Below are 121896 nucleotides of genomic sequence, written 5' to 3'. Positions count from 1 at the left end.
CATTTCTTTACCTTACAAGGATTTATTGTGTCGATAACAGCCATTTCCAGCATTCTCAGACGTGGCAATTTCTCACTCTTTCCTCATAATAACAATATTGATTTTATACCCTCATATCCATACCTTTTCTAATCATATTTCTAACGACTCATCACGTATCGCACCATAGTCAATAAACAAAAGAGAGAGAGAAAAAAACATATTTTACCTTTTCCACGGGAATATTAATGATCGGTCACGTATGTTGAGGGATATAACAAGAATGAAGTTCCCAACAAGCGCGAGCCGAAGCGTAACGACGTCTGCCTCATCGCCATCGACATTCCCCAACCGCCGTTTCAAACAGGCGAGGCGCGTCGTCGTAGCGGTTCGGTAGGATATGACATGTTACACGGAAGGGTCTTTGGAACCTCAGCATCATGCGTATTTTGTACTGGAATCTCGGAAGCATCGAGGCAGTACTGGCCAGTACGTCGAACAACTACGTTGTGCATAACAACGATTGCCGTGGTGTGCGAGAGCTAGCGTTCCTTTGTTCTCCGGCTTTGCAGTTAAGGTGAGTTCGTTCTTCCTTTTGCCTCACTTAAGATTTGTGCGTTGTTCAGTTTTTTCAACACTCACATGTTGTAGATATGTGGAGCAATGACAGCTTTGTATCTGAGTAAACAGCTGTAGTTTGCTTTACCTGCAGAGTCTGGTGCGTATCACTGACGAACTCATGCGAACGACGGAACTGTGTGAGATTGTGTGTGTACAGCTACAAAGTGCAAGTCCAATTCTTTACATCTCTTTGATTCAGGATTTGATTGGGAATGATGAAAGCAATGGTGAAGCAAATTCTATTAACTATGCGCAGCCTGCTAGTAGATAAGCCTGGCTCAGCTACAGTTGTCTTTCATATAAAGGATAGCAGTTATGTTTTCACGTTCGACTGCACTGTTTTTCAAAGTTCCTTGTTTTTTGCATGACCGCTTATCTTTCTTAAATGTCACATGGACGCGATGTGACTCTAGATTAATAAAACATGACTGTTTTACAGTATCCACACACAACCATGGATAGCCTCACACATGTGTAAAGTTACTGGTGTCTCTACAACACTGAAGAGCCAGGCATAAACCGGAAGACGTCGCTTGGGTCTGCCAGTGATTAGGCTGCTTCCGCATATAACCATCTATACTGCATGAGAAACTGCGGTAAGTCACTGTCTTGCATTTGTTCCCACTTTTTGCAGAGTGTCTGTTCTTTACGCCTATTTATGGCAGTGTTTGAGGTGCTATCCCAATAGATGGAATTAACTATGTTATTGATTATCTTTCAGGGATGACGGTTGCGAAGTGGCGTAGCAATCACGTGATTATTATTATGACCATTATTGTCTTATTATGCGTCTTATCCGTGTCACCCTATATTGTTAATAATTAGCCTATTTATGTTGTAATATCATATTTTGTACTATTAGAAAGAGCGTTTCTTACAGTGCATGTAACATCACTGTACTTGGTTTGTGTTCAATAAACAAGAGTTCTTTGGTACGATGTTCTCTGTTGCAGAGTGGTATTTTCCGTAGAATAAGTAAAAATTGCAAAAAAGCTACAAAATACAATAATAATAATACGTCCTGTATATGTCCTCTATATGTCCAAATATCCCGGACAGACATTCCTGGAACCTTCCCTGGATCAGCAAATGTGGAAGAAATACGGGTCCTCTGTCTGTCCCAGAGACGTCAACGGGCTATTCAGCCTAGTCCCTGGGATATCCCCAAATCCCAAGTGGGATATCGTGTGGACGTTTCTGAGACATATATTGTTTACTGGGTACCTGCATGTCGAGTACTCGAGGTCTCCCCTACTCCTATGGCCACGTGGTACAACTGTCATGTGAGTCTTCCCTTCTCTGGAGATCGTTTTCCGAAAACATCAAAAAACTGCTGTCCACGTTTGTTCCGCTGCTTCTGTTGGCTACAGATTTTGTCACTGTCCACTCTTATCCAGGCTCGTAGCCAATGTTGTCGAGCCTCTGTCGGGTGGTGAGGGACAACATTCTTAGAGTTGGTCACATAGGTCACACGGTGTGGCTATTCTGTGCGAACGCGGTGGCGGCGTCCCCACGTGGAATCCGTGTTGTGTCTGTGTTTCTCCGCGTCTGTGTCTTCCCTAATGTTAGGGTCTCAGTAATAGATTATGGCTGTGTGTTATTGCTCAATAACTTTTTTGTGTTATGTTTGGTGCATATGCTCAATGGATCCATTTTTGCATGTGGTACTCATACCTTCTGAATTCCCCATACAACTGCTCTGCGTAATGCACATGGACGTTCGGGGTGTGTATTGCTTACAGTATGCGTTCCATCTTTGATCATATGCCTTGTCTTCTAGTAATTAGTGTTCTGTGTTATATACGCGTTATGCTATCCGGCAAGATTAGCGGGGGAGTAGAGCGCTGCCACGTGAACGCCGGTTGATTCAACAGTGAGTTTTAGTGCGTCGTACGCTATCGCGTTTGCGTACGTGGAAGATAGCGTTGGTGGTTCTGCGCACGCGCCAAACATAGAGAGAGTTTCGCGCATTGCGCAGAACCATCTACGTACGCAGAGGCGATAGCGTACGATCCACTAAAGCTCTCTAATATGCCATTCCGCTTGGGGACGATTCGGCAATCGCTCCCTCAGAGCGCCAGCTTATACATTAGCTTTTTCGTTCTTTCCCCTCCCCAATTACGCGCTTAGACAATGAAACAATCCCCCCACAAAGCCCCAATCTGGATCGGACCCTGTGTCAGAGTCATATGAGTTTTGGTTTTCAACGCTTCTATTATCCCCATCGCTACAAACTTAGATCGCCGGTTCACATTAACGCAAAGAATATCATCTTACATTTCTCCAGTAACCTGAGCGGCAACTCGTCCACGCTTTACCAACGTCCAAGCAGCGCTGTGGGTCGTGTCGTCCTCTTCTTTGTTTCCCCGTAACAGGGGCGGATTTAAGGGTCCGTCATGGGGGGAAGGGTTCATCATCCAAGAGATAGAGTTTTTACATATGGAACACAGCCGTATGGGGAGGCGGTCGCACCCCCCGCCCCCATCAAATCCGCCCCTGCCTGATAAGGAAGGGAGTTGCCTCAGGACAGAAGCCGCCGATATTTCGAACAGAGACTGTTCCTCATCATTGGCATGGTATTTAAAGGGTTAGGTGTGACGTGTTTAAAGGTTCATGCGAATTGTGGGTCAACAGCCCGGAGGGAAGAAAGGTTCCGTACGGGCTTCTACGGCCTGAGTGAATGACTGCTTTGTTAGAGTGTGGAGGGGATTATGTGAACGTAGTGATCTAGGCTACAGACCGGCTATAGAAAAATGGACGGTTCAGGAACACGTGGACGAAACGGGACAACAGGCAAGAATTGGCAAGCATAGCGTAAGATAAGGAGGTTAGCGGTTACGTGGGGAAAATTCCAGAGCGAGCAAATGGTTTTTTTTTTTTGTAATACAAAGCTGTGCCATGCAATAAAGAAAGCAGAAAGCAGTGGCCATGCAGAACATAACAGATGATAATGGAGGTAGAAAGGAAAAGCATATTTTATTTGTGAAGTGTTTCTAGGGTGCCTTGTGATTTGTTGATACCGGACGGGTTAAGAGCGTTGAACTTGTATATGAGATAAGACTCCCTATCACGTCTGTCACGTGCGGATCTAAACCCGGTTTCTAGAATATATAGTTTAATGTTATCAAAATTGTGACCAGGAACGTTAAAGTGTTCGGCGACTGCTTTGGGGAGTTTGTTGGACGTGTCGGTTCTGTGTCCGGTAAGGCGGTTGCTCATTTGTTGGCCGGTTTCACCAATATATTGCATAGAGCAGTCGCCGCATTCAATACAGTAATGATGTTGGAGCTTGCGCATGTGAATGCGTGGTTAACGGGGTGGGTGTAATTGCTCGCAGTGCTTTTGATGGAGTTAGCGTGTTGAACGTGCTTGCATGTTTTGTAGCGCGGGAGATTGCAGGGTCGTGTTCCCGTGTACGGGGTGCTCGTGTTGCTGATTTTGGCGTTGACCAAGGAGTCTGCCAGGATTTTTGCGCGTCGGTATGTCACCTGTATGGGATTTGTGATTATAGTGCTAAGTCGGTCACTGCTTTGGAGCAAAGCAGTGACATCTGAGATGAAGAAAGCAGATGTAAAGTAATGTTCACATGATACTACCCAATTACTGTCGTCAGCTGTCAAAACGGACGCCATGCTCAACGCTATGGTGGACATCATGGCAGGAGTTTCGCCTACAACCGCTGAAGTTCCAGCTGCATCAGCTGTTGTGCGCAAGGATAAAGAATGAACCCAGTGGACAGATCACGAGACAGATCAGCTGTTGCGCGTGGCGTTGTTCATCGCCAGTCGCAAAATCGTTCTCGGAGCGACCAGCCATCTTGCTTGGTGACCTCCTCCTCTCCTCCATCCAGATACGTACTCGTCTTAGCTTCGGCCTTGTACGACATGCAAAGCACGGAGTCAAAGCAAAGCGCAGGTTCGAAGGCGCGATGTTGAACGCGGTTTTCACAAGCACGCAAAAGTATGTAAAGATTGAGCGCTTGCGCACTCGTATGAAGCCGTCCAACTATTTCACGAATCGCCATTACCATCAGCACGGAATGACATTTGTCTTTGCGGTGTAGCTACGTCTAGGCTTTGCGAATGACATTTATACGAATGTCGTTCGTTGGGAATGACATTCAGTTTCCCCATGTGACAGGCGTATTACACTATACCGTCTTGGCGTTCTCGTCAAAATGGCAGGGCTTCGTTCATGGAAACGCACATTCACTGCGGCCAGTTTGGTGGGTGACCCAAAGAGAAGTAACCCAAGACTCTCTCTTCTCGATGGTACTTAAGCCCTAATTGACATATTTTAACACCATACTGTGGTGAGGGTAAGGGACGCTCATGTGGGAGTTCGCCCAGATATGCAGGCAAACCGGGAATCTCCAATCACATTTTGAGGCATACACTTCTGTCTCACTGCAGAGCTGCATCGATCCCATTGTGTATACGAACATATTATGGCGTGGACTAACATGGTTTTTACTTTTTTCTCTCATTCGCTATAGACATTAAGGTGATAATAATGTCATCCTGATTTCGTATAAGTCGACGATGAGTGGTTTAGAAACATAAATCAATCACAGAATGACGTTATTATAATAACATCATTTTGTAGTTGAGTTATTATGATTTATTATATGGTGATTTAATCACCTCAATCTTTCATTTCTGCTGGTTCTGATGATGGCGTTTCATTTTGTGATGACCAGCACATCAGCTAGTATTTCATGATCCTTTGCAGGATAGACATGCAACATTCGAAAGTTCATGAGCACAAGTAGATGGCGGTGGTAATGATAGAAGTGCCTGCCGTAGTCGGCCATGCCCAGGTTTGCGACTTCATGATAATTCGAGGGGAGATCTTGCATCCTTGGCCGACGTCTGTCTTAACAGAGCAAGTGTTTGGGCTGGTTGGTACATGTGGAAATTAAACATGTTAACATGTAAACACATTAAACACAGTCAAGTCTGAGGAAAACCCAGGGAGAGGGTGGTGGTGAGTAGTCGTTGTCGACCTCACAGAGGTGGTCAACGTCAGAACTGATGCCCTGGGGGAATGTGCGTCCTGAGTCGATTCTAAGAGAACTGTGCTGTCTGAAAGCGTCTAAGCAAGGGAGAAGGGAAGGGAGGAAAGGAGAACTCGGGGTTGCGATGGTGGTGGTGGTGATGACGAAAGGGCTCGCCGTCGTAGGTCTCACTGAGATGGGCAATATCACGACTTGCGCCCTGGGGGAATGTGCGTCCTGGGCCGACTTGAAAGGGAACTGTGCCGACACATGTCTGAAGGCGTCTGAGGAACTCAGGGAGAAGTGAGGACTCTGCTCAGTCAACAACCAATGACTGAAAAGGTAAAGAAGAATGGTGCTGCTAGTGTGCTGCTAGGCGTAGTCGGTCACGCTCAGCACGGCGGATACAAAGGCAGTAAAGCTGTTGCATGTCTGAAAGCTATACAATAACGCTTTCAAGGAAGTGACTACTTGTTTACTTCAAGTGTGCCATACATCTTCCCTCATATTGTTATTATTATTACAGAGGAGCTGCAGCAGTTGTATAGAGTATTATTTTACAATACCAACTATGTAGGTAGCAAAGCCACGCAGCTCAAGTAATAAAAGGGGTTTACCTAAACACTACGAAACCAAACACCACCAACATGTGATTCTAAACAAACAGAAAATGGCTCAAGTCAAAGGTCATATGACTTCACCAAGCGTTAAACAGCTCCACTGCTCAGAGGGATAAAACTGTTCCTCCCAGGGAAGAAAGTCAGTTTACTCCAGAAACGAGGTTATACACGCGTCAGGATTTGACTCCCCCAAAGCCTACTCTTTTTTTAGACTGTATCATCCCCAAAAAGAAGTGTCATCTATCAAAGACACAGATCCACATCCATAGACGTCCTAGTTAGTCATATCTTCAACTGGCCTGAAGTGGATGTTGACCTGACTTGACAATAACATGAATATGGATGTTTTCTAATATTGCACGCAGGTACTCGGCTATGATGAACAGCGACTCAGGACACAATGGGTAAGGCGCTGACTCGCAAAGCCATTTGTAGAAAATGCAACTGATGCGCAGATGACTGCTTCTCTTTCAGAAGAAGCCTGCTACTGACTGCCCTTGGAAGAATGAGGGTGAGGTTGGGGGCCGTAACTCAGTAAGGTACCCTATGACATGTCACCGTGATGTAGGCCTTCCGTCGTGTTGTCCTGCCCGAATGGGAAGATTGAGGCTAAAAACAGCAAAGGCAGAACAGTCGCCCTTTATTTTAATTTTTCTTTAGTGGCTCACCAGAAGAGATGTCAAGAGAAAGCATTCCGTGAATCTATTTCTATTCAGAGTTTTTACTTTTACTTTACTTACAGAGTTCTTACTAAAGGTTCTCAACGGGCATTCTGTGCGAGCTTCTTCTGTGAAACAGTCTGCTGTGTGTGGGAACGAAACGGGTTCTGTCATGTAGAGTGTTTATTTTGCACCGCATTTTATTTGCAATTCAAACAAAACTTAAACAAGAAGACAGAAACCATGCAAAGAATGGCACTGGAACAACACACAGACAGGCGGAGCTGTTTCCATGTAGCTCACCAGCAACTGCACCCTCGTTGAAAAAGAGGCACAACAGACCGTTTCGGAACTCAATCATTGCCGATGCCACACTCCTGGAAAATACAGTAAAATTAAGATAAGCGAGATGTAGGCAAGTGAAAGTTGGAAAAAGCGCGCGTCCAATTTATCCTATTTCCGTAACGAAATACATTCCCTTCTACTGCGGCAATAGCTGGAAAAAATTGCGAAAAACGTCATTTCGAGATGCGCGATCCGTTCTCCACCAACGTAATGGAGGGCAGCGAAAGGAGGCAGTCAATTTACCCCTTCAATTTCGCTTTCTGTGCTTTTCATAACGGCAGCAAGGTTGCACGACAGCTACCTGAAACAACAGAGTAGCTGTGATAGCGTATATTTGATGGTGATGATAATTGGAGGTTTTTGGCGCAAAAGGGACTGAGACCATAGAGCGCCAAAAACTATGGTTGTAAACGACTCAACTTAGAAGTAAAAGTAACTGATGGAATTAACAGACAGAAGCAAATGTAGACATAGAGGTGGATATAAAAAATTGAGCTAAAAGTTACAAGTTCCTCAGCATTCCTATATCTCTAAAGAAACTCAAAATGTTCTCGAAAGGAACAAAAGGCTCATCACCCAGTAGAAAAGTTGGGTGAAGAGGAGAACTTGTAGCACTCAGTAAAGTGACGATTTCGATGAGGTTCGTGTTTTGGACACGATATCAAAATATGTACAATAGAAATGGGCTCGTCACAGAGAGTGCACTGTGGCGGCTCCTCCCCACGAAGTAGAAAGCCGTGTGATAATAGCGTATATTTGCGAGTGATTATAGAGTATAGTGCCTCATCCATTAGATAATAGCAGGCCAAAGACGCAGAAGGTGAAAATTGGAAGTGAAATATGGTAGAGGGTTGAGGTAGGGTGTAAAGCTCGGAGTTCCAGCATCTGGTATAGTTTACTTCTGCTTTTTTATCTGTTATTTTACTAAAACTTTTAAGTTTTATTCACTGAAACAGCAGCGAGCCAGAGTGAAGACAGATATCTGTTTCTGGGTCTGCTGCAGTGTGTGTGTGTTGTGCAGGGCAAAGCGTAAGAATTCTGTGACCCCTGCACCACCTATAAAGTGACTAACGTGAAACTAAAGCTTGAGGAGAGCGAGGAGAAGAACTATTTCGTGAAACCACCAATGAGAGAACAGGCCTAACTAAACGATAACCATTAGTTTGTTATCGATTGTACCCTGTATCTTGCTTCTCGATCCCTATGTACCTTCACTGAAGTGACAGTAGCCTGTTTAACATGAACATAACGGGAGCGGGTCGAGTAGAATAACAGGCTGTGTAAAGCTCTACCCGATGCTGTTTACATTACATGATCTCGCTCCAACCGAAGGCGATCGCAGCGGCGCCTTGTGAGTCGAGTCCAGCACGAGCGAGTCACACGATAGATTTGTTTTTGTTTTGCTTTGTTTCCGCAAGTTAAAGCTCACCTTCGCCGCATGAGGCGGCACTGTGCTGCTTCACCCTCTCACATTGGGGCGAAGGAAAGACGCAAATTCGGAAGACGCGCAATGAACAAAATACCCAAAGAAATAGTGTCCCTTCACGAATTTTTTGCCGACGATCTACCTAGCGGATTTTTTTTCTGAAAACGGCTCCGGTATCAGGTGATCGAAGAGACCAGGTGTTCTCATTGGAACAATTTCGTAGCTATTATAATTGAAAAGTTAATTCCATCCATGCGATGGTAAAAGATGCAAATATGCAAATCAATGCAAAGCACGGCGTCGGTAAAGAGTACAAACTCCGACTTCTCCCTTAAAATCAATCGCAACTTTGACTGTAACTCAAGTAACATTATTTACATCATTCAATGTACAACTTGCTCTGCGCAATATGTAGGTCCAAGTAAAAATTCATTTAGGATTAGATTCATTAACCACCGATCGGATGTTTCGAAAAAAGGTAGCCTCCCGGCTTCCCGCCATTTTAGTCAACCCGGTCATTCCAATAGTGACGTCGCACTTTTTATTATAGAGTCAAATTTCACATCCGATCGCTGTATAGAGCAACACGAATCTTGATCTACATCTCTATCACTTGATCTACAAATTCCAATCTCTAATAAATGAGGAGAAAGGAGTGCTATCAACTGTAAGAAACATATCTGGATGATTTTTTTTCTGTGTGTTCTCGGAGTGGCCGCTGCCAATTTTCTTCTTTTCTTTACAGCTGGACACAAGGACGCTAAGAACACCCCGAACAACAGGCTTTCAACGAGCGCGACCCCAGACCGTTCTAGAACACCAAGGCTTTGGCACGTAATCTCCACGGCTGATGACCCAGGTACCTTCCAAAACCTGACTCACCGACGACCGCCTCGCTGTGGAATTGTACCGGCTTTGACGACACCTTTGTAACCTTTTAAAAAACGTTGTATATAGATTCTCGTCTTAGTTCCGGGGAAGGCGAAGCCTTCGCCGAAACATAAATTCCCCAGACCCTTAGTTTTAATGCCAGTTTAATAAATAATTTTCCCCCACTCCCTACTTCAGTCTTTGGTGTCTTTTTTCCCTATCTATATAGAATGTTCTGGTCGTTCGAACCTCCATTTTGTAGCGTATATATATATATATATATATATATATATATAGGGTGAGGTAAAAGGATTATCAAACGGCCACGAAGTTTTACAGAAGTTCAAAAAAAGACGCGGAAACAGATTTTAGGGAAGTTAAAAACACTAGTTTATTACATGGGGAGACGTTAAAAAAGTAAAATGGGCAAGGGGTCGACGTTTCGACAGTGGCACTGTCTTCGTCAGGACAAAAGATGCGTAGCTGATTACACATTTCTTAAATAGGTTTGCTACATGACGTCATAATCGGTACGGGCACGTGTATGTACCGATATACAACGATGTACAACGTATGTACAACGATGTACCGATGTAGTGGTGAGTTAGCTCACCCTGACGGGAGGAATCACGTGGTACGTGACCTTCTGACGCCATTCGCTCAAATGTTGCCTGCCTGCATACTGCTGATGAGGCCCAAGAAGGCTGAAACAGCTGTCCAGTACTAGCATGGTGACGTTTGACTTACAAACATATGCTACACGTGCCGGAGCTCTTTGGCGGCACGTATATTTCAGAATCGCACCATTCCAATCAAATTACCATGAAGCGTCGTTTGCTGATTAACGTGTATTCGCGTCTACTAAGTAGTATAATCAATAATATCAGTGATTTAGGCCAAGGTAGCAGGCTCGATTGACTGTTATGATCCTTCCAACATTCTGGGAGCAAATAACCGGTAGGTTAGTTAACCACTCCAACATGAGCTTCGTGCTGCGACAGTCAACCCAAACCGGTAATTCATGGTTATGCTACTATCGTAACCACTACTAATCTGGTCTGTCATATCAGACAAACTCTTTCAAAATCCTGAACGACCATTGATGCCTTCCTGTCCACTTCAAACAGTGTACCACACAAAAGGAAGTGTGCTTTAACCTGCCTGTTGTGCTGCATTCCCACGCGTGGCCCCTCAACTGGTTCGTGAACAGAACTGCCTGACAAAAAAAAAAAAAGAAGAATAAGGAAGCGTTTCGAACCAGTATAGTTGCCATCCGCAGCTGAACCGGAAGTGAACCGTTATCGTCGAACCTAAACCCGAATCGCACCGATACACGTTTCGGTTCGAGTCTCTGCACTAAACACACACAGACACATGATATCTTAGTGTCACAGAATGCTACTGAATTCCAGCACACCATGACGTGAAGGTACTGCGGCTAGCCACTGCAGCTAACAGGAAGGGCCGTAGGGTGTGGCTTGCACGTGATGCCGAACAGAGCTGTAGAAACCAGTCATTCAGGGAACTAGTACATGAAAACATGGTGTTGGATGTCAATACTCGAAATAGAGAGCGGGCTGTGCCCTGTTCGTAGCAGACACATTTTCAGTAATTTTCTTCATTACGTCATGCAGTCCTGATTACGTCATGTAAGGGAATCGCCCCTGAATTCGTACCGCTTTTCAAGACAGCGCACAGTGAAATTAGTGTGCTCCTGAAAGGCTACTTGGTGAGCGGATCCTGCTTGGGAGAAAGTCTTCATGCTTACATGTATCATATTCAGAATTTCCAGGTTGAGAAAATAGAGATCTGTGTCCTTCAGTGAGTCGCTACTCTCTACTACTTTGGGTCCGTTCACGAAGCTGGCGTCCAATACCACAGCATTGGCCAGTATCCTGACGGTGATGTTGAACTGTGTTCCTCGTGATGGGAAGCCCAGATTCAGCGTCGTCTCGAAGTTCTGGTTCGACAACCTGACATTGACCCTGCAAGTGACGTTTCAATGTGATGCAAACGCGCACAACAGTTTTCTACAGCGGCACTCGTGCGAAGTAACACATTCCTACGAGCCTGCGTTGATGTACCTGTTGTTTCGTGAAACTAAACTTTAGAGACAAGTTGGCGTATATGCAGGCAAGATGGTGGAAGAACTCCATTATGTAAAAGCCTGAGTCTTGGCAACGCAGAAGGACGACACGAACACACGGCACAAACTTTTGGTCGTGTGTTTGTGTCGTCCCTCTCTGCGCCCAGACTAAAACTTTAGAGTATCATTAATTCTTGTCCTCCGGTGATATGATTATGCAACATTTTCCCTCAAAGCATGCACCGTAAATGCAACAAGTTTAAGCGACAGCATTGATCTCTTCTATTGGCTCTCAGGACAAGTGTTCCTGCATGAACTGCATGTCTACCAATGACGGATCACGCGACGAGCCATGAAGAAACATAAGCCTGATCTTGGGAAACACTCTCAAGAAGGACGACACCAGCAATGCTTTATTCACAGAAAGAACCACAGTTAAATTACCCCGCCAAAACCCGAATGGACAAGTTTCTTTGGAGTCCTTACCAACTGCGCTTTTCTGGGAAAATGGTCTCAAGTGTTTCTTATGCGAACGTTGCACACGCTCTTTTAACTAGGAAAAGGGCATGGCGAAACATCGTTACCTGTGCGCGCATGTAAACGAAATCATATTGGAATTTTGCGAACTGGGAAAATTTTTGTAGAATTGAATAAAATACAGTACATGCAGCAGCACAACTACATCGTCACGTACTCGCGCCCAGTGGTGTTGGCATGCAGCGTCACGTCACCTCTTGCTTCTGTGCTGTTCTCGTGCTCGCATATGACTCGAAGGTGATGCACATCAGGACGCACCACAGTGAAGATTCTGCAAGGCAGTGCGTGAAAGCTTTGATGGACATTCGGGACAAAATGATTGCCGTGAACGCCTGGCCCTCCGCAGTGGTGTTGAATGATGAGCAACGGGCTGAGCACAGAGACACGACCCACTGCGCGTAGTGTAAACAGGAGTTCACGCAAGATTTCCCCTGTGTCCAGCATCACGACCATTCCAAGCATTGTACTGCCGGCGTGACAAATTACATCGCGACGCTGCGCAACATCTGTAATGTCGCGTGACGAGGGAAAAATTACCAATCATGGTGCACAATCTGGCCTAACTTTTTTCTGGACTGCTGCGGGAATTTCACATTCTTGGGGGAATGTGACCCCGCTTCATCGTGGCCAGTTCCATGGAAAGAATTCGTTTGTTCGAAATTGGCACTTTCCTCTTCAGAGGTACCATGCAGTACCTACATTCTTTGCTTGCAGTGCTTGTGGAAACCGTGAAATTGATGGGGGGCGCAGAGGTATCCCAATGCCTGAAGTAGGTATTTGGAGACGACTTACCCTTACAGCCATTTTAATTCTTTCACGGTGTACGACGGATTGGCTCTGCCGACAAAAACCACCTTCCAAAACGGTCTGACAGGGGAGAAGATATGCGACGAACACTACCAGTACGCACTGGACACATTTGAACATTTTAGATGCCCGAATCTAAAGATTATAATGCACTGTAACAGAAGATGGGTGCTCTATTACATGCTGACGTAATGGAGCACTTCAGACGCCTGTGCTCCAACACACGCGGATTGGAATTGCTTCATTGTGTTTTTCTGGCATTCAATTTCTCTGGCTCTAGCCATTCCAGTGAAGGTTCCTCAAAAAATTAATGTATCAGCCGGCGGACAGCAAAAACCTGCTCCTCGCGTGCAACGTCAAGGTCGAGCACGTCGTTCATTATGCGCTGCTCGCACTCCATTGTAGGTGGGGTATGAGGGTGACGAAAATTCACCGAGTTCTAAAATTTCTACAGGCATCATTCCTGCGTGCCTACACCGAGGACAATGTTGCCAGACGCTTTGCAGACGGAGGCACGACGTTCAAAACAAATTTCTATAAAATCTCAACTAATGCAGTCTTCCAAAGAATGCTTTGAAATAAATTTCATATGAAGGATATTCAAGTAGCCTTCGACGAGGAGACGGCGAGTCTACTCCCGTGTCTGGCAGAATGCGTGGGAATGGAAATTGTGTCCCCTCATTGCATAATGTACAAAATGTGCAAAAGAAAAGTGTGATGCGATTTCCTCCCGCACGTTGGCTTTACGATTTTAGAACAGAGTAAATTAACCGGGCAGGTCTACGTCAGGCTGTGCATAAGTGCTAGTAAATGTTCAGTAGGCTTAGAATGGAGTCAGCTAATCAGTGCGCTTGGAATCAGGAGCAGCCAAATAGCGATCGGTAGACTTAGAATAGGCCACTCGACGTGAAGGGTCAATCGGTAGGCCTAGAATGGGGATGGAGCCGGGTTCGACCAATCATGGGGCTTACAAATCTGGAAAATGTGAACAGGAGGAGCAATCAGGATCAGTAGGCTTATAATGAACTAATCAGCGTGAAGCGGGGCGGAGCCAGCTAATTAGCATAAAAGGGCGGAGATATCCTCACCAATCAGCCGGCGTATCATGCATCAATCAACGTGCAGTGGGGGAGCCAAGCCAACTAACAAGCATAAATGGGGCGGAGCAATGATGAACCAATCAGCGATCAGTAGGCTTAGCATGGGCCAATCAACCTGAAGTAGGCGGACCTAACGGCGACCAATCAGATTGCTTAGAATTGGCTTCTGTTTTGTATTTTTGCTTCTCGTTTGTATGTTTTGCCAGCAAAATCAGAACATCGTTACCCATCGTAACGAATGTAGGCGTTCATTTGCGAAGGCTACAGTAATCCAAGGATTTATACACACAGTTAGCTGCCATCTTCATGCTGCTTTCCGAACAAATGAAAACCGGAAATGGCAAAAACGCAACCACCCGCCATTTCATGCTTGTTATCATCGACCTTCGTGATAATGATGTGACTACGAACGACTGCACACAACCAAGTGATGTAGTGGGAAAACATTCACTGTTCATTTAACAAATACATATGAGATACGTACATTGTACGCCCAATTTAGATATCAAGTGAGGAGTTTAAGAAAAACGAGCTCATCAATTTTAGCGGAATGAAGCAGCCAACGGATGGCAACGTTCCATGGCCAACGGATGGCAGCTCCCTTGTGGTCGCGCTTTTCTGAGCCAGTCCGGCCCCCCTGAGTAACATCCGTACCCCCGGAAGGCAAAGAGAAAAGTGAATCCTGGCACCCTGTTGCTGGCCTCGCTCATTGGTCGTGACGTCACCCCTTTGTCTCGAGGCTGTTCTTTTTCGCTAGCGGCCAATTGAACTGCTACAGACAGGTCCACCTTAAATAATGGAGTGGTACGCCGCCAGTGCACGACGTCATCACATCTTGCTTGAGGATGCACCTGCATGGTTCAGGTCTGCGCTAGACAGCGGCCCCCAAGGAGCTTATACAAACCCTCCTTTTATTTATTGAATCACTATCACATAATTATTTCCTTTATCTTAATATTAATTATATTCACTCTTGCATTATACTTCAGAAAAAACTATTACAGAAAAGCACCTTAGCCACTTTTACTGAAGATCATAGGACATGACGCTATAATATTAGTAGCTATAAATTTTATTCATGGAGTTCATTCTTTATGGAGTGCATCGTATACTAAAGTTGAGAAAAACTGTCCGTAACAATTAAGCATTTTTATCCCAAAGGTTCACTAAATGACTACATAGACTTATGAAAAAGTACGCTTGCTTCTGCCCCTGTTCTTCAGAATATATAGGAGAAAAATAACAAGTGAGGCCCGGCAACACCGGACGTCATCACTAGGCTTATGTAGTGCGCGTGACACAACCTTTTCTATGCCCATATTCTCATTGTCTGAGGCTGCACCTGCAACGACTGCTAGCAAAAAGGCGCGAAAGCATGGGGGCAAAGTTCCATTCGCGCACGACCGAGGACTCCATAGAACGCCTGTACGGCAACACGTTTATGATGTGGTCGCATTCCTACTATTAATTACTTTCACTCTTAGGGTTGCATTTAGAGAAACTATAACATAAGGCCCTTACTACCCCTAATCATTATGAAGCACAAGCAGAATATTAGGAGCCATAAAATTATGTTCTTTATAGAAACTGCTACTTCTGCTCTATAAAATAATTAACGCTATTACTTAGATTACTAGCAATCAAGCACTCTAAGTTGTTCTCACTTCCCATTTCTGTCTGCCGCGACCTGTCATGCAGTGAAGCAGACTCACACATGAAGAAGGGGAAGAAGCAATCAATTTACCAAATACCAATGATGGTGAAAGGATGGAGAGGTGCTTTATAGGAATTTCTACCCCGCGCTCAGATACCAGCATTTCGGCTCAAATAATAAGCACCCATAACTGCAAAAATTAAACACAGCTTACTTCATCAACAACATTGTGCCCTAGAAAAGTGACTACTGTCAAGCATAACAAACACCCAACAACAATTAGCAGCTGAAAAACAAACAAACCCGTTTCTCCTTATAGAACATTATTGAGCAACACCAAGCGGCACAGAATTCTTCTGCTAAGAGGAAACGAAAAACGAGGGCTCGCGTCACAGTGAGCAGTGAACAATTACCCGTACTTCTGCTCAAATAGCAATGTGTCAAGCATGACAAAACGCACGCAGAGAAACACAATTTTCTACTATCAGTAAATTATTGTATAACGTAATATGAAAAACGGTCCTAACCGTTTTTCATGTTACGTGTGTGATTCCCTCTTCGCGGGCTCCTTGACGGTGTTTTATTTTTTTTCCCTTTTCGACGTATAACGTAATACGATAATCTTTGGAGTTTTACCCAGAAAAGTAAGCTTGCGTGACGAACACAACCAAATGACAAAAGTACCAAGACAAACTCACACAAACTTCATTTCTGCTTTCTGAATTCGCGCTAAAGGCGTGAGCGACTCGATAAGAACAAAGTACATAGCTTGCAGCGATGTGCATATATATCAAGTGCACCTATATCAGGTGCATATATATACAGGGTGTTTCAAAAAACGTGTCATTCGGACTTTATAAAAAAACGGGGCGACGGAAAAATACGGGGTAAAGGGCACTTGTGTGGCAACTGAATTTGCCATCTTGCAAAAATATTTTCATTTGATTTTAATTAAAATAAATTGAATTTCTTTAATTGAACTTCAAAATTTTCCAAGTCAACCTAACGTTTTTTTTAACAGAATTTGAGAGCCCGTAGCGAACTTAGTCAGATCCACCAAGAAATCCGTTCGATATTGCAAATGGAACTGCCCATTAAAAAAGTCCCGAAGTTGAGGCTTCAGAGTTTCGGGTATTCAACAGCGCACCAAATCAGTCGGAAAAATGCGCGGAGGGCAGGACTGCCCCCATGAAGCTAGAACAGTTTATCGCCGGACCGGCGTGCCGCACAAGACGCGCAGATAACAAGGCAGGTGACATTCCACCACACGTTGATAAGCGGCAAACAAAAATGATTCCGCCTCTTTTTCCCCGTCCTGCGTTTTTTCGACCTTCTATATTTCATGGGGGCAGGAGCACGTCCTCCTCTCCACGAATCTTTGCGTCTGATTTGGTGCGCCGTTGAATACCCGAAACTTTGAAGCCTCAATTTCGGGACTTTTTTTGGGCAGTTCCATTTGCAATATCGAGCGGATTTCTTAGTGGATTTGACTAAGTTCGCTACGGGCTCTCTGATTCCGTAAAAAAAAACGTTAGGTTGACTTGGGAAATTTTGGAGTTCAATTAAAGAAATTCAATTTATTTTAATTAAAATCAAATGAAAATATTTTTTCAATGTGGCAAATTCAGTTGCCACACAAATGCCGTTTACCCCGTATTTTTCCGTCGCCCCGTTTTTTTATGAAGTCCGAATGACACGTTTTTTGAAACACCCTGTATATCACTGCATATACTGTATATCACATCAAGTGCATATATATCAAGTGCACCTATATCAAGTGCAGCTCAGCACGAACAGCATCGAAAGCCCGTAAGTAGCTGCGAATCCTTTTATATTAGAGTGCCCAAAACAAGGACTTGCACATTGTCTACAAAGCGCTCTAAACCCAACACCATTGAAAATGCGATAAACCTTATTTTTGAAACAAAATGGACCCATACACGCTATAGCGAAACAATAGGGGGCTACGGAGCAGATGCGATGGATATCGTTAGTTAGCATTGATCGGAAAAGATGCCGTCACGGCTCATTGCTATTACGGCGTAGTCTTTCAATAACTACGCTTTTCTTGTATTTTCTTGGTGTGTTCCTATCATTCGTATGTGTTTCTATTTCGTCAGTGTTCCTTCCATTGCACTGTTCTTCGCGTTTTGCAAAACTTCACTCTGCCATTAATTAACCCGTATTTATTAACCTTAGGCCCTTACGGTACTACAATAAATAAATTCAATAAAGCATCACTTTTTGGACTTATTGTTGAACGCCGTAACAACACCAGACCTAAGTGAGTAGTATTGGATAAACACGACTTAACGAGCAACATGACACCTTCCTCCTCTCTCACCCCCCCTGTTACCCCCAATTTTGCAATTTGCACCCCCACCCAATTTAAAAAAAAATTTTTTTTTTATTTTTTCACTTAAAATCGCTCATACACGCATAAGAATGTGATAATAGAGCGTAGAATATAATTTTCAATTAATAAATTCAATTACTATTCATTCCAACGAGAGAGAGAGAGGAGGAAAATATCAAATTATCGTTAAGTCGTGTTATTCTATAACGAGACACACGAAAAGAAGCGCACATACGCATAAATGCACTTTCTAAACTCATTTAATAATTCAAGTCATTACTATACACATTCAATTCATTAATGTGTCAGTCCAGGTTCGGTAACAGCATCAGCCCATGGGCGCCGCCATTTGCAAAGCGTCACACCAGGCAGGTCGGAAAGCATCACGTCAGGTGGCAGCACCGCTGTCATCATGGGGACTTCCGTGGAATGCAGAACGAAACAAAACAAAAAAAAGTGCTAACGAGGGGAAAACACGCGCGAAAACAAGCACACACAAAATTTTCACCATCGCGAATATGTGCGGGCATGCACCGGCGAGAATAGCAACAAGGGTCATTGACAGAATGGCGTACAAGGGAATTGCGAACATGTTTGGGCATGCACGGACAAGAATAATAACAACAAGGGGAAGACTTTCTGCTAATCGCAACAAGGTAAATCGACAAACATACACTACTCCAATACACGCTGACAAGTAATCGCAGTTAGGGGGTAGGTAAACGCGTCAACAGAAGAAGAAGAAGTATTAAAACGACAACTCACCGACATCCAAGCATATCTGTGTGCACACACACCGCCCTCCATCTTCTTTACATGACTAAAGAGTTCACCAGCACATCAACGGTCACGATACGAGCGACGCGCCAGACGTCCGCACCCGACGAGAGGCAAACAGAAAACTGAATCTGGCGCCCTCTCCGCGGAGCATACGTCACACGCGCGCGCGCGCGCTCGCAGCGCCACCACGTCTGCCGTCGGACGTTTCGGTTTTGGTCTCGTCGCCCTTCACGTCTCGCGCGCTCGCAGCGCCACCACGTCTGCCGTCGGACGTTTCGGTTTTGGTCTCGTCGCCCTTCACGTCTCGCGCATGCGCTTCGAGCACGGTGGTGGTAGTGGTGGAGGATTCGCTTTCGTTCTGACGCCCATTTCTTTACGTTTTTTATTTGGAAGCGCCGTATAAAGGGAGAGCGCGCTATCCGCGCGTTATCATTCAGACCAATACTTGGAAAACACCATGTGTGGTTTATTCTCCTGCGTTTCTCGCCGTCGCCAGGAAAAGACAAAAAACGAAGAACTTCGCGAATTTATTCGCGGCATCGTGGAGGAAGCTTTTCAAGTCCACCGCCTGGAATGGTTGCAAGCACGTCAAGAAATGTGTCAGGACAAGATGAAGACGCTCGACCGCATCTTAGCGGCGGACAGACTGACGAGAAAAAAGTCCACCTTTAGTCTGGATAATCTGTATTGGGAACGCAGTTCGGACCTAGAGGACGACGACGTCGTGTAAATAAAAGAGATGTATTTCTCTACGAGTCTCAGTCTCTTCTTTTTCTTCGCGCAACGTGTGCACACACGTCATGTCTAACCCCGAACCTTTTCGTTTCCGCCATCCTTTTAGTTGTATTTTAAGTGGCCCCTCCATGTGCGGTAAATCCACATTCGTAACGAACGTGTTGAGGAACCTGAACAACGTCGTGGACAAGCCTCCCTCGCAAATATTCTACGTGCAGAAATATGCGTCACCGAGCATGCAGGCCGAATTTGGGGACTCCGTAAAATTTACCAAGGAGCTACCTCGCGAGTGGGATACGTCGCGCGCCACGCTCATCATCGTCGACGATCATATGACCGACGCCAATTCCTTGAAGGAGGTGACCGATCTTTTCATTCGGGGTTCTCACCACGCCAACGCGTCGATCTTCTTACTCGTACAAAACATCTTTTTCAACAGTAGCCATTTTAGAACTATATCCTACAACGCCAGTTACGTCGTCCTGTGGCGCACCGTGCGCAGCGTGCACCAGATGGAACATTTCGGCCAACAGCTATTCGGTAGAAAAAGATTAGAGTATTTTCTGGACGCATATAAACAAGCGATGTCGTCACCCCACGCTTATTTACTCGTGGATCTTCACAACTATACGCACGAGGACCACAGGTTGCGTAGCAATATTTTTCCGGGAGAACGTCAATATATCTACGCTCCGAAATGAATCTCCGTCCTCATCTCACTTTACTCAAAGTACTTTCCACTTTACCCCCTCCGCGCCGTCGTCACGTCTTGAGACGTTCTTCCTCCTCCGACATGAAACACCTCTCCGAAATTTGTCTCAATGTATTGAACGGAAAAGTGTCGTTGGCTCCAGATACGTTCGCGCGTTTGAAGAAGCACAAACGCTTCTTACGCCGGCTCGCATACAAAAAGATTCACAAGAATCCGCAACGTTTGAAGCACTATCTGTCTCAGCAGCGAGGGCAGGGCGTTCTTTCGTCGGTGGTTCCTCTCCTGCTTTCCGCCGTGTTGAACCTTTTCGACAATGGCCAAGAGAATTGAAGTGACCAGTTCTATCGGAAATATTCTTTCTTCTAAGGAGAGTGACGACGTCAAAGTGAAACTCATACTGCAGGCACTGTACCGCATACTCAAGCAGTACGGATTCGATCCCTACGACAATAAAAACAAGACGTCCGACGCTACAAATGACTTTGACTATTCGCTCCTCTCTCCAGAGGTTGACGAAGAGGAAGCGGAAAGAGTCATCTCGGAATTAAAAACAGTTATTTCCTGGGATAGCGAGGGTTGTGTCTCCGTGTCGGGCAAGCCCATCAGGCACTCCTCCGTTTACGAACTCGTTAATTATTTGTTACAACGTAAGACGGGGAAGAAACCTTCCTGGTTCCCCAAAGTCTCGAAACTATTGCGCCTGATTTCCCTTCCCAAACCTCGCGAGTCTCAGCAGCAGCAGCAGCAAGCCTCAATTGCGTGGACGACTTATGGAGGGATATGAGAAACCAGAGGGTGGTTTGGGGGGTGTGGAACGTTATAGAAAAGCGCATCAATTGAGCAAAAAGAAGGCTCTTGCCATTCTCAGAAAGCTGGACGCCTACACCCTTCACCATCCGGTGAGAAGAAAGTTTAATAGGAGACGCATCATCGCGCTCAAGATCAACGACGTGTGGCAAATGGATCTCGCGGACTTTTCAAAATACAAGAGATTCAACGGTGGCTACCGCTACATTCTCGTGGCGATTAATTCCCTCTCCCGTTTCCTGCGCACCCTCCCGCTAAAGACGAAACGCCCCGCCGAAATGAAAAAGGCCATGATGCGACTTTTTCGGGGTGGTAACGTGCCTACACACATCTTTTGCGACAGAGGCGGGGAATTCTACAACAAGACCGTCAAGGAGTATCTCTCACGAAAGAAGGTACACATGTATTCTACCTTCTCTCCAGTAATCAAAGCATCGCAGGCAGAGCGCGTCATACGCACTTTACGCGACAGAATATTCCGTTATTTTAGAGTAACGGGAAAATACCACTTCGTTTCCGCGCTTCCCAAGATCGTGCGCGACTACAACACCACCAAACACAGGACTTTGGGCATCAGCCCGTCCGAAGTCACGCCCGAAAACGAATTGGAGCTGTTCAATAAGATAAATGGGAAGCCCGTCGTACCCTCCGTGAAAAAGAAGCTCAAACTGGGGGATAAAGTGAGGGTCCTACTACACAGAAAAGGTTTTCATAAGAGCTCGGAAGGGAGTTGGTCGCCTCAGATTTTCACCGTCTGCCGCCTGAGAGACACCTCTCCTCCCGTCGTACACCTGGAAGATTACCGGGGTAAGGAAGTGGACGGATCTTTCTATCCGGAGGAGGTACTCGTCGTAACCCGAGACGCCAATCAGCCTTGGCCAGTAACGAAAGTGCTGAGAAAGAAGCAACTGAACGGTCAGAGCTTCTCCTTGGTTCGCTGGTTCGGTTACGACAAAGAACACGCCAGTTGGGTTCCGAGCAGCGACGTGGTCGAGATTGGGAAATGACGTCAGACATCTACGTCCACCTGCTCTCGAACGCCAGCATGGATAAGTTTCCTTCGAATAAACTCAATGCCTTCACGGTAGCTTTCGATACTCCCCTTCAACTCTCGGATCGCTATAAAGTCGGCCTGATGGATCTCAGCATAAGTAACGATTTTTTAAATATCGGATACGAAAAGCAAGATGCAAAAATCGAGGTTTCTTTCGAGGACACGGTTGAAGCCGGGAGAACTTTTCGCGTCACCTCGGATCTCGAGAGGGATTTGGGAAAAGCCCTTTCGGAATTTAGCGTTTCTTTCGTGTACAATAAATCGCGATACGACTTTGTATTACCCGAAGACGTGAAAGCCGTGGAATTGGACCCTCGGCTCGCACAGGCGCTCGACTCGTTACTGGCATCACGCGAATCAGGTCGTGCGGTGAAGCCTCTTAAAATGAGCGAGCGCGAAGCCACCTCCATCTTATTGGAGCACGCCGCACCCATCGCTTTCGGCGACGTCACTTTGAATTCGCAAACCACGTCCCTTCGTAACACACTCAACAAGTATTTCCAGACGCACAAGATGGAAGCAACGCTAGAATTCGCGGATAACGTCTACTCTCTGAAAACACCGAAAGAGTTCAACATTCCAGAACCTTTTTTAAAGCTGCTACAGTTCACACCCGTCGAAGGGCAAGAAGGAACTCTGCGCACCTCGCTCCCTGTAACGCGTCAATTTTCTTTCGTGATCAAGACGAAAATTCCTCGATCATTGCAAGTACATCTACCTCCCGGCTATTATGCTACGCCCCAAGCACTTCTGGATGCGATTAACCAACGCGTTGGTGAACGCGTGCACTTCAGCTTCGATCGAGCCGTACAGAAATGTAAAATTCGGCTTTCCGAGGGAACCTCCACATTGAGACTTTCCGAGTACCTGGCCGTGCTTTTGGGTTTCGAATCGCGTACCCTGTTCACATGGGAGGAGGAGGAGGATGCCACGAGTTCAGTCGAGGTACTCCTGGAACCTCCATTTCACAACATAATCGTCTACACGGATATCGTAGAACCCACCTACGTGGGGAGCGGAAAAAACCGATATTAAAAATACTACCCTTTTATTACGAGAAAGACAAGCACGTCGTTACCTACACGTTAGATAACATCCAGTATTTTAACCTGTCTCAATTCGAAATTCCCTCAGTGACAATCGTTCTCGCAGACGAAACGGGAAGACGTTTACCGTTGCGATCTAAAGGTAGAACCAATCCAACGTTGCATTTCAAATATGTACCGCAATTCTTCAAAAATAATCCCCGTGTATACGGGTCCCCTTTTTCAACGCGGTGGTGGTGTGTTGAGCAACATATCCAAATTTATTGTACCCATCTGGCAACAAATAAAACCTATCGCCAAGAAAACGTTGAAGCGCTTGGCGCGAAATTTGGCCGACGGCGAAGGAATATCGCGAGCAGTAAAAAAAACAGCAATTGCGACGGGGAGAGACGTGTTGGATTCCATGCAGGGCTCGGGGAAGAACAATGGGAGGGTACGACGCAAAAGACAACAAAAAGCCACACCTGTCGAAGCACTTGCAGACATCTTTGGTTCTTTTTGAGCGAGAGGGTCACATATCCACTTCGCTCCCGTCATGACGTCAACGAAAGGAAAAATACAGACTCAACGGTCACCGCATTGTCTTACGAGTGACGTGATGATATTCGACCCCCCTTCTGTTCAATACGGAGTGGAAGATACTTCGTACCAACTTTTTTATCCGGTCAACGGAGTAAATAATTCCGTGATCGAGTTTTGTATTCAAAATTTACAAAGGGCACACTTGGATCTCTACGGTAGCTTTGTGTCTTTGACCGCGCGCATTGTTCGCGACGACGGGGAAGAAATGGACGAGAAAGATGTCGTTTTCCCAATAAACCATCTGTTGAGCGGCATGTTTAAGACGGTCACCGTTTATGCGAACAACAAGCTCGTCAGTTCCAACGAGTTGTACGCCTACAGGAGTATTTTGGACGTCGTGCTACATTCCACGCCTATGGCTCAAGAAACAGTGCACGCGGCTGGACTCTATGTCGAGGACGACGAACATTTAAAGAACGATTACGACGTCTCGTCTCGCGGTCCGAAACAACGTTACGAAGCGACGAAGGGTGGAAAATACTTTAACCTGGTCGGTCAGATCAATACCGACCTGTTCCAACAGCCGCGACTGATGCTACCTGCCGTCGAAATTCGCATCATTTTCCTGTTAAACAACGACGAATTTAAACTCATGTCGGCGCCCAACGACAAGAAGACGTACAATTACGAGGTGGACATCAAAGAGATGACGTTACACTTGAAAAAGGTGACGCTGGCACCTTCCCTCTTTTTGGAATACGAGCGGCGCCTTCAGAGCACACCTGCTATCTACGTCTTACGCGGATTGGAAACCAAAGTGCGGAGTTTGAGTGCCGGGAGCTTGGACGCTCACTTTGAAAACGTTTATCCCGAAAGGGTGCCTTCCAAATTATGCGTCGTCCTGCTCGCCACGTCCGACTTTCTCGGTGACATCCAGTCGAACCCCTACAAATTCCGCCATTACGACCTGTCTCATTCGATGCTCTCCGTGGACGGTCAGCAAGTGCGAGCCGAGTACGACTTTAAGAACGACCTCGTCAAAATTCCATACTTTAACTTCTTGCAAGAACTGGGAGAGAAACATTTCAAGTATAGCTACGACCGATTTAAAACGAACGGGTTCCTTCTCTACTTCAACTTGGACGTGGACAAGTGTTCTTCTCCTTCGCATTTGAACGAGTGGCGAAAAGGAAACGTTCGCCTGCAATTACGTTTCGCTAAAGCCCTTCCACACGCGGTCACCGTCCTCTTGATTTCCGAGTGTCCCAAGCTCATGTGCGTCGACAAGGACCGCACGGTCACCTTCCCATAGAACAAATGTACGAGAGCGACATCTTGGAACTCGTGTCCCTGAACCCCCTCGCTTCCTCCATGCTGAGAGGCATTTGCGCTTCCGACGAAGCCTTCGTTTTACGCAAGCCCGGCTATTTAATCATCAATACCGAAGAGCGAAGAAATCGCGGGCAGCACTGGGTGCTTTACATGAAAAACTACGACGGGTCTGCAGTGTTTTTCGACAGCTACGGACTTCCCCCCATCGAAGCAAACCTTCGAAGGACTTTACTAGTGGACGAGTATAACGACCAGTGTATTCAATCACCCTTTTCGCCTTACTGCGGGCTTTTTTGTATCTACGTAGCCACGCGCATGTCGAAACGCTACAGCTTGAAAAATTGTGTATCCATATTTTCCTGTAACCTCGAAGAGAATGACGAAACAATAAAACGTCTCCTCGTGAGCGAACTCATTTCGTAAAAAATAGTCTATTTATTCACGACATACACAAGACCCTTGCGAGACGATCTTCCAACGTGCTGACCCGACGCTCGTCGTTGCCGGTCACCGTGACGTCGAGGGATGTGTGGAGAAGCCAGTAGCGACGGACGATAGGTCGGTTGAAACCCGCGTTGATGAGACACGGGTCAATTGACAGTCCTCGTTTATTCTTTTCCAACAGCTCGAGCTTGTAATCTACGAATCGCTTCATTTTCTTTGTAATCCTCCCACTGGTGCTGAACAGACGTAAGGGTATCGTCTTGAGAATCGAGCGAAAGTCACCCTCGCAGCCATCACCGTGAATATAATCGCGTAATCGTAGCAAGTCCCGATACATTCGCATTTGCACAAAGGTTGCAAACCGCTGCTCGGGCGTCATGACTGAGACATGAATGAGAGTAGACAACCGTTTTTTTTTTTATTTATCGTGAGAGGTTACATGAGAGAGAGAGAGAGAGTTAGCCTCCAGCTTTGGTTTCGTAGCCGGGAAGACAGCCCAAATACGGGCGAAGGCTCGAGTCTAACCAATGGCTGGGGTTTCTCGACCAAAGTCCACCGCAACGACAGGTTCTCAGCTGATCACCAATCCGCAAAAAGAACGTCTTCGGAGGAGGCTTGAAGGTTAGGACCAAGGGCAGATCTCCCGTCAGCATAGGTCGGCATTTTTCGAAATATTCATTCAACATCACATCATGTCTGGCCTAGCGCACAGCCCATAACATCACATCACCATCACAGCCCATCACATCATAACCCATCACTCGACATCACCATCACAGGCCATCACATCATAACCCATCACTCAACATCACCATCACAGCTCATCACATCATAACCCATCATTCAACATCAACATCACAGCTCATCACATCATTACCCATCATTCAACATCAACATCACAGGTCATCACATCATTACCCATCATTCAACATCAACATCACAATTTATCACATCATTACCCATCATTCAACATCACAGCCCATCACATCACAGCCCATCATTCAACATCACAGCCCATCACATCATTACCCATCATTCGACATCACAGCTCATCACATCATTACTTATCATTTGACATCATAGCCCATCATATCATAGGTCAGAATTCAACTTCAGAACTCGTTCTGAGTTCAACTTCGTTGTGTATGATGGACTTTGAATCTGAACTGCAGGGACCGGTTATGAGACTGAGGGCCTTGTATACTGTGCATGTTTGCGCTTCGGCGACGACTTGGCTTCGGGGCTTCGGTGACCGTGCGTCCCGGCTCCTGGGCAGATGTGATATTTTGGGTGGCGGCCGTTTACAGTGATGTTCGTAAATTAAACAGGTGTTGTGTTTTTTGCTGTCGCAATGGTGGGCGGGGCTTGGCGGGGTGCCCGCCCACTTCCCGGAGCGAGCCTTGACGGGGCGGGGTGGCGATAGGGTTGTACTGAAAGCGTGAATGCAAATACCAGGTGCGTAGGGTGAGGATTGGCGAGTGGCGTGGCACCTGGTATGCCGATGTCCTTCTAGTTTGCGGGTTGTTGCGCAACGCGCCGATCGACTGCTGATATTGTTACATTACAAAAGGTATGGCAGGTCTTGGCCTTGGCATCCGGTGGCTTTATGGTATCAAGTTTCTTGGCGCTGCACGGCTGCTCATAAAGCTGGCATATTTCCGTCTTCTGCTACGTATGTGGAAGGTGGCGGTTATGTGGAGAGAGGCGGGGTGATGAAACTGCTCGTCGGTGTTGGGTAGTCGGTTACGCTGCATCGGGGAATGACCGGGATCCCATGATGAGAAGGAGGCATGTGCCAATAGAGGGTGCAGGGGGATATAGTGACTTCGCCCCTGTTTTTCTGCCTGCGTTGAGATTTCCTTTTTTTTTCCCCGGTCGAGAGGTTTCGACGTGCTGCTGTTTCAACTGGGACTTCTAAACTGGGCTGTTTGAATTGGGGGTGCATTGCAAATATCTAGCAGTAAAACGGCGGATTTTCAGGCAAATGCATCTTTGTTTTCTCGCTCTCTCTCTCTCTCTCTCGATATAGTGTCGTATCTCTACGATAGAAGCACGTTTGGTCATGGTTCGGAGCCGATTAGTGGATTCTATAGTGCATACAAATGAATGTTGCGTACGTTACGGCATGTACGGAAAATACTCGCACAGCGCGTATTTTGGGATACTGCCTTTCTGTGTGTGCGCGCGCGCGTGTGTGTGGATGTGTGTGCGTGCGTGTGTGTGTGTGTGTGTATGTCTTGCTGTATTTTTAGATGCACTGGTGTAAGCAGCATGGCGTCTGAGTCTGGTGGACCGTACTCTGCTTCTTCGCTTTCTGTATACAGTTAGGAAAATTACCGCGTTCGCATTTCAATCTGCACTGCCGGCCTCACTTGCTCTGTTGGTAACGTGTTCACTTGCTGAGCTCATGATCGTGGGTTCAATCCTGGCCGAGAATGGTAGCAATGTGGGAGAGATAAACATTGCTTCAGCACCGGTGTGGTAAAGATTGCTTTGGCACGTCTAAAGTACCCCGGGTGGTCGAAATTATCAGTAGCCCTACCATGCTGTACGTGCAGCATCTCTTCGCACAAATGGGCTAACTTACGATGCGCGTAAATTTACTCCCAATCATATTGTTATTCAATATGCACTGTGGTACGGTGCAAAAAGCAGACGATGTCTGTGGTACATGCCTTCTTTGTTGTATACCTTCACACCAAAAACGACGAAAAACAATACTTACATTAACAATTTTTAATGCATATTTTTAGGTGCATAGTTGCATGCATACTTCTACAGAGTTTTCATTGCATATTTATGAGCACTCCTTTTTTGATTATTGATGGGTCGCTGTTCATGTATCACTGAATCTCCCAGCTGAATGTGTGAACACGGTGGCATCCTTTTGCAACAGGTAATGGAATAGGCCTTCTCTTTTGGATTTTCGCTGCGCTGTGTGCACTGGCGAACTACCTCAAGGGCACACGTGCTGAAATAATCTTCTAAATCATTCATTGCTTTCACACGTCAAGCGTCCTGGAACAACTGGTCGCGCCACTGCACATACGTGCCCATTTTTTACTTTCTACTTTAGACATAAGTCGTAATGATTATTTTCAGATATCATAATAAGAACCTCTGAGCGCCCGCACAGTCCGCAACGTCCGTCTCCAGAAAAAGAGGTGGTAGGCGATAGCACGCTTGCCTCCCCTGGCACTTTCCCCCTCCTCCTGGAAAAAAATCCTGGGAACGCCCATGGGCAGCCGTGATTGCTGAAACGGCCGGCACGTCTCTCCAGTACGCTTCCCATCCACGCAGCACTGCACTGGGTTCTGCATTCAACTGCTCACAGTCGGCTTCATCCGGCGCGAACCCTCTTGCGGCATGTTTCGTGCATCCGCTAGTTCGGCGGTACGCGGGCCTGCTTTCCCTCTGAGCTCTGCTACCAAAGGGCTTTCTCGGATTGAAGCACGGTTGGTTTGGTTTGATATCGTCTATACGACGTGGGCCGAAAACGTGAATATCATGTGAGTCACGCTCTATGCTAAACCTGGAAGAAACCCGCGCACCCATGCGCAGTTTCTTTGGGATCGTCGTAGTGATCTGTGATCCTATTCCAGAACCGGAGTGTATCAAAAACTCGACGGCGCTCGAAAGGTCAGGCCGGACAACAGTTTCGGCAGTTCGAAGTGTCTATATACCGATTCCATTGCCACGAAGTGTATAAATGTCCAGGCGTGAGAGCACACTCTACGTGAGGCCGAATCGTTCTACAGGTATTTTCTTTTATGTGAGTCGTCTCTCTTGCAGTGACTTCATTGACGTGTCGTATTCAATCACCGACCATACCTGCGGACCATCACAGTCGTCACTTTGTTTCCTATTCTGTACTAATCCTGTTAGGCTGTTCCTGACAGAAAACTATTTTGGCCGTCGTACTCAGAAACAAAAGACAAGTTCCGATAACGAAACCGCAAAAACAAAATTCTGTGGAATGAAACATTGGGGCTGCGTCCTGAAGCTGTTTAGCATAATATACTGGGTTGTCGGCTGTACGTGTGCAGAGTACGCGCCAAAATTGTGCAACCTAGTTTCATACCACATTCCCCTGGACAATTTTTCGTTGATGCTTGCATTCTGCCTTTGCAAAAAATTGCGAAAAAAATCTTAAGGCGGAAGCATGGTATGCTCTGGTTGCCCAAAACGATGTCGGACAATTGATGCTGTCACTTTGTTCACGTGACAGTGATTTTCCCCGAGTTCATACTGCACAATACCCGTCCCATTTTTTCATGTACCCGCTCATTCGCCCAGACACCAGGAATGTTTCATTGCCAGCAGTAATAAAATGAAAAGGAAGGAGTGCCAAGAAACTGGTTTTTATAACCGATTTATAAGCCCGAACGCGCCGCTTCTTTATGCTCTGGAACCAATCTCCACAACGCACCTGCTCTGAAGCGATGCAATCCAAACAACGCGAGAACGCCAAGGTCAACCCTCATTTTCTGTCCCTTACGAACGACATCCAAGTGCAGCACCACAAAGTCCCCAACTCTAAATACAACGCTGAACGGCAAGCTCTTCCCCTCCCACATATGACACATCAGATATAACAGCCCACCGCTCTTAATGCTGGAGCTATCCCCACAACACCACACCTGCTTTGAGTCGACGCAAAACTAAGAGCGCGAGCGCGCCAAGGTCAGCCCACCTCCCCTGCTCTTTGTTATTCATCCAAGTGCAGCTCCGCCCAAACGACCGAGACCCCGAAACAAAGGCTGAACATAACGGTGAACTGCATACTCCCCCTCCCTCCCACCCACCAGCAGCAAGGTCACACATACAACTGAAACCTTCCCGCCACTTCCGTTAAGCTCAGATTGTCACAGGGCACGAAAACAGGTACGCTGAAAATGGGGTACCATATTCATGTCTAGTCATGCATACTTGCAATGCTTGCTTCGATGGGCAGTTGTATGCACCCATCCAACCGCCCACGACTAATGTCAACCCTACACCCTAAACCGCAGATTTCAACTTGAAAAACCCATCGCAGGGTCTTCAATATCTCACCTTCGCACATAAGTCAACATCAAACTCTGCATCAAATCATATCCCTTCACTCAACATTACTGTCACCATCACATCATTGCTCATAATTCAACATAAAATTCAAAATCACATCACATCATTGCCCATCATTCAACATCAAACTCAACATCACATCACATCATTGAATCATTCAACATCAAACTCAACATCACATCACATCATTGCCCATCATTCAACATCAAACTCAACATCACATAACATCATTGCCCATCATTCAACTTCACTCAACATCGCATAACATCATTGCCCATCACTCAACATCACATCATTCTAAGTGATGTGATGGTGAATGATGTCGGTGATGGACATCATGAGTGAATTCGCCGACCTATGCCCGTCAGTAGCCATTCGTAATCTGCACGAAAGGAGTGTAAGAAGCACGTATTTTAAAAAAAACAAAAAAAACACAGATACACGCACAGTCTTCTTCAGTCACAGAGTGACACTGATGATCCATCTCCTCCACCTTCTTCTTCTTCTTCTTGTTCTTGTTGCTTTACGAGACGAATTCCTTTACAATGCACGTCGAACGGTACCGTCCGACAGCCGAGAAACGGTCGAATCAATCGGTCCGTCCAATGCTTTTGCTCTGAAAAAATGTGACTGGTTATAGAACGCATTAAAAAAAATAACGAGGAAGCGTACCTTTGGACCACAAACCACCGCAGTTGGTGCAGAAGAAGCGTGCGCTTCCAATCTCCCGAAACACGTGAGGTGGGAAGAAACCGACTTCACGAGCCGCAAAGTTGTTGAAAACTGAAAACGAAACACTTCAAACAAACTTTTTTTCTCAAAACGGCCATCACTTACGAGGATCTTCCAAGCTGAGCATGGTTTTCTATACGATTGCTCAAACTGTCGCTACTGCTTCGAAATTTATACTAACGTTTATTCCCTCTCTCTCTCTATCGTCCTTGAACGTGTTGGGACATGTTTGGAAACAGCGGTCAGAACCATCATTTGGAAGCAACGATAACAACTGTCTTATTAACATTTGAATTTGCGCGCGCGCGCGCGCGCGCGTCATATTGAACGAGAAAATGGCGGTTTCCCGTAAGCGATACTATTACGCCGGATGCATGCGAGCGTGAGAAAGCACGGTTATAAGATGGACCGTTCCTCTTGCCACCTCATCTTCTATTCCCTGCCTATCATCAACCAACCAACCAACCGACCAAGCGGTATGGCTCGTCGTTTCCAATCCATCTTCGACCTCCTTGTCCACATCCGTCCCCTCTTTGGTAAGTCTGTTCGACATTGTATAGCGTCTTGTTTATTTATTTATTTATTTTATTTCATGCATTTCTGTAGGGTTTACAGTAATCGCAGTTGTAGAAGCGTTCTTCCAACTGATACCGGCGACGGGGTGCCACGTCCCCCGCATGGACGTGGAGGCCTTCTTTCAGTGCTTCACGTTCAGTGAGGACGTTGAAATTCAGGACGCAACGGTGGCAGTTTTCATGGGCTACTACGTGACTGAGTGGACGCAGATTGCTATGCGTCGGGGTCTGGACGGAGAGCTATTTTTTAGACTCCCCCGAAACTTAGAGTGAGAGCTCTGTCTTGAAGGTAATCTTCCCCTAAGTTTTGAGGCCGCAGAGCGCCTCCTCCGGTCCCTCACCACTCATTGGAACCAAGTGAGCAGTGCGGGATGGAGAGACATCCTCGAACGGTGGATGCGAACGCAAATCCCGTAAGTTTTCCGAGAGATCTTTCTTGTTCGATGTTTCATTCTTTTTGTTTATTTCTATAGGCACGACCCTTGGATCCTCGATGAACATGACGAGGAGGAGGAGGAGCAAGGAGGAGACGTCGACGAGGTCGAATAACTGTATATACCGAATAAAAATTTTCCCTGTCTTCATTCTCTCTCTCTCTCTCGCGCGCGCGCTAGCTAATCGTTCGTGAGAACCCTGCTCAATAGAGGAATACGAAACCGTGCAACCTGAGCATGACAAGTGAATATGTGGGAGCAACCTACCCAACATGCACTCAGTCAGTCAGTCAACCAGTTAGTCTTCATTCGAAACGTCCATCCGAAATTCGCGATGAGGCGTTTCGAAAGTGTGACGCACTTGTTGCGGGTCATGGAGCCGTCGAGTGGTGAGTGCTCATCATCATAGAAAGTGTTGTTTATTTATTTATTTATTTAACATTTGCATAGGGTACACCATCCTGGGTATCGTGTCGCTGTTTTTCCAACTCGTGGATTACAACGACGTCCCCTGGGTGGTCTTCGAGGACTTTTTAGAGTTCCTCGTTTTCCCCCTGGACGACGCCGTTGCGTAGGCCCTCAACACCATCCTCCTCGCCTATTACAGGGTGGAATGGGAGGGCAGGGGTCTACATCGCCACCCGTTATACCAGAACCTTGTGTCAGTGCCCAGGAGCCTGGTGGATGACCTCACCGACCTCGATGTCGATGAGGCCATCCCCCTATCCACTGGAATGATCGAGGAGATTATGCACTCACTGATCTTCCAGTGGAATACCTGCGCGCACAGGCGAAGCGGACCCCAATTCGTAATCCAGTAAGCTCTTTATTATTTTATTTTTAACAAGATAATCACTCTCGTGATTCTATATTAGCAGGTTGATGGTGCACGACCCGGAGGATGATGCGGAGGACGTAGGGCGAGGACGCTAGGTTAGGATACTCGTTAAAGAAAAGTTGTCTTCCTAACGGTGCTTTTGATTTCATCCTAGACCCTCCCTTTTTTTTTTTTTTTTTGCACGTGGTAACGTGCTTCGAAACAACGGTTACAACAAACACAAGCAACGTGATGAAAACAGGAGGCTGGACACGAACCCTCATCTTCTGTGTTCCAGCCTGAGAACATCAATTGCCATCATGTACAAGCAACGAGCTTCGAAACAATGGTTACGGTGACAACAACAACAGCAACAACAAAAATCAAGGTGCATCGAAACGACGGTTACGACAGAAAAAAAAGGTGGAGCTTGGACCGCAAGTGTCGATTTCACTCCGGTAAGACTGAGAGGGGGAGAGAAAGAGGAGAGCGGTGTCAACTATAAAAAGACAGTCTTCGCAGGAATTATTGCAAGCCCGCAAGGGCCATCCCTCAACGACGTGGACCGTTTCGTGGAAAACAAACATGTAAGTCGAATGTGTTTGATGATTGCTCTGTTTGTTCTAAATTGTGTACTTTTAGGGGATGATAGTCGCTGACACAATCTTTCATCACGCACAAGTTCTACAGGGGCACCGTTAACTGTGTCCATCCTTTCCCCAACAACCACAACATCAACAGAAACAACTACTACCTCAAGTGTTTCTTATCAAGAAGGAAGAGTGAGTATTATTTTTTTTTTCTTTAGAGGGGGAATCTCGTATTGATTGTGCTTGGTCGCAGTGCCACGCTGTCTCGTATGCCAGTACGACCCCATCGACGCCATGCTCGTGGCCGTAGAAAGAGAACACGAGGATAGAATAGAGAATCTCGGTAACAGCCCGATAGTCATTTCAGATGATAATGATGATGATGATGACGAAACACTTATCAGTCCGTCTTTTGTAATGAATCAAACAGATGACGAAAACGACGACGACGACGACGACGAGCCCCTAGATGGGCACGACAATGCAGACGAACTACTCATGTGGGAAGGGGATCAGTCGTATGCAGATTTCATTCCTCTGTCTGGGTGGGTGGGAGTTGAAACACCAGATGCAAGCCCAGAATTTCGATGGGAAGATGACCCCGTGGAGGGTCGCAGAATCGTAGAATTACGAGAACACGTCGTAGAGAATCATCCCTCCGTCACGGAGAGACGATTCCTTCCCTTTTTTGTCACAGATGAGGCATTTGACGGAACGGCTACTAGGTACACGCTTCTCTGTTCCCCGCACGACGACAACGTTGACGATTTGCGACTCTATCTACCGAGCATAGCTCCTGTAATCATGCGCGTGCTGGAAGCTTATCCCATGCCTTTCAAATTTTGTCTGTGCTCGAAGGCGCTCATGGTTAAGGACGGAGCCGACGGGATAACTTCGCACCTCCTTCACGTAAATCTTCACATGAGAGTGGTTTATAACCGTCAAGAAATCGAAGGCGCGTTAAACGCTGCCATCGCAGAGTCCTCGCAGCGCGTCGAAAACTATTCGAGAGAAGGGTCGGGCTTCACTTCCAGAGACGTTCAATGTGTCGACCTAAAAATAATACGTTTGAAACCGAAGCGGATTGGGTGCACTATCGAACTTCCCGCGTCCTTAAAGAAAAAAAGAAGGATCCTGACAAACGTCAAGCTACCGTGGAACCACGAAAATAAGTGTTTCAAGTATAGCGTGCTGGCGCTCTTACATCCGCTAAAAAATAACCCCAACGATTTCGTCAGATACAGAAAATACATGGATCCTACGAATCCGGAGACGCGCGTAACGTACTGGCCGCCCTGCTTCCCAGTCACTTACGAAGACATTTCCCTGTGGGAGAGAAAAAACAAAATCTCCGTGTACATCTACGTGTTCGACGAGCAAACGTCGACGGTGAGCACGGGGAGGGTTCCCTCTATGCTGTATACGGATAAAGTACATTTGCTCGAGGTTAGGGGTCATTTCTATGGAATCAGAAAATTTAGCACTTTCATGGGACGAAGTGACTATTTTTATTGCGAGAAATGCACCAAGGGGCATCTAACGAGAGAGGCGTTGGAGCGCCACGAACGCCTATGCCGGGACGTAAATGAAACGATTTTGGAAATGCCAAAAGCGGGAGAAAGCGTCTCCTTCACCAAGATACAGCACATGCATCCCTACCCCTATTTCGCGGTACTGGACACGGAAAGCGTTTTGGAAAAGGATGCGCTCGTTAAGGACGCAGTGAGTGTGCACAGGATGAGCTCGTACTGCATCGTTCTAGTGCGAAGTTGCGATGGAAAAATAATGGACGCAGATGGGTATTTGGGACCTAACGCGCCAGAAAAATGCTTGCTCGCACTCAAGGGATTTAGCGAACAAATTGATAGGTTGAACCGCCTCCCCTCTCCGTTGGTCATGAGTCCGGAAGACCACCTTTGTCACCAATGCGCAACACACTGTAAATATTGTGGGGTAGAATTTAACCGTGACACGCGGAAGGTGTCGCACCATGACCACACCCGTTTCGTAGAGCCCGGATCCTCGAATTTTGTCGCGACGCTGTGTGATACGTGTAACCTTACGTGTCGTAACACCAAAGAACTCGTCGTGTTAGTGCACAACCTGCAATACGATTTGAGCTCCCTTCTCCGCCACATGCACGTTCTAAATCTGGGTGAACCGTGGATCTTAGCGTCTACCACAGAAAAAATACGAGGGTTCAGCATTGGCGATCTCCATTTCCGCGATACCACTCAGTTTTTCAACCTCTCCTTGTCGAACCTGGTGGAAACGCTACTTACGAGCGGTGGCGAAAGCGCCTTCCTTTGTACGCGTCAAATGTTTGATGAGCGTTTCCGCTGTCTCCTAAGGAAAGGCGTTTATCCGTACACCTTCGTCGACAGTTTCGAAGCGTACGATTTGCCCGCGCTACCGCCAAAGGAAGCTTTTAAAAATGACCTGAACGATGAAGATATCTCGGACGAGGACTATCAGTACGCCCGTGATATTTTTGAATATTTTGAATGTAGCAACCTAGGCGATTACACGCGTCTCTACGTCACGCTCGACACCTGTCAGCTCTGCGACGTCGTGCTGTATTTCAGGAAGATTACGCTAGAGACGGATGGGATAGATATCTTACGCACCGTATCCCTCGCCAGTTACGCGTGGAGCAGCGCACTGAAGCTCACCAAAGTCAAACTCGAGCTCATGAGCGATCGTGAGATGTACGAAACGATCGAGAAGGGAATCAGGGGAGGCATTTGTAACAGCTTCCACAGATATTGTCGGGCTAATCACGAGGGATGCGACGATTACGACCCTCAACAAGAGAAAAAATTTATTCAGTACTTAGATGTAAACAGTTTGTACGCTTATGCCATGACTTTCCATCTTCCGACAGGAGGTTTTGAGTGGGTCGATCCTTCCAGCTGGGGCGATATCGATTTTCTCAAAATTCCTCACGATTCAGAAGTGGGATACGTGTACGTGGTAGACCTGTCCTATCCCGAAGAACTGCACGCGCTCACGAGGGACTTCCCTCTGGCACCCGAACACAGAACCGTGGACGAGGGTCAACTATCCCCCTACCAAAGGAACTTGAAGGAGGCATTGGCACTGAACGCGCCACCCACGAGGAAATTGTTACTGACATGTTACGACAAAGAAAGTTACGTCGTGCACTATTATCTGCTCGCTCTCTACGTGAGGTTGGGCATGAAAATAAAACACATTCACGCCATCCTCTCGTTCCGCCAAGACAATTTTTTGTCCGCTTCGTGCATAGAAACCTCGCATTGAGGAATGCCTCAACCACGAAATTCGAGCGTTTACTGTATAAGACCATAACAAATAGCACGTTCGGGAAAACGATTCAAAATGTGAGACGCATGAAGAGGTACACCATAGCCTACGACAAAGAAAGCGCGCTCAGAAAAGCTAGTTCCGTCGACTTCCAGCATTTCCACATCCTGAGTGACAAGTGCATCTTGTACGAGATGAAACAGCGTCGTATCAAATGCACGCACCCCCTTTACGTGGGCTTTGCCATTTTAGAGATATCCAAAGTCCGAATGTACAGCTTCATTTACGAGTCGCTCTTTTCTCGCTTAACCTGTCCAGTGCAGTTGATCTATGGAGATACGGACAGTATAATTTTTGCTCTCACGTGCGAGAGCCTCGTAGAGCAGCTGATGAAAATTCAGCACGAGCTAGATCTCTCCTCCTATCCACCGGACCATCCACTTTTCAACGCCGAGCACGCGAACCAGATGGGGTACTTCAAAGACGAAACGGGAGGAGGAGTTATTCAGGAAGTCGTAGCCATCCGAGCCAAAATGTACAGCATTCTCTTGGCCGGAACACACAAACAGATTGCGAGAGCGAAAGGAGTTAAGAAAGACGTGGTGAGGAGACACTTATTGCACGAAGTGTACCGAGATTCTCTATTCAATGAAAGGACAGTCTCTCAGAAGCAGTGCACCATCCAGAGCATAAAGCAAACAATGTACACCATTTCGAGAGTCAAGAAGAGCTTGGTCCCCTACGATGACAAGCGCTATCTGGTCGACGCCGTACGTTCCTTTCCTTACGCCAGCTGCGAATACGAGGGTAATTTCCGCTCTGTGTGTCTCAATGCATTGTAACAGAACACTCTCGTTTTTTGCAGCACCGGAAAACCCGGAAGAGAGCCCTCGAACGTCATCGGGGATTGAGTAATACAACAAAGGACCAAGTCTGTGCACGCGTTGTCATAATAATCGAGAGAGTCTAAAAAATAATAAAATTGTAGCTCAGAAATATAGCTTCTGTCTTTCGCGCGCGCAGGAAGAGAAGGTGGTTGGTCATCGTGCTAGCACGATGGTGAAATTGACGTATAAACGACTGTCTATTGCACCATCACTCTAGCCCGGTAGTCAAGCGTAAAGTCGACACTGCGATAAAAGACGAAGACGGGAGGAGCACGGGTCATCGTGGCAGTGTGGTGGCGGAATGGATGTATAAAAAGAATGACCATTTCGACATCGTGCTGGTTCAGTGACCCGCGCAATGACGTCGCTGCGATGAAGATTACCCGTACCTTTTTTGGCATGTCCGATCTTCTCGTAATGTTCTGTTCGTGTGGATCGAGCAAGTCAGGGAGAGTGCGAGCATCTATCGACGTGCTCAAGGGAAGAGTATATGTTTAGATTCAATAAAGATGTTTCCATGAGAAAAACAACAGAGTCTCGTCAAAGTTATTCAGACTGTTTAATGCGTTCCATTTCGATGACTAAACGGTATTTCAATAAATCAGTGACAAAATTGACAATGTAGACTGCTTGCAGATGATGTTGGTTCCGCAGTGAATACTTAATATGAGCAACGGCGCGAGCGAGGAGGTCCACGATGTCTGCAGACACGTAGTTGAATTCGGTGTTCGTCGACTTCAAAAATTCACTGATCACTCCGAAGGGTCCATCCAGAACGCTTATAGAGACGTTCTTGTAACGGGTGTATATCCGACGCACCATTTCCTGTAGGGGGCCTGGGGATATCTTTCCTATATTGCCAAAAGCCACCATGTCTATGACGTACCGAAAAGCAGAGATGACAAGCTCGTTTCGGGGACTCTCCTTGCTGAAACAGTCATTCTCCAGCTCTTCCCAAGAAGCGTGGATACGAGGACAAGTTTGCAAAGCGTGGTAACTGAACATTTCCAAGTATTGGTCTGAATGATAACGCGCGAATAGCGCGCTCTCCCTTTATACGGCGCTTCCAAATAAAAAACGTAAAGAAATGGGCGTCAGAACGAAAGCGAATCCTCCACCACCACCACCACCGTGCTCGAAGCGCATGCGCGAGACGTGAAGGGCGACGAGACCAAAACCGAAACGTCCGACGGCAGACGTGGTGGCGCTGCGAGCGCGCGAGACGTGAAGGGCGACGAGACCAAAACCGAAACGTCCGACGGCAGACGTGGTGGCGCTGCGAGCGCGCGCGCGCGCGTGTGACGTATGCTCCGCGGAGAGGGCGCCAGATTCAGTTTTCTGTTTGCCTCTCGTCGGGTGCGGACGTCTGGCGCGTCGCTCGTATCGTGACCGTTGATGTGCTGGTGAACTCTTTAGTCATGTAAAGAAGATGGAGGGCGGTGTGTGTGCACACAGATATGCTTGGATGCCGGTGAGTTGTCGTTTTAATACTTCTTCTTCTTCTGTTGACGCGTTTACCTACCCCCTAACTGCGATTACTTGTCAGCGTGTATTGGAGTAGTGTATGTTTGTCGATTTACCTTGTTGCGATTAGCAGAAAGTCTTCCCCTTGTTGTTATTATTCTTGTCCGTGCATGCCCAAACATGTTCGCAATTCCCTTGTACGCCATTCTGTCAATGACACTTGTTGCTATTCTCGCCGGTGCATGCCCGCACATATTCGCGATGGTGAAAATTTTGTGTGTGCTTGTTTTCGCGCGTGTTTTCCCCTCGTTAGCACTTTTTTTTGTTTTGTTTCTTTCTGCATTCCACGGAAGTCCCCATGATGACAGCGGTGCTGCCACCTGACGTGATGCTTTCCGACCTGCCTGGTGTGACGCTTTGCAAATGGCGGCGCCCATGGGCTGATGCTGTTACCGAACCTGGACTGACACATTAATGAATTGAATGTGTATAGTAATGACTTGAATTATTAAATGAGTTTAGAAAGTGCATTTATGCGTATGTGCGCTTCTTTTCGTGTGTCTCGTTATAGAATAACACGACTTAACGATAATTTGATATTTTCCTCCTCTCTCTCTCTCGTTGGAATGAATAGTAATTGAATTTATTAATTGAAAATTATATTCTACGCTCTATTATCACATTCTTATGCGTGTATGAGCGATTTTAAGTGAAAAAATAAAAAAATAATTTTTTTTAAATTGGGTGGGGGTGCAAATTGCAAAATTGGGGGTGAGAGAGGAGGAAGGTGTCATGTTGCTCGTTAAGTCGTGTTTATCCAATACTACTTAAGTGCATCGATGTCGCCGACAAGCGAATTAATTTTCACGGCTGGTGTCACCGACCGCTAGAGACTGCTAGACGCATAGAGTCTGCGTCGATGTAGACCAGGCGAAGGGCGCCTGTATCACGACCTACTACTATACACCATTTTCCGGTGGACGTCGTCATATGTGAACCGCGGCGCTGTCTAGCTGGGGAGGCACGTTGAAGGCTGTTTACCGTACAAGCCAGAGAGAAGGAAAACACACGGGACGCATGCTTCCTCCGTGGTATCGCTTTCCTTCTTGCTGGAATGGGCTGGGTGCGAAAGCACTGGGGCGCGATGGTGGCTGTAAAACGGTGTATACTAGAGACATGGACATGCGCAAAGCTCCCAGCACCGGGGTAGTAGTTCTGGCAATCGCCGCTGCGCTATGGGATTTGGCGCTAGTTAGCACTGTTCGTTACCACGGGATATGCCGAAACCGCGGCAATGTACGATGGGCTGTGTTGACAACGACGAAGGGGTAAGGAAGAGGGAAGCGCGCGCTTAGCAACAGCCAAGTATCCCTGCGTAGCAGACGAACGACGGTGACAATGATGATAGTAACGCACATGTCATTTCCTCTCCCCAATAATGCTATGTGGCGCTTGCAGCGGCCACTAGCGCAACTAACCCATGACCCAGATCTCCCATAGGCGGTTGCCATTTGTCCAGGTCTCTAGTATAGAGTAGGTCGTGGACTGAATAGCAGTGTAAGCGAGAATTGAAACGAAACTTAACGTAGCGGGACTTCCAGTTAGACCGCATTTACCGGAGTATTTGAAAACAGCCAAACATACCCATTCACTTCTGCTGATAGAATTAAGGGCGTGAGCGACTCGATAAGAACAAAGCATACAGCTTGAGCAGCGCGCGCGTATCAAGTGAAGCGCAACAGGAACGGCGTAGAAAGCTCATCAATAGCTAAGAATGCTGGTAAATTAGCGTGCCGAAAACAATGCATTCACCTGGTTCGCCATTCCATTAGAACACTATAACCCCCCTTTTTAAACCCATACTGCACGTAATTGTACAGATGATTATCATCCGAGTCGCACGAAAAGGCATACACAATAAACTTACTCGTCAAGTGTGCTCCCAGTTTCACAAACACAACACTCACTGACATTTTTCATACACACGCACGACGACCGAACACCGAAACGTAATCATCACAGCCACAGAAATCGATATTATTTCTTTAACTCAATAATTATCCGCGCGTAACAACACGGCCTACATGTACTATATACATGTGCGCCCGTGAAACAATAGAGCTTCGCCCCGGATGTAATAGGATATCGCCAGTCGACGTCAGAAACCAGAAAAAAACAAATACACGGGCTCAGAAATACATGTTGGGTTCACATAAAAGCAAAAACGGCGCTGTGCTTTTGTGCAGGAATTATGATAGAGAAGGGGATTTATTTCTTTTCAGTTTTATTCATTATTTATTTTATTATACAGTGGAACCGGTAAATGAGAACAGCATTCGCTACACACTGTAGCTCTAAACCACCGAACCAGTTTGCATATATTCATAAGCATGCCACTCCTCACTATGGGTGAGTGAGTAATGAATCAAATAAAAAACTGTCATTGCAACATCATTGACTGCAGCTTCAGTACTCAACAGAGCAGTGTGCTTTAATGCCCCTCTACTCGGCTTGGGTCCACTTCACAGACTCCAAACCTTTCTGAAAATATCCTGCTGGCACTGGAGTGAAAGATTTATTACAAAGATAATGATCTGCTGCGCGCCGTATTTATTTACAACAAACCCTAAAAAAAAAGAACTCGCTCATGTCATGTTAAACACTATGTAGGGAATAAAAACAACAACGTCAAAACAATTATTATTTTCGTTTCTTTACTCTGTCATTTCCAGGAGCTCATTACTTTTGTGCGAGTCATCGGAAAGTATTAATAAATCCGACTTGCTGCTTTAAGGTCATAAAACAGCGCGCTCGAACCGCGTCCCCACACGAACAGCGCCCGGGTCCGCTCTCGCGCTCTGGACGCACGCGCGCGATCGCGATCCGTTACCGATTCCCCGAGCGGGCGCGCTGTTTTGTCACTTTAACAGCAGCAAAGCCGAACTTTTTAGTTTTCGCTGACTGGTACAAACTAATGAGCTCCTGGAAATGACAGAATAAAGAAAACACAAAAGCGTCTGACGTTGGTATTATTATTCTCTACGCAGTGTTTAACACGACGAGAGTGAGACTTTTTGCCGTTTCCTATGAAAAAAAGCACGAGCGCAGTGGTTGATTACCTTTGCGATAAATCTTTTATTCCAGTACCAGCCGAATATATTCAGAAAGGTTTGGAGTCTGCGAGATTGACCCAAGCCGAGCAGGGGGGGGGCCATGGAATGTCATTTTTTAACTTGATTCATTAGTCACTCACCTACTTAAAGCAAGGTAGCATGATCATGAATATATGCACATTGGCTCGGTGGTTTACATCTACAGTCTGTAGCGAATACTGTTCTCATTTAGCCGTTCCACTCTGTAGTACATTCGTGCAATATATTTGGGTGAAAGCAAATAAAAAGAAAAAGAAATTAATCCCCTTCTGTTTTATAACTGCTGCACAAACGCACGTCGCCATGTTCCCTTGGATGTCTAGCCAGCGCATTCCTGAGCTGCTGTGTGTTTCTTTTTTTTTGTGACGACGTAATATTTCAGGGTATGTATTATTTGTGGTGTTCAACAATGTTGTGATAGCAGAAGATGATGTGTTTGTTTACGTGTGTTTTGGCATGCTTGGCACTGCGTAATAAAGTGCGGGTAATTTTTGCGGGTAACTCAATGCGAGCCCTTGTTTTTCGCTAACGCAGAAGTAATCTGTGCCGCCTGGTGATGCTCAATAGTGTTCTATCAGGAGAACATACTTGCCAGTACTCACCTTGCTCGATCACTGTGATGCTGATTAAGTAGGCTGTGCTTAATTTTTGCAGTTATGGGTGTTGGCTATTTGAGCAGAAATGCTGATACCTGAGCGCGAGGTAAAAATTCCTATCTCCATCTTTTAATCATCAGTGGTATTTGGTAAATTGATTGCTTCTTCTCCTTCTACTGAGAGTGACTCTGCTTCACTGCATGACAGGTCGCGGCAGTCAAAAATAGGAAGTAAGAAGAACTTGGAGCGCTTGATTGTTGTAATTGTGGCAATGGTAGTGATCGAAGTAATAGCGCAATTATTTTATGCAGCAGGAGCAGTAGTTTTCATAAAGAGTAGAATTTTATGGCTTCTAAAAGTGTACTTGTGCCGGGTGATTTCACGCCGAACCAGGCAGGGGGGTCCGGTCGACCTCTCCATCTTTTTTTCTTTCAACCATATAATAAACCCTTGGCCCTAGGCGACATATTGGTGCTGAAAGTAGTTGAAAATAATTGGTGGTTATTTTTTAATCAATTATCATTCAGATGTGGACATTTTGACCACTGCGCTTCCTACGATGTTTGACGCCACGTACCTTCATAACTGTTTGACATATTGAGCTGAATTTGTTTTGACATACTGTCAGGGGTGGGTAGCATTGCATCCTAATTTCAAAAGATTCTAAGGTTTGTCTTTCAGGAGCTAAAAAATCGCGAAGTTGTCTCATTTGCAAAAATGTGGTACGTTTTGGGAATCACACTAGTCGGCTCCCGGTTGTGATACCCGAAAGTAATCTATATTATTGTGTTCGTCTGGAAATGCCCTTTCTTATCATAGCAAGTACATCGTATTGTGATTTGGAGCAACGCACCCAACAGTCTTTTGTGATGTGTGTCTACCGAAAATGCGTAAATTCCATAGCGCGCATCCCATATTTTCCCACTCGTGACATCGCTGATGTTACCCACAAACGTTCTCCATGATGACGTATGTGATCCATGGTGACGTTCCCCATGATGATATGTATGAGAAGAAAGGGCATTTCGAGACGAACATAATGATGTATGTATGTATGTATGTATGTATGTATGTATGTACGTGTGTATGTTAAATGTATGTATGTATGTATGCATGCATGCATGTATGTATGTCTGTCTATGTATGTATGTACGTGTGTATGTTGAATGTATGTATGTCTTTATTTCATTTCCATGATGTAGATTACTTTGGGGTATCACAATTGGGAGACGACTGGTGATGTTCTCAAACCGTACCATATTTTACAAATGAGGAAATTTTGCTATTTTTTACCTCCTTAAAGGCAAACCTTGGAATCTTCGTACAGTCGATCCGCGTTTATCCGGACTTCATTTATCCGGTTCCTGCGCTATCCGGACAAACAAGCATGGGGACGGATTTCTCCCCATGTATTTCGCCCTCGTTTGTCCAGACTTCAGCTTCCGGGCTCGGACGAGAATTCCAGGGAACAGAAGTGACTACTACCCAGACCTCGGCAAAATCACGCATGATCGCGATAACCCACAATAACCGCCATCAAGATCACCAAAGGGATGAGTGTGGCTGTGATTGCAATCGTCATTGAAGTGCCCTTGCGATGATCACGGCGCGTTGAAATAATATCAGGAAAACCTGTGGTGATCGCGATCGCGTTCACGGCAGTAATCTGTATTTCGTGATTCCTGTATTGCGATAACGTTGCCGCGGCTCCGCAGGCACTCATGGGAATTACAATGTGATTGCGATCAGGCTGTTTGCCCTGAGCGCGATTATTGCGTGATCGCGCTCGTCACCGCGATCATGTTATTCTGCATAAGCGCAAAGTATAGGGGAGTATATAATTAGTACGGAGTAACTACGAATATAATAATATACGCATAAAAATATGAAGGTCCGGGCCGGGCCATTTTTCGACGCGCCCGGGCCGGGTCGGCCCGGCCCACACCTAGTCAAGCGAGGTCGAGAACCCCGGTCGTTGCCTCGTTTTTACTGACACAAAGAGGGTGTTGCTAGGACGAATTTTCTCCCTTTCCCACTTTGCACGTTGCACAAAAGCAATCCACTGAGCAGTCTGGTCACTTGAGACTGGGAAGATCCGTAACGAGGACCCCTGCGCTGCAATCACAGATGACGACATCGTCAGTGTCGTCGCTTCCGATAGTGTTCAAGAAGAATCTGATGATGAAAGCGGCGATGCATTAGCTGTGACGGTATAAAATGTGCGGGCGGCACTGAGAACAGCGCTGGTATTTTACGAGCAACCGAACAATATTTCGCAAGTTAATGCCATTAGCAAAAGTTTACAAGGACTGGATGCGTGTATTAGAACGAATCTGATGACAATGGACAGTTTTCTGTGTAATGGTCAATACAGATGTCCTTTTAGGATCATGCTGGATTTTCGTGTTTCACTTATCCGGTTCCCACGCTATCCGGACATTTTCACAGGAAACGGAGCCGTCCCGATAAACGCGGGTCGGCTGTAGCTTAGGATGTAATGCTATCCACACCTGACAATATGTGAAACCAAAGTCAGCTGAATATGTCAAATAGTTATGAGGCTACGTGACGTCAACATCGTAGGAAGCGCAATGGTCGAAACGCCCACATCTGAATGATATTTTATTAAAAAAATACCCACCAATTATTTTCAACTACTTTCAGCGCCAATATGTCTCCTATGGACAAGGCTTTAATATATGTTTGAAAGAATTAAATTGGAGAGGTGGACCGGACCACCTTGCCTGACTCGGCGTGAAATCACCCTGCTTCATAACCCTTGAACCATGCAAGTGCAGCCTCAGAGAGGATGTGATGATTTCATGCAGTGGCGGCATACTGCTCCATTGTTTCAGGACGACCTGTCGGACCTGTGTCAGGAGGTGTTGGACCATCGTGTCAGGAGGACCTGTAGCAATTGCGTTGACATTTAGTGGCAAAAACAGTGTAGCCTCAAGAGAATGGGATGACGTCACGACCAATGAGCGGAAGCAGCAATAGGGCGCAGGAATTCAGTCCTCTCCTTGCCACTAGCGGGTACGGATGTGTTACTCCTCACCGGTGGATGGCGCGCGTTGATTCTGTCGTTGTTGTGTCTGAAAAAAACTGCAACCTCAGTAGGATGACGTCACGACCAATGAGTGAGGCCAGCAAGAGGGCGCCAGGATTCAGTTCTCTCTGCCTTTCGTGGGTACGTACGTGTTACTCCACATTGGTGGATGGTGTGCGCCGATTCTGGTGGATTTTATTTCGCGCGGACTAACGATGAGGACTGTTTTTGTCTGGCTCTACATTATACGTGGAAATACTTTGATGCTGGTAAGTGTGTTTCCCACTTTGTTCAAGAGTATTTTCTTTGAGTTTCAATTGTATTTTCTATTCTACTGACCAGTGTTTTCTCTGTGCTTACTTTCCTTTGTTGTCTAGCAATCGTGTGAGGTTGTACTTTTCCTCGCGTGGCAGTACTCATTGAGCAATGTCCGGACGTGCTTAGACCAGTCCCATTCCGTTCTGTCTTATGATGCATGCGCACTGTATGAACCTCTTCGTCATCGTCACTTCCGGGAGGTTTATAGAAATCACCTACTGCTCCACCCAGGCCTACTGCTGGGTGATGAATCTCTTTTACCCTAGAGTCTATAATTTTATTAGAGACACTGGTTTTTTAAACGCCTTGTAAAGTGAACTTTTAACAATGTTTTGGCGCTTTCCTTGGCGCAGTAGCCTTCGTCGCTGCTGCACCATAAAAATACGAATCATACTAATAATAATCACCATCATTATATGCATGCTTTCCTCTGTTGTTGTCTTCACGATGACGGTAGTGTTGCCACACCCTTACTCTGGATGATAGTAGCTCTCCCATGATAATAGCTCTCTCTTAATAATTTTCCAACGAAATTAGTTCACAGAGCAACCGCTAGGGGCAGATGCGTGACTTTTTATGGGAGAAAAAAGCATCACGAGTCAGTTCTCTGCCTGACTCTTCGACGGAATGGACATGCCGTGCTCCTCGTGATACATTTGTCCCCACTTTGTTTGCGACTAGCAGTGACGTATCCATGCATGTTGGGCGTTGTTGATGCAATTCTTGTCAGTGCAAGCCCGCCATTTGCTGTGTTCCACAAAAGCTGCCTTGGCCTAAGGAACGAGAGTAACGCTGACATGATTCTCAATAATTTGGAACTTCATTAGTTCAGAACGTAACAGCTAGTGGGGGATAGATGCGTGATTTTATACAGGGACTAAAGGCATCACCATTCAGTTCTCTGTCTGGCTCTCGGTTGGAACGGGCATGTCGTTCTGTGCTCCTCGTGATTGTTGCTGTGGTCGAAAGTGCGGTGATCTGCTGCGTACCGAGTCCTTGTTGTTGCTGTTAGTTATTGATGGTGTCCTTGCTAGCATATTTTGTTCTTTCTCCCACAAAAGTTTGCATCATTCTGTACAGCAAGAACGGAGGCGACTCAAATCTACAACGACGATGGTTTAATGAACTGTTCTAGAGTACGTGCGCATGAAAAACGAAACCTCGGCACGCGGGCCGAGACGGTGATGAGGATGACACTTAGACTAGATTCTGCGGTGCGCTACATGGTTCCCCCTCCGCCGAGAGAAAGGAAAGGGAGGGTGTTCACCCGACGTGGTTGCAGCCCTGGGAGGGCCTTCATCGAGCAATGTGACGGGTGGACGTGTACCAATTTGACCCGACGCAGGCTTCAAGGGAGTACCGGAGGGGAAGGTCAGGGAGGTGATGGTATGGCTGCAGGAGGAGCTGACTGAGTCGGAGAGGAACCAGCCGTTGCTTGGAAATTCGGGAGCGCAGGCTTGAGGAGCGCAATAGCCACGGTGATGGGGCCGTGAGGAAGCTGTAACCCGAAGAACTTCGATTGACGGTGGAGGACCAAGAACGGCCCGCCATAAAGCGCCTGCAGAGGAATCCTCACAGCGTCCCGGCGCAAGAATACGTGCATGGCGGAGGCCAGGTCAGAACTCTGGGAGACGTGACGCGGGGAAGGAGTCCGCGGTGTGGCGGGAATCAGGTCGCCGAAAGCTGATTGGAGGCGGAAGACGTACGACGCCGGGTCTGGGATTGTGTAGGGAGGTGGCGGGGTAAAGAATGCACCAGGAAGTCGATGGCAGTTTTCCGAAAGTCGGGTAGGTCGACCGGGATCATCGGATGCGGATGATTGGTCGGCGAAGAGTAGGATGAGCGACTCTGTGACGGTGTCCGACGTCGACGGAAAGCACGGCAGAAAGGAGCCCGTGGTTGGTGACTAGGAATAGCAGCCACCTTCTCTGCTAGGGCGGCAACAACATGAAGCTAGGCGAGCGACGTGGCAAGCGTAGCGATGGAAGGGTCCAGAAGTGCCGGCGTTGAGGGGTGGGCCGTGACAGCAGCAATGGCAGGAGCGGGAAAGGTGGGCAAGTCGAGTATTCGGTCTGCCATTTGAGCCAAGTCATCGGGGGATGACTATTGCGCCGCGGCCGGGATCATGCGGACGTTGGAAGGAAGCCGCTGGAGGAATAGCTCACGGAGAATGGTGTCATCGGAGCTTGCACTGCCCATCAGGTCCCACATACGGCGCACCAACTAGGTAGGCCGCTGGTCGCGGAGCTCCTCGGCGGTAAGGAGCTGCTGCAGGCGCCGCTGCTCGGATGAGGATGTGCGGTGGATCAGCTCATCTCAGAAAGTGTCGTAGGGCTTCTCTCGGTGGGGCTGGATGATGAGGTCCCGCACTTCTGCTGCTGCCTCAGGGCGGAGATAGGCTACAACGAAGTCGAACTTTGAGAACTGGGAGGTTATGTGACGACATGCGAACTGGACCTCCACTTGCGCAAACCAGAGCTGAGGGTCAGATGGAGCGTAAAGGGGAAGGCGAAGCGGGGAGGTGATGCCGGCCTTACATTTGCACTCGCCATGAATTACAAGCTTCATAGGAAACTGAAGTGGAGATGCAAATTCATTGCAACACGTGAATAAGACCTCTCTGCATTGGAAGGCTTACAAAACGAAAAACAACCTATGGGCCATTGCATTTGGACCAGTGATGGGCAAAGTACCTCAAAATTATACTTAAAGTAAAGTACCAAGTACCGGCCGGCATTAGTACTTCAAGTACAATACAAAGTACCCAATTCCAAATGTACTTCAAGTAAAGTACAAAAGTACTATGCAAAGTACTTCAAGTGGGAATTTAATTTGTATCACTTTGCATTTCAGTGTTTAGTATCTGTGTCTTGCTTTTTTTGGCAAAACTTTAGCGAACACTCTTGACAAATGCTCTAAGGCCATAAAGTTCTAGGTGAAGTGCTAACCCGTGAATATGAACTTAATCAGATGACATAATTTGCAGTTACATGTGGAGAGGTAATCAGTCAGCTGTGCTGTGATTATGTATTATACCCTGACTGACCCAGGATCACCCGCCTAGTGTGGTGTTCCGGTACTATCATCTTCATCTGCTATAACAGGCTAGAAACTTTCAAGAGAAAAAGGTACAAGCCAATGCAGATTATATATTTCTGGGCATTCCATGCTGCATTTTGAAATGAAACATGTTTAAAAAAGAATATGAAGAAAATAAGAAAAGGATGAAGCACAATGTAAGCCATCATTTTTATACGACTGTGATCTGCAGCAATGTAATCCATGTGACCAATGAAAAAAAAAGTAAAAATGAAAGCACGTGTGTCCTTCAGAGTGTTCATCATGTGATGTGATTGTGATATAAAACACATTGTGATATAAAATGATTATTAATTGTCAATGTAGGAAACAATATAAAAAAAGCATAGAACCCTGCATTGGGAGAACTGAACTTACAATTGACCAAGTCATTGTGCTGCCGGTTGCAGTGTCACAATATGTGCGTGTCTTTGCATTCCATTCGTTTTAGATAATCATAGAAGTGTTGATACTTTTTCAACATTTCAAGCCTCTCAACAATAAATTAGCTTCAACAAATGTGCTCTTTAACAGCACAAAAATCATTTTTGGTAAAATGTCCGACTGGGACTCTTGGTACTGCATCCCACTAAAAGCGCTAACATGACAGCAAGAACACGAAAACACACAGATAGCGCTATCTGTGTTCTTCGTTTTCTTGTTGTCATTTTAGCGCTTTTAGTAGGGTGCATTTGTCATACTCTTTTGTGATTTTTTGTCTGGAGTCCAAGTTTGGGTACTTGAGTACTTGATGGAAAAGTACTCGGAAAAAAGTAGTTTAAGTAAGGTACAAAGTACACGATTTAAAATGTACTTAAAGTAAAGTATAAGTACACAGAAATGTACTTAAAGTACTACTTGAGTACTTGGATGGGTAGAAATCCAGCGAACCGGTGGAGATGTAGGAAGAGAGTTGCCTCAGGACAGAAGCCGCCGATATTTGGAACAGAGACTGTTCTTCTTCTGGGCACCGTCCTCATCATTGGCATGGTATTTAAAGGGTTAGGTGTGACGTGTTTAAAGGTTCATGCGAATTGTGGGTCAACAGCCCGGAGGGAAGAAAGGTCCGTACGGGTTTTTACGGCGGGAGTGAATGGCTGCTTTGTTAGAGTGTGGAGGGGATTATGTGAACGTAGTGATCTAGGCTACAGACCGGTTGCAGAGAAATGGAAGGTTCACGAACACGTGGACGAAACGGGACAACAGGCAAGAATTCGCAAGCATAGCGAAAGATAAGGAGGTTAGTGGTTACGTGGGGAAAATTCCAGAACGAGCAAATTTTTTTTTTTAATATATATTTGTAACACAAAGTTGTGGCATGCAATAAAGAGAGCAGAAAGCAGTGGCCATGCAGAACATAACATATGATAATGGAGGTAGATGGGAAAAGCATATTTTATTTGTGAAGTGTTTCTAGGGTGCCTTGTGATTTGTTGATACCGGACGGGTGAAGAGCGTTGAACTTGTATATGAGATAAGACTCCCTATCACGTCTGTCACGTGTGGATCTAAACCCGGTTTCTACAATATATAGTTTAATGTTGTCAAAATTGTGACCAGGAACGTTAAAGTGTTCGGCGACTGCTTTGGGGAGTTTGTTGGACGTGTCGGTTCTGTGTCCGGTAAGGCGGTTGTTCATTTGTTGGCCGGTTTCACCAATGTATTGCATAGAGCAGTCGCCGCATTCAATGCAGTATATAACATTGGAGCTTGTGCATGTGAATGCGTGGTTAACGGGGTGGGTGTAATTGCTCGCAGCGTTTTTGATGGAGTTAGCGTGTTGAACGTGCTTGCATGTTTTGCAGCGCGGGAGGTTGCAGGGTCGTGTTCCCGTGTACGGGGCGCTCGTTTTTTGCTGATTTTGGCATTGACCAAGGAGTCTGCCAGGTTTCTTGCGCGTCGGTATGTCACCTGTATGGGATTTGTGAATATGTTGTTAAGTCGGTCACTGCTTTGGAGGAGGGGCTCGTGCTTCTGTAGAATGGCTTTGATGTTTGGAAGTGCGTTGGAATATCTTGTGATGAAGCTTATTTGGCACGCGTCGGGATTTTTTCGGTTTTCCAGAACCTCGTTTCGATCGAGTGTGAGTGCCTTGCGACGGAATTCGGTTAGGAGGGAGTCTGGATAGTCCCTTTGGGCAAGTGTACTGCAGAGTTCGTCAAGCTCTCAGCGTAATCTGTGTCGTTTGAACAAATTCTGCGTAGTCTTACACTCTGCCCATTAGGAATTCCAACCTTACAGTGACGCGGGTGGTGACTCTTGAAGTGAGGGTATTGTTGTTTGTCAGTTGGCTTTTTGTACAGGGTTGTGACGAGGTTGCCGTTGTCTAGTGATATCGTGGTGTCGAGGAAGTTAATTAAGTGAGTTGACTGTTGTGATGTGACCTTTATGTTGCTATGCGCGGTGTTCAGTAGATCTACGAACTTTTGAAATTCATGTTCCCCGTGTTCCCATATTATCAGTATATCATCGATGTATCGAAGGTACACCGTGGGTTTTAATGAGAGGGCGCTGAGAACTTTGTTTTCTAGGAACCCCATGAAGATATTTGCGTATGTGGGTGCAACAGGTGTGCCCATACTTGTACCGTGTACTTGTAGGTAGTATTCACCATTGAACTCGAAGTAGTTCAGTTTAAGAACCAAGTCCATTAGAGCGAGTATGGTTTCCGTGTCTTTTCTGGTGTTTGTAGTAGAAAGGGTATTGCAGAGGGCTGTGATTCCGTCGTTGTGTGGGATGTTAGTATACAGTGATGTCACATCCAGCGTGGCTAGTATTGTGTCCCTACCAAATGTACGAGTATTGTTTATATCTCTGATTATTCTGAGGAGGTGGGGTGTGTCTTGTACATGCGATGGCAGTGTTGTCGGAATATGGTTTAAATAGTGGTGCAGGAATTTCGAGAGTCTTTCTGTTGGTGTGTTGTTATTAGATACAATTGGCCTGCCGGGGATGTCAGCCGTATAGAGCTCGTTGGCGTGTACCTTGTGGATTTTGGGCAGTAAATAGAAACGACCTGCGTCTGTGTTTGATGGGGTGAGATATCTGAGGTCATCACGTGTGATGAGCTTTCGTTCGTGGAGGTCCTGTATGGTATGGGTTATTAGCGTCGTGTACTCCTTTGTTGGGTCATGGTCCAGTTTGAGGTAGTGTTGCGTATTGTTGAGTTGCCTATGTGCTTCAGAGATATATTTATCTGTGGGCCAGATGGCGATACTCCCACCCTTATCTGCGGGCTTGATAATGATATCATCTCTGTCAGCTAGCGCATTGATGATGTCACGTTGTGTTTTAGTGAGGTTGTGACCACACGAGCTTTGGGAAATACCGCGAAGGATGTCGTTGCTTACTTGTTTAATGTACAGGTCTAGTGCGGGTTCTCGGCCGTGATTTGGTGTCCAGGTTGATGGTAGTCGGAGGTCGTTGTTGTTTTCCTGTGTTGTATCAGCGAATAATTCTCTAAGGCGTAGCCGTCTCGCAAAGTCTGATATGTCTTTGTGGATTTCGTATTCGTTAACAGAATTGAGTGTAGGGCAGAATGTTATCCCCCCTAGAGAGAGAGAGAGAGAGAGAGACGGCTACGCCTTAGAGAATTCTTCGCTCATACAACACAACGACCTCCGACTACCATCAACCTGGACACCAAATCACGGTCGAGAACCCACACTAGACCTGTACATTAAACAAGTAAGCAACGACATCCTTCGCGGTATTTCCCAAAGCTCGCGTGGTCACAACCTCACTAAAACACAACGTGACATCATCAATGCGCTAGCTGACAGAGATGATATCATTATCAAGCCCGCAGATAAGGGTGGGAGTATCGCCATCTGGCCCACAGATAAATATATCTCTGAAGCACATAGGCAACTCAACAATACGCAACACTACCTCAAACTGGACCATGACCCAACAAAGGAGTACACGACGCTAATAACCCATACCATACAGGACCTCCACGAACGAAAGCTCATCACACGTGATGACCTCAGATATCTCACCCCATCAAACACAGACGCAGGTCGTTTCTATTTACTGCCCAAAATCCACAAGGTACACGCCAACGAGCTCTATACGGCTGACATCCCCGGCAGGCCAATTGTATCTAATAACAACACACCAACAGAAAGACTCTCGAAATTCCTGGACCACTATTTAAACCATATTCCGACAACACTGCCATCGCATGTACAAGACACACCCCACCTTCTCAGAATAATCAGAGATATAAACAACACTCGTACATTTGGTAGGGACACAATACTAGCCACGCTGGATGTGACATCACTGTATACTAACATCCCACACAACGACGGAATCACAGCCCTCTGCAATACCCTTTCTACTACAAACACCAGAAAAGACACGGAAACCATACTCGCTCTAATGGACTTGGTTCTTAAACTGAACTACTTCGAGTTCAATGGTGAATACTACCTACAAGTACACGGTACACGTATGGGCACACCTGTTGCACCCACATACGCAAATATCTTCTTGGGGTTCCTAGAAAACAAAGTTCTCAGCGCCCTCTCATTAAAACCCACGGTGTACCTTCGATACATCGATGATATACTGATAATATGGGAACACGGGGAACATGAATTTCAAAAGTTCGTAGATCTACTGAACACCGCGCATAGCAACATAAAGGTCACATCACAACAGTCAACTCACTGAATTAACTTCCTCGACACCACGATATCACTAGACAACGGCAACCTCGTCACAACCCTGTACAAAAAGCCAACTGACAAACAACAATACCCTCACTTCAAGAGTCACCACCCGCGTCACTGTAAGGTTGGAATTCCTAATGGGCAGAGTGTAAGACTACGCAGAATTTGTTCAAACGACACAGATTACGCTGAGAGCTTGAAGAACTCTGCAGTACACTTGCCCAAAGGGACTATCCAGACTCCCTCCTAACCGAATTCCGTCGCAAGGCACTCACACTCGATCGAAACGAGGTTCTGGAAAACCGAAAAAATCCCGACGCGTGCCAAATAAGCTTCATCACAAGATATTCCAACGCACTTCCAAACATCAAAGCCATTCTACAGAAGCACGAGCCCCTCCTCCAAAGCAGTGACCGACTTAACAACATATTCACAAATCCCATACAGGTGACATACCGACGCGCAAGAAACCTGGCAGACTCCTTGGTCAATGCCAAAATCAGCAAAAAACGAGCGCCCCGTACACGGGAACACGACCCTGCAACCTCCCGCGCTGCAAAACATGCAAGCACGTTCAACACGCTAACTCCATCAAAAACGCTGCGAGCAATTACACCCACCCCGTTAACCACGCATTCACATGCACAAGCTCCAATGTTATATACTGCATTGAATGCGGCGACTGCTCTATGCAATACATTGGTGAAACCGGCCAACAAATGAACAACCGCCTTACCGGACACAGAACCGACACGTCCAACAAACTCCCCAAAGCAGTCGCCGAACACTTTAACGTTCCTGGTCACAATTTTGACAACATTAAACTATATATTGTAGAAACCGGGTTTAGATCCACACGTGACAGACGTGATAGGGAGTCTTATCTCATATACAAGTTCAACGCTCTTCACCCGTCCGGTATCAACAAATCACAAGGCACCCTAGAAACACTTCACAAATAAAATATGCTTTTCCCATCTACCTCCATTATCATCTGTTATGTTCTGCATGGCCACTGCTTTCTGCTCTCTTTATTGCATGCCACAACTTTGTGTTACAAATATATATTTAAAAAAAAAATTTGCTCGTTCTGGAATTTTCCCCACGTAACCACTAACCTCCTTATCTTTCGCTATGCTTGCGAATTCTTGCCTGTTGTCCCGTTTCGTCCACGTGTTCGTGAACCTTCCATTTTTCTGCAACCGGTCTGTAGCCTAGATCACTACGTTCACATAATCCCCTCCACACTCTAACAAAGCAGCCATTCACTCCCGCCGTAAAAACCCGTACGGACCTTATCTTCCCTCCGGGCTGTTGACCCACAATTCGCATGAACCTTTAAACACGTCACACCTAACCCTTTAAATACCATGCCAATGATGAGTATGGTGCCCAGAAGAAGAACAGTCTCTGTTCGAAATATCGGCGGCTTCTGTCCTGAGGCAACTCCTTTCCTACTTGAGTACTTGGTACTTCAAGTACTGCCCATCACTGATTTGGACTCGCCTCGCCATGAATTAAAAGTTTCATGGGGAAACCAAACTGGAGATGCAAATCCATTGCAACGCGTGAGGAAGAGAAGGTCACATATTGTGTGTCTGTCCAAGAAAATGATACCATCAGCATCAATACATTCTAATCATCTGCTGCTTATCCTGATCAGATCTCGGTTTTTAATGTGGGAACTTTAAGTTAAGTACGGTCAACACAAGTGACCAAAGTGATAAAAACACTGAAACGTCTGTCTATTAGCGTACAAACTTTCACGCAAGGGTAATAATATGGAAGGCAACTGTTCTGACGCTGAAAGCGACACAAGACTCGTGGTTCAAATCCCGCCACTGTCTCTATTTTTCGACGGATGTCATATTTGAATTGTGCATGAAAGCTTGTACATAGCCTCCTATATACTTCAATGCCTGCTCAGTTGAGGCGGAACTGCCGTTCAGCGCACTATGCGGCGGCGCCGCCATATACCTGGGGTTGTGATGATCATGTCGCTGCGCTCGCTGGCTCGTGATGTTTGACTTAATACCTCTGAATAAACGAAGAGCATAGAAATTTCCCAGTTTATATCCACAGTGACAGGCTTGCAAGTGGATGAGGGTACGAATTCACACCAGACCACTAGACAGACAGGACAAGCTGGAAGGCAGACAACGCTGCAGTCACACGCGAAACCGAAACATCACGCACCAGAAAACTGAGCGATATATGATCATCATATCCCGTGTATGTGGCGCCACAACAGTGGAGGGCCGGTTCGAATGGGTTCCGCTTCGACGGGGCAGGCATTGAAGTATATAGGAGGCTATGGCTTCTACGTCATAAAGTTGCTATCTTTGTCATTTTTTATCGTGCATTACGTGTTTTGCGTGGTTAGCAGACTGCCGTTCGAACGTCACTTACGCAAACCCGGAGCTATCGGGTCTTCCAGTGACTGTCATAACAGATCCGACTTGTACATATGCCGGAGTACCAGGAAGCGGCAGCTGTCGGGGAAAAAAGTTATTTATTTATTTAACAGACCTTAAAGGCCCAGGAGGGCATTACATAAGGGGGGAAACAAAATACACAACGCATAACTGCACTCAATAGAACAGGGTCACAAATAACAAAGAAGAAATAATCTGTGATAAGAAAGGGGAGATAGGCAAAAACATGTGTAGAGGCAGTAAACAAAACACAAATCATATATGCACCCGATACACCGAACTACAAACGATGGGAACAGAAAATCTGATATGCGAAGAAAAACTACTAAAATGCTACTGAATTGAGTCCCGCCCACATATAGTGAATAATCACACTTAGCGAAAATAATCAGTTACAGTGGATCTAAACTGATCAGCGTTGGTTATTTTAATAATAGATGTAGGCAGCTTGTTCCATTCTGAAATCGCATGAGGTATGTCTGACCTTAGATATGCAGTTGTTCCTACTTTAGGAAAAACGATATAACAGGGGTGATGTATACGCGGCAGCGGACGGAGTGGTGGACAAAAAGCCTTGTCTATCCAAGGTGCCCCCATATAATAAAGGTTGTGCAAAAGACATATTTGGGCAATCTTACGCCTAGTCTCCAACAGCTGGATGTTATTGTCTCGCTTTACTGTAGAACCTTGAGTAGTTGGATGTGATGAATCTTACGGCCCTGTTCTGAACAGCCTCAAGTTCTCCAATAAGAGGCAGCTGGTAGGGGCTCCATATTGCGGCCGCATATTCCAGCTTGGTACGTATAATGGTTTCATAAGCCATTAGCTTGACGCTGGGGGATGCTGATCTCAAATTACGTCTGAAATACCCGAGAACTTTGTTAGCATCTGAAACCAAGTGTTGAATGTGTGTTTTCCAGCTGAGGTCACTAGTGAACTATACCCCGATATACTTGTGTTGCTCACCTACTGGGAGGCATGAGTCCCCTATGCAATAGGAATGAGTATTTTGTGTTGGTGATCGAGAGAAGGCAAGTTGCATGCATTTGGACATGTTTAGCTGCATTGACCAGGTGCTACACCACTCTTGTAGAGCCCGAAGATCTCATTGAAGTTCTATGCTGTCGTCATGCGTGAAACTTTTTCCATAAATGACACAGTCGTCAGCATATAGCCTCACTGAGGAAGATAGTTGCATTGGGAGGTCGTTGACATAAATTAAAAATAAGAGAGGCCCGAGAACGCTGCCCTGGGGTACCCCTGAGCTGACTTTGGATTGATCAGAGCACGATCCATTCACTGCAGTAAACTGAACTCTGTTAGTGAGGAATTGTTCAATCCATTTTAGAACGTTGGGATCAATACTGCACAGTGAAAGTTTGCGGAGCAAAAGCTTGTGAGATACGCGATCGAAAGCTTTGAAGAAATCGACAAATACGACCATCGGTACGCTTATTATCATCAAAAGTCAAAAACAGGTCGTGTGCAAAACCCAAGAACCGACTCTCACAAGAATAGCCTTTGCGAAACCCGTGTTGGAATTTGTAGAATTAACCATGGTCTTCCAGATGTGAGCTAAGCTTGGTGTATAGTATGTGTTCCAGTACCTTACAACAAGTGCATGTGATGGAGATTGGGCGGTAATTGGAACACACGTTGTGGTCGCCACTCTTAAGGGGGAATGCTCCGGCTTGGTGACGTCTTCTTCTTTCACTAGATGGCGCGCGGGAGAAATTTTTATGCTTTGCTTTTTTTTACCCTCCTTGCTCTCCTTTACGTAAGTGACGGTTTCCTCCTCGTAAGGGCGGAGCCGTCGAGAGCACGCGGGCTTCGGCCTGACCTTGAGCTATGAATCACGTATGGTTTGCTGCTATATTTGTCCATGCTTTATTGTGTTTAGCGGCGGCGCGTGTTTGAGATGTGGCGTGTGGCTCAGCTGCTTCGATCGTCTCGGCTGGTTTGTCATCGCTTCGTAGATTTGCTGACAGTTTCGCGAATGGCTTGAAGTGATAATCCATTTGGACTTGCTTACAGAATGAGGGACGCTAATTGGGAAGGCGGAACTGAGCAAAACCGAGCGACCAACTTGTGTCTGATTTTTCGTTCTTCGCAATTTGGGTGATAACATTGTGTACATTTACAGCATGCGGATTAGGCGGTACAAATCTATCAAGTAGCTTTGCGTGACGTATTACAGAGAAAGCCCAGGATTCTCTACCTGTCTGCTGCAGTCCCAGTTGGTGAGCAGCGATAAAGGTAGGAAGGGACATAGTCGCTGGCCATGTCTCCTGTCTATGTTGGTATCCGGCTTTCTCTTCAACTGCCCACGAGTTGGAGATAGCGAATTTGGGGAACCAAACAACCACCACATTCTGACTATGACTGGACACATAGTACATGCTGCACAGCGGCGCATTATCGCTATGATTTCACGTGCCATGCGCCTCACCTCATTCTGAGTGTGCGTGCCTGTTTAAGAATAGTGGAACACAATAAAAATAAAATACACACACACACACATTGACACATACACTCACGCATACACGTAATAATGGAATGACGATGGAATGCGAAGTTCACGGAATGTGTGAGCGTTTTCAAGTGCACTGGAAAATGAGTGAACACGAAGTAATCTTGTTCTTCCGTACTGTTTTTGCACTAATGAAACGCATCAATGGTTCATTAACGAGGTTGAAGAGGTTGGAAAAAGTAAGCCCACTTCGCATATGTAACCACAAAGGTCAGAATGGAAGAACAACAGGCGCCTGCGAGAGATTTGTCCTGTTCCCGCGGACAGCCTCTGCTTTCGACAATGCATTTTGGAACAATGTACAGGGTGACCTCTTTTATTCCATACATATTTTTATATTATTAACTAATACTAAGCGATTTTTTTTACTTAGGGTGCACACGCCACCAGCAAAACTGTCTATTTTGTGGTGAGATACAGTTGTACAAAGAAGTCAGAGTTGGACTTATCGCCACTCTGGAGTATCGTTGTTCGAAGTCACCCCTGTGCGGTTTCACTCACTTCGCGCGGACCGAAAAAATGACCGTCACAAACGACAGCATAAATCTTGATTTTGTTAGAGGGTGCCTTTCCATCGGGATCGGGTACACGCAGGCGCAAGAGCTAACAGCGTCAGTCGGCCTCCCATTCCTTTCGCATAAGCTCTACCAGAAATGTGAGAACAAAGTTGGGGAAAACCTTCAATCAGCGACATTAGACTCTATGAAGAGAGCCGCGGCCGAAGAGGTTGAGCTTGCCAAACAACGGAAAGAGTGTCGCGATCCCGACGGCTTTTGGAACATCCCAGTCATTGTAGATGGAGGATGGAGCAAGCGATCCTTCGGCCATGGGTACAATGCGAATAGCGGGGTGGCTGTCATTGTCGGTCGTTACACGCGCAAGATTCTCTACATCGGAGTACGCAACAAGTTCTGCACAACTTGTCGACGTGCTGAGTCGGAGCATAAGGAGCCTCTACCCCACTCGTGTTCTTGCAACTGGAAATCGTCTTCAACGTCCATGGAGCGAGACATTATTGTCCAGGGATTCAAAGAAAGTGAAGAAATGTATGGCCTTAGGTACACTACATTGATTGGAGACGGAGATAGCAGTGTTTTCGTTGCAGTCCAGGAACAGGTTCCTTACGGCCGTTCAGTGAGAAAGGTAGAATGCGTCAATCACATGGTAAAAAACTATACCAAACGGCTGTATAACCTAGCAAAGGATACTAAAACATTCGCCACAGCTGAAGGCAAAGACGACAGGAAGCTATTGTCTACTGCTAACATCAAAGCCCTAAAAGGTCTTGCCAGATCCACAATAAGACGTCATGCACAAGAGAACACTGCAGTATCGCCTGCTGCGGTCAGTAGCCTGCGCCATCAACTGAAGGACGGCCCATACCACGTATTTGGTATCCACAGCGGCTGTCCAAGCGAGCACTGCTCCGTCAAGAGAGGCGATGCTGTGGAACTTGAAAGCAGAACGGAAAAGGGCAATCTTCTTCTGAGATCCAACATGATGACTGAAATCCAGAAAGCAGTAGACGTATTCGCAGACAGATCCGGTATGCTGCTCCTCGACGCAACAAGTAATGCCGCTGAGACCTACATGAGCATGGTGGCGCGTATGTGACTATGCAAAGGGTAAAAGTTACGGTAACAGGTGTCGCGTCGCAGCTCTTGCATACAACATGAGAGGTGCGAGATGGCACGACTTCTATCTGCGCAAGTTCGTCGCGAAAAGTCCATCATCCGCTCTGAAGAAACTAATAACATCAAGACAAAAGCGCAACGAACGAAAATGCAAAAGAGCGTTGCGGTTCGACAGGGCTCCAATATCGAGAACACCCAAATTCGCAAGCACCGTTGGGGACAAGGACTATGGAGGACAATCTCAAAAGCCAGATCTGGACAGGACAATTTTTATTGAGAAAGCCAAAGACTTTGTGCGTGGCATACAGATGACCAGCCAGGAAGCTGACAGTCTGCAGAAGTCTACACTAGAACAGAACAAGTCTGATCTATGGCACTCACAAAGAAAGATGAGGATACCATCAACCTCAATACATAGTATATGTCGCCCACATAGAAAAACATTCAAGCACTCTTCTTTAGTGAAGGCCATAATGTATCCCAAGTCGTTCCGCAGCAAAGATTGTCAGTACGGCATCGACCACGAGGAAGACGCAGCATCAGCATTCCAAGCCAGATACCCGAACGTTGAAGTGAAAAAATGTGGCCTTTTCGTCGACCCTGATATACCTTACGTATGCACCACTCCTGACCGCCTTATCGACAACGACGGAATCCTCGAAATAAAATGCCCTGCAACAGCACAGAATTACATGACCATCGCAGAAACCGCTCGCAACCATTCCATCGGCGTAAAAATATCGAAAGACGGCAGCTTATATCTTCCAGAATCACACAAGTACTTCTATCAAATACAAGCTCAGCTAAACATTGCGAAGAGGAGCTACTGCAAACTCGCAGTGTGATCGCCGACGGACCTGCAAGTTGTAACCATCGAGAGGAACCTTGCGTTCTGGCAAAAAATATTGCCTAACATTAAGAACTTTTATGTAGGATATATGATTCCTGAGCTAGTTGATCCATGAGTCACGAGACACATGGAACTATGGGATAAAGCAGTGGACATAAGCGAACTGGACGGACGTTTTTAATTCTGTGGCAACTTCATCATCCTGGCAAGCTGCATAATAATGTTATTCGCGTGCAGCGAGTGTGGATATCGTGTGTGTATACAGTTAGTCTAGACCTATACGTATTTGGTGTACTGTACTTAAAATATTGTCTTTTAAATATACAATTAGCGGTATTTTGGCACTCTACTTGATACGTTTTGTTTTGTGTATTTGTACGCTATTTAAAATGGATTTCATGGTATTTTGTACTCAATAACCTAATTACATATTTTGGATCTCCCTCTCAAACTTTCTGTGTCTCGTCTTTCATTATCTTGCTTATTCAGTGGAAATTTCCTGAGTCCCTAGGGCTTGACCTGGACATAGGCCCTTCCTGGAAGCCTCCATTTAGAGATCTTGCCCTGTGTGTACTAATCCTTGGCGGGTGAGGGTTCAATTATGTGTGCCCTGACGCCGAATTCTGACCTCGCCGGGCAGGGACGTGCTAGAAGTTTGCTTTGTTTTGGTCACATATACTTAGTGGAGTTATGTGGTACCTCTTTGTCATCTTTTTGGGACTTGTCTTTAAACGAGTTCTATCACACAGCGGCGGCTAGCGTATTGCGCGGGGTTTAGGTGATTCATGTCACATAGCAGCGACTTGTCGCATTGACCAGTGACTTTTTGCGTTCAAGGATAAATAGTATCTTAATTGTATTTCAAATACCATTTGAAGTATTTTACTCTATCTTAATTACTTCGATTTTCGTGTACTTATACTCTATCTTAATTACAATCTAACGTTAGTATTTATTGTATTTACTTAAATACATTTTCGAGTACCTTGTACACGTCTGACTCAGTCTGCATGCAATGCAATCTAATGCATGCACAACTTCATACGCTCCTGTTGGTGAGCGCATTGCGGGAGCAATCGGACTGTGCGTGGCTGGCGCTTCCCTTTCATTCTTTTTGCAATAAATATATCCGCCCTCACCCATCCCCCAATCGAAATGTTGTGCAAATCACACCATGGAGATAGGGTGACGGCAGGAATATCCCCATGACTTGCCTGCGTCTGTTATTTCACGTATCATAATCGCACAATTCAACATAAGTTCACGGCCGAAAATATGATGTGCTGCACCATCGGTGCAAGCACGCGAATAACTGTGGATGAAGCCGTGTGGTTGGTCTCACACAAATCCTGTAGCTAGACCCGGAAAAACTCAACGGACATCCATAACGAGCAAGGCGCAAGCAAGATCAACCGTCGTCTTATATGCCCAGTGTCAACAACTTTAGCTGGATTTTTTTGTACCTCTTGTACTTACGGTCACCCGCATGCATGTTATTTGCGCTCACCTGTGTGTACGTGGTGCAACTAAGCAGAAATGAATAACACTTGTCTATGCAGATGAACAGTCCATTTGATTGGCTTTAATTTTGTCCTCTGACAACTAGTACAGATCGCACCGACACTTAGGAATGACCCAGAGTCAGAGGTGGGGAAATTACTTTTATTTTGTAATGAATTACCATTACTCATTACTTGTATAAAAAACTAATGCATTACATTACTCATTACTTTTTGGATATTAGTAATGCATTAGTAATGCCATTACTTTAACGAAGTAATGGCATTACTCTGGCATTACATTTACGTTTTAGGGCATAAGCCTCAAAGGTGCTATGCATAAGTTTTTTCCTTGCTTTTTTTGCTTTAGGCAATAGCCACCCGAGTGTCCCCAAATCGGTGCTACTAAATCCCCGCAGAAGCGAGTCTGATAAGCAAAAGCTATAGATAAGATTTATTGCAGATGATGCCTTTTCTAGCATTATGGAGCCGGCGGATGAGGCCCAGCTATACAGTTCTGTCCTGGCAGAAAAACTACCTCTGACAGCACAAGAGAAGCTAACACGGTACCATACCAAAACAGTCAATCCCTACGGCAATTGTTACGTATTACCCTCATAGAGGCTATGTTTCTATTTCATTGATTTTCCTTTACTAAAAATGCGCACAAGAGAAAATCTGTGATATCATGTTGACACTTGTGACACACACCGCCGACTGTTGAACTCTTGCAGAATTCCCCGGGCTGTGCCTTTCTCTTTACTTGTTGCCCTGTGCTCATTGTTAAAGGGAGGTTGAAGAAAACCTGGATGTTCCCAATCTTCACGTGGCGCAATGAACATTCGACAAAAGTAATGAGTAATGCCACCCTGCATTACTCAGTCGAAATGTAATGCATTACCATTACTCATTACTTGCTGGCAAAACGTAATTCATTACCATTACTCATTACTCAAAAGTAATGCATTACCGGTAATGCATTACTTTGTAATGCATTACTCCCCACCTCTGCCCAGAGTACATAGAAATGGACTTAGGAACGAAGAGAAGCACATGCACGATAAAATTCCATAAACAGATGGTCTGATTTATGACGAACAGAACCTGCTGTTGTATATAACACAGCCGCACACGGCGTTCGAAAAGTCCTCATGAGTGCAATGCTACACAATAATACAATAATAATGATACACAATTCACGCGTCTTTCCGACACATTTGTTCAAAATCAAGGCACGTCTTCTCGTTCTCAAGCCACATTTCACGGCGATCCTTCCCGTAGCGGCCGCTTAGTTACATCCTCGACACCTCATCACCCACACATCGACTTGTGTTGGTTGCATGACATGTCAGCACATCTTGACCATCCCAGATTCAGGTATGAATACTGAAAAATATATCGCTCCATATTTGGGCTGAAGCATACACTGGGTCGTGAACCATTGTAATAAAACAACCGCACTCCCGAAAACATCACGCAACTGACACACAGAAAGTACAAGTCGTACCTTCTCTTCAACACCTATTAGTATCGTGCATTACGCCACGATTACGGCAATTTATGTCCTACTGATTGCAGCCGAGGTCGCAGTAACAGGCCATGCGTGAGGAATATCGATGCACGACGCTGACGCCGGATAGAGCAGGCAAAGTCATTCACCATGATAAGACACGCGCCGTTCTGGCCCGTCGCCAAGGCAGGTTGAAACAACAACCTCACGCAGTGCACGTAGCCACGTAGCCGTTTGCCTTCCCTCTCGCTCTCGCACCTCCCATCTCGATGTATCCCCTCTCCCGGAGCGGAAGCCCACTGGGGGCAGCACAATGCAGCCTATGCTAGCAGACGACAAATGTCCACACATTTGTCCCGTTCATCTTGAATAATACGAATGTTAACGTTGCAACTTAGCTTGTACTGTCAGCAGGGGACACAGATGCACGTCCTGACACATTTTTCAGGCGTTTATTTCGTCGCTGAAAGGTCTGAGGAAGTAATTTCTGCTGCTCCCATAGGACTCCATGTATTCGCATTCACACAAACAAAAAATCGTCTAAATTCGCCTATTTGCTGTATTCAGATAAAAAATATGTCAGGACGTGCAGAATTTACCCATGTATTACCAGCTCGGCGTACTGCTCCGTTACTGCAGTAGTTTTCGAGATGAACTTCCCAAAGCAATGCCCATAGAGAATACATTGGGTTGATTCCGCCTTAAAGATAGGAACTACCTTTCCTACTCTCCAGTCTGAAGGCAGGAGTCCCGTGGACAAAGACTGAGAAAATATATTTGGGTTAAGAAAAAACTGCAAATAAACTTCGTGCTTCGTAATATTTTGGTATTGATGTTGTCGACTCCACATGATGATGACAATCTTAGCCTTTCGATGATTTTTACTTCAATAGGTTCCATTTGAACAAAAGACGTGTTAGTGTCTAGGTGGGAGCTGTGAGACTGTTCACTCAGGATAAAAGAAGAAAATTAATTATTTAGCTCGTTAGCTGATTGGTCGTCAGCCATTGAATCCCCGCTACAAGTGACTAGTTGTATTTTATTACCATTAGTACTGGGCGATATAATCCTCCAAAATTTCCGGGGATCGCGACGTCACAGCGAAGGAAGCGTTTCCTTGAAGTACTTTCCCTTTGCTATTTTTAAGTCTTTCCTGTACGCTTGCGAGGACGACTTATAGTGTTCCCAGGCAGTTGCGGTATTCTGTAGCTTCGCTTTTTTAAACAGCCTTTTAATCCTGTTTGATAGGCGTTTAAGATTTTTGTTGTACCAGGGACTCGTGGACTCACACCTAACACGAACTTTAGGTATATACAACTCAGCAAGTTCGCATATTTTCTTTTGGAATAAGTTCCAGTTAGCGTTTACGTCCCGTTGGTCAAAATGTAACATATAAGCATAATAGAAAGCTTCTAATTCACGGTTTGTAGACTCAAAGTCAGCTCTGCCATAGTCTGCAATAATTTTGGATTCCCTAGATGAGCAGTTGGAGCAGGTTAAGAAGGGTCCATAAATGACCGTATGGTCACTGAGGCCATCGACCACGCACATATTACTTGTGAAATCAGCGTTATTAGTAAGGATAAGATCGAGCACAGAACAGGTAGTCCACATACCCGAGTTGGATCTGGGACAAGCTGCGCGAGATTAAATGTGTGGCACACATTAACGAAATCCCGTGTTTGGGAATCGTGTCCTTTTCAGCGAGGGAAGTGTCCCAGTCATAACTGAAATCGCCACACATAATAAATATTGCATTTGGAAACCTGGCGTATAAATGTGTCAGAGTATCAAACAATGCGGGCGCAAAAGTGGGTGACGGCCTAGGAGGGTGGTAACAAACGCCGAGAACAGCTGTGACATAACCGAACAATTACCGGGTAAAGAGTATCTCGTGATCATCGCATTTAAGCAGAAATGAAGACGGAATGGAGTTGTTGGCAGCTTTTGTTTCCGCCTGTGGCTGTGTGAAGGCGTTGTATGCAATACGGTATGGTGCATCAATATTTTGATCATTCCTTATAACTCATGTCTTATAACTGTTATGCAACCTGTTGAGCTAGTGATAGCTGTCCTCCAAACACTGGATTTGCGTTTTACAATATCAAACTGTCGAAGAAGAGTGACACCACGTACATGGGCTCGAGAAAACGGTATTGCGAGTATTCGAATGGAAAGTTAACGATAGAACGGAGAAGAGAAAATAACATGATATTGTAATCTATGCCTGAAGACACAATCGCAAACAACGGAAGGAATGAAGCACATGTTTATTGGGGCGTATAGAAGAGGTTACAGAAATATAAAAATCATAAGGAGAGGCTAGAAGCAAAGGCCTGAGGAGGAAAAAGGGAGAGAGCAAAGGGGTTGAACGGAGGAGCTTTCCTCCTCAACCGCAAAGCGCGGGCTTCGCCATATTGTGGTAGCCGAAGCCGACCGGAAGTGCATGAGCGACAGATAACCAAGTCAATCCAGAAAAACAAAAACAAAAATGGCAGCTGGTGCAAGTACGCATTCATTTTTCTGTCTCCCAAATGTTCCTCTCCAAATATTGTGGTCTGCAGCGTCATGATAGCCTTTTATGCCCGATCTCAGTTACCTGCTTCAACCGCAGGTTGTGATAGCATGGCAAATAATGTCTGTAAACACGCACGCTGCGTTGTTTCTTACGGGGATGGAACGTCAATAGTCAGAACTTTTTAGTGCGTGTTACCGATATAACTTGTTCTGTGCAAGAAGTTTAGATATTGTAAGCTACTCTGTCATATTGAAAGATGCATGAACTGTTATATGGGGTTGATATGTGACCTCCATTGAACTCGGCGTTCTTCTATAAACAGACACAGAAAAATAGGAGGCCTTAATGGTGATAGGTGCTGATAGTTGTAGCATAAATTCGGAGTAAACGTAGCGCGCTTGGCGCCTAAATATTAACGAAGAATTTGCACACGTAACGAACATGACTAGTTGAACTCGTTTATTGGTCTTGTCGTGACCTCCGGCCTCAATGGTTCATAAAGAGCACTTGTTTTGTCAGCTTGCTCCTGATGTACGCCTTCTGGGATTTCTCTGTTATCTTGCGAGACAGTTCGTGCACAGGGTTTCTACAACATCGTTATATACCCTTCGGACCCTCTTCGCCCGAAGCCTTCGTCGCTGCCTTTGTGTTCCAAGAATGGCAAGTCCTAGCTGAAGCTGGTGAACTCCCGGTGGAGGTCCTCCGTGAGCGGGAAATGGTTCGTCATTTCCTACGTTTCACCGTCACCAACTCCTCAGGAAAATTCGATACCGTCCTGAAAGTGATTTCCATCGCGTAGCGCAGAGGACACGCCAGGCTCTCACTGGCTTCACATCTAAGGACGTCACACCGTCGAACGCCCCCTGGTCTCTGCCTGTGCCACCCACCTTCGCACGTCTTCCTGACCTCCAGGACCGTAGAGATCAGGTTCCCTCTCAAGTCCTTCGCGCCCATTTTTATGCTCTCGTAGACGCGAAGGTTTCTACCTCTGCCGCCGCATACACCGATGGCGCATCTCGAAATGGCAAGGCTGCGTCGGCATTCGTCATCCCATCCGAAGGCGTAGTTCAAGGACGTCGGCTTTGGCATCAGACCTCATCCACAGCTGCAGAACTCTATGCCATACTTTTCTTTCTGCAGTACATCGCTCACTTTGCCCCACGGAATTGGGTGGTCTTCTCTGACTCAACATCTGCGCTGCAAGCAATTGGAAATTCTGGCATACGAGGCTCCTGTGTGTTAATGGCTTACAAACTTGTCTACGAAGCAGGGCATAGGCTTGTTCTCCAATGTGTTCTACCTCATTGCGGTGTCGAAGGGAATGAACAGGCGGACAGTGCCGCCGAAGTAGCTCTCTCGTCTCGGAAACGGACGCGTATTCCATTGCTGGGAGGAGATCGTCGGTCCGTACTTCGACGCCTTATGGCTCCTCTGGCTGCCCGCCAACGGACCTGTGACATTCTACCCCCGCCATGCTGAGCAGAGTTTATCCAGCGCTCGCTTTCCGCATGCCTGCACATATCTCTCGTCAAGATGCAGCATTAGTTCATCGAATGCGCCTCGACGTGACCTTTACCGCTACCGCTTGAGACATGTTCCCTCTCCGCACTGCAGCCACTGCGGTGCTCTTAAAGATCTAGAGCACATTCGTCTCCGTTGCCCACACTACCAACTTTCCCGAATCGTACTCTCCGCACCCCTCAACGAGGTAGACTCCCGCCCCCCTTTCTGACAAAATTGTTTGGTCCCTGGCCACACCCAGCACACCAACGCTATGCCCTCAAGGCTCTCTTCACCTTCCTGGACACCACATGACTTCGGTCCTTATTATGAAAGGGCTCATTATTTCATTCCCCGCATCACCACCAGCAATGGGGTGGAGTATCGCCCCCGGTGATGAAACTCTCCAGCCATCATCCTGCAATAAAGTTGTTTAGCTACAAGGTCGCGGCAGCTAACGCAATATCGCGTTTTGCATGACCTGTACGTGGCGCATCTAAACTCCAACATGGCGGACGTGTCAAGGCTGTCGGTAGAGGTGTGCGCCAATGCCGGTTTTGTCGGCGGCGGCGTTGCCTCCATTTTGAGCCGGCGGCGGCGGCGTGAATCGGCACACTGGCGGCATCGTCATCGGCGGTGGCGTTCAGCGCAAACCGGCGGCGCGCTCATCCGTGCGTTAACGAACGACATTTTAGAGGTACCATTTACCTCAGGATGGTTTCCCTTTCAGTTCCTTCCTCTTTATTTTCTTCTTAGTAAACATATCCACCCCCTTCCCTCTGTAACAGCGCATTTGAGACTACGCATTAGTAACATAACGCTTAAAGAGCAAGCGAGCTGGTGTCATACACACTGATTGGGAAGATCACCCAAATGCAACTAGTTTACTGTCTACATATTTAACAAACTGTACTATGAAATGCAGCCTCGTTCTGAATTTCCTATACATGACGTACATTGTAATACGATTGAAGTGTTAGAGCCTGAATAAATGCGCTTCCGAGTGCGTGTTTACCTTTAGTTTCGAGACTTCATGCCGTCTACTCGGACGTCTCCTTTCCCAGATAGGTCCTGCTTGAAGATACGAACCCTAAATCCCACGCATTTGATGTCAGTGCTTCAATGCAGCAACCTCTCCAGAATTACAAAATTGGTGCATGTCAGATTTAATGAATTTAGAATGTTAGGTAGCAAGCAACTCCAAACAGTAATTGCAAAACATGCACCAAACAGATTATGCAGACTCATGCTCCAGAGATTGTACACGAAATAGAGAAGGCCCATTACGCCACACTACATAATTCTGCATAACTTTATGACATGCAAAACAAAAAAGAAACGAAAAGAAGAACACCACGACCAACACATACACTGCTGACCTCCCTCCCTCAACAGGAAACAGTCACGTGGTCACATTAAAACTTCAGCGCGAAACATGCTCGAGACCGAAGAGTGTACAACAACAAGAGCAAATACGTAATGATGATGTAGTGGGATGCTTCGCCGCTGTGGCAGCACCCATTGCTTGAGGGGGAGAGGATGGGGATCTACTAACTGGAGGAGGGATCCCTCCGGGGTGTCTTGAGACCATTGATGGGCGGCCCTTGCTGATGCAGGTGCCGACAGGTAATATCGTCTATCCCCTTTCGTCAATATGATGGATATCGTATGTCGACGGCGGTGGTCTTCGGCGGCTATTAAATCTGCGTCTTCATTACCACGTATGCCGATGTGGCCCGGGATCCACTGTCGCTTTGTCCCTGTTCGTGTAGTCTCTTGTAAAGTTGCAGTATGTCAGGCCATTCAACATCTGCAAAGTTCTCGGCCCATGGAGTAACCATGGACACCAGTGCCGTGCACTTGGCGCTCTTCTTTCCTTTCTGAGGGCCACCGGCCTCTTTCACGAACTGTAGGGATTTCCTTCCCTCGTCATCCTTTCCTGTGAACCTTTTTGGAATGGGGTAGGGTCCTGCACTCAACGCGGGGAAACATCCCACATCATCATCATCCATTCATCTATGTTGTTGTTGTTGCAGTATGTCAGTAGCGATTCACGCCAAAGAGCCTCGAATGCGCCTGCTTGCAATACACTGTAGAGCTGCTCGGATCACCCAGGAGCTGGGTTGAAAGTGACACTCCAATAGCTTTTTGATGAAAAAGAGAATAGCGCAGAGCTCCACACAGGTGGATGATGTGCGGTGCGAAAGCTTATACCCGCAAGACAGGGACTCCTCTGGTACGACGAAAGTGACAAGAGTGTAGACGCAACAAACACGCAATTGTCAAAATCTCCAAGAGCACAGGAGCCTGTCCGTCTCTGGCTATTGCCTTGCCAAGGCAGTCCTTGCAGAAGTACAGGTTATTCACGGACCGCCCCATGCGGTCTTCGCTGTAGGTAATGAAGTATCCACAAACGCGGTTGGCCAACAGTGTATAGTGTCTGTCACCCTAACAGATTTTTGCGAAATTGGAGCTAAATGGAAGGGTATAACTAAACGCAATTGCAATGCACATGAAAGACTGTTTCCGTCAGACGGCACCCACGCGTCTTAGAAACACGAGTCCGAACGAGTGGGTACGCCCGTTCGAAACTTCTGGAAGCCCCCACCCGCGCAATGTTTCAAGAAGGTGGACTGCTTGAATTGGTCGGAACGGTCGAAACTATTTTGTGATCGCTCAGATTCACCAATAGAGTATCATTTCTCCTCCATATTACTGTTTTTGATTGCATTTGTTTATCACTTCGTGCCTCCTTCCCTTCGTCCTCCTTTCTGGAATAGCTTTACTCTATACACCGTTTTCCAGCCAGCCTCACACCCAGCCTCACACCTAGCGCTTTTGTACGCAGCACACTCCAGCAAGGAGGAAAGCGATACCAGGGAGGAAGCATACGACCCCTGTGCTTTCCTTCTCTCTGGCATGTACGGTAAACAGTTTTCAACGTGCTCCCCCAGCTAGACGGCGCCGCGTTTCAATATGGCGGCGACCACGGGAAAACCGTGTATGCTGGTTAAATCGACGCGGTTTTGGAAGTGCACGATATACTGGAATCTTCGAAACGCGCCTTCCTTTCTGCGTCGGCAGTTATGGTTGTGGGGCAAATTTTCTGTCTTTCTCGGAGGCACGATGCCGGTGCAGTCAATCTCAGTGTGCATAAAAGCGCACCTTTACTTAGCGCTATAGTCAACTTACGTTTTTATTGACTGTGTTCGCCTCTATGTGAGATTCCCTTTCAATTGATACAAAACACAACAGGGTTTACTCGAGGCACGAAATGGTTACGCCGTCAACGTTTCGAGCTCCGAGGAAATCACTTCCACATAAGATAACCAACCTGTAACCATTGACGTCGACGATATGGGTGTTTGAAGTCCTCAGCCCCCGCCCTGGAACTCTCACATGGAGGGCCTGGCCCCCTCCGAGAAGTCTACCCCGATGACAGTCACGATGAACGTTATGTGCGATATTCAACAAATCGTAGGCTTCATGCGAATGAACTAACAAACAAAAAAAAGCCGCACGACATGGAATCCCATGTGTTCCGTCTATGTTACCGCTCCCTGTTTAGACGTTTTTACGTCGGTGTCGGTTGAAAGTGCCTCACGGCCGTCATTTTCTTCATAAAGTTGGAAGCGCCGACTTATCGAATTGTTCGGTTTGTGCAACGGTGGAGGACAGTGAGCATATATTATTATACACTGCACTAGGTATGTATCTCAAAGGGCTACACTGAAAGCCACACGTGCTCGACTAGACAGCAGGGTCTTCGATATAGTGAAGATGTTGGGGCTTTGGGCACCGAACACGAGGAATGCTGCCTTCGCGGCACTTGTGAATTTTTTTCAAAGCTGTCGGATGGATACAACCTTCTAGGATGCATTGTGCATGATCTTGGGATAATTTGGATTGGAATTGGCGGTTTATTTCGATAATGAACAATGGTATAAATACCGAACGCGTGCAGACTCATTGTGAATAGTGGGCTTCTAGTGAACATGTGAACAGTAGACCTGTGAATGGCGAATATGTGAACAGTGAATAGCGAACCTGCGAGTATAGAGCACATGATAAGTATTTTTGTGGGAGAGGGTGGGGGATGAGAATTTATGTTAGGAGTAGCAGAACAATTCGGGAAACGAGTTCAATTTCTCCCCATGTTTTCTCTTACAAACAAACAAACGTCCTCATCACAAAACCTTTAAAAGAAGAGCGATTTCTTTGCTTGCTTTTTTTGTCAACAATTTGTGAGAAATAGTTAAACAGAACATTCCATCGACCATATTGCGGGTATTATGCGGCGATTAAAGCTAAGGCAATTTAACACTAGACTGACATGATTCCCCTTGTTAGAACACCGGTGTGCTCAGGAGGGGCCTTCAAAAAATATGAAGCATTATGCTGACCCAATCTACAATTTCCGTGTATGAACAGTCGAATGTCGTGTTTCCTGCGAGTAGTCATGGCGACGCTCATGTAGATGCCTGCATAGTATAGCAAGCGAAGCCATTCCGAAAGACTGAACGGGTCTGTGAGATGTTACGAGTACCAAGTGTAATTTATTATCAGTCTAAACCTCGTACGTAACTATGAACATGAAGAAAGTGGACGTTTTGGCCAAGATAAATGTGACGGCTGTCACCTGTTGGCTGCGTATGCCCATAGTCGGAAACGATCAGTAAACCTCTACTCGAGAAACGTCATCCTGACGTTGGTAGACAGACTGAAGACGAAACAGATCGGAAGGGGAGAGCTGGGTTCCACGAATGGGCGTTTGCTCGCTGCCTCCTATTGAAAGAAAACTAGGACCGAAGGTCGCCTCCCTTTCAGAGACCATCGTAATCCCCTCAAGACCGTGGCTTTCGGGCACGACCTTGTTCGCCACTAGCTTTGAACGTAGTTCAACTTTACCAAATTCCTGGCGCTGTCGAACACTATGACGTCATTTGTCTAGAAACAGGCAGAGGTCTATTCATTCGTGCCAACTATTTGTATACCAGAGTTTGACATATGCATCGAGTTTCGCCCTGACGTACGCAGTAGTACATTCCTTGTTTACGCCACTACCTAAACAGACATGCTTGAACATGTGTGATTGCTTACCAGGGTTACACGATTGCGTCATTTTTAACGGGGCTTTGGTTCGCAGAGCACTTTGCTTTCTCTTCGTAACACCGGCTTATGTATTCATTGCAGCCCTGCGATTGGAAAGCTGCCATACACGCGAACACTACATCTGCCCGGGATATAATTTCATAAGCAGCTAGATTTCGCTGAGACACCTTACCGTTGCGCTGTTCACAAGAAAGTATTGACTGGGAAAGCCCTCATGATCCTGCGTCACGTGGAATTCCTGCAGTGGAGCACTCTCTGACACATTAACTCGGATGTAGTCTAGCCGGCGGTCGTCGAACGTATGTCCGCCGAAGTCTTCGGCGTCCATGATGAACTGCAGGGAAAACATAAGTTTCAATAATGATGTTCAAATGTTTCTTTTTCTTTTCGCCTATAGGGCTGGACAGCCTTTTCCACGTGCACTGCCTTATACGCGATGCAATGTGCGAACACTGCCCGGGAATATCCCCACGACACAGTTCGTTCAGTGAACATCAAGGGAGTCACACCCAGACCTCTCGGCGAAAATACGGGAAGCCGAACAACGCCTACTGGCAACGTACCAAAAAAACTTGAAATTTAAGGCCAAGGAAGAGACACTATAGACGATTAACTCGAGCGGGTCCAAATATATTTGTGAGAGTGAACGCCGTCAGACCGGAAAGCAAGGTAGACAACCTTTTTGAATTTTATTGGCAAGAATGCATATCATACTTTGAAGAATCTGTTGCAAATATATATCTACTTCACTCCAAGGCATAGGACGAGCTCGTCACGAAGTTGAAACGACATTAAGCGCCAACAATTCTGACTGTAGCAGAACGTACCAATTGCATGTCATCAGCAGCAAAGGATGGCGAGCAGATAGCCGAATACGTAGTGGTTAAAAAGGAGCTTGCGGAAAGGGGTGCCTTTCTCGACGAGGCGTTGCGTGACCGTCTCGTAGCTCGGAAATTCGGTGATTCCTTCTGGTGCTGGACAGCGAAGGCTTCGAGGATGTGTACAGGTTAGGACAAAAGTGTAAGGAACACGCGATCAATCGTTTTACTTGTTCTTCAATGCAACGCCCTAGCGGCCGTCGGAAGCTGGTGAATTGATTGTTTTGGAGGGGTGGAAGGACGCGCTGTTAGCGACACACAGTGGTAGCTTCGGTGTCGCTTGGATGTGCCTGTGAAGTGGAAGCTACCACTGTGTGTCGCTAACAGCGCACCCGTCCACCATTCCCAAACGGTGAACTCATCCGCTCCCGACGGCCGCTAGGGCGTCGCACCGAAGAAAAAGTACGCCGCTCGCGTGTTCCGTAAACTTTTGTCCCTACCTGTACGAGAAGGCTCTTGCAGAAGAAGTGTCCATTCAAGAAAGACGTGGCATGCAGCAGTCAAAAGAACACTATGGTACAGACTTTCACACAGCGAAGCAACTACTGCAAAATGTTCGACCCCGAGCACCACATCGTGTCGACAACGAACTGGGATGCGACTGGCAAATATCCCCCGACATTTCTAGGGCAGAGGGTGGTTAAAGATCAGCTATGCCGATATCCTAAATAGTAGAAACGGTTGTGACATCCTGAAAGCCCCCGCAGGGGGCACCGGCTTCGGCTGGTGTTTGGTGAGTGGCGCCACCACGGACACCAGCCCACAGTCCCAGGGTGTTACCTACCATGCCGAGGGGATGAAAGGTGAAGGGTCAGGAACCTTGAACGGTGGCGGTCGGGGTCTTGGTCATGCCATGGCCGATGGCCGATGGCCGATAAACGTAAATGTAATGTAATAATACAGTTTTCCTAGTCGGTAGAAGTTTACTATACACATCTTACTTTTCTTGGTACTGCTATGATTGTGGGTGGAAAGATTCTTCAGTGGAACTGCCGTGGGCTTATTTCGGATCTAGATGATGTCAACAATCTTTTCGACAAGTACAGTGACGCATGTTTCTGTCTCCAAGAAACATACTTAAACATACATACACCATAGTTAAAGTTTGATGCAGCAGAGAGACAAGAACTGAAGAAACCAGACGCGAAGGCTGTGTACTCACAACTGAAGGAAATTTTATTGCTAACACAACTAAAGGAAATTTATACATACACCAAATCCACTGCGCAGACACAGTGTGTTTCGAAAAGATCGACAAGGTACATCCCGATCATCTGGAGGTGTAGCGATCATAACACGGGGTTCTTTTCCAACCAAAGAAATTCACCTGACTACAAACTTGGGGGCTGTGGCTGTGCAGATGTGTCTTGACAAAATCGTCACCATCTGCTCAGTTTATCTCCCACCATCAGAAACCTACACACAAAAAGACATTAGAAGATTTGTGCGCCCAGCTCCCATCTCCTTTTATTCTGGCAGGTGACTTTAATGGCCATAACCCGCTTTGGGGCAGTACAAGAACAGACACAATGGGGAAAATGATAGAAATACTTCTGTTGACATCTTAAATTTGTCTTTTAAACACTGGAAAACCCACACACGTACATTCATCTACTCAATCATTCTCACCTTTAAATCTATCACTTTGCAGTCCATCTCTGCTTCAAGATACAGAATAACTGCAGAGGAAAACCCACTGGAGAGTGCCCACTTCCCAGTTGTGTTAACATATAAACGTGTCGTCACGAGCTTAACGACACGTCCTCCCAAGTGGAAGCGTGAAAAAGCTTACTGGAAGCAGCTCTCAGAAAAGTGTGATCTATCACTGATTCCTTTCGATGGCATGACGACTGATGAAACCAACGATCTTGTCACCAATGTAATTCTTCAGGCAGCAGTACAGTCCATACCACAAACACCCGGCAAACTGCCAAGGCGACCTAAGCCTGGGTGGAACGACAACGCTGAGGAAACTCGCAAACCCCAAAATCGGGCATGGGGTACATTTCGGAGGTACCCCACCACACAAACTGTTAGCCTTTAAAAAGCAAGAGTAAAGGCCAGGTGGACTAGGAAGCAAGCTAAGCAATCCTCTTGGCAGAACCTTGTAACTTCTCTACCTCGTAATACCCCATCTAAAGTGGTTTGGGATAGGCCTCGCAAAATCAGTGGTGAGCATATCAGTCGCTCTGTCTCTTTTTTGCAAGTAAACGGGAAAGTGTGTGATCAGCCTGGAGGAACAGGCTAATGCCCTCGGGAATCACTTCCAAAGCGTATCCACTTCATCCCACTAAAGTAGCGAATTCCTTAAAATGAAACAAGTGGCTGAAATACAAAAAAATTCTACTGCACGGGGGTGATGCTTACGCATATAATCAGAATTTCACCATGCTAGAACTGTCACGCTGCTTTCTGCGAAAGCAACTGCTCCAGGTCCAGAACGGATCACATACTCAATGCTCGACCACCTGTCTGAGGTGTCCAAATCATGCTTGCTTGAATTCTTCAATCAGGTTTGGGCACAAGGAGTATTTCGTGCACCATGGAAAATTGCCACCGTAATTCCGCTTCTGAACCCAGGAAAGGAATCCTCGAATCCCTCAAGTTACCGGCCTATTCTCTTACGAGTTGCATTGGAGACATTTGAGCGAATGATCGGTGACAGTCTCACTCATATCCTAGAAGAGGACAATTTAATATGTCGATTTCAGTGTGGCTTTCGAGCGGGGCACTCTAAGGCTGATCACCTTGTTCGTTTAGAAACGATTATCCGGGAGGCTTTTGTTAGAAGGCAACACTGCTTATCCGTATTCTTTGATTTAGAGAAGGCTTATGGCTCTGCTTGACGTCATGGTATTCTACAAGATTTATATTCCCTCGGCATTAGGGGTCGTCTTCTCAAATGCATCTCTAACTTCCTTGAAAATCGAACAATTAGGGTTCAACTGGGTACCATACTATCACAGATTTTGTGCAGGAGAATGGCGTCCCACAGGGATCCGTTCTCAGTGTCATCTTATTCCTCGTTAAAATCAACTCCGTAGCCAGTGTAATGCCACCATCTATAAGCTACTCTCTCTACGTAGACGATATCCAAATCTCTTATTCTTCTGCCAGCCTGACAATATGTGAGCGACAGATGCAACTGGCTATAAATAAGTTGGTGAAATGGTCTACTGAGAATGGTTTTAAGTTTTCACCAGAGAAAACTGTAAGTGTTCCTTTCTCGAGAGTTAGGGGTGTTTTTCTTCAACCATCACTGAAACAGAATGGCCATGACATTCTCGCAAGAAATGACCACAAATTCCTCGGTGTTACATTTGAGAAAACGCTCACTTTTCTACGCCATCTTAAAAACCTAAAGATCAAATGCAATCAAATCAAATAATATTCTTAAAATCCTTTCTCACAAGTCTTGGGGTGCAGGTCGAGAGGCGCTGCATAAAGTATATGTTTCGACAGTACATTCAAAGCTAGGCTATGGGAGTATAGCTCAGCTCGTCCATCTGTTTTAAAAGTACTAGATCCTGTACACCATCAAGGACTTCGTCTGATAACTGGCGTTTTCAGAACTTCACCAGTTGAAAATTTGTATGTTGAGTCACATGAGTAGTCCTTGATGGGGCGGAGATTTTACCTCGGGGTATCTTACGCATTAAGAATAAGAAGTCATCCACAACACCCTGCACTGCCTTGTGCTACAAGCACTCGATTCGAACAGCTCTTTATCAAGAAACACTCGCCACCACTGTATGCGTTCCACCATTCCACTGTTCCACCATTCTGTATGCGACATGCGGGTGATTGTGAGTCTTACAATTTATCTTATTACAATTCCGTAGTTGTAGAACGTAGTAAGAGGATCCCACCCTGGGCACTACCTCCAATATCTGACACTACACTGACAAAGTACAGCAAATACAACACCGCATTACTTGTGCTACCACAAGAGTTTGAACGTTTGCAACTGTTGGAACAAGAGTTCCAGCCTTCAAAAGTTTGAACATTTGGAGCAAAGCTTTGGGGATCACGTTGAGGTGTCCACTGATAGGTCAAAGTCTAGCATAGGATTGACTTGTGCCATGGTTTCTGGTACCTGCACAAGGTCCTACCGCGTAAAAAACACTGCATCCATTTTTACAGCAGAAGGTTATGCTATTATCCTTATGGTTAATTACATTCTTGAAGGCTGCATAAAATCAGCAGTTGTGTACACATATTCCCTCAGTCCTGTTAATGCTATCTGTGGCATACGTGAACGAAAGGATTTTGTTGTACAGTTCACAGTACAGAGCACAGTACACAGCCCACACGATAAACAAGAACGGCTATTCTGTAGTCTAATGCTGGGTACCCAGCCACATTGGCATACAGGGCAATGAATTGGCAGATAGGGCTGCTGGAGCTGCTGTTTCTAGCGATGTTACTTCTTTCGAATTACCCTTACAAGACATTGCATCTGCACTAATGAAATCAATTTATACAAACTGGCAAAATTTCTGGGATACCCAAACACGTAACAAGCTCCATCTCATTAAACCCAACATCCAAAGATATGAAGAGGGTTCAGAAAAGCGTCTGCTGAGTGTCTTGCTTCCAAGGTCACGCATTGGACATACTTTCATCGCTCATGGGCACTTCGCGGAGAGGAGCCACCTCAGTGCGAGCACTGTGGTGAACTTCTTTCTGCCATACATATACTCATTTCATGTCCTCAGTATGAGGCCCATCGTAAACACTACTTCAGACGGTTTTATACACATTATTTACCCTCTTCAGCCAGCCTTGTTGCTCGGTGATGAGGCTATCGTCCCTTTTAGCAGAGTTTTTAGCTTCTTCAAAGACACAGGGATGGTCGATCTTTTGTAATTTTATATAGCTGCTTTATGCATTTGGCTCTTCTTTGTGCAGCATCGGAAAACCCGGAAGAGAGCTCATGAACGTCCCTGAAAAACGACTGGACGTGGAACAAAGTGCAGGCATCTGTCGACGAACTCAAGAGACGTCTTTGTATGTATTCCATAAAGATGTTTCCATGAAAAACCACAGAGTCTCGTCAAAGTTATTCAGACTGCTTAATGTGTTGCATTTCGATAACCAAACGCTGTTTCAATAGATAAATGACAAAGTTCGCGATATAGACTGCTTGCAAATGATGCTGCTTCTGCAACTTAATATGAGCAATGGCACGAGCGAGAAGGCCCACAATGTCTACAGAGACGTAGCTGAATTCGGTGTTGGTCGAGCTCACATATCCGCTCATCAGTCCCAAGGGCCCGTCCAGGAATTAGTCTTCCATTAGAAGGTATCTCATATTGCGCAAAATAACGCATCTGAGAACTTGAAAGAGAGAGTCGAACCGAAACGTTTATCGGTTCGGTTCGGGTTTAGGTTTGATGACAAGGGTTCAGTTCCGGTTCAACTCCGGAAGGCAACTATAATGGTTAGAACCAGTTTTTTTTTCAAACGATTTGGTTCACGTACCGGTTCAGGGGTCACAGGAGGGAATGAAGCATAACAGGCAGCTTAAAGCACATTTCTGTTTGTGTGGTACAGTGCTTGAAGTGGACAGGAAGGCGTTAACGGTCGTTCAAGGTTTTGGAAGATTTTGCGCGATATGAAAGACAACATCATTGTTACGACAGGAGCATAACCATGAATTACCGGTTTGGGTTTACTGTCGCAGCACGTAGCTCATGTCGCGGTGGTTAACTAACCCACCCGCGGGTTCTTCGAAGAATCTCGGCAGGAATATAACAGTCAACCGAGACTGCTACATTAGCCTAAGTCAGTTAAGTCATTGAAATTATTGATTACAAGTCAGTAGTCGTAGTTAATTTCGCGACTCCAGAAATTCCGGAGCATTCCTGCAGGGCACGACTTTTTCGAACAGGAAGGCTAAGAAGCTAATAAAAGAAAAAAAAGGACGAAAAAACTAGTTTTTATGTTCAGGAACAACATGCAAAGTTTCGCTCTTAGTTCCGCACGAACCGTTATTTGAACCGATTACCGGTATTTTTTAACGGCCCAGTTCCGGTTCAGCTCCAAGATGGCGTCGACTGTTTCGGTTCCTTTCAGTTCCGGTTCGGGCAAAAATAGCGGTTAATAACAATTTTCGGTTCGGATTCAGGTTCGATTCGACTCTCTGGCTTGAAACTCTCTTTTCTTTCTGTTTCCAGACATGAAACAGGCACTATAAATGTTACTATAAGGGTTACGACGCTAAGCTTGTACTAAAGCGAAATTAACAGGCAGTTTTTTTTTCTGACACCGGATAGTTCCTTTCTCCCTAAGAGAAAAAGTTTAAAATGAACCGGAAAATGTGGTGGCACAAGGTATTTTCAAGCCTGTAAATAGCAGTGAGCGCGCAACTCCCATTTGAACTGTTCAAAGGCAAGGTGGTGGGATGCACATCTGCGGTGACTACAGTACATAGTAATAATAATAGTAATTCTGGGTTTTACGTCGCGAGACAATTGCCATCGTGAGCGACGCTGGTGACTACAGTGTATCCGTAAATCCAAACATTTTGATAGATAATATGATAACTTATGATAACATTGTGGGGCGTAAAATTTTCACCTTACTGGACTTAAGATCTGCTCATCTGCAACAACAACTCGATGAATCATCAAGAAAAATGTTGACGGCGACAACACATTTAGGACTCGCGGGGTTCACGCATATGATATATATTTCAAGCGGTCATGGATAAGATTTTAGGAGGACTCTGTTATGTATCCTGTTACGTTGATGATGTGCTAGTTGGAGGAACGCCCTATGAGGAATGTGTCGAAAATGATAAGCTTGTTCTTTCACGCCTGCAGAGTCATAATATATCTTTTCATGCTGACAAGTGTACCTTTTTTGTGACTGATGTGCTATATTTGGGATATACATTGAATGGGAACGGGTCGCACCTTGTCCCGCGAAGAGTATATGCTGTTGAGCATGCACCTTCGCCTAGCAATGTGACTAAACTATTTCAGGGACTTGTTAATTTTTATGTAGTTTGTAACGGTGACCCAAAAGCCCGATCGCCATCAGATGAGACACAGCACGCGGGGAAGTGTGCTGGAACACGAAGCATTCTGGAAAGACAGTCCGTGCTGGGACATCGAGCAGCTCGGACAGCACTTGACAGTAGCCGGCAATAAAGCGAAGTTGTGCAAGGCTCCCTGCCTATCATATTGACTAGTTTGTTCGCAGGCTCTATGACCCACACTTTTACTGGCGCAGCCGACACGATCATCTAGGGCCAGCCTGATCAAACTTTGCAGCCTACTGGTGTCACTTCTGTCTGCTGGGAATTGAGGAGTATCCCTGAATGGTTCTATACGCTGTGCTGCTACAGGAGTTCACCGGATCATCGCCGGGCACTGCGGAGGTTTCCATGGTGGAGTAGTTGTCGAGGTGGGTCTCTTCATGCTGTCTGTTGTCGGGAACTGACACACGTATGCGGTAATGCCGGGCCGAAAGACTAGGAGTGCGAATACGGAAGGAGAGGATAACGCTAATGTTGCTCGAGGTAATCGAAGCGGGAGTGATACGGAGACTGAGAGCAGTGATTTACGATTAGCAATTGAGCGGGAGAGAACTGAGCAGCTCAGGCTGCAAGTGAGGCTTGAGGAGTTGAGGGCAGCAGCTGCCGCACGAGTAGTCGGTGAGATCACTTCGGCTCGACTTGAGCTCACTTCGTGAGAGGAGCGCTGACGATGCGTTGCTATGTTTTTCAAAAATGCTTCAGGGGTCCATTCCTAAGTTTCCTGCAGACGTAGAAGCCCCAGTGTGGTTCGATACGGTGGAAACAGTGTTTGAGAAGTATGCGCTGCCTGAGGGCATTAGGGCCCATTTGATGTACCCTGCTATTGCTAGTGAGAGGAGATATAATGTGCTCGAGGCTCGATTCGGGAGAGTTTACGTTTACCTCTCTAAAGACAGTTGTACTCAAAGAACTGAGGTTATCGCCGAATGATATCGCAAGAGGTTTTTCAGTGTTAGCAAATAGGCTACGGAGACATTGAAGCAGTTTTCTAGGCGTTTAGGGCAGTTATCTTAGTCACTATTTTGAGCCTAGGGGTGTTAAGACTATGGAGAAGTTGACTCAGTTGCTGGTGGCGGACTAGTTGAAGGCTACTATCAGTGGGGATGCGTTAAAGTATGTCTCTTTGAAAGGAGATGAGTGGTTTGATGCCTTCAAAATCTCCGAACGGTTAACGCAGTATGATGACTCGGAAGGACGACGGAGTGCACCTGGAAACTCCGGCAGGAGGATAAGTGAAGAGAATATTGCTAATTATCAGTAGTATTGGATCAGCTCAAGTATCCGGAAACTCACACAGTCATCTGGACGTCATTAATTAGCAATTAAAGCAATTTGGGACCCCCACAGTAATTACCCCGACAACACAAGCAGGTCCGAGAAACATCTCTAAGACGTCACTTGGGGAAGACGACGATATCCCTATAACATCCGAAATACAGCCCAAAATGATCCCTGTCACGTAACAATGGCACACCCGGATATGCCTCTGGGACGTATCTGGCAGGTCCCATGGGGCTTTCTTTGGGATTAGCATGGTACACAAATGGGATGTGCCCGAAGGGCGCTCCTCCTCTCCTACCCCCTCCATTTTTCTGCGTTGCTTGGCCCCGTTACAAAAAATGCACACTCAATACTAAATGCGCTTGCACAACGACGATTGAAAATTTGAATCAGGGAGTTCAGAAAAGAACTAGTTTATTCGTACTATTGAGACTCGCAAGTGTAATTCTACATCCATCATTTGCATGCAGAATTGAAGCACTTGGCATAACAGTAAATCACAATATCACAGCATCAAGAGCAATCCACAGTAATAAACTGTATATCACAGATCAGCTTTGTTGTGGCCTTCCTGTTGTTGTACTTTTGTCTTGTCTTGTTGTACAAGTACTTTCTCAGTCAAGTCTCAACTTACCTTACTCAACTCAGCCTTACAATAACAGATTGCACTGCTGGAAGTGAGATGCTCCAAAATGTCTATCAAACATGCAGCACAGTAAAAAGAGAAAGCTTAAAACATAACCTATAATTACCTAAAAATTAATCGCTGGGCATATCACCTTATGAAAGAACTGGCTAGAGAGTGTTCCTTTCTCTATGTCACATGAACTTTGTGATATCCGTGTTGAATAAAAATGACCATAAAAATATCATGGCACCAAAGACTGCAACACACTACAGGGTACCCAGAGAACAATCTGTAAAAACAAACAGAAAATACGACCTTTCATAATACCCTGGCATTCAAACACTAAGACAAACTCCAATGAAAAAGACTCTGACTTCGCCTGAGCATGTTGATGAGATGCGGCGACCAGGTATCGCAACAGTGTGTGAGTGTGAATAAATGATGGTACTTAGGCGATGGCAGGTTCCAATAAGACAATGAGATAATCTCAAATGGATCAAAGTTCCAAGCACTGTGCTCTTATCTGCATGTACAACACATGAAAGGAAAAAAAAAAGGTGAAAGGTGAAAAAATACTGACTTGTAAAACGTAAAAAGTGTAGGTAGCCACATATTGAAGCACACATGATGATTCAGGTACGAAAATTGCAGTCAGTTTTGGAAGTGCTTCCTCCGGGTGGGAAGGCCGCGATTCAGTCAAGTTCGCACCGTCAATGTCACGAACCTCATCCACATCACTGCTCCCGTGGTCGCCAAGACTTTGATCTGCCAACACGGGACGTGGGTCATGATCACTAGGAGTGTTCACCAACATCGAAAGCGGTTCGCTTGACTGGCCCACAAACATCGAACGCGTTTCACTGCCAGCGTCACCATCGTTGCGACAGTCATATGATGCTCCTTCAGTTTATCACGCAAAAACTTCCCGCTACAGCTTGGCTCACATGACGATGAAGTGTTCGCCTTGATGTTCCTTTGCTGCGTCTCATGATGAACACACTTTGATCGAGGAGTAGCTCACGATGTTCCTAAACCGAAGTTAAACGAAGAAAAACGCGTTTGAGCATTACAACGCTTTGCATGCTTTCAAACTAACAGCAAGCTTCACTCTCGATTCCGAATAACACATCAAAAGTATACTTACAATTCATTGACATAACGCCGTTGGCAGCAACATTGACAAGGCCTCGCTGGAGCACATGCGATCGCAAGAAGACCGTTGAAAATTGAACCGCGCAGTCAGCAGTCTCGCCCTCCTCCTCTCATTGCCGTGAATCAGTTCCCCCTCCACTCGTACAGAGGTCTCTGACATGCTCCCATGGGGACGTTTTTCGGACCTCGTTGCTCGACGTAGCAAGTATAAGTTCTGAAGGCATCCCTACGGATCCCTCAATCGAGCCAGCGACGTTGGGATCTGTTTGGGACGTCCCCAAAACGATACGTGTTGTCGGGGTAGGATCATTCAGTGAGTCATTACACTAACTGGGGAGCATCTAAGATGTGTCCAGACCACTGTGAGTCTCTGGCTACTTGAGCTTATAAAAAATAAAAAATAGGTGGAAAATAAAATAGAGATAGAGTGGAGAGAAGGAGTTTAGTTGAAGATCAACGACGCCATCTTGAAGAAAGCGGTACGGAACGGCCGCTGACCATCGCCGGGCGACGGAGCACAGAGGCAGGCTGCAAAGCGTCTTGCAGTTCCGGACATCCTGTGACGTCAGCTGTGATGCCATCATGACATGTCTGGGCAGGTTAGGACAGCTCTGGACATGCGAGGAGAAAACACTCGTAATACAGAGACTGGGAAAGCAAGAGTAAATATGCTAACCATCAATAGCTAACAACAAAAAGAATTAGTTACACAACAAATGAGCCCACCGCAACAGGAGCGCAGAACAATGCGACTGCTCCATCCGACAGCCAGGCAGAGAACTGACTCGTAATGGTTTTTTCTCCTGTATAAAGCCCCGCAGGTGCACCCCCTAGCGGTTACTTTCTCAACTAATCCCATGACAAAATTATTAAGAATCACCCCAGCGCTACTCCCGTTCCCAAGGCAGAAGAAGATTGACGGGGATGCCCGGACAACAGCAACCAGCACCCGACGTGCACGGGCATAAAAATCGCAATCAAAGCGGGGACAAAGTTGGCGAAAGAATTTGTTACACAACAAATCAACCCACCACAACAGGAGCGCAGACCGATGCGACTGCTCCGTCCGACAGCCAGGCAGAAACTGAGCGAGCGCAGGGAGTGAAGAGCAACTGAGCGCACGTCTGCTCTCCGCGACAGCCAGCGAGCAACTGACTGGGGCGACGCGACGCGGCCGCTACGCATGCCCGCGCTCTTAGCGCCCTCTGCGGCGACCACCTGCGAGAGGCTAAGAGAGAAGAGCATTCCTGCGCCCCCTTCTTGCATTGCTCATTGGTCGTGACGTCATCCCATTGTCCCAAGGCTACATCGTTTTTTTTTTCACACGGTCGACACAACTGGACATGGTCTATCTGCAATGAAGCCAAGGCATGACGTCATCATACACCTGCGTGGCTCAAGGACGCGTACGCTCTAGACACGAGTCCTATTGTTTATTGAATCACTATCCCAAGATTATTTCTTTTATTCTTCTATAACGATTGCATAGGAAACTATTGCGAATTCCAAAGTCTTACTAAATGAGACTTGCAAAACGCAAAAACGCTAATATCTTGTTGGTGTCATGTTATGCTAGCCGCATAGCGATAAGCGGTGATTCTCCGATTATTCCTGATCGGTACGACTTAAGCCTTTTCCCTGCTCACTTAAGGAAATTTGTGTATCCCTGTCCTGTGACACAAATGCGTGTAATTTTTCGCGGTTCTTTTCTTCTTTCACTGCTTTTACTCGGACTGTAGGTGAGGGGAAAAAGTCAGCATCCAGGTAGATCAGGAGAAAGCCGCTCGGCAGAGGAGAGTTCATGAGAATGGAATTTGTTTGTTTTTTGTTATGTGTTGTTGAGTGTCAGTATTCACTTTACTCGATATGTCGATGGAGTAAGCTGTATGCAGTTATAAGTATTTGTGCAGAAATGCTGGTTGTGAGCGTGGAGGAGATATTCCAATAAAGCACCTCTCCTTGTGCATTCCTGAGCTGCTGTGTGCGCGCGCGTGCTTTTTTTCCTGGTTTGCGACGTCATCATGGCATGTTCGGGCTTGTTTAGCAGTGTTGCAATTTTACCCGCCGCTATTATCTTGTTGTTGTTATCTTGTGTTAGCCGCGTAGCGATGTCTGGTGACTCTGCTATTATTCCTGAGCGCTCCGTCTTAAGCCTTTTTCCTTCTCGCTTAAAGGAATTTGTGTGCCCTTGTCCTGTGCTTTCTTTACGAAGGGACAATGCGGCTGTGTATGTAGCATTATCTGATACCAGACATGAGTGTCTTTTTCTTAGTTTATCAGCGTATGCTTCAGTTTTTTGAAGACAAGCACAAGTGCGCACAATTTTTGCTGCTCTTTCCTCAATGACTGCTTTTGTGAAGAAGAAAGTCACATGGTAAAGCTGAGAAGCGGGTTTCTCTGCTTGTTTGTTAGATGTTGTTAGGAGCTCGGTATGTTGAAGAAGTAAGCTGTTATAGGTATCCGTGCAGAAACGCTGGTATGTGAGCGCAGGATAGGAATTCCTGAAGGGCGGTACCCTCAGTGTAAATTAATCATTTTGGATGTCAATCTGAAGGCTGAAATGGGAAGAGAGAAAAAATTGGAGCGCTTCATTAATAGGAATCCAAGTAATAGGGCAATTATAGTTTCCATAGAAAGTAGAATTTTAATAGACTCCTAAAATTATAGTCTTGTAGTAGTAGTTGTTCTAAACTGCAAGATAGAAAATCATTAATATGGTGGGAATGCCATCATGTTCCCGTAAAGGCGTTCTGTCTTGTGCTTTGTCGTGCGCGAATGGAACTTTGCCCCCGGCTTTCGCGCCTTTTTGCTCGCAGGTGTAGCCTCAGACAATGAGTATACGAGCATAGAAAGGGTCGTGTATTACATAAGTCTGGTGATGATGTTAAGTGGTCTCACTTATTATTTTAAAAGAGCAGTGGTAGTTTACTGGTGTTGTGATCCTAATGACCATGATGAGCCTTTGGGGTGAAAATCGCTAATATGCACGGTGCTTTTTTGTTGAATTTTATTGTAAAAGTGAACGTCATTAAGAATCGGACAAAGGAAATAATCTTGCGATTTAATAAATAATAGGAGTCTTTGTCTTTGCCACTGTCTTCTTCAGACAGGATGTGATGACGTCACGCAGTCTGTAGCAAAGCATTGACCGTTACTGGAAAAAAGTGTAGCAATAGAAAAATGGTGTGTATTGTCCTGGACGGATTTATGATGAGCACTGTTTTTGAATAAGAGGAGTGCGTGTGCTTACAAATAGTTTGATGTTGGTTTTCTCCTTTGTTCAAGTGCTCTTTGCTTTTTTCCCCCTTGTTGTCTGACAAGCATGCGTTGACACATACTGACCTGTTCTGTCATGTTTTCCTTCTACAAGTATTTTTTTTTTCTTTTTGACAAGGAACATTCTGGACGATAGTGCTGCCTTGAATGGGAGTAGTGCTATTCTTAATAATTTTGCGATTCATTTAGTTCAGAGAGTAACCGCAAGGGGGACAGGTGCATGGCTTTATCCAGTCGAGGAAAAAAGCGACATTATTCAGTTTCCTGCCTGGCTCTCGGAAGGGATGGACATGTCTCGATTAGCTCGTTGTATGTAGGCATTGAAGGTGTTAGGATATTTTGTTCTTTTGCAAGTCTAATTTAGTAAGACTTTGGGAATGAAATGCTCAATTCCTACAATCACCTCTCATGTATGGTGTTTTCCTGCAATAGTTCCCTATGCAATCATTATAGTAGAATAAAGGAAATAATCTTGGGATAGTGATTCAATAAATAACAGGTCCCCTGTCTACAGCATAGGCGTCCTTGAGCCACGCACCTGCATGATGACGTCATACCGCGACACTATTGTTTCAGGTTGACCTTGTCTAGAGGAGCATTAGTGGAAAAAACAGTGTAGCCCTGAGACAATAGGATGACGTCAAGACCAATGAGAACGGCCTGCAGGGGGCGCAAGGATTCACTTCTTTTTTGGACACTGGCAGGTGTGGACACCATAATTCTGCTCCTAGCAATTGCGTTGGCCGTCAGTGGAAGAGCGTAGCTTCAGTGGGGTTCCGTCCGCCTCTGATGGGGTGCGGATGTGTGGTTAGTCACTGGTGAATGGTGTGTGACGATTGTGGTGGATTTTGTGACAAACGGATTTACAATGAGGGAATACGGTGAACATGAAAAATGATGGTGAGTGTCTTTTTCACTCTGTTCAAGTGTTTGTTTTCCTCTGTTGCCCAGCAGTCGTACGATTTGTCCTGACGTGTCCTGACATGCCCCGACATGCATGCTTTCCTTTGTTGACGCTTTGTATTTTTTTCTTTTTTGACAAGGAACATTCTTGTCTTGACGATGTCGATAGTGCTGCCCTGAATGGGAATAGCGCTATTCTTAATAATTTTGCGATTAAATTAGTTCAGAAATCAACCGCAAGAGGGACAGATGCATGACTTTATAGAGGAGAAAAAGCATTAAGATTCAGTTCCGTGCCTGGCTGTCGGATGGAGTAGACGCATCGTTCTGCGCTCCTTGTTACCCGTACTCTGTGTTGATTTGTTGAGTGCCTAGTCCTCTTATTAGCAATTGATGGAGTTACGTGTTAGGATATTTTGTTCTTTTGCAAGTCTCGTTTAGTAAGACTTTGGAATTTGCAATAGTTTCCTATGCAATCGTTATAGAAGAATAAAGGAAATAACATTGGGATAGTGATTCAATAAATAATAGGTCCCGTGTCTAGAGCGTACGCGTCCTTGAGCCACGCAGGTGCATGATGACGTCATGCCTTGGCTTCATTGCAGATAGACCTTGTCCAGTTGTGTCGACCGTGTGAAAAAAAAAACGGTGTAGCCTTGGGACAATGGGATGACGTCACGACCAATGAGCAACACAAGAAGGGGGCGCAGGAATGCTCTTCTCTCTTAGCCTCTCGCAGGTGGTCGCCACAGAGGGCGCTAAGAGCGCGCGCATGCATAGCGGCCGCGTCGCGTCGCCCCAGTCAGTTGCTCGCTGGCTATCGCGGAGAGCAGACGTGCGCTCGGTTGCTCCGCACTCCCTGCGCTCGCTCAGTTTCTGCCTGGCTGTCGGACGGAGCAGTTGCATCGGTCTGCGCTCCTGTTGTGGTGGGTTGATTTGTTGTGTAACAAATTCTTTCGCCAACTTTTGCTTTGTTTGCGATTTTTATGCCCGTGCACGTCGGGTGCTGGTTGCTGTTGTCTGGGCATCCCCGTCAATCTTCTTCTGCCTTGGGAACGGGAGTAGCGCTGACGTGATTCTTAATAATTTTGTCATGAGATTAGTTAAGAAAGTAAACGCTAGGGGCTGCAGCTGCTGGGCTTTATACAGGAGAAAAAACCATTACGAGTCAGTTCTCTGCCTGGCTGTCGGATGAAGCAGTCGCATTGTTCTGCGCTCCTGTTGCGGTGGGCTCATTTGTTGTGTAACTAATTCTTTTTGTTGTTAGCTATTGATGGTTAGCATATTTACTGTCTCCCAGTCTCTGTATTACGAGTGTTTTCTCCTCGCATGTCCAGAGCTGTCCTAACCTGCCCAGACATGTCATGATGACGTCGCAGCTGACGTCACAGGATGTCCGGAACTGCAAGATGCTTTGCAGCCTACCTCTGTGCTCCGTCGCCCGGCGATGGTCAGCGGCCGTTCCGTACCGCTTTCTTCAAGATGGCGTCGTTGATATTCAACTAAGCTCCTTCTCTCCACTCTATCTCTATTTATTTTATTTTCTACCTATTTTTTATTTTTTATAAGATCAAGTAGCGGGAAACTCACAGTGGTCTGGACACAACTTAGATGCTCCCCAAGTAGTGTAATGACTCACTGAATGATCCTAATTACTGTGGGGGGTCCCAAATTGCTCTAATTGCTAATTAATGGCGTCCAGATGACTGTGTGAGTTTCCGGATACTTGAGCTGATCCAATACTACTATTATCTGGCCCAAGGGTTAGATTATGCTGATACTTGGATGCAGGAGGCTTTAGGGAGGCTTGGCTAGGAGGCTTTAGGGACAACATGACCCAGAAACGGATCAAGGCAAAACTACGACACGTTTGGAGGAGGTTTAAATGCTCAGCGTCTCAACTTTGGGATAAAGACCACAGAAGGAGCGGGTAGCGAGCTGGCTGAAGTTCCGGATTTAGCCGCGGCGCAGAATATGGACCCCTCGCTGGCTAAAGCACGTGAGGATGAAGAACAAAGGCGGAATGTATCTAGATAAGGGGCTTCTGTATCACAAGGACAAAGTTTTGGGTAGGCCTGTGAGACAACTTGTCCTACCGCAGTGCACACGCAACGAGGTACTGCAGCTAGCTCACGACTCACCATGGGGTGGTCACTTCGGCGCTCGTAAGACAACAGCTCGTATTAAGTACAGTTTCTATTGGCCTGGGTCGGAGACACACGTTAGGCAGAACTGTTTGAACTGTCATGGATGTCAGCTTAGAGCGGACAGACGCAAGACTCACAGAGTACCGATTACTCCCTTAACATGTCCGGAGAGGCATTCCAGTGTGTCAATTCGGATATCATAGGGCCCATTGAACCCCCTTCAGCTAGAGGACACAAGTATGCTTTATGCATTATATATTTACACACCAGATGGCGGGAGCTGCCAATCTCATTTGCCAGCTGTAAGCTTTCTCCTACGCAGAAAAGGTGGAAAATCCTGTGCAACGGATGGGGCTGGTCTTCGTGTCATACGTTAGATGCCTCTGCCGGCATGCTAACGAACTTGAGGTGCGAGGTGTAACGGTGACCGGGAAGCCCGATCGCCATCAGATGAGACACAGCACGCGGGGAAGTGTGCTGGCACAGGAGCATTCTTGAAAGATAGTCCATGCTGGGACATCGAGTAGGTCGGACAGCCCTTGACAGTAGCCGGCAATAAACCTAAGTTGTGCAAGGCTCCCTGGCTCTCATATTGACTAGTTTGTTCGCATGCTCTATGACCCACACTTTTACTTACAGTTTTTGCCAGATGTAGCAACACTGCTTCGACCACTGTATGACCATGTATGACCATTGTATAGACAAAAATTTGAGGGAAAAAGAATTACTATGTAGTTCAGACGTTAGAATTGTATGACGCCAGTAAGCATGCGCGGACATGCGATGATTCCAGCGTTTGGTTAGGTGCGGTCCTCACAGACGAGGTAGAAAAACGCGTAGTCGCGTCGCGAACCCTGACACCGACAGAAAAACTATTCAGAAATTGAAAGGAAATATCATGGTCCAATCTTCGGCGTGAAACGCTTGCGTCAGTAACTTTTAGGGCGACCGTTCAGCCTTGTTACAGATCGCTATTCTCTCACAATCTTACTTAGTGCTATACGCATAAGGCATTGGTAATCGCGGCAGCGCGTATTGAGAGGTGGAGACTCCTACTGGCCGAATATGACTACAAGATAATCTACAAGAAATATGGCGACATTAGAGACGCAAACGTTTCGCTTCGCAAACGCTTCGGTGGGTGGTGGTGGTGCTGGTGGTGAAAGGGCTCGCCGTTGTCGGCCTCACAGAGGTGGGCAACGTCACGACTGACGGGGAATGTGCGTCCTGGGCCGACTTCTAAGGGAACTGTGCCAACATATGTCTGAAAGCGTCTGAGAAAAATAAAAACAGGAAAAACCCCAGACAGCACGCAAGCTCATTACTTTTCGCCAATTCAAAACGTGCCACTAACAAACAAAAATCAAGGAACAAGAAGAGACTATGAACGACCCAGTATCGCTAAAAGCTATCGAGTTTACGAAAAGAGGGTGACTGAATGATGTGCACGACTCAGAATTACAAGCCTACTTCCAGCAAAGGGATGCACTATCAATTGATAAATATTGTCTAGCTCTTCCCTCACCATGGCAAAAATGGACATTTTTGGGTGGTTTGACATTTTCTTTTTCTTTCTTTTCTGTTTTTTTATGGCCGATAGGATCTCCTCAAAATATGTTGCTATATAGGGAAACATACCCAAATGAATGCTCTAGCGAATGATGTAAGTTTCAGAACAAAGCTATCCACGTATTCTCAAAATTAATTTTAGGACACAGAACGAGGTGGCAAGTTGTCACAGAGAGAGAGAGAAAGAAGAAAGATAGGGAAAACACGAAAAAACGGGTTCCACCAACAAGACACACGGCACATAGCGATCCTGTAGGTGAACGGAAAAGATATGTTTCCTTCGTAGAGCAACTTTTCCACGGTTTCCATGGTGCTTTGCACTGAATATTGATATCGATTGCTTAGAAATGATTCAATTAAGTGTGCCACGTCCCTGTTGCAAAAAAAATATTGTGCTGTATTAACTTGCTTGCTCAGTCGACTGACATATGCACGCTTCCCGAGCATCACTGATATTCATTAAAAATGCTTATACATAAAGATCTTGAGTGGAATAATCTGTGCGTTGGGACAGCCTCAACTAGCTATACGTATACAGGAAGAGATATCTGAAAATGCATATTTGAAATAGGGGAAATCGGTTCTAGCATGCTTGTATTTCTGAGTTCCGTGTGATGATTGTTTGGTTCCTCTATGCAAAACAAAGTGAACGTTTACATTAATTTGCATTTCAGGTTGCAAGTTTAGAGACTAATACTTGCATCGTGTTGTTTCTGCGCGGCTGATCTAGCTCAGGCCGCTGCATGTAGAAATTTATTTTGCTTACATTTCACGGTCGGTTATAATAAAAAAGTTGGAAGTCATCTGTTATTTTATGAAATAAACTTGAAGCGGTAACGTTGACTATTGGCATGTTTATGACATTGGTTCATGTTCCTCTATTCTGCTCCTCATATGATAGATTCAAATTATGCAAACAGAGAATAATTATTTTCTTACATCTATTGGTGATATATTGGTTGAAATAGAGTAATGTGTATTCTTTGCATGTCTACGCTGCGAAAAATGTCTGTTTGATATCACGACTATTGTTGGTCATGATTCCAATAATAACACTAAGATCTTGCATATTGCTACATGTATCTCTATCATACTGGTTGAATTAGATTAATGTTTGTGCTTCGCTTGTGTTGGCTGGGGAAAATGTCATTGGTGTGATGGAGGTTACGTACAGGAAGCTCAGGCGTGTTATAATAAAAGCCGTAATTTTGATTGTCATCATACTGATTAAGAATACCTTCTTCAATTATAAGTTATGCCCCTTGATATAGAGTAATGACTGCTAGTTTTGATTTTCTTCCTTATTAACATAGCGCTTTGATATGGGTGCTCCGGGTCATTGACTCAAGGTATGTCTATTATACTTGCATGCGGTGGGATTGATGAATTCTTTCATTAATAAAAACTATATCCTTTTTATGGAAACATAGCAGCTCGCTGTGCTCACAGGGGTCAGCTCGCGACGACCGACGCCGCGCTAGGTGGCGCACAGGTGACAGTTGGGGGTGGTTATATGTATTGATTGAAACCGTTAGTGTTTAAAAAATATTATCCCTTATTGAATACGTATTGTCTTTCTTTTTCAAATCGTTAAGGTTTTTCACCTGATTGGCATTGCAGTTGGCACAATTCCCAGCATCATTGTCTTTAATCCATAAATCTTGACATGTACTTTTTGTAGATGGCTATTCCTTGCATGCATTAGTGTCGATTAATGCCTTCTTCAATAAAAAGTATATCCTTTCTATGTGGAAATGTGACAAGTCGCGGCATGCTCAGCTGATCATAGTTACGGTGATGTGAGAAAGAAAAAAAAGGGCGCTGAAATGGGCTGAAAGCTGGTGGCGCGGCTTGGAAGCGCAGGCGCACGTAATCTTTCCCCGCCGGGAGGAGTCGCGCAGCTGTTGCGCCCGTTAACTGGACCTAACAAATTTGCAAAGGCACGCTTGATAACCGCGCACAACCGTATACTACTCAGAGTTCGAGGTAACTCGTTACTGTAACTAAGTCCCTTTTTTGGTAACTTGTAACTTAACTCGTTACTTCTGCGCCGTGGTAACTTTCAGAGGAATTCGTTTCTTTTCAGATAACTGTTACTTTTTGTTACTTTGTGTAAGTTACTTTTAATTCGCTTTTCACTCACGTCCACATATATTCTTGCTTTCTCAACGGTTCCTTCATGGCATTTTTTCCTATAAAACGTGATATTCAATCAATGACAGTATTTTAGTCAGGAAGTAAGAACCACTGCCATTGAAATGAAGCTGAACCATTGTGTGCGCACAGGGAGTAAGATGCAAAGCGTTCGAATAGACCTCTACCAGAGAAACGTCATCATGACGTTGGTAGACAGACTGAAACCTTAACAAATCGGAAGGAGAGGGCTGGGTTCCACGAACGGGAACTTGTTCGCTGCCTCCCATTGAAAGAAAAGTAGGGCCGAATGTCGCGTCCCTTTCAGGGACCATCGCCATCCCCTCAAGACCGTGGCTTTCGGGTGCGACCTTGTTCACCTCTACCAAATTTGTGGAGCTGTCGAACACTATGACGTCATTTGTTTACAAACAGTGAGAGGTCCATTGTTGGACATAAACGAAAACGATCTAAGCGTGTTGCACTCCTTCGCAGGCAACTCGAGGTCTAACTCAACTGCTCACGCGCGCTGCACCTGCGTAATGCTATTTCGTGTCTGAAGTAACTTGGAAGTAACTCGTTCTTTTTTAAAATAACTCAGTAACTGCGAGTTACATTTCATGCTGAAGAACTTTGTTATTAACTTAGTTACATTTTTCACACGGTAACGTAACTCGTAATGAGTTCTTTATGACGGGTAACTTCTCAATCACTACTCTCCTATATGCAGGAAAGCTGGTGGATCTCCTGAAGTGAGCAATTGTTTCCAGATGACACAAACGGGTTGTTTAGTTGCTTGTGGTCTGTGTAGATTGTCAAACTCCGACTTTCAACGAAGTGCCGGAAATGCTTCACAACTAGGCATACTTCAAGTAATTCGCTGGAGAATGTGCTATAGAGCATTTCTCTGTCCTTCCGGTAGAAGAATGAGCAGGTTACCATGAGTTTCTACTAATCCTTTGTGCACTAAAGTTTCGGGAGTACTGGTACCGCCCCATCCCGTGAAGGCCGTTTCCAACTGGGTAGGCGGTTGAATCATGGAGGCCTGTGGGGGCAAGGGAAAACGCAGATCCCAACACTAAAAAATGTCAACAAAGGTTTCAGCGGGAGATACTGTTGCTCTGCCCCTTGTTTTAACTTTCAGAGCAACATTGATGACGAAACTGGAAGTGTCTGAAGTTTCACCCCTTCACTTGTGGTGACACCGGTGGGTATCTGTCACTCAAAAAATCAAACCACAAGGTAAAATGTTTGTTAGTGAAGCAAGCATATCATGCTCAATTTCAAGAAGAGCAGTAATTATTTCAGGGAAGATAGAGATAGTATTTTCCGAATGGCAACACATGCCTGATGCTGAACTTTGGAAAATTTTGCGATGCGCTACTACCATCGGGGAAAACTGTTCTGAGCTCCCTGAACTTTGGTGTACTGTCAACTATGGCGTACTAGCAACATGATACAATTTTGGTAAACCAAGTAAAGCGCAAACTAAGCACGACAAGTCTCCGCAAGCAACTTCTCCTGTGATTCACAATTTCTCAGATTGCTGAAAACATAAAAAAATTCAGCACGGGAAAAGACTGAAAGCAATATACAGGGTGTTTAAAAAAACGTGTCATTGGGACTTTATAAGAAAACGGGGCGACGAAAAAATACGGAGTAAACGGCATTTGTGTGGCAACTGAATTTGTCACTTTGTAAAAATATTTTAATTTAATTTTAATTAAAAGATATTGAATTTCTCTAATTGAACTTCAAAATTTCCCAAGTCAACCTAGCGTTTTTTTTTCTTTTGTTTACAGAATTAGAGAGCGCATAGCGAACTTAGTCAGATCCACCAAGAAATCCGCTCGATATTGCAAATGGAACTGCCCAAAATAAGTCCCGAAATTGAGGCTTCAAAGTTTCGGGTATTCAACTGCGCACCAAATCAGTCGCAAAGATGCACGGAGAGCAGGACATGCTCCTGCTCTCCGCAGTGCAGTCCGCGCCACATTCAGTGGAAGCCAGTGGAGCAGGGACTCTTTCTCCCTGTGGTAGTGGCCTACCAGTGTGTGGGCCATCGTAGGGTCAGTCGAGCGCAGAAAATAGTTCGTCCTGACAGCGTCTTGGAAAAAGGCCTGAGAGCTATTTGTGCAGTATCGGTGAATGGCTACCAGGCAGACAGACAGAGTAAGCAGGGCAGAAGTGCCCAGCTGCACGAGCACACATGGCAGCAGAATCGGCGAGGGCATTCCCCAAGATACCAATGTGGCCCTAAATTCACTGGAACCACACACTGTGGCCTAGAGACGACAGTATGACGTGCAGGCAAAGGATCTCCGTGTAGATGTCGTTGATTTCTGCCGTTGAACTTTGCGCGAGTAAGATGCCAGGACCTCCAAGGCTGACTGACTATCCGAAAGAATAGTCCACACTCTTGTTGTCCACGAAGATATGTAGCGCAGAGCCGACAATTTAGCAAAGACTCAGATGACGCTCCCCGAAAGTCGCTGGAGAGGCGTGTTAGCTTAGCTCAATTGGTAGAGCCCTGGACCGGTAATCCAGAAGATGTGGGTTCGATCCCTACAGCTAGCTAACCTTTTCAGTGACTTTCATCTTTAATCGTTGATTTCTTAGGCAATTTGAGGCTTTGTTTGTATCTGTCCCTTCTATGTTGTTCCAGCCTCAGAACATCAGTTTCTCTCTTAGCAAAGGCTTCTGCTTCGGTTGATGACAGCGCGGGCAGCAGCTTGAAACCGCGCTCGTATGGCTACTCAGGAATATAAAAAGCAGATGATGATCCATCGGATACCACCGAGCCGTCAGTGTAAATCTCCGTTCGATTCGCGTGCAGGAAGTGAAGATGTCGCAGCGTTAGTTGGCATGCCACAACAGCTGAGGCATGGCTCTTTTTCGGAAGACAAAGAACAGATGTGTGCACGGGGGGCAGACATAAGCGGCGCCGCATAGGAGACCAAGGTATGCGATGGCGGGACTCGGCTTTGAAGGCGCAGAAGAACTTGGCAGTACGGAGAAGTAGGGGAATGCTGCGTAATATCAGCGGAACATTGGATATACGCAGCACCGACTGACCCGTACGCCGTAACCATGTTTATCAGTGTGCGCAACGTACTGTATATTGTAGTTACGGCTGGTCCAACGTTTATCTTGTTCTGAGTTTCACGGACACTGCACATATGACCACTCTCATCAAGCTTAATGCTTTTTTTTTCAAGTTAGAACTCCCGAAGAAGTCCCATAACATATCAATTTTCTCGAATCCACCGTATAAAACTATAGCCATTGCAGCCGGTATACCGGTCTAAATGTGCTCACCTACCCAGTTGTGAACAGTTCTGTTGCTGGCTGGCGCTGCAGGCAGAGTGTCGAGCTGCCCCCTGGCGAAGTGCACTGCGCCTATAGCTGACCTCAAAGTATCTAAAGGTACCATCCTGAATCAGGGGGTCCAGGTTCAACCCCTGGCGCTGGCACTTATTGTTTTTGTGTGTGCGTGTTTTTGTGGATTGCTTGTTGACTTTTGTCTCAATCTGTCTTTGCGCGAGCTCAGGCTTCATCTTCAATGAATTTCGCCACCAGCTCGAATGCGTCTATGCCATTTGATCAAACCTTCCTCACGAGCATATTTTGGACACAATTGTTGTAAATGCTACTGGTATTCTGGATCGGCAGTGCGGAAATGATATTGGACTGACGTTGATGTAGCGCACAATATGTAAATTGATCGGCACCTGAATATATCTATGCACTTACCCTGCCTTCAGTCCCAGTCATATGAAACTGCATCAAAGAATAATCTCCTTTCTTCAGAAGAACAGGGCCTTGGATGTCAGAATTCTTGTCGGTGTCGGACTTGGAACAGGTACATTGTACCGAGCTTCCCCTGCGTACTTCTGCATTCATGTAGCAGTTGTCGACATCAGATTTTTTGGAGTATTTGACGTCCATCCTGCAGTACAGAGATAATCCTTTACTGCTCTAACAAAAGTAAATGGAAAGGCTGATGTATCTCCTTAGAGATAACTCCTTAGATAACTCTCTAAGGAGATTCAAATTTCAGATTTCAGATTGTTTTTGTGAAATCAATCTGAAATCTGAATCTCCTGAGAGAGTTATCATGTCTTTTGTCACTTTTCTTAAGTGCACAATTGTGCACAAGTGAAAGGAAAACGTCAGTAAGCTTGCTTCATTGCTCTCGTTTCGGGATTGGTTTCATTTTTATGGTTTCGACCCTCCGGGTACTACCAGAGTGATGAGACTGTGTTTTCGAGGAGGAAAATTAAGGCTGTGGTATTACTCCTCCTCTGAAAACGACCATTTTCTGAACAAGACTTCGTCGCTCATGACCGTCTGTTCCTCATTCTAGGAAATTCTAGGACATTTCTACCCATTCGAGTAGAACTGTGTTACAACCAGAACTATACTCAAATGACTGCAAGGGTACAAACGTCTCTACTGGTATGGGTACAATTGGTAGTACAACCCTTGCGCTCAAAACAGTTCAACTGTTACACTGCTTGAAGCATATGTTCAACTCTAATGGCAAGAGCATATAGTCGTATATGAGTCGCTGCCACGACGTATTGCTGCGCTATCATTGCGGCAGAAGGCGCGGTAACAAAATACTAGTCATTTGGTAAAGGGGTGGCCTTGGCTTTGCCGTTTTTCTTTCAGTGTTTTTTTTTGGGTTTTTTTCTGTTCGGCAAGTGCGCCTGATTTTTTCATTTTATATTGCAATACACGCTGATTGTGAACTGAAAATCACACTGGATTCTCGATCCTTCTTATCATATCTATAGCAGAGAGCTCCCTAGCATCCGCAACATGTTCCCTTGCGGGGCAGATGAATAACACTCAATTTTCTTAGCACGCTCAATACCTAAACTGCCGCAGTACGTTGCTTCCAGCACGGAGGCCTAGCGCCATCCCTCCGAACGAGTGAGCTCTCCCGCTTCCGACCACCGCTAGGGTGTCGTCCCGAGGATAAAATGTGCTACTTCCGCATCTGGTGGAGTCAAGGCTGGAACAATCACCAAAGAAACGTGTATGTGGTCCGTGTCAGCGACAGAAGTTCTTACACGAATGTAGGAGGACAACCTTGCAGCCCTTCGGTGAAATACACGCAATGCTCGCATATACGCGGACATGGCGACGCTGTTGAACGGCGTCATACACAGTAGAGTGAGTGGAACATGAGTAGAACTAGAGTCACTAAATAAGCTAAAGAAGCGTAGCTTATTTAGTGACTCTAAGTAGAACAGTTGGTTATTACTGTCACTGCGACTGCTTATGCTGGCCAAGCGTGCTCGCGTGGCGCGAGGGCTGTCTGGTGCGCGTTGAGAACGACGATGCCAACGATGGTCTTCTATCGCGAAGTGTCTGTGATATCTTTCTGAATGTGATGGATGGCTTAATGAAGAATAATTATACAGGACTAACGGTCATGCTCTGTACCATTAACTAGCAAAGCGATTCCTCCAGCAAGTCTGAGAGCTGAGCCGTGGTAAGCGTAGTAAGCGTGTGCGTGGCAAGCCTTTGACCGTGAACTATGATGGTATCAAAACGAGTTTGTACGCGATGTTGCGCAGAGGCCCACTTCAAAAAAGACTGCGCGGTCCCGATGTGTGCTCGCTGTGGTGATTTTGGGCATGAGAGGTGCGATGCTTCGTGTAAGCGCTGTGGTGGGGATCATGCTGTATCCGAATGTTTGGCTACGACATGGGCATCCCGTGTTTCTGATGGCGGTGTGCTACCAACTGCTCCCGTTGGAGCGCCTCCCGTGCAGGCGCTCGCGGACGAGAGTGTCACGGCTGAGGTGGTATGTCCAGCGGGAGTGGCTCACGATACCATTAGTGTGGCGGAAGAGCCTTCCGCTGTTAGTGAATGCAGTCATAATGTTAGTGGAGATGTAGTTAGTGGTGACAGTGCCGATGCCGGTGACAGCATTACAGGTGTCTCTGCTGTCAGCGCGTTACCAGTCCTGCTAGTCCAGATAGTGTTGCAGCTGTAGTAGTCAGTGGCGGTGCTCTTGATGTAAGAGACGCTTCTCCAGTTGAGCACACGAGTGCTGTTATTGGTGGCATTGTGGCAGGGTGCAACTCCCAGATTACCGAAGCGATCGGTGACAAGGATGACAGTGTTGCGTCCTCAGACACCGAGCGCTTGGCGATTGATGAGGACCCTAAGATAGTGCACGTGGGTGATAGCGATTTTCCTGCTTCTGTCGCTAAACGTATGCGTGTGTCCTCCGACGGCTTCCAAATGCATGATGGCTCTCAAATCGACGATGGGTCCTAGTGTTAAATTCCCTGCATTTCCTATCTTTTTAATGTCTCTGTTCAGTCGTGCAACCCTAAACGTCCGGGGGTTTAGCAGGGAGGCCAAGCAAGTGGAGGTTGTCGATTGGGCAAAGTTGGCAGGTGTGGACATTCTCCTTCTTCAAGAGACTGGTTGCCTTCCCGGGCGCGCGATGAAGTCCATTGAGGATTCACATGGGCTCAGAGCTTTCTTCAGTTCTGACTCGCCACACAGGACAGGCGTGGGTATTTTAGTGTTCCCGTCATTCCGGGGTACCGTCCGATGGTTCGACATGTCTTGTCAGAGAAGTCCTTTATTGCTCTGAATCCAGACGAAAAGTGACAACGAACAAAATTTCCCCCGAACAGCAAACCTCGGCTCGTGACTAGAATGTCCACGCGCCTCAACACACTATCGTCGTCAGCCTCTTTATCGGCTCATACGACACCTCCCCTTTTTCCAGACTGGCTATGTACATTGATACCTCTCAGGAGGCCTGATTACTCTGCCCGAGCGAGTCCTTAGTTCCTGTCCTGTCTCTGGCACGGTCTGCAGGTGACGGCTGGTACGACGCACAACACCGCTTGGAGTTGAGACCTCGTAGGATCGTGGGACTGACGTCTGCCCAAGCACACTTCCTCGCATCGCCATGCCGCAGAATATTCTTACACGGGCATCCGCTCCAGAGACGCTCTTTTTCTTGCTGGTCGTCTCCTGTTGTAATGCATACGTGCAGTGTTGAACGCGTCTGCCATGTGACCGACATGTGCATACCATATGATAAATTTGAATTGAATTGATTGTCGAACACTCGCCGCCGTGTCCATCCAATCAATACTGCGCTAAATCTGACAGTCACGTGTCGGTCATTGTCATATGAGGCGATAAGCGGCAAGCGTATGCAGGTTTGTGACCGTCTCACGTTACCTCATGAAGAAAAGAAACAAGTTAACATACTGCACCTGAATACGCTCTCCTTTAGAATTCTGCAGTTCAGTTGGCCCACATCCCTCGCCGCCTTCAGCCGACTCTTAGCTGTCTCAGCTTCTGCGCATTCGTTCAACACTGCTTTGAAAGCTTTACAGCGACGAACATAGGTGGCCACGCTGCCACATCGTCAACTGGACAAAGGAGAAACGACACAACGCGGCGAAACGGGGAAGGGTCGTGAACTGGTGAACGAGTACGTGCGACGACAATTGACGAGTTGGTTCAGTTTATCCCTATGATACGTTCAATTTAAACTGTTGATTCACGAAAGACATATCATTAGTTCACATGTCATTGCATGTGAATAGTTGCGGCTTCTCGTCGCGCGGAGCAGCAGTGGAGACCGTATGCGGCATTATTGACCGTCCTATAGGAAGTGTACGTCTTGCTGCCAAACCACAATCGAGAGGACGTAGCGAACGGCGAGCTCAAATAAACAGCTCTGTCGCTGTCGTGCATTTGGCGTCACTGTAACTTTTATTATATAGGCGACATCTTGTTCTCTTTTCTATTTCTTTCTTTCTTTTCATGGCGTTTTTGCAACTTGCATTCCGCACTGGTTAGACCACGTCATAAGAAAATGTTTTGCGTGGCATGTTCTGCTTCATTGAATTATCTTTCTTTTTATGTTTGTGCTTTCTGTTTTTAGTGTTGGCACAGCTGGTTGTTAAGTGTCACTCTTCGATGCTCTTTTCTGTTAACAGTACTAGAATGAAAAATACTCACCCGGGGCTCTCTGTAGCGTGGTAGAAGAGTAAACTGACATAAAAACCGGTAGTGCTTTGCGGGAAATTCTTCCTAATACTGCCCTTTCCTTTTGGATTCTGCAAATCATCGAGAGAAAAGAGGATCTGTTATGTAGATCACAAAGTATTCAAGAGTCCAAAGCAAGAAAACCTTCTTTCAACTCTTGACACAAAACTCAACTGTGTTACACTTAGGTCTATATAGACAAATTTGTTCAGAGACGTAAGTGCAGCTGACAGAATAGACCGCACCCTGTTTGTAAACAAATGACGTCATAGTGTCCGACAGCGCCACCAATTTGGTGGAGTTGAACTACGCTCGAAGCTAGAGGCGAACAAGGTCGCGCCCTAAAGCCATGGTCGTGAGGGGATTACCATGATCCCTGAAAGGGATGTGACCTTCGGTCCTACTTTTCTTTCAATAGGAGGGAGCGAACAAGTGTCCATTCGCGGAACCCAGCCCTTCCCTTCCGATCTGTTTCGGTTTCAGTCTGTATACCAACGTCATGCTGACGGTTCTCGTGTAGAGGTCTATTTTGCAGTGCTGAAAACGAAAATGATGCTTGAAAAAAGTTGTTTTGTTGATTAAAGCTGCGCATAGGCTATATGCAAATTTGCTACGACGTCAGACAAGACTGGATACTTCGTCGGCCATATTGGCTAATGCTTTTGTGCTGGTGTGTGTTAAAAAGCTCGTGCCAAAGATGACGGATCGGCGGCATTTTCCAACAAATTATCTCGATATCTTGGTTTGAGCCTGTCGTCGTAGCTGATACGTTTGAAAGCTGGTGTACGTCGGCTGCGCCGTGGTTCCCGCCAGCAGAGCAAGTCGTACAGCTTGCAAACATTGGTGCCTACGAACGCCAGCGATTCCAGGTACGTGAGTGAATAGCATTGCAGTTATATTTGCGAGAATCGCGTTCGCAACAACGACAGGCATTCAGCTTGCAGAGTGGCTTGAGCCGTCACAGCCTGCATGCCTTGGACTGTATGTTCCTCTTGCACGCTCAGTGCACGGGCGGCTAGAGATACGCGTGTTCTTGGTCTATGTTTGTAGGACACACGTTCTGTAACATGCGACCGTACGAAATGATATCATCGCAGCGCACAACAATACTTCGTGCCGCAAAACAAATCTCGGCACGGTTCCTCCTGAAGTAGGCCCAGGACGCATACTAACCCCCTATCCTCCTCTCCTTCCTGCTGTCCTCTCTCCATCTGCCCACGTCTGCACGCCACTCATAGTCAGGGTCGCTTCGCGGCGCTAACACGGAATTTAAAGAAAAGCAAAACAAAGCCAATCCTTACAAATGCTCAGCAACGCAGCCTTTCTAATCTTAAAGCCTGTGAAGACTTAATCACAAAAAGAGCAGACCGATGGTGCAATTGTTATAATGGATAAACAGGAATGCATGGATGACAGACTCCGACAACTGGCACGTGCTGCATTTTCAAGGTTCTTGGCTGCGATTCCACGGAAGAAATTGCGTGGACATCCCTCAAAATGTTACATTCCTAAAAGCTTCAAAAAACACAGATGCGGCACTGTACGAATATCTTCTCGATGCGAAATCCTGCACCCCGCAGGTTCTATTTGATCCCAAATATTCATAAAACAGGAAACCCTGGGCGCCCAATTCTTTCATGCAATGGAACTACAACCGGAAATGTTTCAAGCTATGTAATCTATCCCCACAGCACCGTCGTACATCAAGAATGCCAATCATTTTCTCAAATTACTGAGCCAATGTCAGCCGTCTCGTCCAAACCTCTTAGTTACATTAGACGTCACCGCCCTCAATACTAATATCCCACACGGACTGCATTTGCGCCTTTTCGATATATTCGGAAACCCGGTATGATCTCTGTGTCCTATCCACGCTACTAAAATTTATTCTGAAACACAAGAACTTGGAATTCAACGTCCAATAATACTTATAAATCAACGGCACGGCTATGGGCACCAAAATGGCACATGATTATGTAAATTTATTCGTGGGAGAGTTAGAAGAAAAGTTCTTGAAGGCAAGCGATCCAATACCCACTCTTTAGAAGCGCCATCTTGATGACATACTTACGATCTGGCCATACTCCAAAAAAAACCTGCTACGATTTATACACGATTTCAACCTTTCCCATCCCTCTACGAAGCTCACCCATTGCTATGCAGCAGTGACTCTTAACTTCTTGCATGCGCAAGTTAAAATAACTGGTGTACGAAGGGGGTTGCCTCAGGATAGGAGCCGCCGATATTTCGAACAGAGACGGTTCCGTTCGAAATATCGGCGGCTCCTGTCCTGAGGCAACTCCCTTTGTGCTTCTCTACCGGTCCGCTGGATTTCTACCCATCTACAAATAACTGATGGTGTTTTAACCACTGGTCTTTGTCGTAAGGCCACGGATTCCGGAACAGACGTCACCTACGGCCCACAAAATTGGCTAGCCCCTGCAGACAGTCTCCACGACACAGGAAACTCTGCGTGATGATGATCTGGAGAGGAACTGACTAAACCGAACGTTTATAGACCGTCAATTTTCCTCGACCTAGTCCAAGACGCTCTGAACAAGGCTCGGAGAGTAGATCGCCGGAGCTTAATCCACAGACGAAAAAAAAAAAAGACAAGAAAGTGATGCGATTAACGTAAACGTAACGTTCGCTGGTAATATCCCAAATATCAACATACATGGTCACCATAGCATCGCTCTTCAGATCCACCACGTGTCAACTGTAGGCGTGCACGCAACTTGCAAGATAGTTTAGTTCGCTCTAAAGCAACAAAATAAGGAAATTCACCAACTGGCTGCCGTCCATGCAATGCTCGCCGATGTCAGACTAGCGAACTAATGCAAATGGTTCGATCAGCAAAGAGCATATACTCCAACTTCTACGCTAAAATCAGCGTAGACCTAGATAGCAACTCCTCTAACGTTGCCTACTTAATTGAGTGTAACGCTAGCCAAGCACAGTAAGTGGGCCAGATGACAACTACTAATAACCACCGATGAGACATGACAAAAAGAAAAAGGAAACAACTAATCTTCCAGTGTCGCGCCAATTCAGTCAACCGGGCCATTCAATTACCAAAGTTTCAATCTTTGTCATTGAATCAAACTTTGCTTGCGATCGATCACGAGAACAACGGGAATCTTACCTTATCTACAAATTAATAGAGACGGTGGTCTATTGTTAACAATAAGAGATTTAACTGCTTAGATAAGGTTCTGTTTCCTTTTCCCCAAGCAGCACAGTGCACTGAAAGTCGAGTGCAATAGGGGTGGACGGATAGGTGCAAGGCCTTGAACAGACTCCTTGAACTAAAGAACATTGATAAGAGACATACCGTGCACCCCTGTTGCACTCGACTTTCAGTACATTGTGCTGCTTGGCATCTTTTTCTTTTCGGCTGCACCCGAGACATCCTTCTGACACCAAGGACGCAGACCTCACGCCTGGACTTGACACAACAACATTCCCGAGCTTGACTTCCTGACGACCGCCAGGTGACTCGAACTCCGATTGTTCCGTAATATATAAAACTCCAAGGCACCCTTCTAACCTCTCAGTCCTGACGAAGGCGGAGATTCCACCGTAACGTTGACGATACCCCTAGTTACATTCCTAATAGTTTAATTTGTAATAAATCGTCTTTCTTTTTTTGCTTCTCCCATCTTCGTTGTTTGCCTTTCATTCCTTCATAACTGTATATACTTCGCGGCCTTCTGAACTTTTATCCTTTTGTATATACAGGGTGTCCCAGCTAAATGCGAACACATTTTTGAAAAACATATATATTACCTTTTTCGAGTTGAAATCCGTTTTCAATGTAGTATATATGCTGAAGGGCTCCAGCAAACTCCTAAGGCAATGTCCTAATTAATTTTCAATAATTGACGTTTTAATTAAAAAGGCTACGAAGTTGTCCCAATAAGAACATCTAGTCCCTTTGTTCTGGCTTTGTCGCAGCGATATCTTTTGCAGAGCCCCAAGCCTCGTCATAGCACGTTCCTTTCCCCAACCTCCATCATGCTTTTATTCACGATGACAATGAGCTTACAATTTAAAACTCTTTCCCAAAAGAAGAAGAAAAATGTTCAGTTCTTCTGCTGACCTCTAAGAGTTCTGCAACACACTCCCCCCCCCCCCCCCCCCGTAAAAGCACTACAAAGCTTACACCATTTCGAGAGGATACAGAAGCTGCACCGGTTGTCGCAGTACTGTTTTGCTGTTTTGTCTTGCAGCTTCATTGCGCAGGCCCGCACTACTTTGTCACACCCCCAAAACACGGTAGCAACTCTTCCTATCTTCCACATGTGTCGATGAACCTTTTCTTCGCTAATCAAAACCACATCACCCTCCTTCACTGGCAGAGGCTTATGTACACCCCAACTATGAGCTACCGAAGTTGTAGTAAGTACTCTTTCAGCCACCTCTTCCAGAAGCTTTCGATGGCTCTTTCGTGCTTCGTCCAGTTAGCTTTAACTTGTGCACTCGTTGATCGTGGTGTTGATATAGGAGCCATTGGCAAACACGTGAGTCTCTTTCCCGTCAGGAAATGTGCGGGAGTTAGAGGGGAAAGGTCTTCTGGGCAGTCACCAAGATAAGTAAGTGGTCTTGAATTTACAACTGCTTCAACCTGCTGCAAGATTGTGGTCAGTTCTTCAAACCCATATCTGTTACGACCCAGTGTCTTCCGAAGGGTTCCTTTCACCGTTTTTACCAAGCGTTCCCAGAACCCTCCCCACCATGGAGCATATGTCATGATAAACTTCCATGTTATCATTTTCTCTGTACAATAGTCGTGAAAACGCTGTCTCTGCAAAGTGTCGCAGAAAATACTTGTCTTTTCTCCGCCTTCTTGAAGGTTATTGCATTGTCAGTGTATATCACTTTAGGTATGCCTCGAACGAGCAATGAACCGGGAGAAGGCTAGCGGGAAGCATTTTGTGGACATTTTAGATACGCGCTCTAAATGAATGGCTCGAGTTGTCGCACATGCGATCAGCAAGATGTAGGACTTTTCGTGGCGTACTGCTCCTTTGAAGAAAACAGGACCGAAAAAATCAATCCCGACGACTTCAAATGCGTACCAGCTCCTACTCGATCCTGTGGTAGTGGAGCCATTCTTGCTGTCGCTGCTTTGGCTCGGTACCTGGTACAACTCCTGCAGTGAAAGATTACTTTTTCACAATCTGCAGTCCTTTTGGAATGCAAAATCGTTCCCGAAGTTCAGTTAGGGTATCTTGCACTCCTCCGTGCAGAACTCTCAGGTGCACTGATTCCACCGTCAGTACCGTATATCGATGGTCGGGTGGAAGCAGAATCGGGTGCTTTACTGTTCCTGAAATTTCCAACAAATGGAGACGTCCGAAGATCCGCACGATTCCTTCGTTGTCAAGAAAAGGTGCTAGCTTCACTACGGCCGAGTTTTTCTCTATCCTCTTTCCTAGACTCAGAGTTTGCTTCTCGAGTCCATATCTTTCCTCTTGAGCTCGTTTCTCTGCCCAACTAATGTCTTCTGTTGAGAGTGCCCCAAGCACCCGTGGGTTACCCGTTCTGCTATTGTCGACGAACCGTTTGATCCATGCTCCCACACTGAGAGCTCTTCGCAAACTGTTGAATCGGTCGAGGTCCAGTACAGCGGGAGCTCCTATACTGACACAACTTTGCAGCGTAGTGGCGTCATTGTGCACATCCTCTTGATCAGGAAGGTCATTTATTTCTGGAAGCACCGTCTGAGCAGGCCATTCGTCTTCGTTCCGTTCGAGACACTTGAGTCCGTTCCACCATGTGTCACACTTCTCAAGCTTTTCCAGTGACTCCCCCCTGGTCAATAGGTCAGCTGGGTTTTCTTTCCCAGGACAAAATCTCCAAGCCGATACGTCGCTTTTCTCCTTGACCTCAATAACCCTATTTCTTACAAATTGTTTCCAACGTAACGGAGAACCTCGTACCCAACGAAGGGTGATTGACGAATCTGTCCAGTATACGCAGGTCACTTCCTTCAGCCGCGTTCAGTTATTTTTTTAGATAGTCTCACTCCCAACAGGGCGCCCATAAGCTCTAGTCGTGGTAAAGTTAAGGCCTTCAAAGGCGCATCCCGAGCGCCCGCCCGAGGCGCAGGCCCGAGCCTTGGCAAACACAAACTCGACCTTCGCTGTTCTTCCATTTGCAATGGCTCTTATATACAAACAGGTTCCGTATGCATAAGGACTAGCGTCACTGAAGATGCGAAGCTCATACTTGAAGTTGAAATTTCCGTCTGGAACGAGACGATGTCGTTCATGCAACTTTGGCAGCTTCGACCACCAAGTACGCCACTGCTCTTGTATGTTCCCAGTCAGAGGTGTGTCTCAATCAAGCTTCTCCTCCCACAAACGTTGAAACAACATTTTGATTCGAATGCTGAACGGAGAGAGCTTTCCTAGAGGGTCAAACAGCTTCGCTGCTGCGCTCAGGATTCCGCGTTTACTGCTAATGAGCGCTACACCTTCCTCTAGCATGCGTTTCCCTGAGACCTTCAGAGTACCACCGTGAATGTACCACAGTATACCGAGAACTTTCCTATCTTCACTGCAACTCAGGGTTCTCTCTCGTCTGCCGTTGGTGTCTTGCTCACTAAACTGTTTTCGTACCTCCCCTGAGTTTGAAATCCATTTTCGTAGATTCATGCCAGCATCTTGAAGAATAGATGAAGCGTCGTTGCATATCGTTATTGCTCCATCCACCGTTGATGAACCCGTCGATAGGTCGTCCACGTAGAAACTATTGACAATGTGCCGTGCCGTCCGTTGGAAAGGCCCGTTGACGTTTTCTAGGTGATGTCTCAGTGTGGGCTCCAAAAGAAAGGGGCCCGCTGTCGTTCCGAAGGGTACACGTTTCATTCTCCACACTTCCACCGGATTCTGAGAAATAGCTTCCGTAGGTACATAATGATAAACGGAACGCAGCCAGGGACACGGACGAGGAAGTGCACAAACGAACTGCTGACCCTCAACTAACAGAAGTTTACTTGTAACACACATTTAAATGCAAAAACAAGATACAAGGAATGTGACAACACCTTATCACAATATCAAAACAGAAAAACTAGCTGCTCAACACATGATGGTTGCGATCCAGGCACGTTCCAAGATGTTCCATTTCGGCTGATAAGAGTGACAATGACGGTGTTCTAACACAGTGATCTTCCTCTGACTTTGTGATCAAGAAGGTCTCCAGAATTTCCCGAGCAACGCGCGTTTTGAAGCCACGCTCTGTTGTGGTATTATTCAATAGCGGGGAGCACCCACAGGTCTTGCCGTGAAGAGCCAGGTGTCCTGATGGAGTGGTGCTCCGGACCAACGCCCTATGTTCGTTCAGTCTAGTGTTAATCCAGCGCCCAGTCTGGCCTATGTAAACCCTCCCGCATGTTAACGGAATGCGATATACCACATTCCGCCGGCATTCAACCGAGGCATTCTTGTGCGAAATCTGGCAGCCCTTTTTTGTAGAAGAACCATTCACCTTATCACAAAGAGTCATTAACTTAACTGGCGCTGAGAGGACCACAGGTACTGTATGTCTTTCTCCCACTTTTTTCAAGTTGTGTGACATAGTGTGTACATAAGGTATGGACACCGGTCGACCAGGTAACCTATCGTGCTTCTTCTTGTTTACACCTTTTACCTTGGCCAAGAGCGTTTCAGAAATTTCATACAGGATTCCTACTGGGTAACCCCCTTCGCATAACTTCATCGCTTGTGCTGCAAAACTGTCATGTACATGGTGCTCGCATGACCTGTCCAAAGCAGCCCCAAGGGATGCTGAGGCGATGGCCCTTTTTACAACTTTTGAGTGGCACGAGTCGAAGGGCAGAACTGCCTTTTTAGACCTGGGACAGTATGTCCAGTATACATGATAGGGAGATATCGTTAAGCGTAGGTCAAGGAACTGTAGGCAGGCTGCTCTAGGCATCTCAAATGTAAACCTCATGCCCCTTGAATGCAACCTAAAGACATCCAAGAAATCATTCTCAGATATTTGCGGTGAACAACCATCATTCTGCCAGTACAAAATCAAAAAATCATCGACATACCTAAAAATGCGGTATCAGCAGCTGCCCTCAAGTGCACCACTCACCAATCTGTAAAAAATCAGCCAAGAAAATTTGGCAAACAATGGGAGAAACCCTGGATCCAATTGGGGTGCCACCTTTTTGCACCAACAATTTGTCATCTTCCTTGATGATAGTGGAAGACAGGTAAGTGCGTAGTAAATCGATGAACGCTGTCACAGGGATGCCCGCTTTATTTTGAAACCGGACAGGGTCAGACCGCTCAATGGCATCTTGCACAGATGAAATCAAGGCATTTTGTGGAATCGAATAAAAGAGGTCCTCAACGTCTAAAGAAAACATGTTCACGTCAACGTTGCCCTCATTCTGCAAGAACTCGATAACCGGCAGCGAGTTATCAATAGCAAAGGGGTCCTGAACGTCAAGCTGCTTGAGCTGCTGCAGAAGAAAGGTGCTCACACTCCGTTGCCAAGTGCCCCTTTCCGAAACAATTGCCTCTAAAAGGCACTCCTTCCTTGTGTGTCTTCGCAGTATAGAAAACTTCCAAAAAATGTTTTGACGAAGACTTCACACGGCGACACAAGTTGTCCAGGTTGTTGTCCCTGCACAATTCTGTCCCTGTCCCTTCTGTCTGTCTGTCTGTCTGTTGTCCCTGTGTCCCTCGATTCCCGTTGTATAGAAGGGCGAAAAGTATTTAACAGACCCTGGTCTCGTTTTTCCAGATGCAGGGACGTGGGCACCACAACGAAACCCCCTTCCTTGTCTGACGTGACTAGCTTAACCTGTGCTTCAGTGCAGAAATCTGTGACTTGCCTTAGTATGTGGGTTGCACCAGTTGGCAGTGGAAGGTGCTTGACCGTATGGACCGCTTCCCGTATGCAAGCATCCTGCTCTCCTTCAGGCGCAGCCCCTGATACACTCCTAATTAGGCTCAAAATTTCAGGTTTCTTAAGATCTGGTTGCAAGCTGAACTTCGGGCCAAGCTTTAGAGTGTCAAGTACTTTTTCTGGCACCTCCACTGAGTCCAGCATAGTGACATGTCCCTCCACAGTGGGACGCTTCTTTTCGTTCTTCAAGCTTAGTAGAAGCCCTCGAAGCGTGGAGTCCTACAAGGCCTCAGCGAACTGGTTCCCTATTCAACTGTACCGCTTGAACCTTGAGAGCGATGCTTCCTCAGGCTCCCCCGGAACGCAGCAACACAACTTCAAGCAGTCTTGAAGAAAACGGTAGTGCCGCCAACACTCACCCCGAAGTATCTTGCCCATGCGAATAGCATGTCTTGTTGTCGGATTAATGAAGCCCAAAACTCGCTGAAATTGTTGATGTATGCAGTGGTGATCCAGAGCGAAAGATATGGATCGAGCTTTGCAGATACTCAACGCTGATTGGAATAGACACATAGCGATGCTGGTAGGAGAACCAGAACCACAAGAAACATTTAAAAAAGAGTTCCCCTTTGCACTGGAAATAAACTGAACGAGCGTAGAAATGCGGGGTAGTTGGTAACTGTACATAATGGTAAACGGAACGCAGCCAGGGACACATGGCTGCGTTCCTGTGTCCCTGGCTGCGTTCCGTTTATTATGTACAGTTACCAACTACCCCGCATTTCTACGCTCGTTCATCTTCCGTAGGACGATCTTGACACCACAGAAATCTCAACGCGTCCCTGTCCTTTTCTGGAACCTCAACCTGAAGAAACGCTTTCTCAATGTCTCTTGCCAGAACGATGCGGTACATTCGGAAACGTATCAAGACCGGTAGAAGATCCGTATTCAGACTCGGTCCTTTCTCCAAGCAATCGTTCAGTGAAGCCACGTTAGGTGCACGCGAGGATCCATCGAAAACAGCACGAAGCTTTGTGGTCTCTGATTCCTGTTTGACCACAGCTCGATGCGGCATGTAATAGACTTGTTGAGGTTGAACAAGAGAAAAGCTGAAGTTCTGAGGCTGGAACAACATAGAAGGGACAGATACAAACAAAGCCTCAAATTGCCTAAGAAATCAACGATGAAAGATGAAAGTCACTGAAAATGTTAGCCAGCTGTAGGGATCGAACCTACATCTTCTGGATTACCGGTCCAGGGCTCTACCACGTCTGAAGGCTCTACTTTCCGTCGTATGAATGTGTGTATGAGTGAGCAAAAAATGTAAGAGTGAAAGGAGGGTGAGTGAGAGTGAGTGGCTGGTTTGTCGTCCCTTCAGATGACGCACCCCGAAAGTCGCTGGAGAGGCGTGTTAGCTTAGCTCAATTGGTAGAGCCCTGGACCGGTAATCCAGAAAATGCGGGTTCGATCCCTACGGCTGGCTAACCTTTTCAGTGACTTTCATCTTTCATTGTTGAGGTTGTTTCCCGTTCTTTGACTCCCCGAGTACTTTTTCCGCATGTCTGTCACTTGCGTACTTCCTCATTGCAGCGTCGTACTCTGCCATGAAACCATTTTTCTTTTAGGAGTCCGTTGAGCCGACTCTCGGCTAGTTCCAAATTATCATTAAGGACGAAATCATTCTTCCAGGGTAGAGGGACGGCATATCTTTCGCCAATAGTTTCCTTAAATTGACAGAGAACTTTGTCGTCGTCTTCATCATTACTGTTTCCGCCGTAATACTCAGATGTTAAATTTCCCAGAACTTCTGTAATGATGCCTCGTGCGTGGCATCAGTGCGATGCACACAAACTAGAGTGCTGCCTTTGTTCTCGAGTGAAGATCTAACAGATACCGGTCCTTGAAAAGTCCAACCCAGGGCAGTGTTGATGGTAACGAGTTTATTATGGGCATTGCTTTACCGTACCTGACTTAAATTTACCACATTTGATCAGAGCCTAAAAGCACGCCAATTCCATCTTCTGTCCGTACCCCTGATAAGCGACGTTCATCGGCTAGGTTCTCTTCACATAGAAGAAAAGTACGCACGTCCTCGTTATCCAATGGGCATGTGACAAGATCTCCACAAATGAATGGTACCTCGATTGCTTCAAAGACATGTACATCCCCTCCGTACTGACTGCGTAAGCACCGTTTGACCAAACGCCGACGCTGCTTCTCCTTTGTGGAAGTCCTGTTCCCGAAGGTATTTATCGTGACGTCTATTTCTCCGGTACAAGGAAGATTCAGTTTTCTGGCAATATCTTGGCGCACGAAGGTTCTTTGACTACCGCCGTCAATGACTCCCCTGAGATATAGACTGCGACCTTCAGCTACGGCCCATGCCCTGAACGTTTGAAGTAATACGACGGTACCTGTCTTCACGTCTTCGCCAGTCCCACTCGTGTGCATACTAGTACTGACAACTTCGTTCAGTTTTGTCTGTTCACTTGGCTTCCACAAAGGATCGCACATCGTCCTTACGTGAGTGAGTGAGTGCCAACAGGAAGTGGCACGTAGCCCAAAGGCGATTGATCTTACGTGCCTTCCTCCGCGTGAAGAGCATGTTATTTTCTTCCGGCACATTCTTGCATGATGTCCATGTTTCGTACAACGGAAGCATCGCTTTTGAGCTGCAAGAGTAGTTTTCTTCTCTCCCAGAGGGACGCCAGCGTCGCACAGCTCCTTTATGTGTTGCGATGTGTTGCAAAATACGCAATCGTTGGCCATTTCTCGAGCAGTGGAGTGGAGAACTGACGCTGCCGGTCGTGTCTTGAATCCGCTATTGTTTGAATTCTTCGACTGTCGACCACCTTGCCTCTGATGTCCTCTCATCTCGTTGTCGTCATAGGTACTTCCATTTGTGAGCAGCAGCAGCATCGTCATCACCGCCGCTGTCCAATCATTGTCTTCATCGTGGCATCGCCCTTTACCAACCTAAAGCATTAATAAACGTCTATCTTGCCTTTGGTAACATGCCTGCTGATCCGTACATTTATTCAACATCTCTCCTGGCCAAATGGGGACGTCATCTGGACCGCCACTTTGTCATCACCGGCCGTTAGTGACAACCGGGACCACGCCGTCTTCCCATTTTCGTGCCTGACACATTGAACTTGAGGTGCTCAACGTTTTCGATTTCAATTAGGAGAAACTTTAGAATTCGATTTAACTCAGTAGTTCCAACAATCGCTCTTCCATCGGTACTCACTCAGGCATTTGTCTCGTCTCCATTGCCTTCCAAACTTGCTGTGCCAAGCTGCTGGCCTCTCTTCTCAGTACGATAATAATCCATGGCCATTTCAGTCGGCAACGCTGAAAGGATAGTATCTGTCAGCAGTATTGCAAACGAGTTGCTTTCCACAGCCAGTGCTTTGAGACCTCGCACGTTTGATTGGACTTGATCATATAGCTTCCTAGACACTCGAACAGCTATGGGAGTTCTAATTGGAGGCAATGTCCTCAGTTTCGTCAGGTACTGCATTTCAATGCGACGCTTGTCTCCAAATCTTTCCATCAAGATTTCAATGGCGTCGTTGTAGCACACCTCCGAAGCTTGTAGACCTGATATGGCGGCTGCAGCTGCTCCATCCAACATTGACCTTAAGTAGAAGACCTTCTCTGGTTGTGAAAGGTTACTGTTATCTGCGGGCTTTTTTAATTGTTCCCAAAAGGGAAGCCACTCTGATAGGTCGCCTCGGAAACGCATCAGTTGAAGCTTTGGCAGACGGACCCCAGCGTGATTACCATGAGGCGACGACGTGTGAACCGCAGACTGAGTCCCATGTAGTGCCACATATTCGTTGGAGCGGCCACCTGGCTGGCAGGCGCCTACACTGAGGTGAGCTATTGCAAGGCGACGCGTAGGTTAGACATTTGCTTGATAGAGTTTTCTTCGTATTCCAGAGCCATTTCATATTCCACCTCTAGTTCATCGTCCTTGAGATGACATTCAAATTCAGAATTGATCTCTCTGAGCTCTTCAAGGTTCACGCGAAGGCGCTCCAACAAGCTTTCGAGGGTCTTCCGGTCATTAGGAGTGCTGCTCAGTGCAGTCTTGGCTTCTCCCACAAGCCTCGTAGCTTCTCTCCTTCGAGACGTCCTCATCTTGAGACGTTCCATAGTCAATCTGTTTATCGAACAACCAGTGGATCACTGCAGACAAAGACTCCGTCCGTGAACGGTTTCCCGAGTTTTCGGCTCCAATTTTTTATGTCCTGGCTTTGTCGCAGCGATGTCTTTTGCAGAGCCCCAAGCCTCGCCATAGCACGTTCCTTTCCCCAACATCCATCATGTTTTTATTGACGATCACAATGAGCTTACACATTAAAACGCCTTCCCAAAAGAAGAAGAAAATCTTTAGTTCTTGTGCTGCCCTCTAAGACTTCTGCAACACCCTTCGGTCGCCTGATACCGTAGCCGTTTTCAGACATCGTCGTGACTAAGCTCCGTTTTCAGAACAAAAATCCGTTGGATAGGTCGTCCGCAAAAAAATTAGTGAAGGAAAACCGTTTCTTTTCTTAATTTTGTTCATTGTGCATCTTCGGAGAGGCGTCCTTCCTTCACCCCAAATGTGAGAATGTGAAAGAGCACACTATTGGCTCCTGCGTCGTGGAGAAAGATTGAAAGAGAACAGAACACGCAATCCAAGATACGGGCAGTTCCGATAGCGTCACCCAATACACTTGTTCTTTTGTTTACGCAAGTTACAGCTCATCTTGGGCGCATGAGGCGGCACTGTGCTTCCTCCTCCTCTCACATTAAAAGTGAAGGAAAGATGTGTCTCTGGAATCCGTAAAAACCTGGAAAATAATCTCTCTGCATTGAGCTTGGACACCCTACATACAGGGTGTCCCAGAAAACGTGTCATTGAATTATAATAAAAAAACTATGCCACCTAGAATCATGCGGTCATCAGCATTTGTTCTTATTAGGTTTTTGCCACCTCCTAATGGGAATGTCATGTACTCCAAGTTTAATTATGTAAATATTTGCGAACTGAACTCGGAAATTTGCCAAGTAAAGGTCACTTTTTTACCGCACCAATATGAAGAGCGTGCCGAATTCACTCAAATTCATGATAATTCAAAGTAACATTCACGAGCTATCCCATCAGAAAAAATAGCCGAATATCATGCTTTTCGGAGCGCCGGACCATAGCGCGCGATGACTTTTTGAGCGCAATCGCTCTCACTGCGACGAAAGCAGGTTCCGAAGCCAGCCCACAGAGTGATAGTAGAAAAAGTATCAGTTCCTAAATTGGGAGAGGGAAAGCATTATCCCAGCGAAAGTGGGACGTGACAAGCCGTGCCTGTTTTATCTCCCTCTGCGACGTCGGGGAGGGCTGGGATTCCAACCTCCTTTCGTCGGACTGACAAAGATCCCGCTGAGAAATTCATCGTGCGCTATTCTGTGCGACCTCCGTAGAGCATGATGTTCGGCATGTAGCATGTTTTCCGATGGGATAGCTTCTGAATATCCCTGTCAATTCTCATTAATTTGACTAAATTAGACACGCTCTTCCCATTGGTGGGGTAAAAAAGTGACCTTTACTGGGCAAATTTCCGACTTAAGCTTGCAAAAATTTACATAATTAAACTTACGTTACACGACATTCACACGAGGAGGTGGCAAAAACTCAGTAAGAACAAATGCCATTGACCGCATGGCTCTAGGTGCTGTAGTTTTTTTAATTAAAATTCAATGACACGTTTTCTGGGACACCCTGTATATATATATATACCGGGTGTTTCAGTTAAATCCCCGGGCTAAATAATTCGCGAACGGGTGCACCAATCCACGAGCTTTCTTTTTTACAAGTATCTGTCCGATACCACCTACAAGCTGCACACCGTGTGAATTAGTGGGAGGCGCTCATTATTAAAATAAAAATGCAAATGAGTTAAGTAAAAAAGCGTTACTTCTAAAGCAGGGCGCTGTCGGCATTAAAATGGGTACTACCCCTTTTGGGACCTTCAGTGGACACCTTTTAGAGAAAAATCTGCCACCGAAGCGGGTCATTTGTTGCAGTAATTAATTGGTTTCGGTTTACGTATTTTTGTAGTGGCTTGTCGCTGCGAAGCACAAAAGGACGCTCTTTCACTCCCTTATCCATCAATGAATTACGTCCTTACACCAATGAATTACACCAATAAATTACACCAATGAAATACGCCTTTTTGCGCTTCGCCGCGACCAGCCGCGAAAAAAATACGTAAACCGAAACCAATTAATTACTGCAACAAATGACCCGCTTCGGTGGCAGATTTTTTTCTAAAAGGTGTCCACTGAAGGGCCCAAAAGGGGTAGTACCCATTTTAATGCTGACAGCGCCCTGCTTTAGGAGTTACGCTTTTTTACTTAACTCATTTGCATTTTTATTTTAATAATGAGCGCCTCCCACTAATTCACACGGTGTGCAGCTTGTAGGTGGTATCGGACAGATACTTGTAAAAAAGAAAGCTCGTGGATTGGTGCACCCGTTCGCGAATTATTTAGCCCGGGGATTTAAGTGAAACACCCTGTATATATATATATATATGATACTGCTGATGAGGCCCAAGAAGGCCGAAACAGCTGTCCAGTACTGGCATGACGACGTTTGACATACAAACATATGCTACACCCCCAAGAACACAGACGGTCCCCGGGACGTCCTCACAGTGTCATCGTTTCCCCGTCCTGCGATTTGTATTCCCAGAATGTCCTGAGGTTGGCACTCGCGGATTGTCCGTGAAGAGTCATTCAGGTACATCCTGTGACAGTCCCGGTAGGTAGCTCAAGGGACGAGAAATGCCACCTTGTTCCATTTTCCTGCTAAGACTGCAAATATTCACTGACACATTTATTTTGCTTTCTTTGCCGATCCCAGGGGCTGAATGACATTCGTCAGAAGACACGCTCCCCTCCGAAAAGGCACAAAGGCACCTTGATACTTGAAACATTTACCGCGGAAAAGACAGAAAAGTGCGATTCTGTAGCACTGCTTTTGACTTTTGAAGGTCCTACCCGAATGTCTCAAAGCACAAGAAGTAGGAAACATAGACTTCGCATTGCTTGAGAGTTGACACTTCAAGCAATTCCTCGCTTGAGTATTGTGTGTTTGCTAAATGTAATTAAACTTGAATAGCTCATCCTTCGTTTTGTGTCGGAGGCGAGCAGTACTCTCGAACCTACGGAGGATCGCATAGCAAGCAATGAACAGTGTCTGTTTTTTTCTTTGGAAAGGAAGGGAATTCCAGTACCTTTCGAAGAGGTTTGTCGGCATTTGTGTGCTCCGGGCAAGACTTCCTCTTTCTCTTTTTTGCCTTCTAGATTTGTCTTTTTTAGTCACCGTGCTTATTTCCGTTATGGAAAATACTACACTTCACACGGCAGATTGTCAATATGAATCAGTGAAATCAGTGAAACCAAACAGTGGTCAAGACTGCGTGTCGTTTCTGACAAAAAACAAATAAGGTACAATAAAATGATGCTAGATTATGTCCCTGCTGCGTCATCACACTTTCCTACATCGGTCCTTGATGACCTCCTAGGGACAACCAAAAGAATATCGTAAGGACATGTGAGAGTCCCATCTTAACACTTGAGGGATACCCTGAGGACCCGATTTCGCCCTCCTGCGGACGTCCTGCCTGTCCTGGTATGATAACCGCAGGATATCCCAGGGACGACAGTGCGTTCTTAGGGACGTGCACCCAAAGAGCTCTTGCTAATTTTCTTTTCCCTTATATATATATATATATATATAAATACTCATGGATGGATGCGACAGCACCAAAGGACACGCGTGTTTCGCCGTGTTTGCGGCTTGTCAGCTACCCAGAGCTGACGAGCCGCAAACACGGCGAAACACGTGTCCTCTGGTGCTGTCGCATCGTTCCATGAGTACCTGTTTCTCTGCGTGCAGCCATAGAAGCCATCTTAATCTGGAATTTCGAATTTCAAACACGTCTAGTGTCATTTACTTGTTTCTGTAATGGCTTTTTCCCCCTCATTATATATATATATAATCAAGAGGTTCAATATATCAGACGGCTGCGAAGTTGAATAAAAGTAAAACAATAAGACGTGGACTTGTGTGGTCGACAGATTACAGGAAACATAACAAAAACTAATTAATTTAATGGGTAATTTAACGCAAATATTATAATATGCTAAGAAACGCCGACCGTTCTTTTAAACGTTTCATAGCGTATTATAATATTTGTGTTAAATTAATTTTAAATTAAAGAAATTAATTTTTGTTAACTTTCCTGTAATGCGTCGTCCACGTCTTATTATTTTACTTACCCTTTGGAAGCGTTTCTTACCCACCTGAAATATTATATGGTAGCCCTCTTTTCGTCGGATTCTCTGCAACTCACGGAACACGTCGTCTTTCTTAGGCCACCCGAAGTGGGCTTCCATTGCGTCGTCTTTTTGGTAAGACCTGGATAGGAAGCACGTAGTGGAACCTGGTGCTCGACCAATTGATCCGCTCAGAATGAAACAGCTAGCTTGTGAACAATGCCCCGCCGTTGAATATTCAACCAGACCCTTATTTCATGGCACTGCATTGAATTCGACTGACAAGCGGGAAGAAAAAGTCGGTGAAATGATCATCAATAAACGCCCACATTGAATCAGAGGCAAGCCAAAACGGTATGAAAGGGTCCCATTGTACTTGAGTAGATGAAGGATTTAAGGCAGCGTTATGCAGCACAGCTGCTGAAAAGCTGCTGCGTGCGGCAGTAGGCCTCACAGTAGACGTGACTTGTGTGAATAGCATGAATAGCACAACGGGCCAAAACATATGAGCACAAAGTACATTGTCTGTAGCTGTTCAGTGCAGCTGCATAGCCAGAGGGACGCTTTTGGGATTCACCCTTCCCCCCCCCCCCCCCGAAAATGTATCTTTGGTAGAGCATTTGAGAGAGGGAAATCGAGGGCAAATCCTTCCTCTCTCCCATGTAAAGTCCCGTAGAAGTCTTCCGAAATACTTTTCTGGCTACGCTGCTGGTTCGGTGGACACAGGAGTGTCATTTCACGCCAAACGGCCCAATGGTCTTATACTGAATAACGGCTCCAAGACCACACGAATAATATAGACGAGAGCACCATGCCAAACTGCAAACAGTTTAGTACTTCACAGGAAATACCCAATCAAATCGGCCCCTAGCGTTGCACACTAGTAGCATACGACCTGGGAGTATTATTGAGTGTGCCGCCGGGGCCAGCATCCTTCGTGAATATTTCGTGTCAAGATATCGAGCGCAACAGCTGCTCGGGATCCTTCCGAAGGGGTTTATTACACGCACCGAAGCTTCCAAGCCGCTCAACCCGCTGAGCGTGCCGCAAGACGTCGCATTTCCCCAATAGGATTTATACACGCGACGTCACATCAGCGTGTCGTCTGCTCCGATGCCATATTGTGGTACTACCAGGGATAGGAACCGGAACTGAACCCGAACCGAAAACCGAAAAAAAACGTTATTCTCTGACGAACCCGACCTGGACCAAACCCGAAAAATTTAGTTTGCTTGTCCTGAACCGAACCGGAAATTAATCGAAAAATATTCATACGGCTACCAGTTGGGAATCTGTTCAGAAGTGAAATAATTGTACTACCAACCGACCTTTTTTTGACTCACCTGAAACGGCTATCTCACACCTTTCTCTTGCAACGGCTTACGGTGAGCGTAAGCTCGCTTTCATGTAGCAAAATTACTGCCTATGAACCGGTTAAACCGGGACCGAAAAAATAACGGTTCCAATCCCTGTAATTATGTCCCGACCGCTGAGCGATTTTTTGTCTGTGTCTGTGTGCGGGGGGGGGGGGGCGGCTTCTCTCTGAGCCGAACCCAGACCGAACCGGTATACTTGGACCGGTACAAGCTGATAATTTCGGTTCAGCGGAGCTACACCCGAACCGAACCAATATGCCTGAACCCGAACCGGACCGAAAAAAATACCGGCTCCGATCCGTGGGTACTACCGGACCGGACTATCTGTGCGTGTTGACGACGTTGGCGGACTGTCATTTTGCGTCGCTTCCTTCCACTTCACGCGCGACGAAAGTGCAGGCAAGAAATATACAGACAGCTTCGACGGTGACGATCTGGGCCCGCTTGCACGAAACAAACTTAGTGTA

The 121896-nt window shown here is 46.1% G+C and overlaps 1 protein-coding gene, 4 long non-coding RNA genes and 1 other non-coding gene across 8 annotated transcripts; 4 read left to right on the top strand and 2 right to left on the bottom strand.

Annotated features, from left to right (window-relative positions):
• Positions 1-257: 257 nt before the first annotated feature.
• On the top strand, positions 258-1540 carry LOC135365864 (uncharacterized). Its single transcript, XR_010413971.1, has 4 exons — positions 258-556; positions 692-766; positions 1040-1196; positions 1322-1540. It is a non-coding gene; the product is annotated as an uncharacterized LOC135365864 (long non-coding RNA).
• A 5515-nt stretch (positions 1541-7055) lies between these two features.
• Positions 7056-120235, bottom strand: LOC135366418 (uncharacterized). 3 transcript variants are annotated; one of them, XM_064599105.1, is made up of 7 exons: positions 120081-120235; positions 102825-102922; positions 98565-98760; positions 73972-74133; positions 56621-56703; positions 11285-11501; positions 7056-7252 (listed from the first exon to the last, which is right to left on the bottom strand). In XM_064599105.1, the coding sequence occupies exons 1-7, from the start codon at positions 120171-120173 to the stop codon at positions 7229-7231; spliced, it is 873 nt and encodes a 290-aa protein (XP_064455175.1). In that variant the 5' UTR covers positions 120174-120235; the 3' UTR covers positions 7056-7228. The 3 variants fall into 3 exon arrangements, 2 of the variants coding, with proteins under 2 accessions (XP_064455175.1, XP_064455176.1); XR_010414151.1 differs by lacking the exon at positions 56621-56703; XM_064599106.1 differs by lacking the exon at positions 73972-74133.
• LOC135366419 (uncharacterized) lies at positions 18299-19048 on the bottom strand. The gene is made up of 2 exons (XR_010414152.1): positions 18822-19048; positions 18299-18475 (listed from the first exon to the last, which is right to left on the bottom strand). It is a non-coding gene; the product is annotated as an uncharacterized LOC135366419 (long non-coding RNA).
• Positions 39017-39869, top strand: LOC135365863 (uncharacterized). The gene is made up of 2 exons (XR_010413970.1): positions 39017-39346; positions 39693-39869. It is a non-coding gene; the product is annotated as an uncharacterized LOC135365863 (long non-coding RNA).
• LOC135366420 (uncharacterized) lies at positions 81735-91686 on the top strand. Its single transcript, XR_010414153.1, has 2 exons — positions 81735-82090; positions 90300-91686. It is a non-coding gene; the product is annotated as an uncharacterized LOC135366420 (long non-coding RNA).
• Trnat-ggu (transfer RNA threonine (anticodon GGU)) lies at positions 97316-97388 on the top strand. The gene has a single exon. It is a non-coding gene; the product is annotated as a tRNA-Thr (tRNA).
• Positions 120236-121896: the final 1661 nt, after the last annotated feature.

The sequence above is a fragment of the Ornithodoros turicata genome, chromosome 8, assembly GCF_037126465.1.
Source record: "Ornithodoros turicata isolate Travis chromosome 8, ASM3712646v1, whole genome shotgun sequence".
NCBI lineage: Eukaryota > Metazoa > Arthropoda > Arachnida > Ixodida > Argasidae > Ornithodoros > Ornithodoros turicata.
The sequence above is the reverse complement of the archived record's forward strand: the minus strand, read 5'-3'. Positions and strand labels throughout refer to the sequence as shown.

Coding starts and splice junctions, on each gene's coding strand:
- LOC135366418 (XM_064599105.1), bottom strand. CDS start 120,173: ATGGAAGCCCACTTCGGGTGGCCTAAGAAAGACGACGTGTTCCGTGAG. Junction 98,761..102,824: donor CACGCTACAGAGAGCCCCGG/GTGAGTATTTTT, acceptor TCTGTACTGCAG/GATGGACGTCAAATACTCCA. Junction 74,134..98,564: donor TGACTGGGACTGAAGGCAGG/GTAAGTGCATAG, acceptor TTTTCCCTGCAG/TTCATCATGGACGCCGAAGA.